This window comes from Canis lupus, chromosome 1 (genome assembly GCF_003254725.2).
Source record: "Canis lupus dingo isolate Sandy chromosome 1, ASM325472v2, whole genome shotgun sequence".
Classification (NCBI taxonomy): Eukaryota; Metazoa; Chordata; class Mammalia; order Carnivora; family Canidae; genus Canis; species Canis lupus.
In genome coordinates, this window is record NC_064243.1 from 70,273,971 (window position 1) to 70,396,974 (window position 123,004).

The following is a 123,004-nucleotide window of genomic DNA, read 5'->3' on the forward strand; positions in this document are numbered from 1 at the left end:
CCCGGTGCATGGAGCCTGCTTCTCCCTCTGCCTATGTCTCTGCCTCTCTCTCTCTCTATCATAAATAAATAAAAATTAAAAAAAAAAAAAGAGCCTTTCATGAAGGCGGAGAAGGAAGCCCCTGCCCCTCCCAAAGCTGAAGCCAAAGCAAAGGCTTTGAAAGCTAAGAAAGCAGTGCTGAAAGGCGTGCACAGTCACAAAAAAAAAAAAAAAAAAAAAGAAGATCCGCATGTCACCTACGTTCCGATGACCCAAGACCCCTGCGTCTCCGAAGGCAGCCCAAATATCTTCGAAAGAACGCCCCCAGAAGAAAAAAGCTTGATCACTATGTCATCATCAAGTTCCCCTGACTACTGAGTCAGCCATGAAGAAAATAGAAGACAACAACACACTCCTGTTCACTGTGGATGTCAAGGCCAATACGCACCAGACCAAACAGGCTGTGAAGAAGCTGTATGACATTGATGTGGCCAAGGCCAACACCTTGATCAGGACTGATGGAGAGAAGAAAGCATATGTTCGACTGGCTCCTGACTATGATGCTCTGGATGTTGCCGACAAAATTGGGATCATCTAAACTGAGTCTAGCCGGCTATAAATCTAAATATAAACTTTTTCATCATAAAAAAAAAAGAAATGGGAAAAAGGGGAACAAAATGGCCTGTGATTATGTAGCATCAAAATTTGGTGAAATATTGAAGAGAATTATAAGTGGAGAATTTATATAATGAATTTTATCTTGTAAAAATTATGTATTGAAGAAAGAAAGTTGAAGCAAGAAAGCGGAGGCAAAAGACAGTATTTGAAAATGTTAGGGCTAGGACACCTGTGGCTCAGCGGTTGAGCGGTTGAGCGTCTGCCTTTGGCTCAGGTCCTGATCCTGGGGTCCTGGGATCAAGTTCCGCATGGGGCTCCCCATAGGAGCCTGCTTCTGTGTCTCTGCCTCTCTCTCTCTCTATCTCTCTGCCTCTCATGAATAAATAAATAAAATCTTTTTAAAAATGTTAGGGCTGAATGTTTTTTAATATAAAAAAATGGACTTGAAAATGTCCTCCATTTTTAAAAAAGATTTTATTTATTAGAGAGAGAATGAGCCAGAGGAGGAGCAGAAGAGGAGGGAGGAGGAGCAGAAAGAATCTCCAGCAGACTCCTTGCTGAGCATGCAGCCTGACACAGCGCTTAATCCCTCAACTCTAAGATCATGACCTGAGCCAAAACCAAGAGTCAGCCACTTAAGTGAGTGAGCCACTTAGGCACCCTGAGAAAGTATCCTCCATTCAACAAAACTTTCCCTGAACTTACCAGGTACTTCAGTACCTGAAGACACGGAATAGTCTCCATTTGAAATGTGGACTACAGAGAAAAATCAAATGAAGAGGTCTACAATTCTAAGTCAATTAACTACAAAATGCAACATTAGAGGGAATTTTATTTAAATTAATTTGAATTAAAAATAATAAAACAGGGCACCTGGGTGGCTCCATCAGTTAAGCATCTGCTTTTGGCTCAGGTCATGATCCTGGGGTCCTGCAATTGAGCCCCATGTCAGGCTCCCTGCTCAGCAAAGTCTGCTTTTCCCTCTCCCTCTGCCCCTTCCCCCTGCTTGTACTTGCCCCCCTGCCTCCTCTCTAATAAATGAGTAAAGAGTAAATCTGAAAAGAAAATGAAACAAAACAAAACAACATGGGGCACCTAGATGGCTCAGTTGGTTGAGCATCTGACTCTTGGTTTTGGCTCAAGTCATGATCTCAGAGTTGTGGGCTAGAGCCCTGCCTCCTGCTCTGTGCTCAGGAGGAGTCAGTTTCAGATTCTATCTCCTTCAGTCCCTACCCTCCACTCCTGCATACTCTCTTTCTTGCTATAAAATAAGTAAATCTTAAAAAATAAAACCATATTGAAAAAAGTTTTCAGAAAAATACCAATGACATGGCATTAGAGACAGATTCAGCTTAGAAATGGACTAAAGCATATAAATATGATTAAGCACAATTATCCTAAATTTTCCTAAAATTCAGCTAATCAATATAAAAGTTTAAAATTTTTTAGAAAGAATTTTCTTTTTATTATTTTTTTTAATTTTTTTAAAAATTTTTATTTATTTATGATAGTCACACAGAGAGAGAGAGAGAGAAAGAGAGGCAGAGACATAGGCAGAGAGAGAAGCAGGCTCCATGCACCGGGAGCCCGACGTGGGATTCGATCCTGGGTCTCCAGGATCGCGCCCTGGGCCCAAGGCAGGCGCCAAACTGCTGCGCCACCCAGGGATCCCTTTTTATTATTTTTTATGTAGGCTCCACGCCCAGTGCAGGGGTTGATCTCATGACCAGAGCTGAAATCGAGTCACTCTACTGACTGAGCCACTGAGGTCCCTCAGAAAGAATTTTATTTTATTACTTTTAAAAGATTTGAGAGAGAGATGTGGACAAGGGGCAGAGGAAGAGAGAGAACCTTCAGCAGATGCCATGCTGAACGCTGGGGGCTCGATCCCACAACCCTGAGATAATTACCTGAGCTGAAACCAAGACTCAGATGCCCAAAATTTTATTTTGAAAATAGTTTAAGAAATCTCCTAACATTGAAATAATTATCAGTCAATAACTATTTCAAGAAATTATTTTATTTATTTTTATGTACATTTTATTTTTATTAATTTTTTAAGATTTTACATATTTACTCATGAGAGACACAGAGAGAGAAAGGCAAATACACGGGCAGAGGGAGAGGCAGACTTCATGCAGGGAGCCTGATGTGGGACTCGATCTGGGACTCCAGGATCATACCCTGGGCTGAAGGCAGCCGCTAAACCACTGAGCCACCCAGATGTCCCTATTCTTATTAATAATGATCCTGGCTCATGGCTACGACCTCCGATCTGGGCATCTCTCCGGTGGCTGAATACCAAGAACCAACTTTTACCCATCACAGGTCCACTGTGCATGAATTCATTGTTCCTGGATTGTTGCCATGGCTTGTTTTACTCTTGCATCAAAAATCAAAGGAGCACATTACATTTGTTTGGAAATAGCACCATGGGTGAGGTCTATGAAGATGGAAGGTGCAGAGAACACCTTCACTGACCTGCCATGTAGAAGGCAAATTTCTTTTCATAAGATCACGCTTCTCATTATCAATTAATCAGTAAGTGAGATTGCTTTCTGCACTCAGCACTATGCTGGGTGTTTGGAAGATACAGTATATAATATAAAAATGGTTCCTGTCTTTCAGGAGCTTATAGTCTATCTAGTTGGGGAAAGCCAAAGTAACTGCAGGGAATCCAGAAGAGATTATGATGGTGTCGGGCAGCCCCGGTGGCTCAGCGGTTTAGCTCCACCTTCCGCCTGGGGCGCGATCCTGGAGACCAAGGATTGAGTCCCACGTCGGGCTCCCTGCATGGAGCCTGCTTCTCCCTCCGCCTGTGTCTCTGCCTCTCTCTCTCTCTCTCTCTCTCTCTCTGTCTCTCATGAATAAATAAATAAAATATTAAAAAAAAAAAAAGATTATGATGGTGTCTTGCTGTGCAGGCCAGGTATCTTTCAGGGGAGTCAGGAGACTCCCCTGAGGGAGAAGCACCCTCTGAATGTGAGGCTGTGGCTGGCGGATGAAGACTGAGTGGAGAGGCAGAAAGGAATGATAGGCCTTGCACACCCCACAGAAGTCTGGATGTGATGTGATGGTCAGAAGGAAATCAGTGGCCTTTCAGAATGGAATGACGCAGGACCTCGCGGGTGTGCGAGCTGTGGGGCTGGATGGCGCGGGCCTGAACCAGGAGGCAGCTGTCTGCAGGGGGCAGCAGTGAGGAGACAAGGGACTGTTCAGCGGGACCTTAGAGGTGGCTGGATTTGGAGAATGACTGTAAATCCATTTGGGAAATATTCTGAGACATCTTGGGGGTTCCATGTTGTCTTCCTCAAGCAGGTAAGGTCACTCCTCTCAGGCTTCCCGCTTCTGGGCCAGGAAGGGTCTGAAATGGTTCACAGAAAAAATTCTAAAATGGCATGATAGCCCGTGAAATGATAGCCCTATCATTCTGTTCACTGTGCATCTCTGGATTGCCTTAGTTTTGCCCTTTGGGTAAGATCCTGGTTTCCAATACTCATTCATTGGTAAACTGCAAATACTACCTCCATTTTCCTTTCCTTCCCCACCTTTACTAAGTAGTTACCCATATTAAACAAAATGCTCACTGTATATCAGTGTATTTTGCCAATTAAAAAAAAAAAAACCTTAAAAAATAATCAGAATTATTTTCACACCGTTTTCACTCTCAGATATTCTGCTTAGACCATAAATTATATTTATTATATATAAATAATATATAAATTATATTGATCATCTTCATTGATGGATACAGCAAAGAAATAGTAATTAAGAATAAAGAAGAGTTGAACTGGGCAGCCCAGGTGGCTCAGCAGGTTTAGCACTGCCTTCAGCATGGGGCATGATCCTGGAGACCTGGGATAGTCCCAAGTCGGGCTCTCTGCATGGAGCCTGCTTCTCCCTCTGCCTGTGTCTCTACCTCTCTCTCTCTCTCTGTCTCTCATGAATAAATAAATAAAATCTTAAAAAAAAAAAAAAGGAGTTGAACAGTGCAAATAATAAATCTGATTTAATGAACAAATGTAAAATATAAGTTAAAAAACCTATCCTTTCTCAACAATACATGAAACATTAATCATGTATTATCCTTGAAGTATAGCTCAATTTCAAAAACTCACGTTTATACAGACCATGTTTTGTATTCCAATGCAACAATAAGAAATCAATATCAAAACCAAAACCTCTGTAGACATTTTTAATTAAAAAAAAAAAAAAAAAAGCACTAAAAATTCATGGGATGGTGCTCCTGGGTGGTTCAGTGGTTGAGTGTCCGCCTTCCACTCAGGGTGTGATCCCAGAATCTCAGGATCAAGTCCCACATCAGGCTCTCTGCAATGGGCCTGTTTCTCCCTCTGCTGTATCTCCGCCTCTCTCTCTGTGTCTCTCATGAATAAATAAAATCTTTAAAAAAAAAATTCATGGGACAAAGAAAATGCCAGGGATGTAAAGAACTAGAACTGAATAATGACAATAATTTGTGGAATTCTTCAAGAATGGTATTTTAATGTAAATTCATACCTTAAATTCTCATATTAGAGAAGAAAATAGCCCTGGAAATTAATGGACTGAATGTTCAACATTAAGAACCAGCCAACGAAACCTATATGAAAAAATGAAAGGAGCTAGGAAAAGAGGTCAATTGATAAAACAGAAGACAGAAATAATAGGGTGATTCCACAGGGTAAATTTGGCAATTAAGTAGACAAACCTGTTGCAAAACTGATGGAAGGAAAAATCAGGCACAAATATTAGAAACAAAAAAGGGACAGAACCATACGCATAGCAAAGACTAAAATGTAAGAACATTCTATTTTGGGCAGTCTGGGTGGCTCAGCGGTTTAGCACAGCCTTCAGCCTGGGGCATGATCCTGGAGACCTGGGATCGAGTCCCATGTCGGGCTCCCTGCATGGAGCCTGCTTCTCTCTCTGCCTGTGTCTGTGCCTCTGTCTCTCATGAATAAATAAATAAAATCATTTTTTAAAATTTTTATTTATTTATGATAGAGAGAGAGAGAGAGAGAGGCAGAGATACAGGCAGAGGGAGAAGCAGGCTCCATGCACCGGGAGCCTGACGTGGGATTCGATCCCGGGTCTCCAGTATCGCACCCTGGGCCAAAGGCAGGTGCTAAACCGCTGCGCCACCCAGGGATCCCATAAATAAAATCTTAAAAAAAAAAAAAATTCTATTTTATGCTGATAAATTTTAAATTTAGACAAAATGTTTTATTTAAATAACTTTTCAATAGTCTTAAGAAATACAATACCTATACACCTTATAACCTTTTAAAAATCAATTCAGCAGTTGAAAATCATTAGTTCCAGGGGTGCCTGGCTGGCTCAGACAGTAGAACATGCGACCCTTGATCTGGGGGTTGTCAGTTTGAGCACCATGTTGGGTATAGAGATTACCTTAAAATCATTATGGAAAGAAAAAAAAAAAAGAAAATCAGTAGTTCCATCTCACAAAGAAAACACAAGATCAAAGAGCTTTTACAAGAATTTGAATTCTACCAATTTTTTTAACCAAATTTTTAAGGAAGTAAAGATATTTCTAATCTTATCCAAACTTTCTGAGAAGAGAAAATGAGGCTAATTTTACCTTTTTTTTATTTCAATCAGAGTAGACTAATAAAAGAATGGAAAATTATAGGTTGAACTCTCACATAAATAAATGAGAAATTCCTAAAGTGTATATTGGCAAACAGAATCTAACAATATATAAAATATTTAATTTACCACAATAAGTAGGGTTTATCCCAGAAATGCAAATTTGGTTTTACAATAAATTAAAATAATTCACATTAACACATTTAAGGAAGAAAAAATATGTCTATAGTTACTTCAAAGAAGCAGAAAAAAACCATAAAATTTAGCATCTGTTTATACTTTAAAAAAAAAAAAACACCTTGTGGGGCAGCCCCGGTGGCCCATTGGTTTAGTGCCGCCTTCGGCCCAGAGTGTGATCCTGGAGACCCACGATCGAGTCCCATGTCGAGCTCCCTGCATGGGGCCTGCTTCTCCCTCTGCCTGTGTCTCTGCCTCTCTCTCTCTCTGTGTCTGTCATGAATAAATAAATAAAATCTTAAAAAAAAAAAAAACCACCTTAGGCAATCTAGAAACTAAAGGAAATTATTTCCTTTATCTGATAAAACCTGTCTGCCAAAAACCTTCAACATTTATCATATTTAATCGAAAAATGTTACATTTATTTCTTTGAAAAAAGGAAAATGATAAGTGCCCATTAATAGTGCTAGTTTTTGACATTAGGAGTCCTAGCCAGCACAAAACCACAACAAAACAAATAAAAGGTATAAGATTTAGAAGGAAGAAGAACTAAAACCCTCATTGATAAATGATATATAATATATGCCATGGGGGGAATCCCTGGGTGGCTCAGTAGTTTAATGCCCGCCTTTGGCTCAGGGAGTAATCCTGGAGACCCAGAATCGAGTCCCATGTCAGGCTCCTTGCATGGAGCCTGCTTCTGCCTCTGCCTGTGTCTCTACCTCTCTCTCTCTCTCTCTCTCTCTGTGTCTCTTATGAATAAATAAACAAATCTTTAAAAAATAATAATATATGCCATGACTGTCTACATAGAAAACCAAAAAGAATCTAAAGACAAATTCTTAGAATTAATAAAATAAGTAGCTGGATATATCAATATTCAAAATTAGTTTGCATTGCCACAAACCCTTGGTAAACAGGAAATTTGATCTTAAAATCATTTATAAGAGCAATAAAGCTGATAAGGGACCCACAAATAAATCCAACATATTAAGCCTTTATAAGAAAATTACATATCTTTATTAAAGAAATGTTTAAAAGATTTGATAAACGCAGAGATAACATATTTATGGAGAAGATTACTCATTATCCTAAAAATGTTAGCTGTTCCCAAATTGGTCTACAGATTCCTAATAATCCTTACCGAGTTTTTCATGGAACTTGTACTTCTTTCTAAAATTTATGTAGAAGAGCAAAAACTAAGACATTCCTGAAGAGGCAAGAGGTAGATGGTTCTGTGAGAAATCAAAATGCAGAATAGGGGCACCTGGGTGGCTCAGTCAGCTAAGCATATGCCTTCAGCTCGGGTCATGATCCCAGGATCCTGGGATGGGGCCCCACATCAGGCTCCTGGCTCAGCAGGGAGACTGCTTCTCTATCTCCCTCTCAAATAAATAAATAAAAAGAAATCTTTAAAAAATTGCAGAATAAAGTCATAGCAATTAAGATGGTGTGAAACTGTCAGGACATATGTATAGAGAGGGAGACAAATGGAATAGAATACAAAGCTCAGAAACAGACAAACACATCTATAGACACTTGACATGCTGCAGATAACTGGAGAAAGGATAGAGTATTAATAAGTGGTGCTGGGATATTATCTACAGGAAAAGATAAATACATCAGTGCAATATTTGTAAACCACTATTTTTCAAATCACAGTATCATCTGGCATGACCTCAGGCAAAGCCACTCTTATTGGGAAAGACATTCCAAGGGTTTAGAGATTATCTCTAAGCAGCTAAGGGCAAAGGCCAAACAGACCTCTTTTGAGGGTACACCACATTTGTTAGTACACAACTACAAATTCATCGGGAAAAATCTCATAAATGGCTAATAAACATGAAAAAAATATCCAACTTCAGGGCAGCCCGGGTGGCTCAGCGGTTTAGTGCCGCCTTCGGCCCAGGGTGTGGTCCTGGATGCCAGGGATGGAGTCCCACATCAGGCTCCCTGCATGGAGCCTGCGTCTCCCTCTGCCTGTGTCTCTGCCTCTAGCTCTCTCCTCTCAGTGTTTCTCATGAATAAGTAAATAAAATCTTAAAAAAAAGAAAAAAGAAAAGAAAAAATATCCTACTTCAGTAGTAATTTAAGGACTTGCAAATTAAGTCCACAATGATATACTATTTTATATTCAGGAATTTAGCAAGAAATATAAAGTATGATAAGTGTTGAGGATTGAGCCATGGGTATTCTCACACAATGTAAACTGGAAAATAATTTGCAGAGCAATTTAGTAATACTCAGTAAAACGGAAAATGTGTCTATTACACCAATCTTCTTACATGCCATTTTAAAAAATAGGTAAGCACTCAAAGTATTTTTAAGGTTTCTTTAAAAATCATTTCAGCTCTGTTATTTTAACTTTACTCTGACAGCAGCCTGTAATCACTAACATTTCCAGACTTCCACTCCTAAGGATTTAAAATACCATACGTGAATGTATTTACTAACTTGGTGTAAATAAAGAATAGCTTCATAATTCTAAGAACATGCATACATCTTTCATAAACACAACATTCATCATTCTTTCTTCTTAAACCAGTACACTTCCTGTTTTTCTAGACTGAAAGCTCACATTTTGGTATTTTGTTGCTCATGTCCGTTTTGGCAAGTATTAGGGCCTCCTGTGAATTAATGCTTTAAAAAATGTTTTGGGAGGATTAACAATTCAGGAAACAATAGATGTTGGCAAGGATGCAGAGAAAGGGGAGCCCTCTCACACTGTTGGGAATGCAAACTGATGCAGCCACTCTTGAAAACAGTGTAGAGTTACTCAAAACATTAAAAATAGAACTACCCTACAACGAGCAATTGCACTAATTTATCTAAAGGATACAAAAATGGTGATTTGAAGGGGCACCTACAATTCTATGTTTATAGCAGCATTGTCCACAATAGCCAAACTGGAAAGAGCCCAGATGTCCATTGATTGATGAATGAATAAAGAGGTATGTGTGTGTGTCTGTATATATATATAATGTTATGTCAATTATAACTCAATAAAAAAACCATACTGGAACAATGATCCATGTTTAGTTACAGAAGACTCAACTAAAAATGCAGTACAACACGGAATTTCCTTAGCCTCATTGCTTCATAATGCCAGTTCTTGTGTTCTCTTGAACAGTATTATTTTCTATTTCCCACACAGAAAGCAATATGCTTACCTTGGTAACCGGCCAAATGTAAATTAAAACAATGAGATGGGTGGAGTGTGTGACTCTTGATCTCAGGGTTGTGAGTTTGAACTCTCACATTGGGTGTAGAGATTACTTAAAAAAAAAAAAAAAAAGCTATTTAAAAACAAAACAGGGATGCCTGGGTGGCTCAGGGTCCAGCGTCTGCCTTCAGCTCAGGGCGTGATCCCAGCATCACTGGATCAAGTCCCACATCGGGCTCCACACAGGGAGCCTGCTTCTTCCTCTGCCTCTGCCTCTGCCTCTCTCTCTGTGTCTCTCATGAATAAATAAATAAAATCTTTAAAAATAAATAAATAAATAAATAATAACAACAAAACAGAAAACAACAATGAGATGCTATTTTCCTATGGAGAGAGGATTACAGAGTTAGTGCTGCCAGGAGCACAGGTCACAGGTGGGATTCTAAGGTGGTCAGAGAAAACTAGGCATCAGTTAATACCTGAATGTGGTGACAAAGAGTAAGAATTAGCCACACAAAGAGTGCCCGGGTGGCTCAGTCGGTTAAACGTCTGCCTTGGGCTCAGGTCATGATCCCAGGGTCCTGGGATCAAGGCTCGAATCTGGCTCTGTGCCCCGTGGGGAGCCTGCTTCTCCCTCCCCCTCTGTCTGCACTCCCCTGCGTGCTCTTTCTCTCTCTGTCAAATAAATAAATAAAATATTAAAAAAAAAAAAAAGAATTGGCCACACAGAAAAGTGGCGGTAAGAGCCTCTAGAAAGAGGCCCCAGCATGGACAAGTGCAGGAGTCTAGAGGAGCATGGCACTTGGGGGACATGAGAGGATATGTGAGTGAGCACAGGAGGCAGCAAAGGAATCACATCAGGAGAAGTAGATGAGGCCAGGGTCAGGTCTCAAGAGCCTTGAATACTTTTTAAACACCATGACCTAGTGAAGAGAAGTGGACCTTCCTGAAGGAATAACTGGTTCCCGGGCAGGGGCAGGGAGAGCACAAGGTAAACATGGAACATCTTTTGCCAGAAAGTAAGAAAGCACTAAAACATTGATGGGGACACATCGAAAGGACATGGAAGCTAATATGAAGTGACACCCACTAATCAGATCTGGGACACTTTGAGCATCAAAATATATAGTGACACTCTGGGATTATAACCCAATATACAAAACAAGAAATGAATAATCCATAATCCACCATCCATCCATCCATCCATCCATCCATTTGCATACATAGATACAAAGAAGAGAAAAGAAAGCCCCTCTTTCTAAAGAATGCCAATTAATAAATGTAGAACATAATTTGAAAATCACCAGTCTATACCATTATAGTAACACCTGATTCAGAATCACCAATGTGTACTAAGTCACTGGGTAGAAGTTCGTGATCTTAAAGTATCTCCCCACAAATTATTAACTATAAAGGGAAAAGTTAGACCTTCATAGTGGAAAAAACTGGCAGGTAGCACCTTAATGAAGCCAGTGATCAAAGTTCATATTTACCCAGAATACGGCAAACTGTCATCCTGGACCTCCTAACCTGATACATCGAGAATGCACCATCAGGGCAGAGAACTCCTCAAAAATGTTCATCCTCAGGCTGTTAAGGACTGCTTCCTGGGTCAGGGGAAAAAAAAGTCTATAAAGAATATTGTTAGGACAATTGGCGAATTGTGAAGATGGACTAAATATTTTATAAATGTAGGAATGTTAAGCTTCCTGAATTTGACAATGACATTATGGTTATGTAGGAAAACATCACTGCCCTGAGGAGATAGAGGTCATGATGTCTGTAACATTCTCTCAAATGGTTCAAATATTAAACTTTTCCCCCCTAAATTAGCATAGGTTTGAAATTTTTTAACTAAACTAATAATAAACATGACTCTCAGAAATATGTAGGATAGTCCAGGGGCGCCTGGGTGGCTCAGTGGGTTAGTGTCTGCCTTCAGCTTGGGTCGTTATTGGGGTCCTAGGATCCAGCCCTGTGTCAGGCTTCCTGCTTAGTGGGGAGTCTGCTTGTCCCCCTGCCCCTCCCCCTGCTGGTGCACACTGTCTCTCTCTCACACATGAATAAATAAAATCTTTGGAGAAAATAAATAAATAACATGTTTCTGACTTAAATCTAGCTCCCAAAATAATGTTACAACGTATTTAGAAGTGAAGAATTTGTGATCAAACTTGTCCTTTGGGCAGCATGTCCATTTCCTGGACCATGTCCCACCCACTCCATAGTAAACTTTCAAAATAGCAAATCTAATCATATACTTTTATCAACTAAAATGTGCTAACAGCACCCTGCCCCATCTAAAGAGTCTTAAATTTATCTTCCAGACCATCCTACATATCTAATTTTTTAAAGATTTTATTTATATATTCATGAGAGACACATAGAGAGAGGGAGAGACACAGGCAGAGGGAGAAGCAGGCTCCCTGCAGGGAGCCCTATGTGGGATTCGATCCCAGGACCCCGGGATCACACCCTCAGCCAAAGGCAGACGCCCAACTGCTGAGCCAAAGGCAGACGCCCAACTGCTGAGCCACCCAGGTGCCCCCATATTCTTTTTTATACAATGTTTAGTAGTGCATAAACTAAAAGAATTAAGTTAATATATTAAATGTGGAAACAGAATTGCTTTTCTTTCCACAAGTGTTATTAAATGATAATTCACTATTATGGACAATATCTAGAAGCTGACTGCCTATATTATGGGTCTTTTTAGTTTTCTGTTTTTGTCTTTTGCACAGCCCCTAACTTTGGATAAAACAATTCTCTGCTCACTCGAATCTGCAATTAAAAATGAAATTAGGGCATCTAGGTGGTAGACTCCTTGTTTCAGCTCAGGTCTGATCTCAGGGTCCTGATCTCAGGGTTGTGTTGCTCAGAGTTGGCTTGAGGCTCTCTCTTCCTCTCCCAATGCCCCTCTCCCCTCCACTCTCTCTCAAATAAATAAATAGATCTGAAAAAAGTGAAATAGAGAACCCAACTTAATCTGTCCATTTGTGCTCTGGTATCATTGAAGAGGGAAAAAAAAGGTAGTGGAACCCCCCCACCAAGTAAGAATGTGTATTTTACTTTTTCCTGTCCTCCCCATTCCTATGGAGAACAGCAGGTGAGAGGGAGAACCAACACTGGGCTAGGATCTCCTCATAGACAAGAAAATTTGTAACAAAAAGACAGAAAAATCATTCAATATATTGGAATCGGTGGCTAGTTCTCTTCCAAAGTCTTTGCAGGGAATAGTCTCCCAGCCACAACAGGAGATAAAGAATAAATTGCTTTTACACTTCTATAGCTACAGAAGTGACTTGAAATTGATGCCTTTAGTTTACTTCGGTGTGGATAAGGGCAGAGTCAGACAAGGGATGTCTTTCTTGTCCTGCAACAATTGGAAAGACAAATGTGTATAGTGAAGGTGAAGGAGGCTATTAGCTACATCACATTACCTGATTATCTCTGCTGATTACCACTTGTAGCATGCTCAGTTCTACTACTACCTAGCACTGATGGGGGAGGTCTGGTGGCAGGTAGGGCCAAATGCAGGAACTTGGGTCTGCAGCAATTTTGTAGCTCAGTGCTATCTGAGGAAGAGGACCAAGATCCCAGCCAGGAGAGCCTGGCCTATTCAGTCAAGGGTGAGTGGGAGGGAAGGTTTAGAAGCTGAGGTGCAGTGCCAAAGGGGTGTCAGAAGTGAGAAGGAGATGGGATACCTGGGTGGCTCAGCGGTTGAGTGTCTGCCTTTAGCCCAGGGCATGATCCTTAAGACCAGGGATTGAGTCCCACATCGGGCTCCCTGTATGGAGCCTGCCTATCTCTCTCTGTGTCTCTCATGAATAAATAAATACAATCTTTTTTTTTTTTTTTTTTTAAAGTGAGATGGAGAGCAGCAAGCAGGGACAATGTAAGGGTGTCAGATAGACTGGAATAGCAAGGAGGAAGGTCTGGACATAGGCTTGGCACAGGGAATCATGCTCATGTCTACATGGATGGTATTTCTGTAAGGACCACTGATTCTGTATTTTTTATTTTTGGGTGGTGGTTACACAGGTGTATATAACTTTACAAGTCACTGAATTAACATCCAGATCTTTGCTTTTATTGCATGTTAAGTATATCTCAACTTTTAAAAAGTTCATTGAAAGTAAAAACAGCAGGAAATTACTGTAGCTGAAATCACACTCTTATGGTGCCCCCAGATCTTACTGTGAATATGAGGTTAACAAATCCTCGCAAAAGCCTCCTTGTTACTTACAAAAAATGAGGTGATAAGAGACCGTGCTGCCCAAAACTCCATAATAAAATAAAGAAAAGAATTTAAGTTCAAAGTTCTGTTGGGCCTTGGTGTAAATTTAAGTGTCCCAGATGTAGTGGATTCTGCTTTGGTTATATAGTAATAGGTGTAATTTCTTTTGCCCCAGTAGGCCTCTGGGCCTTGTAGGAAGCCAGGAGGAGGAACTGAAATTAATCTGGACAGTAAAATACTATCTCCCTTGTGAACAAAAAAAGCTGAGAAGCCTATGTTTAATGAAAAATGTTTCTAAGAAGGCTGTACCTTCTATTAACAGTGGTAGGATCGAAGAACAATACACAAAATCATGCTTATAATAAACCTATGGTAGTTTACTTACTGAAGTCAGAAAGGACTGAAATTTAAAGGTGAACCTTTTCAGTTAATTAAAGAAAATCAATATTTTAAGAAATTCCTATGAAAGAAATTCAATATTGTAAATATGTCAATTTTCTTCAAGTTAATCTAGAAATTGAATACTACCCTAGGCAAAATCAAGGAAAGAATTTATTTATTTATTTATTTATTTATTTATTTATTTATTTATTTATTTATTTATTTTTAAAAGATTTTATTTATCTATTCATGAGAGACACAGAGAGAGAGAGGCAGAGACAGAGGGAGAAGCAGGCTCCATGCAGGGAGCCTGACGTGGGACTCGATCCCGGGTCTCCAGGATCATGCCCTAGGCTGAAGGTGGCACTAAACTGCTGAGCCACCTGGGCTGCCCAAGAATTTAAAAATATGTAAGAATATAGAGGCACCTGCCTGGCTCAGTCAGTGGAGCATGTGACTCTTGATCTTAGAGTTGTAGGTTTGATCATGGGGTTCAAACCTACATGTGCAGAGATTACTTAAAAATAAAGTCTTTAGGGATCCCTGGGTGGCGCAGCGGTTTAGCGCCTGCCTTTGGCCCAGGGCGCGATCCTGGAGACCCGGGATCGAATCCCACATCGGGCTCCCAGTGCATGGAGCCTGTTTCTCCCTCTGCCTGTGTCTCTGCCTCTCTCTCTGTGACTATCATAAATAAATAAATAAAAATTAAAAAAAAAAAAAAAGAAAAAAATAAAGTCTTTAAAATATGTAAGAATATAGAGAAAAATTGACTTTATGAAAATTTTCAAACATAAAAAAGTAGGAAGAATGGAAAAATAATAACCATTAGCTGTATTCAACAATTTTTTTCCCTGAATTCAACAATTCTTAATACTCTGCTATCGTTGTTTCATAGGTAGATAGATAGGTAAATAGGTAGATAGAACGAGATAGAGAATATGTTTATTGAGCCATTTTAAAGTGTTATACTCTAATACTTTATCCATAAATTCTTTAGTATGAATTTTTATAGATATTATCACTTGTCTTGGGCTGCTATAACAAAGTATCATAGACTGCATAGTTTTGTTTTGTTTTTAAGATATTTATTTATTTATTTTAGATTTTATTTATTTATTTATGAAACACACACACACACACACAGAGGCAGAGACACAGGCAGAGGGAGAAGCAGGCTCCCTGCAAGGAGCCCAACGCGGGATACAATCCCGTGTCTCCAGAATCCACCCTGGGCTGAAGGCAGCGCTAAATCGCTGAGCCACCTAGGCTGCCCAAGATTTTAGTTTTAAGTAATCTCTACACCCAACATGGGGCTCAAACTTAAAACTGTGAGATCAAGAGTTGCATGCTCTACACACTGAGCTAGGCTAGTTCCCCAGCCTTTGAAATTTTAACAATGTATCTACGGATCAGTTTATACTAATTTTAGGGTAAGATTTCAAATTTTCAGAGTACAACTTGTCTGAAATACACATATCAGAAAATGTTCCCCCCCAAAATAAAAGTAAAGGTTGCATAATCATATTCTTTTCTGGGTGAATTTACCTAGGAGAGAGGAATATTTTAGAGAACTCCTTCCCTCCTTTCTTGCTTTTCACTGTGCTGCTCATAATATTGAGGATCACAACCAGGCGCATCTGTTCTCTAAGCTCAGACAGGCCAGGGAAAGCCAGAGTCCTGGAGTATTTAGGTTCTTACTCCAGCCCTGCGCCTGTCACTTCTGTGGATCCCCTTGTCCTCACTGTTTAAGGGCAGCCTTGGATTAAATATCGTGTAGTGTTTTCAAGCTCTAAAATTTTATGATCAATGGTCAAACAGTAGACAGGAAACTAACCAATCAACCAAGCAAACTAAACTACATTTCCTATGGCCAATTTCTCATAGCCTAGGGATCAGCTTACTGAACATCAGGAAAAGCCAAATTACTCAAGTGCAACACACAAAAAACAAATATCACTAAGAAATAGTACTTTCCTACCATTACCTAAATATGACCTAAAAACAAAATATAAATGGAGTTTCAAATTTCGATATGTGTACTTAGCATATGGACTTCCTACTCTCAAGAATGTGAGACATTTCTGCAAAATTACAAGTATAATTATGTATTTTCTCTCTTAATGACGTTATACTAACAAAACCTTAATTCTATGTTTTTAAAATGTGAAAATGCTCAAACAATATAATTATCTGTGCTTATTTTTATTACATTTTTTTTCTTTTATTGGAATCATAGGTGTTTTGTTAGAATTTCCAGCCTCAATAATAAGTTTGAAGGAGAAAATGTTAAGTATGTAAGTGCAATTTCTGGCACTTCAATCTTAGTTTGACACTTACATAAGGGATCCTTAAATAAACAGTATATTGGGGTATTTGAATTTCTTTCATTCTAGAGATCCAAGTCGACAATTCCTTGTAATACCTACTCAAAACAAGACCTACTTGGATGTTAACTAGACTGGCTGTGGTGATTATTTTGCAATATGTTGTACACCCGAACTTAATATAACGTTTCATGTCAATTATACCTCAATAAACAAAACAAAAGACTTGCTTTTGCAAAATCCCAGATAGTCTGGGCAAAGGTGGCCTTTCCCCTGCTGAGCCCCTAAGGCCAGCAAGGCCTCCTACTTCCGGTTAAAGCGGAGGACGTGGGAGGATAGGTTTCTGCAGAGTTTGCATAGCATTACTCAAGCTCCGAATTCTTTCCCTTCCTTGCTGCCCCTGCAGACAAACAGGTAAGGCCATTTTTATATTTAAGGCCTTCACTGATTTCCTTAGGGGAAAACGGGATGAAAGGACATGATTACTAAGCTTCTGGTCTAAGTGGCTGATCGTAGTTCCAGGCTGTTCAGCTGAGTCAGAATCTTCTTTCCCCAACCCCCTTTCCTTCCTTAATTAGCAGTGCTAATGGATAAAGGCCTTCAACAATATAAGTCAAATAGTCCCCCGCCCCAGGTACTCCATCAAAATTTGCATTTCTGAGACGCTTCTATGGGGACTGACTCGAATTTACCTTTCTCTTCTAGAGGCTGGCAGTCATTGCGGAACTGCAGGATAAGACGTTAAAATGCTGGTGAAAAATTAGGAATAGACTGCAAGATGTCAAATTCGGGGCTCTGAGGCCTAAAGATTACACTCCAATCTATTCACCTTCTTAGGTGCCACCATGAACATTTGTTTAAAGTGTCTCCAAAATGACGGTTTTGGGTATGTTCCACAGATACCCAGAAGAAATAAGATAGGAAGCCAGATTGCAAGACTAAAGTTCAAGGATTAAATTCGCTATTTGCTTCCATACCTAAATAATTGGATCTGTCGACACTTTTTTTTTTTTTTTTGGTCGATACTTTTAAGAAAAATTCGGCAACTGGTGTACACAATTACGGAGTGAAATGCGGGCCCTGGCTTCCAAGGGGAAGGACGGTGGCTCGTGTTTGCCCGGCGGGCTGACCGACCTCTTAGTCCCCGTTTGGTCCCCGTGAGTGCCGGGCACACCCAGGTCGGGAAGGCGTGGGGGTCAGTTGTGAAATCACCTTCACCTGAACTCTACGGAGCAGCTAACAGTTTAATCGGTCACTACTCTTTCCCAAGCCAGCAGCCGTGGCACGACCCCTTTCACTGGGCGCGATCACCAGGAAAGCCCAGAAATATCCTTACAAACGTACACGCCGAAGCCCTGGAGGTCAGTCCCAGGTGGGCTGGAGGGAGCTCCGCTGACGCCCCGAAGGCAGCGCGACCGGGGTCTGGGCGCTGCAGGAGCACCCGGCGGACAAAAGTTGGGGGCAGGCGGATGGGGGAGGGGGCCCGAGCACACGTTTATATCTGATTGGTGGAACCGCTCAGACTTTTCTTTATGGCGTCACCGGGCACCTGCCTGTAGAAAGGCCCCGTCGGCGTGGCGTCACGTCGCACCGGCCAATGAAAAGCCCAGGTCTGAGGGCCCCGAGGAGGGTTGTGGGCCCTTTTTTGTGAATGAAGCTGCACGGAGCAGCCCTCCTGGGGTCCCCGGGAGCCGCGGCCCGCTGTGCTGCGGCGCCTCGGCAGCAGCGTCCGCGGCCGCCGTGGGCGCGCGCGGTGACCCCGGGCAGCCCTCCCGCCGCAGGCAGCAGCGTCGCCTCGGCCGCGCCGGCGGGCTGCAGACACCTGGGGCCGGGCTGGGGGCGCTGGCGGCGGCGGGAGGGCGCGGGGCAGGCGCGCTGGGCCCGGCCCCTCCTCCGGCTGCACCGCCGCCCGCCGTCCCCGGGCACCCACCGGCGGGCGAGCGGGCGCGCTGGGCCATGGTCGTGGCCCCCTGAAGGGCCGCGGCCGCCTCCATGAAGCGGAAGAGCGAGCGGCGGCCGAACTGGGCCGCCGCGCCCCCCTGCTCGCGGCGCTGCTCGGCGTCCTCGCCCGGAGTGAAGAAGAGTCGCAGCTCCACGTCGCAGGAGCGGCATCGCCTGGACCTGCAGGATGACCTGTACCTGGACATCACCGGTGAGCCGGCGCGCGGGCGCGGGCCGGGGCGCCCAGACACGCGGCTCCCCGCGCGGGGCCCGAGCCCCCCCTCCGCAGGGCAGGCGCCCCTCGGGGCCGACCCGCACGCCTCACCCCCGCCCCCTCCGAGCCCCCCGCCACGCCCCTTCCGCGGCCGGGCTCCCCGGTGCCTCCCCCGACTCTCCCTCCGGGTGTGCCGCAAGCTGTAACTTTATCCGTTTTGCACGCTTCTACCCCAGCCAAAGAACCGAGGGTCACCTTTCCAAATTGCTGGCGTCAGCTCGGCGCCTCGGGCTCTTCCTAAGTCGGGGTGAATCGCGCCTCCGGGGCTGCAGGCTCAGTGGGCCCACGGAGGAGTCGGAAGCCCTGAATCACCCCAGAGGGTTCCCGAGCCCGCGGAATGCGCAGGCACCGGAGGGAGCAGCGGCCGGCTTCACCCGGCGTCCGCCCGCCCAGCCGCGGCCGCTCGGGAGGACTCGGAGTCCAGCCTCGGCGGCGTCCCCGCGTCCCCGCGTCCCCGCGTCCCCGCGTCCCCGCTCCGGGCCGCACCGCCCCCGGCCCGCCCCCCAGCGCGCGGCGCGTGCGGGCCCCCGGGCCACCTCCCCGCCCTCCCCGACCCGGGGCCAGCCCCTCCCCCTCCAGGCTCGCTGAGCTGCCCCCCGGGGCCTGCCCCCCCCCCGGGGCCGGATCGCGCCCCGACCGGGCCACTCCTCTCCTGGGGCCAGCGCCCCTCCCGGGCTTCCACCAGGCCCGTGTGACTGACGGCTCCTGAGCCGCGGTGCGCGCCCGGTGCCTGGAGTGGCCCCTTTGGAGGGCGACATCGCAGCCAGCCTGAGCTGCTGGAAGAGCGGCCCTTTGGTAGCTGTTGATTCTCACTCAGTGCCGCTTCTACAGTTCTTGAAGACCAGTAAATCCAGCGCGGCAGCCGTTGGGTTTGCCAGGATTGACACTAAAGTGTGTGAAGGTATTAAATGTCATGATGTACGTGGAAGCGCCTTGTGAACAGCAGAGCTGGCTACGATTTTGAGGGAATGTGCGGTGTTTTCTGTGGCGCGGAACGGCGTACGCTTTGGCGTGTGGGACTTTCGTAAAGTCTCCCACCCGTCGCCTGTGATGAGCCGGGTGAGCTGGAGTGGTCAGAATCTGAATTCAGAAAGTGTTCAGGCAAACGCACATCTAGTAGGGATTGTTTCCTAGGTTGACGGACAGTTGGAAAGTTAAGGTCGACTTTAACGAAGCTGCGAGTGGAGGGGAAGGTTTCTGGGCGCGGGGTGGAGGGCCCCTGGGAACCGTTCAGGGAGGGAGGGGGCACCTGAGGGGCGGGTCCCCGCTGGCACGTGCGCGGCCCCACCGCGGCGGGTGGCACTGGTGCCCGTGACCCGCTTGGCCGAAGCTGAGAGCGGGTCCCACCCGCCTGGCCCAGGGGACCGCCTGGCCGAGGAGGGCTCGGAGTGCGGGACGACCCCACACATTCCTTACGTCTTTGTTATTCATATCTCTTCAAAGGAACTTTGCTACATAGCATTTAATTTTTAGGGCAAGTAGGGCACTCTTCGTTCCGAAGGTCCACAGGAGTTTGTAGTGAAAAGTTGGTGGCACTACCGAGTGTCCTTCCCCAGAGGCAACTGAAGTTCCTAGTTTCCAGTGAACCCTTCCAGAAGGAGACTGTGTGTGCATACACCTACATATTATCTGTCTTACTCAAGCATGGTAGCATACATGGTGTTTTGTACATTGTTTTTTCTTCACAGTGTTCCCTCTTAGCAGAAGGATTAGTACATGTGAACCTGCTTTATTTGACTTTAATTACTGCATAGGCCAAAGTAGATATGGTTTTAGAAAATAAAACTATAAAGGACATGTGTATTTAAATATGTGTATTTTTTAAGATTTTATTTTTTTTTTTAAAGTAATCTCACATTCAATGTGGGGCTGGAATTCACACCCCCAAGATCAAGAGTCTGACGTACTCTCTGCTGAGCCAGCCAGGTGCCCCTAAATACATATATGTTTTATAATTTCTTTAGACAGCTTCCTATTGATGAACATTTAGATTGTCTCCATCAAAAAGAAAGTTTTTGACAGTAAAGTCATTGGGCGAGGTCTTCCTCCTTTATTGCTGGCCTTCCTGAACACAGTGATTTAACTTCAGAAAATATTGAGGAAAGAATTGGTGCATTATATAAAATCAGAATTCCAGGGGGAGGGGGGCGCCTGGGTGGCTCAGTGGTTGGGCATCTGCCTTTAGCTCAGGTTGTGATTCTGGGGTCCTGGGATTGAGTCCCCCATCTTCTTCTCCCTCTGCCTGTATCTCTGCCTCTCTCTGTGGTTCTCATGAATAAATAAAATCTTTAAATTAGTTAATTAATTAAAAATGAACTTAAAAATAAAATCAAAATTCTGTTATTTAGATTACAAACCCAGATTATGGAAAAAAAAAAAAAAAAACCAGATTATGGAAAGGTCCAGCCTCAGTGTGTGTGTGGGAAATCTAAGGGAGTCAACTTTGCTTGGAATTTGTCCAGGTATCTCTTAGTGACAGTCTTAGTTTCCTAGAAAAATGGTACTGAATTAGTCTGTTTTAGAGTGCAGATTACTTTTTATTGGGCTTGAATCTCAGCAAGTGACAGCCTGGTTTCATCCTCCCCAACTTGTTTTTTCCTCGGTTTGTTTCCTTAATGTTTTCTAAGTTGAGCATTACCAAAGGAGATATATAAATGTAGTTAATCTCCCCAGTAATATTTTCTTTCCTTTTTCTATGCATGTTTAAGTTTATACAGATTTTGCCATATCAGCAAGAAGAGTCCTTTAAAAAAAAAAAAAAGAATTTATTTATTCATGAGAGACACAGAGAGAGCCCAATTGGGGACTAGCTCCTAGGACCCCAGGATCACACCCTGAGCCAAAGGCAGATGCCCAACCACTGAGCTACCAGGTGCCCCACGAAGAGTCCTCTTTTGATGGCTGTACGGTATTGCATTATGTGGCTGAATTATGATTTATATAATGGTAATAAATAAATGGTTATGTGGGGGTTTTCAGTCCCTGCAGATGGCAGCTACCGCATCAGTATATCTACCTACATGTACGATTGTATCTGTAAAGTAGAAGTGAAGAGGCCTGGCCAAAATATATATAGGTTTATCCATTCATTGGTGGACTTTTTTGGCGATAATGAATAATGCTGCTATGAGCATTCATGTACAGGTTTTTGCGTGGAGATGTTTTCTGTTCTGCATATATGCACCTAGGAGGGGAATTGCAGAGTTGCATGGTAAGGCCATGTTTAACCTGCAGCCTTTTTTCCAAAGCTGCTGTACTACCAGCATTTCCCTCCAGCAATTCATTCCATTTCCTCACTTGCTAACAGGATTGCAGACTTACCAGTGGCGTTGGTTTGTAAAGATTAATGCACATTATCACTTCTGCCCACTCTGCCCTGAAATACACGGATTTTTTTAAAATTTTAGTCCCTTGTTATTTTTTATTTTTTATTTTTTATTTTTTTTTTAGTCCCTTGTTATTTTTATTGCAACCTATTTTAATCTGTTAAGTCAAATTCCATTCCCATAGATTGCAGGGTATTTCATGGTTCACATTTTAAAAAAAGATTTATTTATTTTAGAGAATAAGAGAGTGCTGGTACCTTCGAGGGGTGGGGAAGGACAGAGGGAGTGGGAGAGAGAATCTCAAGCTGACTCCCCACTGAGCAGGCAGCCCACTGGGGCTCCATCCCAGGGCCCCAAGATGTGACCTGAGCCACAATGGAGTCTAGCTCCTGACTCACAGAACCACTGGGGCGCCCCTGTGTATATATTTAATGTAAGATGCCGAATGCCTATTTTTGTTCCCTGTAGTCCTTTGTTATGTGGCCACTATTTTCTTAGTGTCTAGCCAGCCCCCTGGCTGCACTGGGCATTTACCAGGAGCTGACCCATGTCTTATTCCCACGTGGTCCCCATCCCCTCTCCTTGATTGTTCACTCAGTTCTTGCCATGTGCAATGATATGAATTTTTACCTAAGCTATATTCATCATGCAGTTCCAGTGCATCATGTTAAAAAAAGATAATGAAAACTATAAACTGTATACATTAATGTGAAAGAGATACTGAGTAAAGACATAATCAGAATGAGTTGTTATCAGTCAGAGAAGCTGGGGAAGAAAGGAAGAGAGGAGGGTTTTTGATTGGCTTTGGAATTAAGTATCATCATTTACAGATGGGAGAAATACCAAAGAAAAAATGTTGGACGCAGGTTTTTGATTTTCCTATGAACCTCCTTGCAGTCAGAAGTCTGACTCTTTTGATCTCTATATTCCTATCCCTTAAAGAGGGCCATAAATGATAGTGCACATTCTCCTTTCCTCTTTATTAATAAAGGAAAAAAAATTAAGGAATATGAAATTACTGTATTATCCCTATGCTTGATAATTTATAGGATTTAATAGCTGGTACAGAACTTCAATTTATTTTACTTTTTTATTTTTTAAACTTCTGACTAGTAAAAATAATTGGTAATTATTGGTTAAAAAAGATTCTTGGGGAAAAAAGATTCTTGGTGATTTGTCTTAAATTTTTTTTTTCAGTGTCTGCTATGATAGTTTAAGGCTGTCTATATTATAATGGTAAATAATCTTTTTGGAGAATCTCTAGTTGAGGTCAGGATTGTCATTTAAAAGCACCGATTAATGGTATATCAGATACTCATCAAATTAAACAGATATAGCACTGCCTCCAGCCTCCTTTACTTTTTAGGATTTAAAAAATTCACACTAGACATGGAAAATTTATTCATTAATTCAAAAAGTATTTATTGAATGCTTAGTATGTAAAATAGTCTTGCATATTCATTGTTTGCAGTGATAGAAGCATTTTTTTTTCTTTTTGATAAAAAAGGAATATGGTTACCTGGGCACTGATTCAGGGAGGAAATAAATTCATTTTTCTTCAAGACTTTCATGTAGCAGATTATTGAGTTTCAATAATTGAAGCTCAAAAAAAAAAATAATTGAAGCTCATCAAAGCATGTAGTGTTCGTTTCCCTTCTTGCTTATGACCTCTTTCTAATTTACTTTCTTGATTTATATGCTTAATTCTTCAACGTCTTTACTTACGATGGTGTCGTGTTATTTACCTGTTTTAGGTCTAATTCCTTAGGCACTGGGGCACCACATACAAAAAGTTAACATTGTTGGCGTTGTTACTGTTTCATTGGACAGAGTGGTTGGGCATGGAGATGAAGGGAAAGTGGAATAACTGGATGACAGAGATGGTACTAATGCTGGGAGTTACCAGTCAGTGCAAACTGTAATTTCTCTGTGCCTTGAATGGGAATGAATTGAACCACATTGTAGATTTTTAGAATGGAAGGATGGCATTGGATACATATCAATGACATCTCTTGGAAGTTTCTGCGATGGTCTCTGGGCACCTATGAATTGACAGGACAAGTGTGTCATTACTAAACAGAATTTCAGGAGATCATCTTGAAATACCACAACCATCCACTTTTCCCTCAGAAGCTAAGGCTAGAGAGAAGTAATTTTGGCCAAATTGATGCACTTTCTTTTTGGGAAAACCATATTACCTGGCTTTTATTTTTTTTCCAACAGATAAAGCTATTTTAGCAGAGTTATAGATACTATTTTAGCAGAGTTATAGATAAATGATTTGTTGGACGTGTACTATTTAGTCTTTTGCTTACATAGGCTTGTAGGTGATGTCCTACTAGATGCTCCATAAGTGGTATCTGCAAAGTTAAATTTAGATAATTACCTAGTGAATTTGGAAATATGAGCAAACTATATACACAATTCACGTCCTCCTGTGCTTATGCTGTTTTCCAAATTGGCTGTCATCACAGCCCAGGTTTTCTGGATATTTCATTCATTCAACCACATGTATAATGAATAACTACTCTGCCAGGTTTGTTTTGTTTTGTTTTTTCCTTCCTTAGGTGGTAAAAATAGGTCACTGCTGGTGATAATCCCTGGTCTCTTAGAGTTTGTCTTGTGTTGAGAAAATGAAACTTGGAGGGTCTGAGGAATAACTAGCATAGAGAGAAACTACATCATGGTTGAAATCTTTGGGGAAGAAAAACTTTGTTCAGAGGGTATTCAGAGAGTTAGTTCTAGTGGTTAGGTATGAGGACAGCAGAGACACAGCTAGTGTCTGCCCTTAAGCGGATTGAACACAGCTGGATTATTAATAACCTTTCGGAGCCTCTATTCTCTCCTCTGTTTGAAAGTAAAAAGTGCACAGTGTTGTTGGGAGGAAGAAGTGATGCAGATGCATGCGAAGTGCCTGGCTTGGTGCCTCCTTGACAGCCAGGGCTCCATAAACGGTTTCTAAGTATGAGAAGTATGCCAGGACTGGGCCTGGATTGCAAAGGCAGACTGAGACCGTCATCACGGTTGGAAAGACTTCAAGCTCAGAAGCAAACATTTCCCCCATACGTGTAAATACTCCAAAGGTCCAGTGAATCAGCACCGTGAAAATGCAGTGTGTTCCTTTCTCTGCTTCTAAGAGTGATCTTCAGGGCAGAAGAGCTCCAGATGAGGCTGGCTTGGTATTTGTCAGAGCAGTGGAAGAGATTTGGCACTGCCTTGACAATCTTTTCTGCCTTGGGAAAAATGTTACCATTTCTCTTTAGAGATTCCTTGTAAGAGGAAGAATAAAGCAAAGCTATTTCTTTTTGAGGCTGTTATGTATTTTTATTACACTGAAGAGATTGTATATTGCCTTATAAATTGCAGCGAACCTTTGGGGGGAGGGTCTTTGTAAAGATGAAGAGGCCTCATGGGAGAGCTTCAGGTAGAGAGTTATAGAAAATAAAACAAATACATTAAATTCTTTACTGAGAGAATATAAACTTTTCAGAATGGTTAATTTAAAGCATGACTGTGCCCTAGAACATCGTTTTAAAAGTATTTCACAGCGCGGTGTCTATATTATAGGCAGACAGGACATTTTTCTGTTGTTATTTTGAATAAAACAAAATTGCCCTTCAGTGGGCCTTTCAGGGGGCATGGAGACCCAATGTATTTGGCAAGGGTGGTAATTAGATTTGATAAGAAATTATATCTTTAAATCTTTTCCTGTAATTAAACTGAAAACAAAATTCTAGTAGCCAGTATTTTATTTTCCTTCCCATACTAGCCACAGAGTATTATTTTTAATCTTAGTAAATCCTTTAAGGTCCTTCACATTAGAGTTACTTTTACATAATTATCTGTAAGTTGGATGAAAAGCCTGGATAGACTGATTTCAAACACTTCAGAGCTGTCCCTCGCTTAGGACAGGCACCTTTCTGAGTGAGGTAAGTGGGTGCGGGGGTGCTGGGCAAAGTGCACAGATGGAGACAGAGATGCAGAGGCTGTGTGGGTAGGAGCCAACTGACCTTCAAGTATCATTTCTTTACGTTATTTGGGTTTTAGCTTCTGAGGTTAGTCCCTTTCTAGAAGAGCTGACCACTGTATTAGGGATTACTTTAGAAAACATTTTCTAAAATAAAATTAATTTTAATTTCCTAAATACAAGGGTATTTAACTGGAATGTGTGCGTCTCATCTGGATTCTCTAGTTTATATGAAAGTTTTACGCCCTTCTCTCTCTTTCTCTTTTTTCTATAGCTTTTCATGGATACTGCTCCAACAAAGGTATTCAGACCATTGACTCTACTTTGCAGTGCTTTCTGATGATTTTAAAACTGTAGATTTAATGTTAGTTGTCATTCTTGGTTCCGTCCCTTCCTGTTTGCTTGTCTTAAACTTAGTCTTGGGTAGCAGATTCAGTTTTCTATAACTGTAGAGTATCCTTTGTATGTTTATGACTTAAGTTGAAATTTGTCTTTATATGAACAGTTTTGTTGGTTTCTGTGTATAGATAATGCTGACAGTAGTTTCTGTGATACTTTATTGGTTAATTATTAATGTTATGTTTTCGATAGCAGATATTTTTGGTAATACGAAACTTTTTCTGTTATAATTGAATCTCACTTTTGTAGATTCTTGCTGAAAGGATGCTTAGAATGAGTTGTTATAACAAAACAACTATTCTTGACTTTTTAATTATCTTTTGTGAGGGCACTTAGTTCTTTCTAGGCATTTCTTTGCTTAATGGACAGACTTATATCTTATTTATTATTTTTGGCAAGAGGCAAATCTCATGAAATGCCAACTTAAACTTTGGGAATGGGGAAGCTCTCTCATATTCTATTAAAAATTAAAAGTATTCTGATTCCATTTCATTTTCAAGTACCTCAAATAAGGCCAGTTATGAAAAGAACAAATCCAAATGGCTCCATATGTATAATATTTCTAATTTAAAAAATTTCTGCCTTTATCCTCTTGGTCTTTTATTCAGCTCCTTTAATTCCTAGTATCATTTACATTCTAGAGGAGCAGTTCTCTTAGAATTCACCAGTCAGTTCAAAGATTTGGTCCCATTGTCTTTGAGTCTGAAAAGCTACGGAAGCTAGGCTGGGTAAATTCATTCTAATTGTGTAATATCATACATTACTTCATTTCTCAGGTAGTTCACTTTTATACTATTAAAATTTGGGCAGCAGTGTACTTTTCACAAAAGAAAAACATCTTGTTCCCAATGTGGATGGTATTTGTTGTTCCTTCAAGTTCTAATTTGAAAGTAAAATTACTTTCTTGGCACTGCAGTTTATGACATTGATCTTTTTATACCCAATCCATAATGCTATAATATCATTACAGATTCTGAATTCTGCAAAGCCCTTAATTTTAGGACCATCTCAGCTGAGTCATTCTCTGCATTTTGCTCATTTATGCTCATTTGTAGTTGTATGAATTGTGTTATGGAATTAATTAGTGTATCCATGTAACAAATATTTATTGAGCAACTATGTTGAACAAGGGATTGAGCCAGGTATTATTGAGGAAGGGAGGAGGAGATGTGAAGATTTATAGCAATATCCCTGAAAGAATGAGACTATTAAATCATCATCTCAGTGAAGACAGGTAATGAAGGAATCAGTCATTATGTAGTTTTGCTCTCTTCATTTACACAATGTCAGTTTGAGAGAATTCTTTGATGGAAATGTCACTCCATAATTCCTACACAAAGTGAATTATTTTTTCCAGTGTGTGATGAAAACGATCTGTCTTAAGGTGTCTTTCTCATGGGACTGGGGGGTGTGGGTGTAGGTTTGTGTTTTAAGCCTTAAAAGAGAAGAGGGGAAAAAGCTTAATTGTGATATATAATGAATCATATCTATATATGAATGTACTATATATATGAATACTGTATATATACTATATATAAATGCCTATGGTTAATAATATACCTATTTCTATTAAAACACAGCTCAGGGCAGCCCGGGTGGCTCAGCGGTTTAGCACCGCCTCCAGCCCAGGGCATGATCCTGAAGACCCTGGATCAAGTCCCACATCAGGCTCCCTGCATGGAGCCTGCTTCTCTCTCTGCCTGTGTTTCTGCCTCTCTCTCTCTGTGTATTTCTCATGAATAAATAAATAAAATCTTAAAAAAAAATAAAAATAAAACACAGCTCAAGTAAAAGGTCTCCATTCCAGTTAATTCTGTATCTCTAATTTGAATCTCAGGAGCATCCCAGACAATAGAATTTAAAATGAGATACCCTGTTTGTTTATTATTTATTTAAAAAAATTTTTTAAAATATTTTACTTATTCACTCATGAAAGACACGGAGAGGCAGAGACACAAGCAGAGGGAGACACAGGTGCGTCATGGGGAGCCCGATGTAGGACTTGATCCCAGGACCTCAGAGTCATGCCCTGAGCTGAAGGCAGACTCTCAACCGCTGAGCCACCCAGACATCCCACCCTGTTTATTTTTGAAAATACATTATTTATTGGTAAGAAGTAATTACAGAGCACCTTTTAAGCTGAGTATTGTTTCTTGAATTGAAGGCACTAAAGACGAAAATTGCCAAGTATTTTAAGAACTAGATTTGGTGTGTGTGACTTGAACTAAGAACTGGAAAAACATTCTGACTTTCACATTCTTTTATAGGTGCTGAGGAAGAACTGCTTTGACGTGAATGTATAACAGAATTAATGTTACGGTTTTACATTTTTCGGAGCTGTTCTCAGTCTGCTCTTGGAATTTTTTTATTGTGATACTGTCATTAGATAGCTTGTTGGATGCACTTTATACATGAAACTGAATCATCTTAACATGGATTTATTTCCTTTTTGACAATAAACTGTCAAATAAGAGCTTAGGATTTAGCTAGCAAATACAATCAAGGTTGGGATTTTAACAACTATTAATATATTCTAATTTTAAAATGTGACTGAAAGAGCTTGAAGCACAAATTTACTGAGGATATATGTGAGTGCATTTTATGGTGTCATCCTTGCAGTGGCTGCTGCAAGAGCTGTAACAGATTTCACACTTGACCCAGATCTCTGGGAAGTGATAGGAGCCTGTAGAACAGGGTAATACATCTCTTAAATCTGTCGCATAGAGGGGCTTATCAATGAATGTTACTGATGCTCAAAGAGGGATGTCTCTGAATGAATGTGAAAGGAGCCTTGAGGTTTGTTTGATTCCCTTCTCCCCCTCTAGAACCAGCAGGAACCATTCTTGATCACGGTGACACCAGTTTGCTTTTTCTTTCCTGCTGACAGCACCATTGTCCCTACTGTGGTGGCAGTTGTCAGGGATTGGTGATTGCTGGGTTTGGGGATAGACTCTACTCCCTGGATATCTTGGGTATATCCTTTTTGTATCCCCTGGACTTGTCTCCCAGCGCTCTTACATTCTGCCAGTAACGAGAATCAAGACTTGGTAGTTAACCTAAATTGAATAATAACTCTGCTCCAAAATGAAAAAATACTTTAATGTAATCTCCAGGAAAAGGAACATAAACCTTGAAGAAAGCATCCTTTATCTATTAGAACCTATTCAGGTTATTTTGGTCAAATCAATGTTTAGGGGTTAAATGTAAAGATTCAGAAGACAACCATTTCTAAGTACAACGGCAAAGGAATGTTTTTCTTTTTCTTTTTAATTTTTTCTTTCTTTTTTACTTGAAGTATAGTTGACCCACAATGTTACATCTGTTTGATGTGCAGGACACATGCAGTGATTCAACAGTTCTCTGCCTTGTGCTATATTCACCACAAGGGTTGCCACCATCTGTCATCATACGAGGCTGTACAGTACCATTGATTGTATTCCCTGTGACGTACCTTTCATCCCTGTGACTTGTTTATTGTTCTGGAACCTGTATCTCACACTCACCTTCACACATTTTGCCCATCCACCTACCTCCCTCCCCATTTCCCCTCTGGCAACCATCACAGTTGTTCTCAGTATTTACAGGTCTAATTCTGCTTTGTGTTTGTTTATTCATTTTGTTTTTCAGATTCCACTTATGAGTGAAATCATATAGTATTTGTCTTTCTCAGTCTGACTTGTTTCACTTAGCATAGTGCCCTCTAGGTCCATCAACATTGTACCAAATGGCACTCTCATTTCTTTTTTTTTTATTATTATTTAAAGATTTTATTTATTCATAAGAGATGGGGGTTGGAGGGGGGGCAGAGGGAGAAGCAGGCTCCATGCAGGGAGCCTGATGCGGGACTCAATCCCAGGATTCCAGGATCACGCCCTGGGTCGAGGGCAGGCACTAAACTGCTGAGCCACCCAGGAATCCCCTCTCTTTTTTATGGCTGTGTAATATTCCACTGTATGTACATGCATATATTTTTACACACACACCCACACCACATCTTCCTTATTTCTTTGTCTATGGATGATGGATGTGCAGGTTGCTTCCATATCTTTGCTATTGTAAATAATGCTACAATAAACATAGAGGTGCATATATCTTTTCAAACTCGTATTTTCATTTTCTTTGGGTACATATCCAGTATTGGAATTGCTGGATCATATATTCTATTTTTTTAAAAAAGATTTTATTTATTTATTTATGAGAGACGCAGAAAGAGTTAGAGGCAGAGACACAGGCAGAGGGAGAAGCAGGCTCTGTGCAGGGAGCCTGATGCGGGACCTGATCCCGGGACTTCAGAATCATGCCGTGGGCCAAAAGCAGGCGCCAAACCGCTGAGCCACCCAGGGATCACCTATTTTTAATTTTTTGAGGAACGTCCATACTGTTTTCTGCAGGGGCTACACCAATTTACATTCCCACCAGCAATGGGAATTTCCTCCAAAAGAGGAGGAGTCTTTTTTCTTTTGGTAATGTGATACTTTTAGGAATTTCCAAAATAACAGTGTTGGGGTTTTTTGAAGGCTAAGCAATAAGCATTTTTTTTTCCCAAATAAAAGCTTTGGATTAAGGGCTTTATTTTTATTTATTTATTTTTATTTTTATCTTTTAAAGATTTTATCTATTTATTTTTGAGAGACAGAGAGAGACAGAGGCAGAGACACAGGCAAAGGGAGAAGCAGGCTCCATGCAGGGAGACCGATGTGGGACTCCAGGATCATGCCCCAGGCCGAAGGCAGGCATCAAACTGCTGAGCCACCCAGGGATCCCAAGGGCTTTATTTTAAAGTGGTCAGAAAACAAATGTTATTCTTATTATATTTATGAATAGGATTACTAAGTTTTGTTGTTTTATGCCCCAAAAGTAATTTTTAAATAATGTCAATTTTTTTGTGTACCTATTACACACCTCATTTAACATAACCCTGTGCAATGCTGTTTTTTTGTAATTAGATTGTTTTCAGAATAATTTTACTAAGAATATATAGGCATATATAAAACTGTGGCCATTGTCTTGTTTTGGCTTCCCCAGCACAGACTGAATCAAGGATTCCAACGAAGTCCTTTCTTTGGGATAGGATCCCAGAAAACTCTCCAAGGGGAGTGGGGACGTGAGAGGGTTATGAGTGAGAAAGGTATGCTGATTATGAGGCAGGTTACTTCTGTGCTAACTGGAGTTTGATCCCATAGGGGAAATCTGACAGCAGTACGTATAGAACGAATGAGGGTTGAGGGGGCTTGGGATATTTTTTAATCAGGAACTTAAGGCTGAGTGAGTGATAGTTTTGAATTGCTGTGAGGATGGCCAAAATAGGGCCTGTTGTCTAGAGAAAGCCCTCAAAGAGATGTTGGTGCAATTGGAAAGTGCTGCTGGTAAGAACTCTTACAGTGTGCCTCCAGAGGCAGTTAGGGTGTTGTTAATATTTTTCTGTGTGCTCCTCGTGCTATTTTTTAAGTTCTTGGCTAGTTCTCACCTATTATCCTGAGTTGAGTACATTATTGTCACTCTGTTGTGTCCTGGTGGGATATGGGATATTTTTGATATCAAATGTTGAGAAACCATATGCATGGGACAGGGTGGGTTTGTTAGAAGCAGTGGGAGAGCTGGATGTTTGAAATGTAAGCTTAGAGACCTTTGGAAGGAATTGTTTAAGGAAACTAGGTAAAGATCAGCCCGCAATTAAGGATGATTGGAAGTTGTGATTTTTTTTTTTTTTTTTAACGAAAGGCTTTACAAACACTGTAGTTTGGATGTTTGACTAACAACTGTGTGATTAGCACCTAGAAGAATTATGGCCAGAGACAGTTCTGACTTCAGTGAATGTGAAGTAGCTGGAAGAGCTGAGCCGTTGCCAATGTAGAATGCCAGGACTGAATCTCCATGGAGACTCTGCAGTTTCTGTGCAGTTCCGTTTCCAGAAACTCCTCATCCCCAGCTAAATGAAGTTTGTGTAAAAATGTGGAGTCAACTACCTTATGTCATTTATTTATTTATTTATTTTTAAAGTTTCCATTTATTTAAGTAATTTCTACACCTAACTTGGGGCTTGAACTCATGACCCCAACCAAGATCAAGAGTCACATGCTCTTCCAGCTGAGCCAGCAGGTGCCCCTATGTCATTTATTTCTAATAAGGCCAGATAACAAGTATTAGGTTCTTTTGGGAATTTCAAGATGAATAAGTATATACTAATTTAATTGTTCAAGAGTTGGTAACTTGTGTATCATGTGTACAAAATATTACACAGATATAAATTAGAGAAATCACAGTTTACTATATATGGTGTAAGTGTTCTTTTCCTACCTTTTGAGATTCTTTCCCCATTTTTATTTATTTACTAATTAATTAAAGTAATATATGTATGGGAGGTTTATTGTGGTCTTTTTTTTTCCTTGAGAGAAAGAGAGAAATTGAGAGAGGGGCACACAAGCAGGGACAGCGAGAATATTAAGCAGGCTCCATGCCACCCAGGTGATGCTGTCTACAGACCCTGAGGTCGTGACCTGAGCAGAAATCAAGTTGCTTAACAGACTGAGCCATCCAGGTGCTCACTTTTCCCATATTATTAAAGCCTTGTTCAATACCTTTTGATTTTTCTTTGGAAACAACAATTCAGTCTGTTGTTCTTTTTTTTTTTAAGATTTTATTTATTTATTCATGATAGACATACCAAGGGGGTGTGGGGGAGGCAGAGACACAGGCAGAGGGAGAAGCAGGCTCTATGCCGGGAGCCTGACGCGGACCTCGATCCTGGGACTCCAGGACGGTGCCCTGGGCCAAAGGCAGGCGCTAAACTCCTGGCCACCCAGGGATCCCCCAGTCTGTTTTTCTTAATGGAGGAGAAAAAATAAGTCATATTGCTAACAATGCTGAAGCTTTCAAATAGGATCGAGATTCAGTAATAAAAGCCTTGAAGCAGTGGAAATAATTTTTCTTCGTTTTCTTGAATATCAGTTGGCAGTTCCTAGAACTTATTTGAGAAAGTAGTACTCGTCATCTTTCTTGCCCTTTAATCATGTTCCATGCTATTGAGGTGCTTTTATGATTCTGGGTTCATGATGCATTCATCATTGGTCCATGCAAGCCGCTTTAGTAGGCTTTCTATATTTTTGAAATATGACCCACTAAATAACACTCTATCTCTTCACTTAGAGTTGCTTGTGTTTTTCTTAAAGCTTTTCTTTTATCTTTTTTAAATAGATAGTGCATGTGCTTAATTCAGAACTTAAAGTTATAAAACAGGGGTACCTGGCTGACTCAGTGGAACATGTGACTCAATCGCAGGGTCATGAGTTTGAGCCCTACATGGGCTATAGAGATTACTTAAAAATAAAATCCTTAGGGGATCCCTGGGTGGCGCAGCGGTTTAGCGCCTGCCTTTGGCCCAGGGCGCGATCCTGGAGACCCGGGATCGAGTCCCACATCGGGCTCCCGGTGCATGGAGCCTGCTTCTCCCTCTGCCTGTGTCTCTGCCTCTCTCTCTCTCTCTCTCTGTGTGATTATCATAAATAAATAAAAAATAAAATAAAATAAAATAAAATAAAATCCTTAAAAAAATAAAGATACAGGGATACCGGGGTGGCTTAGTGGTTGAGCATCTGCCTTTGGCTCAAGTCGTGATCCTGGGGTCCTGGGATCGAGTCCCACGGGCTCCCTGCAGGGAATGTGCTTATGCTTCTCCCTCTGCCTGCGTCTCTGCCTCTCTCTCTGTGTCTCTCATGAATAAATAAATAAAATCTTAAAAAAAAATAAAAGAATAAATGGCACAGAGTAAGCTCTCACTTTTCTTTGTCACCTACTTATCTTCTCTTTTCAGAATGAATGGACATAACCTTTTCTATGTCTTACAGAGATTTTCTGTGTATTCACAAACATATATATGTATGTACAGATGTATGCATGTTTGTATCCTCTCATGCAAAATACAGCAGTTTATTCTCATGATTCTGTTCTTTTTTCACTACTGCTAGATTGCTCAGTGAGCATGGAATGAAACAAAGAAAGCTGAAGGATCCTAATGAGGATGCTTTCAGCTTGCTCTAGATTGAGATATGCTGATAATAATCTCTGAGTAGTCAGTGTCTGCTTGATGCTATGGCCCATGCTAAGACCTGTGCCTCTCTTCTATCCCAAAATAAAGTTTCTAAGATACAAGTGCTCATTATTTTTATTATTTTTATTTATTTTTTATTTTTTTAAGATTTTATTTATTTATTCATGAGAGACAGAGAGAGAGAGAGAGAGGCAGAGACACAGGCAGAGGGAGAAGCAGGCTCCATGCAGGAAGCCCGACGTGGGACTCAATCCTTGGTCTCCAGAATCACGCCCTGGGCTGAAGGCATCGCTAAACTGCTGAGCCACCCAGGCTGCCCTATTTTTATTTTTTTAAAAAAGATTTATGTATTTATTTTAGAGAGAGAGGGAGAGAGCACACATGCCCGAGAGTGAGTAGGGGGAGGGGCAGAAGGAGAGGTTGAGAGAGACTCCTAAGCAGGATAACCCACTAAGCACAGAGCCCTACTTGGGGCTCTATCCCAGGACCCTGAGACCATGACCTGAGGGGAAATCAGTGTTAGAGTTCTGAGGTGCTGTTTTTTTTTTTAAAAAGATGACACAGAAATCGTCAGAGATCCTACTTGCAAGGATGTTTTCTCTTTATCAGTTAGTTTAGACTTGGTTTTACTATAATGACAACCCTCCCTCTCCCTCCTTAATCACAGCAGGTTAAAACAAAAATTTAAATCTCTTTCAAATCCACTGTGGGTCAGCAGGGGCTTCTGCTTATTGTAATTGCTTGGGGACTTAGGCCTATGAGCAACAATCATCTCTGATATTGTTGGTGCCTATGTTAGAGGAAAAAGTGCCTGTGGAGGGTCTTGAATCCATAATTAATGGTTGTTTCCACTCATAACTCTGTGGCCAGAATTAATCACAAGTTCCCACCCAACCACAGAGGAGCAGGAATGTGTCTGTTAGGCAGCAAGCCAGAAATATTTGGTGAGGAACAGCATTAATGGTTACCACATTTAGCCTTTTAGATTGTTCAGTGCATATTTATATACATAGACATCTCTATAAAGAGATGTTTTTACATTAACAAAATAAACACTATAAATACTTTTTGTTACTTTTTTCTACTTGATATAGTATACTGGAATCTTTCATTGTCATAAATATGTGTCTAAATGTATATTTAGAGATATATATGGATGCATATTATTCTAGTGTACAGATGGATATATGTCCCTCTACTGAGGAAAATGTCCATGAATTCATTTACATAAAATTGGGTGGAGAATTTTTTTTTTTAATTTTTATTTATTTATGATAGTTACAGAGAGAGAGAGGCAGAGACACAGGCAGAGGGAGAAGCAGGCTCCATGCACCGGAAGCCCGATGTGGGATTCGATCCTGGGTCTCCAGGATCGCGCCCTGGGCCAAAGGCAGGCGCCAAACCGCTGCACCACCCAGGGATCCCCCCAATGGGTGGAGAATTTTAGATTGTAGACCTTCCACAGCCAAGTCATGGATTCTTGTCATGGCCTCTAGGTTGTAAATATAAGCTCTATTTAGAATAACCTCTTTATCCTCTCTGCCCCTCATATAGTACCTTCTTATGGTTTTTATTTTATTTTAATTTTTTTATTTTTCAGATTTTAATTATTGAGAGAGAGAGAGTGAGCATCCATGCACGAGCAGGCAGAGGGGCAGGGGATGGAGAGAACTCCCCACTGAGTAAGGAGCCTGACTCAGGACTGGATCCCAGGACCCTGGGCTCATGACCTGAGCCAAAGGCAGATGCTTAACCCACTGAGCCACCCAGGCACTCTATAGTTTTTATTTTTATTTTTTTCTTGTCCCTGTTACTTTATTAAAATCAGGTAAATACATATGTATTTTTAAAAATTTTAATTCCAGTAGAGTTAACATGCAGTGTTCTACTAGTTTCAGGTGTACAATACAGTGATTGAACAGTTTCATATATTACTCAGGGCTGTACTCTTGGGGTGCTCGGCTGGCTCAGTGGGTAGAACACGCAGCGTTAGATTGTGTGGTTGTGAGTTCAAGGCCATTGTTGGGTGTGTAGCCTAATGAAAAAAATGTTTAAAAAAACCTAAAAGCATAAGTATACTCTCAACCTCCTTCACCTATTTTGCCCCCTTCTCTGCACCCCCGCCATCTCCCCTCTGGTAACCACCTGTTCTCTATAGTTAAGAGTCAGTTTCTTGGTTTGTATCTTTTTTTCTCTTAGTTTGTTTCGTTTCCTAAATTCCGCATATGAGTAAAATATGGTGTTTGTTTTTCTCTGACTTATTTTGCTTAGCCTTATACTCTAGATCCATCCATGTTGTTGCAAATGGCAAGATTTCATTCTTTTTTGTGGCTGAGTAATATTATTCCATCATTCACATATCATATATTCTTTATCTGTTCATCAGTCAGTGGACACTTAGGCTGCTTCCATCATTTGGCTGTTGTAGATTTTGCTGCAGTAAACACAGGGGTGCATATATCCCTTTGACTTAGTGTTTTATATTCTTTAGGTAGATAGCCAGTAATGTGGTACTTCTGTTTTCAAAATTTTTTTTTTTTTTTTAGATTTTACTTATTTATCTGAGAGAGGGGGAGAGAGAGAGGGAAGGAGAGAGAAAGAGTGAGTGCACACATGCACAAGAGCAGAAGGAGGGAGAAGCAGACTCCCCACTGAGCCGGGAGCCTGATGTCCACCTGATTCCAGGACCCTGGGATCACGACCTGAGCTGAAGGCAGATGCTTAACCCACTGAGCCACCCAGGTGCCCCTTATAATTTTTAAACTTGATACTTGGATAGGTAAATACAGTTACATGGTTCTGACACAGTATAAAGTGAGCAGTCTTCCACTGGCCCCTCTCTGTGGCTCCTCTCTCTCGGTCTATATTTGTCTACTTCTCCTCACACTGCCTTTCCCCAGAGGTTTTAGTTTGTTAGGTTTGCCTTGAGTTTTTAAAAATGCAAAAAAATAGATCATTTTAAAAATTACTATTTCAACAAACTTTTTTATGGTGGAATAATTTAAGATTTTAGAAGGCTCCTGTATATGCCTTCCCCATTTCCCTGATGCTACTTTTCATTACCCCAGGACATTTGTCAACACCAAGAAATCACCATTGATGTGAACTATTCACTAAACTCCAGACTTTATTTGGATTTCCCCACATAAACATCTTTTTTTTTTTTTTTTTTTCTGTTCCAGGCTACAAGCCAGAATACTATATTGCATTTAATAGATTGTTTTTGAACTAAAAGCATATTCTACACATGGTTCTGCACCTTGCTGGTCTCTACTGACACCACATGTCAGTGATTCTAAAACACAAGAGAATATATTAAGTACTTCAAAGAAAGGAGACATGCTGCCAATTATAACCTAAGTCACAGATCTTAAGCTACAGAATAATTTCAGAGATTTTCAAATGTGAAAAAATATACATCTTAGAATTGATGGAATGTGATATATCTTGGAGATCTTTCAATTTTATTTCGTAGAGACTTTCTCATTCATATTTATAGATGCACAGATTTTCACTTTATAATGCACGTAAGGTCTTTAAGCCCTTATTCATACTCCTTAGGATTGCTTTCAGTCTTTAGCTATAAAAAATAATGCTGTTTTGAATAACCTGTTACATATGTCATATGAACAGATGTGTATAGAAAGGACTTTTCAAAGTGAATTGCTGAGTTAGAGGTATATCCATTTGTAATTTTGGTAGAAGCTATACCCATTTATAATCCCACCTTCAGTGTATAAGAGAACTTGTTTAAAAGTTCACCAACAGAGTGGGTTACCAAATTTTTGGATTTTTGCCACTCTGAGAGGTGGAAAATTATAGTCTCAATGTAGTTTTTCATTAATGAGCACAGGCTGAATTTCCAAAAACTGGGCATAAATATTCTTCATCCATTTATTTATTGGCTGTTTGCTATTTCCAATTTATATGCATTGCTTTAGGCTCTTTAAACATTAGAAAAAAAAAACATTAGGGAAGTTATTTTGTGTTAGGATTTACAAATGAATTTTCTATTTGTCATTTACTTTTTAATTTCCTTACAGTTGTGGTGGTAATGTGTGCTTACCATGCTAAGTTTATAGGTGAACCTGATGATCTTTTCTCTTAAGGCTTCCTATGTGTTTCTATTTCTCCTGTCTTGGCCCTTAAGCTATTGTTCTCGTGCATTCTGCCTGAAGGAATTTTTTTTTTTTTTTTTTGGTAACATTATTTAGTGCAGGTCTGCTAGTGATGAACTCTTTCATCTTTTGAATATCTAAAAATATCTTCATTATGTCTTCATTTTTGATAGATTTTTGCTTAGTATAGATTTCAAGGTCGGCATTTTCTTTTTAATTTCAGTACTTTGAAGATGTTGCTGTCTTGTGTTATCATTTTGTGTGTGTGTGTGTGTGTGTTATCATTTAAATTGGTTCCAACAAGAAATCTGATATCCTTTTCTTTGTTTCTCTGAGTATTATGTACTTTTCTCTTTGGCTGCTTCAAGATTTTCTCCTTATCACTGCTTTTGGGCAATTTGCTTACAGTGTAGCTTTTTGTTTCTTGTGCTTAGGATTCATTGAATTTGGATCTGTGGGTTTATAGAGTTCATTGATTTAAAAAGTTTTCAGCCATTATTTTTTAAAATATTTTTTCTGCCTGGGCAGTCTGGGTGCCTCAGCAGTTTAGCGCCGCCTTCAGCCCAGGGCGTGATCCTGGACACCCGGGATCAAGTCCCATATCAGGCTCCCTGCATGAAGCTTGCTTCTCCTTCTGCCTGTGTCTCTGCCTCTCTCTCTGTGTCTCTCATGAATAAATAAGTAAAATCTTAAAAAAAATTTTTTTTTCTGCCTGCCCCACTTCCATAATATATAATTACTTGTATATTAGGCCATTTACACTGTCCATAGCTCACTGATCTCTTTTCGTTTGGGAGGAATTTTTTTTTCTCTGTTTCTTTGGGATAGGTTCACTAATGTGCCTTACAGTTCACTAATGTTTTCTTCTATTATTTCCCATTAATTCCATGCAGTGTGTTCCTCATTTTATAGATTATAGTCTTTGTCTTCAGAAAAGCTTGAATTGGGCCTTTTTTTCTTTTTTAAGATTTTATTTATTCATGAGAGACACAGAGAAAGGTAGAAACACAAGAGGGTGAAGCAGGCTCCCTGTAGGGAGCCTGATGTGGGACTTGATCCCAAAATCCTGGGATCATGCCCTGAGCCAAAGGCAGACGCTCAACCACTGCAGAGACATGGGCAGAGGGAGAAGCAGGCTCCCTGCGGGGAGCCCAGTGTGGGACTCAATTCCAGGACCCCAGGAGCACAACCTGAGCCAAAGGCAGATGTTCAACCACTGAGCCACCCGGGCATCCCTCTTTTTTTCATTTAAAGATTTTATTTATTTTTTGAGAGAGAGAGAGAGGATGAGCACAAACGGGTGGGGGAGAAAGGAGCAGAGGGAGAGGGAGAAGCAGACCTCCTGCTGAGCAGGGAGCCTGACTCAGGGCTCAATCCCTGGACTCCCGGATCATGACCTGAGCCAAAGGCAGACTCTTAACCCACTGAGCCACCCAGGTGCCCCAGGAATTGATTGTTCTGATCATGTTGGTATTTTATCTTACAGCTCTTGTAAATGAGACTATTATTAGCCTTACTGACTACCTTTTTTGAACTCTGTTGAGTAAGTTAGTATAACTAATGATGACCATAGATTTCTTTGTTTGATAAATGAATAGGAATTTGCTTGAGAAGCAAAATGGCCTTTTAAAAACTTAGTTTTGCACTGCTGTAAGAAATTAAAGACACAAAATAAGTGGAAAGACATTCCGTGCTTGTGGATTGGAAGACTTAATATTGTTAAGATGTCCATACTACCCAGAGTGATCTACAGATTTTATACAATGTCTATCAAAATCCCAATGGTATATTTAGCAGAAATAGAAGAAAATTCTAAGATTCCTGTGGAATCTCAAAGGATCTCCGTAAAACAATCTTGAGAAAGATGTAGGTTGGAGGCCTCACACTTCTGATTTCAAAACATATTACAAAGCTACAAAACAGTATGGTACTGTCATAAAGAAAGACATACACCAATGGAACAGACTAGAGCTCAACAGACTAAACCCTTATGTGTACAGTCAAATGATCTTTGACAAAACTGCCAGGGCTACACTATGGTGAAAGGAGAGGCTCTTCAATTAATGGTGTTGGGAAAACTATATCCACATGCAAAAGAATGAAGTTGGATTCTTACCTTACATCATGTACAAAAATTAACCCAAAATGGATTAAAGATTAAATGTAAAACCAGAAAAGAAAACTCTTAGAGGAAAATACAGGGGAAAAATTTCAAGATACTAGATTTGGCAGTGATTTCATGGATATGGCACCAAAAGCACAGCCAAAAAAAAGCAAGAGTAGACAAATGGGAATATATTAGACATAAAAAATTTTGCACATCAAAGGACACTGCAACCTGTGGAATGAGAAAAATGTATGCAAGCCATGTATCTGATAAATTAAGGAGTTGTTTATCCACAGTGTATAAAGAACTTCTGTAAAGAACTACAACTCAACAATAACAACAAAAAAATCCAGAAAAAAAAATCCAACTAAAATATGGGCAAAAGACTTGCACAGACATTTCTCCAAAGAAGACAAAGAGCCAATAAGCTATATTAGAAATAGGCCTTTCGGGTTTCCCTCCTGTGTGTTCTTTATATTCTTACACAGAACTTGTTACTTCTGATACTTCTGGTTACCAAGTATGCGGGGATTTCCCCCATACCAAGCAATTCTGTGACACTAGCTGAATGTCCTATAATTTAATTCTTTTTTTTTTTTTTTTAGGATTTTATTTATTCATTCATGAGAGATACCGAGAGAGAGTGAGAGTGAGGCAGAGACACAGGCAGAGGGAGAAGCAGGCTCCTTGCAGGGAGCCCGATTTGGGACTTGATCCCGGGACTCCAGGATCATGCCCTGGGCCGAAGGCAGGTGCTAAACCCCTGAGTCACCCAGGGATCCCATAATTTAACTTAATTCTGACTCTCTCAACCTGGAGATAGCATCAAATCTCACAGATGAAGGGCTCAGCCCCACATGACTGCCCTCCCCGACTTCAGATACTAATCACAAATCCAAGTTGTTACCTGTACTTTTGATTGATTGTCTGTAAATCAGGTTCTCAGGACTCCTGTTCAGGTATGATTACTTGCTAGAAAGGCTTATAGAATTTAGGTAAACAGCTTACTTACTGTTTACCAGTTTATTGTAAAAAAGAATATGATAGGATACAGATGAATATCCAGATGGAAAAGATAGAGCAAGGTATGTGGGATGGGATAGAGCTTCCATGCCTGCTCTGGACCCACTATTCTCCTAGTACCTCTATTTGTTCACCAACCTAGAATCTCCCTAAAACCCGTACTACTGGGATTTTTATGCAGGCTTCCTCACGTAGGCATGATCAATTTATCAACTCCCATTTCTAGCTCCTTTCCTCTAGAGAATTCAGGGCAGGGCTGAAAATTCTAAGCTTGTAATATAGCTTGCTCTTTCTGGTGACCAGCCCTGATCCAGGGGCCCACCAGCGTCATCTCATAGAACAAAAGACACTCCTATCACCCAGGAAATTTCTAGAAATTCAGAATCAGACCAAATATTAGAAAAAAGATATTCCAAGTGTTCTTAGAACTTAGGAAATTACAAAGGTTTTAGGATTCAGGAACTGGGGGCAGAGACCAATATATATATTTTCTGTCATCTCACACAAGCATATGAAAAAATGCTTAACATCACTACTATTAGAGAAATGTAAATCAAAACCACAATAAGTTGCTACTTTATACCTGTTAGGTTGGGCACTATAAAAAAAAAAGAAAAAAACAAAATAAGTGTTGGTGAGACTTGGAGAAATTAGAATCTTTTTTTAAAGAAAAATATTTATTTATTCATGAGAGACACAGTCAGGGGGAGAAGCAGCGCCCACCCTACCCCCACTGCCACCCTGGGGAGCACCATGTGGAACTCCATCCCAGGACCCTGGGATCATTACCTGGACCAAAGACAGACCCTCAACCACTGAGCCACCAGGTGTCCCAGAAATTAGAATCTTCTGTGTCCTTTTTTTTTTTTTTAAGTGCGCTTTTTGAGGTCCTCAAAATTTTTTAATGATGAAAGTGTTGGTAATGCCCCACCATCCTTTTTTTCTCATAGATGTTTGGTATTTGTTTGCTTTTTATTTTATTTTTTTCATTTTTTAAAAATTTTCTTTAATTTTTATTTATTTATGATAGTCACAGAGAGAGAGAGAGAGAGAGAGAGAGAGGTAGAGACACAGGCAGATGGAGAAGCAGGCTCCATGCACCGGGAGCCCGACGTGGGATTCGATCCCGGTTCTCCAGGATCGTGCCCTGGGCCAAAGACAGGCGCCAAACCGCTGCGCCACCCAGGGATCCCTGTTTGCTTTTTAAATGTAGACTCTACACAGGCACGGAGCCCAATGAAGGGCTTGAACTCATGACTCTCAGATCAGCTGAAATCAAGAGTCAGATGTTTAACCAACTGAGCCACCCAGGAATCCCTAGAACCTTTGTGCATTGTTCGTGGGAATGTAAAATGCTGCAGTCACTATGAAAAACTATATGACGGCTTTTAAAAAGTGAAATTAGAACTACTATGTGATTGTTTCAGCAATGTCACTTTTGAGTATATATTTAAAAGAACTGAAAACAAGATCTCAAAGAGCTAACATACCTACGTTCACTGCATTTTTCATAGTAGCCATGAGGTGAAAGCAACCTAAATGTCCGTAACAAGTGAATGGATAAAGAAAATGTGGTGTATACATAAAGTGGGATATTATTTAGTCTTAAAGGCAATCCAAAAATATTGATGAACCTTGAGAACATTATGCCTAAGTAAAATGAAGCAATCACAAAATGAAAAATATTGTATGATTCTACATAGTATCTAAAGCAGTCAAACTCTTGGAAACAGTAAGTAAATGGTGGTTGCCCTCTGGGGAGGTGGAAGAAGGCAGTTGCTGTTCTAGTAGACACAGAGTTTCAGGTTTTCAAGATGAATAACTTCTCCAGATCTGTTTTCACCACAATGTATATATAGGCAACATCATACCTAAAAATGGTTAAGATAGTAAATTTTATGTTGCTTTTTAAAATATATATATTTGATCGATTATAAATATTAATGAGGTCTTTTTCAAAATTGTTTATTTTTAGTAATCTCTACACCCAGTATGGGGCTCAAACTCACAACCTTGAGGGCAAGAGACGCATGCTCTTCTGACTGAGCGGGCCAGTGCCCCTAAGTTAAGCTGTTTTTGATCAGACACACACACACACACACACACACACACACACACACACACACACACACACGGTTCATATCTTTTTCTATTTGTTGACTGAACTTAATATTATTATTTGTGTGTGTAGTCCTCTGGAATATATTAGGCTCTTGCAGATCAAGAGTACAGATTTCAGAGAATGTTTTACTTGTATCTTAAGCAAATAAGTCCATCTGATAAATATAAGGATTACTTTTAGGCATGGAACAGAATATTTGAAATTAGAATTGTTGAGGAAAATTGAGAATGTGTAATTAAGCATTAACAGAATACTTACACATATCTATTCAACTTAAATAAAAAAGATAATAAAAAAAAGATAATAAAATATACTTACCAGGTATAAATTTTATTAACATCTTTATACTTTATGGTTTATTTTCAACAGGAAGATTTCACTTCTGCCTTCAGGCAGTATTTTTCAATTACAAGTATTTAAGTAATATTGTAAAACATAAAGCTGCTTCATAGTTAACAATCTGTCACATTTTGGAGGCACATGGGTGGCTTAGTTGTTAAGCCACTAACTCTTGTTTTTGGCTTAGGTCATGATCTCAGGGTTGTGGCCTGCATTATGGCTACTGCTCCATGAGGATTCTGCTTGAGTTTCTCTCCCTCTGCCCCACCTCCTGCTTGCTCTTTATCTCTCAAATAAATCTTAACAAACAAACAAACAAACAAACAAACAAAAAAATCACATTGTTGTAAAGCAGGTAATAATTATAATTCAGTGTTGACATTAAATTCCTGGATATTTAATGACTTCTAAAACTTCCTTTAAAAAATAAAAAGCTTTAAGAACAGAGAAAACCACCTCAAAATTATGTTAAACTTAGCAAGAGCTATTTCCTCCTCAAATTCAAAGTATAAATAAATTTCTCTTAAAATCTTTGGGTTTACTGTTTCATGTAGGGCTGTTACAGAGAGCTAAATGTTACTGTTGTGAAAATCTGTTGTGTCATAAAACGACCTGTAAGCAAGATAGAATGCTCCTTTGCTGAATAACGTTTTGTGGCTGGGTTAATAGAGGGCTTTCAGTGAACATCCCACATCTCTTTCTTAGATTTCCACAAAGCTGTGCTGCTTCGAGAGCTCCTTCTGGACCCCCCAGTGTGTGTGTTCTGGTGTCATAGCTCCCCTGAAAGAAACAAGCTTTGAAGGGAATTGAGCCTGGAAAAGCTCAAATAAAGTATCTCTACTTTATGGTGCAGATTTCAGGGTTTTTGGTCCTTCTTTCCTTTTGAAAAAAAATATTAAAATACTAAAATTTGAAAGATATCATATAAAATGAGCAGTTTTGGAAGTCATCTACTTGAGCCACTTAATTATTTTTCCATAGACATTCCTGGAAGCCAGACTGCAAAATAATAATGAGAAATAGGAGGTGTTTAAAAAAATGCTATATGGCAATTACTGATATATATGTTACTTAATTTTATTTTATTTTTTAAAAAGGTTTCGTTATTTGACAGAGAGCTAGAGAAAGCTAGAGAGCACAAGCAAAGGGAATGGCTGAAGGAGAAGGAGCAGGGAACCGGATGCAGGGCTTGATCCCAGGACCTGAGTCAACGGCAGACGCTTAACTGACTGAGCCACCCAGGCAACCCTGCATGCTACTTTATATATGAATTAAATGGTTATATTTGTTAAAAGCTTTATTTTACCCCCACTGTCATGAGCTCTGCAAGTTACTTATTCTTCCTTGCACTGGAAGGAAGTGCAAAATGTAAAATGGGGATGGCAATCTGTAAAATGGGGATGACAATACCTGTATCATGGACTATGGTGAAAAATAAAGTGAGATAATATGTATAAAGTATGTAGCCAGGATGTAATCAATAAATGACTTTCCTTTGGCCCTGTCTGATCTTCTTCCATTTATTAAATTGGTTTCTTAAACAGGCATTGACTAAGCACAGTGGTAGGCACTGTCCTACTAGGTAGGATGTGTTTCTGACTGCAGGTGCTCATATTCTCTCCAAACCCCTGAGAAAATCACAGTTGTGCCCTGAGGATTGGTGTTCAGATGAGGACTCTTGGAAGCAAAGGTCCTAAAAGCAGAAGGAAAGCCATACCTTCCTTGCTTTTGTGGAGGCCTTTTGTTTCTCAGTATCCACTTGTCAGAATGTATAGATTAGAAACTGATGGACTAATTTCCTCTAAGTCTGTGTTATAGTAACCACTAACCATGTTTGTAAATGCCACATGTTTCCATCATTGCAGAAAGTTCTGTTGGGCAGCAATGTTGTAGGTGGTGTAGCAGTGTTGGATCGTTACTGTTCTCCGTATTTTCAATCCAGAGTACTTTAGTAAATAATGCGTTCGATGGAATGTAAAGAATGGCAGATATTCTTTCTATTAAAAGAGAGGCCCTGGGCGGCCCCAGTGGCCCAGCGGTTTAGTGCCACCTTTAGCCCAGGGTGTGATCCTGGAGATCTGGGATCGAGTCCCACATCAGGCTCCCTGCATGGAGCCTGCTTCTCCCTCTGCCTATGTCTCTGCCTCTCTCTATATATGTCTGTCATGAATAAATAAATAAAATCTTAAAAAAAAAGAGGCCCTGTATCTGTGAATTAGGAAATATAGATTTATAGGAATTATAGATTTTGGGACCTGAGGAACTGCTTAAATTTTTTTTTTTTTAATAAAGTCTTTTACAGATTGAGGAAGAATAAAAATATTTACATTTCAACAATCTTTCTACTGGTCACATTATCTTTTCTGGTAGGTTTTTTTTTTTTTTTTTTTGCATTGTAATTTGTTATTCATGGTCTAGGCTATATACTTAATTAGGTCAAGGTAATTCTTAATTGTATTCTATACAAAATACTTATTCTGTAATCTTTTCATGAATGTGTACCAGTTAAGATTCTTTTTGCTTCCCCAGTATAACTTATATACGGTAGACTGCACAGACTTATGTGTACAATTTGAAGTTTAACAACTATATACCCCTGTGCACCACTGTTCTCTCTGGGCCCCATTCCAGTCAACTCCCTCTTAGCCCAAGTACCCACTGTTCTGGTTTCTGTCAGTGACGTTAGTTTCTCTCTGCTCTTGGAATTTACATATCTGGAATCCTGTAGTGTGAACTGTTGTGTCTGTCTTCTTTTGCTCAGCATAGTGCTTCAGAGACACATCCATTTTATTTTGTGTATCAACACTTCATTCTTTTGTTTTTGCCGAGTAGCGTTCAGTTGCATGAATATACAGCAATCTGTATATGTGAGTGTTTATCCACTCACCTGTTGGTGGACATTTCTCATTGTTCCAGTTTGGGCCTCTTGTAAAGCTGCTACAGATAATTCCTGTACAGTCATTTTGTAGACACACTGTACTTCTCTTGAGTATATGCTTAGGAGTAGGTTGGCTGGGTCATAGGGTAAGTATATGTCCTTTGTCTTACCACCATTTGAAATTCCCATTAGCAGTGTTGGAGAGTTCTAATTGCTCTGTATCTTCCACAGCAATTGGTGTTGTCATCTTTTTTTTTTTTGACATTTTAGTTTATTTCTACACCCATTGGGGAGCTTGAACTCACAACCCTCATTTTTTTTTTTTTTAAGATTTTATTTATTCATAAGAGACACAGAGAGGGAGAGGCAGAGACACAGGCAAAGGGAGAAGCAGGCCCTTTGCAGGGAGCCTGATGTGGGATTTGATCCTGGGACTCCAGGACCACGCCCTGGACTAAAGACAGGCAATAAACTGCTGAGCCACCCAGGGACCCCCCTCACAACCCTTAGATCAAGATTTGCAGGCTCTACTAATTGAGCCAACCAGGTGCCCCTGGTGGTGTTATTTTAATTGTAGGCATTCTAGTGGGTATAGGTATTTCAGTATAGTTTCAGTTTGCATTTCCCATATTTGAATGCCTTTTTCATGAGCTTATAGGCCATTCCTGTAACTTCTTTCATAAAATGCCTTCAAATTTTCCTTAAAAAAATTTAATGTGTACTCAGAATCCTCTCTACACCATTTTCTTAAAAACCATAGCCAAATTGGCATAAATTTTAAAGACCTCCCTTTGATGTTTTAATTACTTGTTGGTAGGACTAGTGGCCTAGAATTGTGATTTGTCCCAGATATTGTTAGGAGGGTCTTGAAATACTGTTGTAGATAATGAGTATTATGAATAAGAATTTGCTTCTGATAAGACAATTATATTAAAAATACTCATTAAAGTAAGTCTTTTACATTCACTGCCAAGAAATTTGAGATGAGACGGGCTATGGCCGTCTCCCCTCTCCCCTTTGAAATAGTTATTTAGGTAAATAAATTAGAATTTATCTATCAAAGTTCTTAGCTGAGGATCCTAGAAAAATATCTGTCTGCTGAAGTTGACTGCTTTATTTCAGTGTGACTCCCTTTCTCTGGCTTGTGTCTTACTTCCGTAACTACGATCCAAATGTTTTAGGACACATTAGTGATGCCAGATCTAATCTAACTTTTTTATTGTACTGATGAAAACTGATCTGAGCCAGTTTGGTCATGCACAGCTCTTAGGACTTTTTCATATAGAACAATAACTGCAGGAAAACTTGAGGTAGATGGGGTTATAATGAAAACTAGTTTCAGATAACAATAATTCTATACAACAATCATTTACTAAGTATTCTTAGCAAGCAGGCATAAATCATGATATACCTTTTCCTATGGGCTTAGCTCCTGAATTTTTAGGTATTCTGAGCCCTGATTTTATGACTGGTTCACTTGAGTCAGATAGGACAATATTCCGGGTATAGGATTCTGTTAACCTTATAGTTGGCACCACTCAACCAGAAATTCTCACAGCTAGTAGCTGGACATGGGCCACTTTAGACATGTGGATCTTAGTCTTAAGGACTACCCCTAAATAAGAGTCACATTTTATTCTTATAAACTGTCTAAAATATTTTTTTTAAAGATTTGATTTATTTATTTTAGAGATAGCGCTAGCAAGGGGAGGAGCAGAGGGAAGAGGGACCTACAGACTCCTGTGGTGAGCACAGAGAACCATGGACATCTATCCCACAACCTCAAGATCATGTCCTGAGCTGAAACAAAGAGTTGGACACTTATGGAGCTACCTAGGTGCCCTGTTTGTCTAAAATATTTTATAGACAGATTATGCAATCTACATATATGGACAGCCATTCATTTCACCAATGAGAGCCCTTTCTAACAGCTGTGATTTTGATTAGCAAGCTACTGATTTTTACCAATAAAAACCACTTGGCATTCAGTATTTTAATTATAAATTCTCCAGATATACGGATAATAGAAAAGCTGTATCATCTCTGGAATGTGATTTTCCTGCTTTAAAGGTGTCCATCTTTGGGAGTGTGAGTTTCTGATTGGAGCAATTGCCCCCAGATTAACTGATTGTCCCACAGTGTAGCTTAAACCAAATTGTGTACATTTTGACCTTGTCTGTGCAGTTTGAAAGCAAATTTAACATTATTCCAGTGCCATTATAGAAGACAAGAAAAGAATTCATCTGTGTAATGCACCTTCTGATAAATTTCGTAAATACATTAGAAGTGTCATATAAGAGTAATTACACAACATTCAAAGACAAAACTAGTCTAGAACTATTTTGCTTTTTGTCGCATAGCCAGAGAACACATGAGACAGAGGGCTAAAGCTATTCCCCTTCACCTACTCCCTGTCCCCACTCCCAGTGATTTAAATTTCAAGACCAGAGAGAGAGCTGTCTTATCTTTGCCACCCCTTAGTGGTCCCCATAAAGTGCACAGAGAGTCAAACAGTTGTGAATCTCTAGCCCAAGGACAAAGGATAGACTAAGATAAAAAGAGGACGGTGAAAGGCAGCTGGCAGGAGTTATTAACTCTTTCTTCTAGTTAAGAGTGCTAGTTACTAATGCTTTATTTAAACTGATGTCGGCTCTGGGACAGCAGATCTTGTCATAGCTGAAAATAGCTGTTGTTTCATGGCACTTATTACCGGGGAATTAGGCCACACCGGTTGAGAGGAAGGTGATCTGGAAAGATGATGAAAGGTCCCTCCCCCGTCCCTTCCATACTCCCCAGAAGACTACATTTTCTTTTTTTTTTTTAAAGATTTATTTATTTATTTATTTATTTATTTATTTATTTATTTATTTATTTATTTATTTATTTATGATAGAGAGAGAGGCAGAGACACAGGCAGAGGGAGAAAATGGCTCTGCAGGAAGCCCAACGTGGGACTCGATCCCAGGACCCCAGGATCATACCCCGGGCCGAAGGCAGGCGCTAAACCGCTGAGCCACCCAGGGATCCCCAGTTGCTTTTTTTTTTAAATAACTTTTTAGATTTACAGAAACATTGCAAAGATAGTAACAGAGAGTTCCTTTATACTCTTTAGTAGTTTCTGTTTCCTTTAGTGTTACCCTCAGCATTTGTCACCTCAGGCTGCCAAAATAAATACACAGATTGGGTGGTTTAAACAAGAATGTATTTTCTTACAGTTTTGGATGTTGGAAGTTCCAAGATTAAGGTGCCACTAGGGTTGTTTTGGGTGAAGCCTCTCCTCCTGGCTTGGTATGACCTCAGGTGGCTTTTACTCTGTATGTGCACAGGGAGAAAAAAGATCTGGTATTTCTTCCACTTCTTTTTTTTATTTTTTTTTTTAATTTTTATTTATTTATGATAGTCACAGAGAGAGAGAGAGAGGCAGAGACACAGGCAGAGGGAGAAGCAGGCTCCATGCACCGGGAGCCCGACGTGGGATTCGATCCCAGGTCTCCAGGATCGTGCCCCGGGCCAAAGGCAGGCGCCAAACCGCTGCGCCACCCAGGGATCCCTCTTCCACTTCTTTTTCTTTCTTTCTTTCTTTCTTTCTTTCTTTCTTTCTTTCTTTCTTTCTTTCTTTCTTTCTTTTCTTTCTTTTCTTTCTTTTCTTTCTTTTCTTTCTTTTTTTTTTTAGATTTTTATTTGAGAGAGAGAGAGTTGGGAGAGGAGAGGGTGAGAGGGACAAGCAGACTCTGCACTGAGCACAGAACCCAACTCTGGGCTCAGTCTCACTACCCTGAGATCATGACCTGAGCTGAAACCAAGAGTCTGATGCTTAACTGATTGAGCCATCCAGGTGCCCCTCTTCTACTTCTTTTTTTTTAATTTTTTTCCTCTTCTACTTCTTATAAGGACATGAGTTTTATTGATCATCTCCTTAAAGACTCTATCCAGTATAGTCAGACCTGTTGGGGGTTAGGGCTTCAAGATACATCTTTTAGGGGGACACGGTTTAGTCACTATGTCATCCTGAATGAATTACTGTGGTGCAGTAAGACACCAACACTGGTATGTTGCTATTAAGTATACTCTAGACTTGATTCAGGTATCCACAGATTTTCCATTTTCTATTTCAGGATTCATTCTAGGATACATTGTTTTTGGTGTCATCCTCTTAGTCATCTAAGGTCGTGGACAATTTCCTTGACCGTTTTGGGGAATCCTGGCCAGGGATTTAGTAGAATGTTTTTAAGTTGTGTTTGATATTTTCTCATGACTAGACTGGGTTTTGGAAATGAATACCACAGTGAAGTGCCCTTCTTATCATATCGGGGGCACATGAAATCCATATGACATCACTGGTTATTCATGACCGCTTGGGTTGCAGTAGTGTTGGCCAGGTTTCTCCCCTATAAAGTTGCCATACTGTATTCTTTAGAAGCAAGTCACCAAGTTCAGCACACAGTCAAAGAGGGGAGAGGTTAAGCTCCACCTCTCAGAGGGATGTATCTACATATTTATTTAAAAGGATTTATTTATTTGAGGGGGGGAGAGAGAGAGCAAGAGCAGGGAGAGGGAGAAGCAGACTCCTCGCCAGGCACAGAACCCGCCACAGGGCTTGGGTCCAGGATGCTGGGGTCATGACCCCACAGCCAAGGCAGATGCTTAACTGACTGAGCCACCCAGGCGCCCCCTACATATTTTATTTGGAATTCTTCTGTAGGGAAGGTTTGTCTCTTCTGCGTTTGTTTATTTAATCGCTTATGTCAGTATTTGTGCATATTTTATATGCAGGGTGATAATCCAATATTATATACTTATTTTGTTGAGAGTTTTTTCAGGTGGGCTGTAGTATTCTTCTGTCCCTCTACTCCATTTCTAAAAAATATTGTTAAGGTGTCTTTTTTAAATTTATCAAGTCCTTTCTCTTTATAGCTTTTGCATTTTGTGTTTTAGTTAAACACTTTTCTTACACATCTGAAGATAAGTATCAGGATAGGCTAGGTTATGTTGTGATTACAACTCCAAAAATCTTAGTGGAATGTAACAAGCAAAGGTATATTTTGTGTTCATGATACATAGCCATCACTGGTGAGGTAAAACCTGTTCTAAATCTCCTTGCTATTGTGACCCAGGCTGGTGGACCACAGTTACTACATTATAACTTTTTATTGAGTATAACATAACTAAACTTATTTATTTTAATCATATATACATATTCATGTTACGTATACATATATATGTATATAGTAATACACAGAAATGTGCACAAAATGAACAACTTGATAGCTTGTGTACATCATGGGTAAATAACTGAACATGGACTGAGAAACAGAACATCACCACACCCTAGAGACTACCCCTTTGTGCCCTTTCCTAATCACTAACCCTTCCAAGGATAAACATCCTAATTTTTTATTGCCAAAGATTTGTCTGGTTTTAAAATCTATATAAATGGAATCATACTATATGTACTCTTTGATGTCTGACTCCTTTCAGTAAACAGTATGTTTGTGAGGGTCATCTGTGATAATTGTACATGGTCATAGTTCATTCATTCTTATTGCTATTTAATATGCCATTGTGAGCAAGTATCAGTGTTTCAGTCTTAGTATTTCTGAACATTGGTTTGTTTTCAGTTTTTGGTTTTGGTCATTATTTTCAAATGATTCTATGACCCTCTTTTTGGATATTTCTTAGTGAATGTATGTTTCTGTTATATATATCTAGAAGTGGAAGTACTAAATCATAAAATGTGTGGTGTTCATTTTTTATGGATACTGCCAGGTTTTTTTTAAAGAATTTATCCATTTTAGAGAGAGAGTGCGGGGGAGGGCAGAGGGAAAGAATTTCAAGGACACTCCCTGCAGAGTGTAGAGCCTGATGTGGGGCTCCATCTTAAAACCCTGAGATCTGACCTGAGTGGAAATAAAGACTTAGTTGCTTAATGACTGAGCCACCTAGGTGCCCCATCCTTCTTTTCTTTTTTTGTAAGATTTATTTATTTGAGAGAAAGAGAGAGAGAGAGAGAGTGCTGGTAAGAGGGAGAGGGAGGGGAAAGAATCCCATGCAGACTCCCTACCAAGTGCAGAGCCTGAACATGGGACTCTATCCCCTATGACCCCATGACCACCACCAAGCTGAAACCAAGAGTTGTGGACACCCAACTGACTGAGCCACCCAGGTGCTCCTAGACACTGCCAGTTTTCTAAAATGGTTTGTATTTTTTTAAAAAGGTTTTGTTTATTTATTCATGAAAGACACACAGAGTGAGGCAGAGACATAGAGGGAGAAGCAGGCTCCATGCAGGGAGCCCAATGTGGGACTTGATCCCTGGGCCCTGAGATCATGCCCTGAGCTGAAGGCAGACACCTAAACGCTGAGCCACCCAGGGTCCCTAAAATGGTTTGTATTATGGCTATAATCTTGAATGCTTGGAATTTTATTTAACCATATTCCACAGATTTTAGTATGAATTCTTACATTAATTTTAAAGTACTTGTGTTGAATTCTGCATTAATTTCTCTATGTTGCAAGTTATTTAGAAATAGATTTTTTGTGTTATCCTTTCATCAAGAAGTTTCAAATATTATTGTATTCTGGTCATTGTATGGTCTGCATATATGGTTCTTCTTTCCAGAATTTCTTGTGATTTCCTTTTGAGCTTAATACATGATGACTTCAGTGTATATCCTATTTGAAAAGTTTATATTCTCTGTTGAAACAGTATTCTATATTTACTGATCAAACTTCTGATTTTTTGGAGGTATGTTATTTTATTTTATTTTTTGGAGGTATGTTAGTGTTTTATGATTATTTTTTGGAGGTATGTTAGTGTTTTAGGATTATGGATTTATTAATTTCTCCTATTTTCACTAGTTTTGCTTTATAGATTTTATATCTATTTTCATAAGATGTGATCATTGTAATCTCTTGGTAGGTTATATCTTTAATCATGAAACATGTTCATCTTTTTATTGCTTTTTGCTATGAATTCTACAAGCATACCACAGAGATGTTTGGAGGTATGTTTAGGTTCAGTTCCAGACCACTGCAACCCAGTGAATATCACAATAAAGCAAATCAAATGAACCTTTTGATTTCCTGTGCATATAAATGTTATGTTAGCACTATAGTCTAGTCTCTTAAATGTACAATATCATTACGTCTAAAAATCCCGATGTGCATACCTTTTTTTAAAAATATTTATTTATTTATGATAGAGAGAGAGAGGCAGAGACACAGGCAGAGGGAGAAGCAGGCTCTGTGCACCTGGAGCCCGACATGGGATTCAATCCTGGGTCTCCAGGATCGCGCCCTGGGCCAAAGGCAGGCTCCAAACCGCTGCGCCACCCAGGGATCCCTCGATGTGCATACCTTAATTAAAAAATACTTTATTGCTAAAAAATACTAACCATCATCTGAGATTTAAGTGACCCAAAATCTTTTTGATTGTGGAGAATCTTGCCTTAGTGAGGATGGCTGCTGACTGATGAGGGTGGTGGTTGTGAATGTTGGGTGGCTGGGGCAATTTCTTAAAATAGGACAACAATGAAGTTAATGAATGTTAATGAATGTTAATGATTCTTTCCATGAGTCATAAATGTTCTTAATGGCATCTATAAAGTGAATCCTTCCCAGAAGGTTTTTGACTTACCTTGTCCAAATCCATCAGAGGAACAACTATCTATGGCAGCTATAGTCTTATAAAATGCGTTTCTTAATGGATGTTTTGTTACCGGATGTGAACATGTTTATCTCCTTGTACATCTCCACCAGAGGTCTTGAGTGACCCAGAACATTGTCAATGAACAGTAATATTTTTTTTAAAGATTTTTATTTATTTATTCATGAGAGACAGAGAGAGAGGCAGAGACACAGACAGAGGGAGAAGCAGGCTCTTCACAGGGAGCCTGATGTGGGACTCGATCCCGTGACCGGGATCACGCCCTGAGCCAAAGACAGACACTCCCAGGTGTCCCAATGAGCAGTAATATTTTGAAAGGATCTTTTTTCTGAGCAGTTGGTTTCAAGAGCGGGCTTAAAATATTCAGTAAACCATACTGTAAACAGATGTGTTGCCATCCGGGCTCCATTGTTCCATTTGTAGAGCACAGACAGAGTAGATTTAGTATATTTCTTAAGGGCCCTTGGATTTTTAGAAAGGTAAAGGAACAGGGGCTTCAACTGAAAATTACCAGCCATGTTAGCCCCTAAGAAGAGAGTCAGCCTGGCCTTTGAAGCCAGGCATTGGCTTTTTCACCAGCTATGAAAGTCCTAAATGACATCCTCCAGTTGAAGGCTATTTCATTTGCATTGAAAGTCTGTTGTTGAGTATAGCCATCTTCATGAATTACCTTAGTTAGATCTCCTGGATCACTTGCTGCTTCACCTTGGACTTGTATGTCATGGAGATGGCTTCTTTCTGTAAACCTTATAAAACAACCTCTGCTAGCTTCAGGAGTTTCTGCTGCAACCTCCCCTCATCTCTCTCAGCCTTCACAGAATTGGAGAGATAGGGCCTTGCTATGGCTTAGGTGTTGGTCTAAGGGAATGTTATGACTGGTGTGATCTTCTACGGAGTACCACACATACTTTCCCCAAATCCATAATAAGGCTGTCTCACTTTTATTGTCATTAATGTGTTCGGTGGAATAGTGCTTTATATTTTCTTCAAGAACTTTTTCTTTGAAAAAAAAAAAAAAAAAAAAAAAGAACTTTTTCTTTGCATTCACAGCTCTGTTGTTTGGTGCAAGAGGCCTAGATTTCAGCCTGCCTTAGCTTTTGACATGCCTTCCTCACTAAGCTTAGTAATTTCTACCTTTTGATTTAAAGTAAGGGATGTGTTATTCTTCCTTCCACTTGAACACTTAGAGGCCATTGTAGGGTTATTAATTGGCCTCATTTCAATATCGTTGTGTCTCAGGCAATAAGGAGGCCTGAGAGAGGTGAGGAGAGGGCTAGTTGGTGGAGTAGACAATACACACATTTATTGACTAGGTTCACTGTCTTAGATGGATGTGGTTTGTGGCATCCCGAAACAATTACAGTAGTAACATCAAAGATCACAGATCACCATATCAAATAATAATGAAAATGTTTGAAATAATTGAATACCAAGTTGTGACACACACAAAGTGAGAAAATGCTGTTAGAAAAAATGGCACCAAGAGATTGCTTAAAGCAGCGTTGCCACAAAACTTCAATTTGCAAAAATCATAGTATCTGTCAAGTGCAGTAAAGCAAAGTGTAATAAGATAAGGTACTATATTCTATCCTTTCGTTTAAATTTTCTCTGTAAGGCTTTTAGTAGTCTTTAGTAAACATATATTTTTAAACTCAACTGGAAAATCTTAGAGATGAATTTAAGTAGTTTACATTTTATTATTAGTAGTAGTACATTTGGACTTACTTCTACCATCTCATTCTGTTTTCTGTTTGCCATGTTTTTCCTAGTTGTTTGGTGCCTTGATTACATTTTCTTAGCTTCATTGTCTCTGGCTCTAGTGATTTGGAAGGTGTGAAAACCTTTATAGTTCTTCTAATGGCTTCCCTTAAAAAAATTCACTTATAAAATATTTCAGAAATAATAGGTGAGTATGGAGATTAACGTAACCTTGGGGGAGGATGTTTGGATCTCTTTAGATAAGATTACTCTTTTCCTTACCTTAGTTCCAGACCAACTGATAGAGGAACACAGGAGTTAAACAGATAAAAAAATGTAGGCATTATTACTGATAAATTTGTGGGAGTTGATTTATATCTGTTTGCATTTAGGTCTGCAGGCAACTGGAGTTACTTATGTAAGCAGTCACTGGCACATCAGACAACCAACCACAGGGTAAATTCCAGATGGTGCATCTGCTGACTGATGGAGCCGTTATCATCCTGGATCTTTGCATGACTCTGTAGAATACAGCCTCTTTCACCCTCCTACTGATGATGGACATGTAGCACCGAGAAGAAATAAGCTTTTGTCGTAGTGAACTAAGTCATTAAGATTTCAGGGTTAGTTTTTGCCATAGCTTTTCCTGAACAATTAGCGCACTTCATCACAAGGCATAGCATAAATTAAAACCATCCTCATACTCATACGTCCTAAAAAGAAGATCAGAAAAGGACAGTTTTGTTTCTTCTTTTGTGAATTTCTTACTCTCATCTTCTGCCCATTTATTTATTTGGGTGTTAGCTTTTTTCTCTTTCACTTATATTTGGTTGTAAATTTTAATACTAATCCCTTTTGGTTTTGTACCTGCCTTCTCCTAGTGTGAATTATCTTTTTAAATTTTATTTATGGGGTCTTGTATTGAAGGGACACATTAAATCTTAATGTGACCAAATTTCTTAAATTTTTGCTTTATAGTTGGTACCTTTTATGTCTTGTTTTTTAAAGAAACCCATCCCTTCACTGTTAAACTTTTCTATATTCTAAAACTTTTAAAGCTTTCTTTTTGTATCTAGGCTTGTAATCCACCCGAGATTTTTTTCTTTTTGGGGGACTGGTGGCATATGATGCGAGATCAGGATCCATCTTCTCCTACCATCCCTGGCAATATGCACATCCATTTATCCCCATACTGTGTATTGACTATTCTTACTTTTTCTAATGATCTGTAATTCCATCTCCACCATATGTGAAGTTTCCATGCATATGTGGCCTCTTACTGGGCCAATACTGCAGTACCTAAATTCAGTTTTACTATTTGGTAGGGCAAGGACCTCCTTCCTTTTCATTTTCAAAGTGGTTTCAGGGATCCCTGGGTGGCCCAGCGGTTTAGCGCCTGCCTTTGGCCCAGGGCGCGATCCTGGAGACCCAGGATTGAATCCCATGTTGGGCTCCCGGTGCATGGAGCCTGCTTCTCCCTCTGCCCGTGTCTCTGCCCTCCCCTCCCCCTCTCTCTGTGACTATCATAAATAAATAAAAATTAAAAAAACAAACAAACAAACAAAAAAAACAAAGTGGTTTCAGTTCTTCTTGGCCCTGTGGTCTTTAGATTAATTTTAGGATCAGCTCAATTGAGATTTTAGTAAGAATTGCCTTTAGTTTGAGGGTAATCACCATCTTTGTGATAGTGAGTTTTTTCAATTATAAACCTGCTTTAACCTTTCCATAGGAGATGCACATGGTTTTTTAAATTATATTTCATAATTGGTTATTACAGGTATATACAATTGGTTTTTGTATGTTAACCATGTATACCTAGAAACTTTGCAAAAGTTTATTAGATTATTTAGTAGTTTGTCTACAGATTCTCTTGTATTTTGGGGGAAGATAATCATTGTCTATATATAAGGACAGTTGGTTCCTTTCCAATTCGTCTCTCTCATTTCTTTTTCTTATCTTGGCATCAGCCAGAACTTCCAGTTATTGTAATGATAGGAGTGATTGCTGTGCTAAAATCATATTGTTTTAATTATTCTTGCTTGATATTAGGACTGGGCTCTGAGTCAGGGATTTTAAAAATCTTAGGTTTCAGTCTAATAGTCTGTCCTAATTCTGCTACTTTACTACAGGTTTTGTGACCTTGCTTTTAGGTTAGGCACTTGGCCTCTTTAGGGTTAGGTTTCCTTTCCTGGAAGATACACTGTTGGTAGCAGTAGTGTATCTACCACATAGGTTGTAAAGAGCTTATTATTAATGCAGTATGTGACACTAAATTCTCTATGCTCGCTGTCATTATTTTCTTTATAAACATTTTTTTAAAATATTCATTTTTAGAGAGCATGAGCAGGAAAGAATGAGAGAGCATGAGCAGGGGGAGGGGGAGAAGCGAACAGGGAGCCCAGTGTGGCTCCATTCCAAGACCCTGGGATCATGACCCCAGCCAAAGGCTGATGGTTCACTGGCTGAGCCACCCAGATGCCCGTTTTCTTTTTTTAAATCAGTACTTTCATGAACATTTCTTCCCCTGCTCCCCTTGGTTACTCCTTCCCCTTAAAGTTGTGTAACTATCATAATACAGATGAGAGTTTGATGTCTGCTGGTCCTCTCTCAGGGACAATCAGTGTTTAGGTGGAGGCTGTTTCTTTTGTTTTGTTTTGTTTTTTTTTTACCTGTTCTCTTTTGTTGCGTAGGTATATGAATCCTCCTTTCTGCTTGTCTTGTAGGTGATCTCCCTTATGCTGTAGGAAAGCTGTTCATGTCTCTAGCTGCTCTGCCAGGATCTGTGAAGTGTCAGTACCAGCGGTAAATAGTAGGAAGAGAAATAGTAGGAAGTCCATAGTGTCTATGAGGTCCAAATAGAAATTGTCATCTTTTCTGTTAAAAAAGTGGTGTATATACCATATTATCAATGCCACCTGACTCCTCCATATACTTCTCACTTGGTTTAGAACATACCCCTCTGTTTGATTAATTATTCCCAAATATCTACAATTTTTTTAAAGATTTTATTTATTCATGAGAGACACACAGAGAGAGGTAGAGACATAGGGAGAGGGAGAAGCAGGCTCCCTGTGGGGAGCCTGATGTGGGACTCATCCTACCTACAACTCAGGGATCATGACCTGAGCCAGAGGCAGATGCTCAATTGCTGAGCCACCCAGGCATCCCCAAATATCTACAGCTGTTATGCAGGAAAACGTTTTTTCATTTATTTAACATAGTTATTAAAGGAAGAAGTAGCAAACTGGAGGCTGAAAAGCCAAATCAAGAACGACAACTTTGGCACAAGGATATTGAATGTTTCTGTTAACATTTCCTTCATTTCTCAGAGAAGCAAGAGAGGCAGCATTATGTGACAGATATGTATAATGTATAGACAAGAAGGTTTATTACTTTAAAACTTTAGTTTTCTGTTTTTGACAACAGAGACATTAAATGGAAGATACATGGGTTTACAGTAGGTTTATAAGTTTAATCATGAACCTTTAAGCAAAACTTTATAAAGATCCCTGTTTCTAGCTCCAGGTTTTGAATAAATAGCTCTCATCGTAGCACTCTAGTCTCTGTAGCAGTTAATTACAATATTATTCTAACAATAGAATATTGAGAATATACTCTACAAGGACAATTGCATATCAAAAATCAGCGATTCTTTTTTTCTTCCCTGTAATATATAAAAACCTCTTCCCCACTTCCTTCTAGGTATTCCCGGTTTTATTTGGGTTTGTTAAAAGAAACTGGATTTCAAGATACATATAGGTACAAATCAAAAGAAGTTACTAAACTATTTCTCTTTTTTAAATGTGCGCAAAGTGCTATGCTCACAATATGCTTTGTATCATGATGAAGAGTTGGCTTTGGAAAAACATGGTCAGCCTGCACGTTCACTTTTCAAAAGCTTCTTAATTTTGGTACAAAACCTTAAGTTCTAAAAGGCATAAATCTCACTTGCCCTTTTGTGTTTCTGGACACCCAGTTTCCCCCTATAAAAGGCATCCACTGCTACCAGTTTCTTGTATATCCTTCCAGAGATTTGCTATGCAGGGTTTCATACACAGTCACACAAATGTGTATATATGCTTTACATTCACTCAGATAAACAGTAGAAATGGTAGTATTTAAATAGTAGTCTATCTTGGCACTCTTTTTTAAGGATTTTATTTATTTACTTGAGAGAGCCCAGCCTGCTCACAGGTGCACAAGGCAGAGGGGGGTGGCGGGACAGAGGCATCCGCAGGCTCCCCACTGAGCAGGAAGCTGGTAATGTGACCCTGAGGTCTGAGCGAGCTCCTGACCTGAGCTGAATCAGACAGCCTCTTGCTCCGCTGAGCCACCCAAGTGCGCCCTACCTTGCCAGTCTTCAGTCTTGAAAATTTCTGCCAAGTTGCCCTTCCTTACCCTTCAGGGAAGTTGTCCCAGTTTATATTCGTACCCACAGGAAACGTGAGAGAAAGTGCCTGTTTCTCCACAGACTCACCAACACAATGTCTTATCAAATTCTTTTGATTTTTGCCAGTCTGAAGGTAAACTAGTATCTTGTAGTTTCAGTTTGTATTTTTTTTTTTATTTTGAAGTTCAGTATCAACTTGAGATGAATTTAAAAATATTTTTCCAGGGGCCCCTGGGTGGCTCAAGGGGTAAGCATCTGCCAGGTCATGGTCTCAGGGTCATGGGATAGAGCCCCGAATCTGTCCCGTCCCCTTGATCAGCAAGAGCCTGCTTCTTCTGCCTTTGCCTCTCCTCTCAGCTCATGTTCTCTTTCTCTCTTGCAAAGAAAGAACTATTAAAAAAAATTTTTTTTCCCATTGTGTCTCTTATTTGCCATGAAGACCATTTTAAAAATGTGCATTAATAGTCGATTTTCTTATGGCTTTTATATTTTGTTTCATTGAGAAAGGCCAAGTTGAAGAGTACAGAAATAATTCATTGTTTTGTCTTTCCCATTTAAAATCTTTGATCCATCAGGAAATTTTAGAATAAGGTTAGGAGGTATGCAGGCTTACTTCTGATAAAAAGATGCATATACTGTGATATAATGTGCATGTTGTATGGAGACTATAAGTGATTTGGGGGAAAGAGTTGTTACTGTATTGCCTTTCTCTGTAAGGGAGAGTCATTGCAAGTTTTTTGATGGATAAAGAAAGCAACACTTTTCCGTAGGGCAAATGTAAAACACCCACGGCCTCAGCACCAGTATATATAACAAAATCGGGACATTAAGTTTTTTCACTTGAGATTAACACAGTAACATAGACTTAGACAATACTTTAAATAGATGCCTAGTATTGTGTCCGAATTGTTGTTTTTCACCCATTCCAATGCTTTTCTGAGGCGAAATGTAAGGCTTTAGAGGAACGCCTGGCCTGTTTGTAGGTTTACCTTTGCGTCCTGAACGGTTTTCGGGAGCCGATTTGAGACGGGACGGCGCTCCCCGAGCCTGCGCCCGGGGGTCTGCACCCGGAGGCCCGAGCTGCTGAGCCGAGCTGCTGGGCTGCGGACGGCGTCCAGGCCTAGCACCCGACTCCGACTCCTCCCCCCGCCCCGCCCCCGCCTGTCCCGTCCGGGCCGTGGTGCCCCCTGGCGGCCGCGGAGCGCGTGGCTGCGAGAGGTCCCCGCGCCCCCCGCGCCCCCCGCGCCCCAGGCAGGCCCTCGCCGTCCCTCTCCGCTGAGAGTCCCCTTAATGGCGGCCGGAGCCACTTGCTGACGAGGCTGCAGCCGGACCTCGAGACCAGAGCGGCGGGGCCCCACGGCGGCCAAGGCTCAGCCCCGGCCGGGCCCCGCGCCCCCCGCCCCGCCCCGCCCCGCCCCGCCCCGCCCCCGCCCCGTGCCCTCCGCCCTCCGTGTGGTGCGGTCCGGTCCGAGAGGATCCGAGGCGCGGGGCGGGCAGGCCCCGAGGAGGGCCGGGGCTGTGGCTGGGCGCCGCCCTTCCAACTTTGTTTGCTTCACTCCGGGGGTGCGGTCGCGGCTGCGCCTCCCCTCCCGGCGGGCGGTCCCGGGTCGACGCCCGGGCCTTACCTCCGCCCCGCCTTCCCGATGCCGCCGAGGCAGAGTCATGAGCCGGGAGGGCGCGGGGATCCCGCTGGTGGTGGAGGTGATCAGAGGTGAGTGCTGGGGCGCGGGGGCGCGACACCCGCACTCCCGCGTTTGGGGGACGGCTTCGGGGTCTCGGCCCTGCCGGGGACGCGGCGCGGGGGCGGGGCGGGGCGGGGCGGGGCGAGGAGGCTGCGGCTGCCGCCCTGGGCCCCCCGCCCACCCACCCACCCACCGTGGGCCGCCGGTGCCGCCCTCCCAGGACCCCGCCCCGGGGAACCCTCTCGGACGGGCGGGGGGCACCCGGTTGTGCTCCTCCCTGGCTGCCACAGAACTGGCCTCTGCTCCGCTGGGGTCGGATCCCAGGTCACTCTGTGCGCGGGGACCAAGGGTCATTCGTGGTGGGGAAGAAATAAGCTCCGTCAGCTGCTGGAGTGTCTGGTTGCAAGACGTTTCAGTTGAGAAGTTTGCAAGGAAATAAAGACAGCGACGCTGAGAGTTGAATTGCAGACAAAAATTGTGTAAATTACCATTTGGGGGAAGGATGCCAGCTGGCATTCTTTGTTCTTTACTATGTTGAAGGCTGCCCTTGACTTTGCTACAATCCGAGTGTGAGTGCTCTACTAACACACGTATGACCGCCAGTAGGTACTACAGGTGGGTGCCTGCTCCACCTAGGATCTCCAGGCAGCACCTTGGGGTGAGGTGGGGGAAGGGTGCAGCCTCAGAGCACTCTTGCTAAACTCCACGGAGCCCAGCTGCGTTTACGCAACACAAGTCCATCTCTCACTCCTCTTGGAGACACCTCTCATTGCTTAGTTCCTAATGGTAATTTGTCTAATTGTAGAAATCACACACACAAAAATAGTGATTCTGAATCAAGAAGTGGGGATCCCTAAGAACAGTTGAATAAACATATGGTTTGTTTCATTTGTGTTCTATAGCCATAAACATTAACTTTACAGCGATTTTGATAGCGTTCTTTAGCTTCTGTTTTAAAAAGCAGAATTTCTTACTGAAGACTTCTTAGGATGACTTGAAAACCTAGCAAAACATACCGCGAGTAATCTAGGTTGATGCCGAACTACCAAATGCATGCTGCCCTTTGCTGAAATTCCTTAGCCCAGGGGAACTAGACTTTTGTAATGAGAGGTTCCTCTAGAAGTTTAGCCATGTTGCTATGTGAAAAATTACTTATTGTTATTGACATTTCTGGTTAAAAACAATTTCTCCTTTAAAAATGTTGCTTATGTTACCTACCAAGATAGCACAACATTTTGAAATTACCCATTGGCACCCTTTAATTTAAAATTTAAAATTTAAAAATTGACTTAATCTGAAAAGAGTTGCATCATGATATGTGAAACGTTTTTTTAATAACCTGAAGGAAGGAACATTGCAATTTTTCCATTGCAGATCGCCTTTGTTTTGCCATTCTCTACAGCAGACCAAAGAGTTCATCAAATGTACATTATTTCAGCATAGATAATGAACTTGAATATGAGAAGTAAGTATTGCTTTTTAAAAGATTGTTACTAACTTTTTTTATTTTGAAGAATCTAAAGGTATGTTTGTAAATAGAATAGCCTTGGAAAATTGAAAATTTGTTGATGGATAATTGCAGAATGCTTTTTTTCTTGGTAGTATAACCCTTGGTAATAAAGTACATCCTTAGGGAAAATATCAAAATGAAGGAACTTCCTAAATTTGACAACTTGTATTTGAAATCCTAACAGATTAAAGTATAATGAGATATAAACTAGTATATTAATAAGTAAGATGTGGTGTTTTTACCATTGGAAAAACAGCTTCTTCATTCAGATGTTATTGAGGCTAGACTTCAGCATTGTAGCACTTGTCGTATTTTTTTTTGTCATATTTTTTAATAGGAGTTATTTACCAGAATAGCACTAGTTTGCCACTAGTAGGGCAGTATCATTAAGTTGTATGACCAATGACAATTTGGTGTATGCTTTCTTGTCTTAGTTGGATCTTGTAGTTCCAAAAAGACATTTATATTTAGAGGATCTAGAATGTATATGTATGTTTTTGTTTTTCATTTTTAAAGCTTCTACGCAGATTTTGGACCACTCAATCTGGCAATGGTTTACAGATATTGTTGCAAGATAAATAAGAAATTAAAGGTAAAATCTTTTTTACTTAAGATTTGACTTAGGTAATCATTGTTAGCTTGATTCTGATGAGGGAAAATAAAGGAAAATATACCTCTATTTTTTTTTTTATTAAAAAACCAATAACACATAAAACACCTTATTTCTCACTACAGTGGTGTTTGGGACATACATGTGATTTTTGTTATATATAGTCATAGTATTTATGTTTGTTTTCCACAGTTTTGACTGAGTGGTTTAAGATTGATTGGGTCATTTGGTTCTGATTTGGATTGATGATGCTCAGATACTTGAAAAGCCAAAGTAGAAATTGGTTAATGAAATAAAACCTCTTGCTGCCTGATCTAATTGGGACTGAACCCTTGCTTTGGTCATTGTTCTTTCTGCTTCACTTGGACAGAGTGCTAGCAAATTAATAAAAGATACTGGCTCATCTCACTTCCATTCTTTTTTTTAAAGATTTTATTTATTTATTTGGGAGAGAATTATGAACCCGCGCTCGAGTAGGAGACAAAGACAGAGGAAGGGGGGGAGAGGGGGGGAAAGAAGGGGGAAAGAAGGGGCAGCGGGAGCACGCACAACATGGGGCTCAATCCCAGAATCCTCACCCCAGCCGAAGGCAAACACTTAACCAACTGAGCCATCCAGGTGCCCCAACTTCCATTCTATCTTTAATCTGTCATGGTATTGTACTACTCGTGACTTTTCACCCCATCTTCCCCTCACCTTCCCCTCACCAGGGAAGCAGGGGCAAACTGTTTTTTTAAGACCATGTATGAGAGTTGCAAAAGTGTATTTCTATTAGTTTGAACTTAGACACCATTCTTCTATCTTAAAAACTTGTAAGTTATGGTGACATCAATAAAAAGTGTTTATGTGTTCCTAGCAATTCCAAACTTGTCACTGTAAATTCTCAAATAGAAAAATCTGGAAACAACATTACCCAATTGATTACCTACCATACTAATAATACACAGAAGAAATAATATTTATTTTCAATTAAAAATTAAATCATATTAAAAATTTATGAGTAAGGCAAATTTTTTCCCCTTGAGCCTCAAACCTAAAATTCCCGATTATAAACGTTAGAAGCACTTGTCAAAGGAGTTACTGATCTGCAGAATGGAAGTAGTAGGATTGCCTTTTCTTTTTTGTATTCCATGTTTGCCCTACAGATTTGTGTAGAGATGGAGACTCTTCTTTCTGGACTTTATTTTTCTCTTGAATAAGAGTATAAGCATTTATAGCCTTGTATATTTATGTCCACACCCTCCTCCTCTTTTCTGGTTGCTAATGGCAGATCTTTTGTTCATACAGGGCTGGGAAGCTAAAAAGACCCCCTCCCCCAACTTGTGTTTCTTTGCTTTAATTTTGAAAGACTTTATCACCCCTATACTCCACGTTTTATCCTTTGACTGAAACAAGAATGTACTGGTATATTGGTCTTTTTTTTTTTTTTTTTTTAAACTTTCTATAATTTAGCAAAACAACTTCCAGGGTGTTGACCACCCAGCCTGATGAAATACTACTGCCTGTTTAATTAGTGACAAAAGTGTACTGAGAGTTTGAATTAAAGTTGTCTTGTACTTGTGTTACTCTGTTGGCTGGTTGGGTTTGGGTTTTGTTTGTTAAAATCAACTTGATTTCTTACACTGTGTAAACAACTAAAGGAAAATATGTACACGTTCATCATTAAATCACAGAAGCCAAGAAATACGTGCTTTTTGAACTGAATATATCCTTTTCCTTATGCCTACCTGAATCTGTTTCTGCTCACGTTAGTGAAATACAGGTGAGGAGGTGCTAACTAATCATATGCTTTTTTGGTTTTTTAATTCCATATCCTTTTTATTTAACTTTTTATTGAAGTACAATGTATGTAACAGCAATAGGTACAGATCTTGAGTGCACAACTCAGTGAATTTTCACAAAGTGAATATAGGTTACCATCCTGGTCATCAAATCAAGAACAGAACATTAACAATGCCACACAAGAGCCCACTTATGCTGTTGTCTTTGCTCCACCCTCACCCTGTCCTCCTACCCCATTCATCATCTTGATTTCTAACAGAATGAATTATTTTTGCCTGTTTTAATATACCCTTTTAATTATAAAGGTTTGGGGAATGTACTTAAGAACAAAAACAGAAAAAGCCTCCCCTATCACTGCTGTTTCCAGCATCTTATGTATTCTTTCAGAGCTTATGCTCCAAGCATATATCTCTTCATGTCCCCTCCCTAACCCCTTAACTGTACTTTCATCCCAGTCCAAGAACATGTCTTTTTTGGGAAGGTACATGGTATTTTGGGGTATCAAAGTCAATCATTTTCAAGATCTTGCTAAGATGAATGCTTTTACATTGTAAGGTTTGGAATTTATCTTCATCACAAAATGAAGTTTTAGAAGACTCAAAATTAAAAGAGAGAATACTAACAGCTGTTTATCTTTATATAGTCCATCACAATGATGAGGAAGAAAATTATTCATTTTACTGGCTCTGATCAGAGAAAACAAGCAAATGCTGCTTTCCTTATTGGATGTTATATGGTGAGTATTTAATGGATTTCCTAACATATTGCATAGTGAACATGCATCCAATGGTGCTACTTCAAAGCAATTGAAATTTTGAAATTACTTTTTCTAAGATAGTATCTTGATTTCTTTCCAGAAGGAACGTGTTTTGCTTTTAAAGATTTGACCAACAGGGAAGCCTGTGCATTTTGGGGGGATGAGGTGTATGGGAGATTTCTGTACTTTTTACTCCGTTTGCTGTTCTGAACCTAAAACTGCTCTTTAAAAAGTCTATTTTCTAAGAAATTGACCAACTCCCAGGAAGACCTTTGTATATGTTATGGCACTTAAGGTTAGAAAAAACAGCCCCCAAAGCTTTGTTTTATAAACCCATGATCATTTAGTGAGGTTGTGAAAGTAGAACCAGGACCAGTAAATTTTTTTCTAGAGAAACATCAAAGTGCAGCACATGAGGTAAGGGTGCTTTATAATTTGAATATAAGCGATTTTTTTCCTAACTAAGATGTGACTCTTAGGTCTATTCTTACAGATTCTTTCCATTTTCATCAAAACATCTAGCATGAAGATATGGCGAGTCCGTGTTACAGGAAAAAGGGTACATGCTACATAGGCTACACAGGACATCAAGAGGTCTAGTTGAATCATTGGAAAATATGCTTTGGAATAGCCAATATTTATACAAGAGTCATAAACTTCATTTATTTTAAGCATCACGAAAGATCTTTGTTTCTTTAGAGTCACATTTTATTACTGCCTAGTACTTTCATCTATGGAAATACCTTAGCAACAATTTTTCCAGAGTAGGCTGAGAGCTCGTCCAGAATAGTGCCCCTTATCTGTTTGTTGGTGTGGAACCTGGCTGCCCTATTGATGGAAGAAGAATAGCTAGTGGATGTGTCTTCTACTCCCACCCACCATTAGGGGATTGTTTTTGAAATTCTTTAGATAAGTTATTTTTCTTCCCCAACTTGCTACTTGCCTCTGTCATGCTTTCCTTCCTTTGAAAATTATTTTCTGGTATATAGTTTAATGATTTGGAATATATAGTGATTAAACCAGAGGTTTTGGTAATAGCTGAAATTGCACCTAAGCATTTACTAATTTCCTTTTCTGTGTTTAAGGTAAATCATTAACAAAGGTAATTAGGGCCTTTTTGCTTTTATTTTCCTCTTCGAGTGCTTACAGAAGTAGTTGATAGAAATATTTCTGGTCTTTAAAAAAAAAAAAAGGGCAGCTCTGGTGGCGCAGCGGTTTAGCGCCGCTGGCAGCCTGGGGTGTGATCCTGGAGACCCGGAATCGAGTCCCACATCGGGCTCCCTGCATGGAGCCTGCTTCTCCCTCCGCCTGTGTCTCTGCCTCTCTCTTCGCTCTCTCTGAATGAATGAATAAATAAATCTTTAAAAAAAAAAAAGAAAAAAAAGAAATCTTTCTGGGATACTTCTAAGTTTTCTTATCATCTCTGAATGTGTGAAACACAGGTTTGTAGATTAGGCCTACTAAAATTTGACTTCTTAAGCGTACCCAGATGTGGTGCTTTTGTTTGTGTTTTTCCCATCTCTCCTGCTCTGTATTGTGCTTAGGAATAATTCTTAGGGGGAAAAAAGCCTAGACTAGTTCTTAAGAAAAAGAGTATGGAGAGGTGGCTCTTTGAATAACTGGGGCATGTGGTCCCATTACTTAGCCCATCAATGAGAAGAGGACCTCATGGATTAGAATCAATCATGACTCATGACAGCTTTACAGAAAAAGGGATGCAGCCAGAATTCTTGGGGTTTGTAAAATATTAAAGGGAACCCTGGAGAAATGGCCCTTAGTGTGACAGTGAAAATATTTACCCATCCAGGAGAAAATAGAGGAAGACACTCCGTTTAAGAGAACGTGCTCCTGAGTAGAACACACACAGCTCTGCTTGCACTGCTCTTGGCTCAGTCATTCATCCCTGGTCCATGACCTGTTCCCAAGATGGGGCATGGGGAGAAGGCTACAGGGAGCCAGACATGGGGACATCAGTGAAGAACCCTCAGAGGGTTGTTGCAAGCATGGTGGGAAACAAGGATTTTGTTAAAAACGGTGCTTAATAATTTTATAAATAAGAAATCTCTTTTTAAAAATCTTGTTGCTGTTGGAAAAAAACAATGACCCTTTGGCATATTTACTGAAAATTTGTTGTCATATTTGTTCTAAGTTTGCTGTTGGTCTTTTGACTTTGTTTATGTTTGCATTTTGGCATGTAAAAGTTTATTTTTCTATATTTAACATATTTAGAGTTAGAAATCCTTTCGGGATTTTACACTCTCAGATTGGCACTGATTTGATTGGTTAAGAAAGTGCCAGGTAAGTAATTTGGACATTCACTTGAGTTCATTCCTCTGCTTAGTTAAGAAACCAGCTTGGCAGGAGGATTACAGCTCTTGGCTGTAGCAAAAGTCTTTGCAGCCATGACTGGCTGGCTAAAGTAGGGGCTTGGAGTTGAAATGATGGTAGGTGGGAAGACAGAAAAACTTCCAAGAAAAGGAAATTTATTTATTTTTAAAGATTTTGTTTCTTTATTAGATAGTGTGTGAAAGAGAGCATGAGCGGGGAATTGTAGGGGAGAGGGAGAAGCAGGCTCCCTGCTGAGCAGGGACCCCCCCCCCCAACTCTGGGCTGGATCCCAGGACCCTGGGATCATGACCTGAGCCAAAGGCAAGATGGCTTAGCTAACTGAGCCACCCAGAGGCCCTGAGAAAGGAAACTGGTCAGTAGCAGAGGAGTGTCAAGATATAATATAGATATCTCAAAACATTAAATATCAAAGTAAGTAAGTGAAAATTTGATCTGGTTGAAGTCTGTTGAATCCTCTGATCAAAGTTTTTAGAAAGAGTGAGAGTTCCCTAAAATTGATCTGCAGCCTTCATAACCATGTTTTGGGGTTGTTGAGGAATTTGGAGATAGTAGTGATTTTTAGTGATTAACGTGGAAGATGGTGTGGTAATGTTAGAACAAAAAATCTGGAGGAAGAACTGTCAGTAAGAAAGTATTCCCAGTAAGCTGACTCTCTATCCATCTTTTTACACTCTGGGCCTCTGAAACGAATGTCTTCTTCATCTTCATGTATTCCAAAGGACCTAATACGGAGTGTGGAGCAGGCTTGTTTTTTTTTTTTGTTTGTTTTTGTTTGTTTTGTCTTAAAAGCAGAGGAGGGGATCCCTGGGTGGCGCAGCGGTTTGGCGCCTGCCTTTGGCCCAGGGCGCGATCCTGGAGACCCGGGATCGAATCCCATATCAGGCTCCCGGTGCATGGAGCCTGCTTCTCCCTCTGCCTGTGTCTTTGCCTCTCTCTCTCTCTGTGACTATCATAAGTAAATAAATAAAAATTAAAAAAAAAAAAAAGAGGAGGTTAGGTTTTGCAAATACTCAAAATACTCAACTATTAAAACAGGATTGATACGCTCATGCTTTGTTAGTCCCTTTTTTCAGTTGGTCACGTGCCACCTGTGGCAGAAGAAGTGAGATTATTAGCTTAACTATTCATTTGTCTTTGTGTATTTCCAAGTACTGCATGTTATGTGGCCTGGTAAATGGTTTTACCAACTATCTGGAATGGTAGGAGCTTTGGTAAGAAATTGTGGTGAAGGTAAAATTCTTTTATATAGTTGAAGAATAAAAAAGATAACTGAATTTTTCTTCTTACAGAAAGATAAATATCACATCATTTTATGAAGTCATCAGTTTACCCTGTTGTGATAATTCAGTGGTTATTATCTAGCCAGATTTTGGGGGTGGTGGCATTTAAGCTGTCATTTGAAGGAAAGGTGAATTTTTAAAAAAAGATTATATGTATTTATTTGAGGGGGAGGGAGAGGGAGAAGCAGGCTCCCCGCTGAGCCCAATGTGGGGCTCAATGTGAGGCTCGATCCCAGGACCCTGGGATTATGATCTGAGCCGAAGGCAGATAGATGTTTAACAGACTGAGCCACCCAGGTGCCCCTGAAGTAAAGGTGAAATTTTAAGTGGAAAAGCAAGTGCCCTTCAAAACAAATTCATGATAGTGAAGAGAGTATTCTGAAAGTAAAAGTTTGAAACTTTGTTTTGTCATTTTGTTGTGAAAAATGTCATGTACATTTATACCTTTGAAAATTTAGAAAATTTTCCTTAAAAAGAAACCTTTTATATTTATATAAGTAGGATATGTGTATATGTGTGTGTACTATAACCATATGTTTTATGTTCACCAGTATAGTTTTATCACCTGTTTTTTTCAGTCAGTGGTCTGTCCTTCCACTTTATATTTTTTTTTTTAATTTTTATTTATTTATGATAGTTACAGAGAGAGAGAGAGGCAGAGACACAGGCAGAGGGAGAAGCAGGCTCCATGCACCGGGAGCCCGACGTGGGACTCGATCCCGGGTCTCCAGGATCGCGCCCTGGGCCAAAGGCAGGCACCAAACCGCTGCGCCACCCAGGGATCCCTGTCCTTCCACTTTAGTACATACTCCATCATCTCTGTACCTGGATTATATTCATATTTCCTCCATTGATCTAAAATGTCCAGAGCAATATCTAATCCAGGACCGTGTATTGTGTGTGACTATTGTGCCCTTAATCTCTCTCACACATGCATGGTCCCTTTTTGCTAACACTGATTTATGAGACCAGGCCTTTTATGGACTGTTCCACCTTTTGAATTTCTCTGTTTTTTTATCTTGTGGTATTTTTTAACTTGTTTCTCCATTCTCTGTATGTCTTGTGAACCGGAAGTTAAATCTATAGCCTCATGCATTAATAGTATATGTTGCATCATATCTGAAAACAAATGATACCTAAATTACCGTTATGGATGCTAAAAATGACCACTGGATTTGGTGCTTTCAAATTCCTTTATTTTTTTTTTTTTTAATTTTTATTTATTTATGATAGTCACAGAGAGAGAGAGAGAGAGAGGCAGAGACACAGGCAGAGGGAGAAGCAGGCTCCATGCACTGGGAGCCCGATGTGGGATTCGATCCTGGGTTCCAGGATCGCGCCCTAGGCCAAAGGCAGGCGCCAAACCGCTGCGCCACCCAGGGATCCCTCAAATTCCTTTAATGTATGGTTTTCTCCTTTATAACTTAGTGGGTTCTGTATGGTATCATTTTGGAACAATTTGTATGTTCAATACCCTGTCAATCATGAATCTAGTGTTTTATTTTTTTTAAAGGTTTTATTTATTTATTCATGAGAGACACAGAGAGAGAGAGAGGCAGAGACATAGGCAAAGAGAGAAGCAGGCTTCCGGGACTCCAGGATCACACCCTGAGCTGAAGGCAGGTGCTTAACCGCTGAGCCACCCAGGCAGCCCAATATTTAGTATTTTAAACAACAGTTTATAGTACTTGCCTCAATCATTAATTATATTTGAGTTTCAGTAAAACCATAATTTCTAATTATTTTATTCATCCTTCATTTATTAGCTGACTTTCTTTTATGGGAATTGAACTTCCCCTCTTCCAGCCGAGGCTCTGGTTATCCTGAAACCAATTTCCTACTAAAAAGGCAGAATGAATGGTCTTTTTCCTTTAAGTAGTTTTCAGTCAAGGGTTATATTAATAGCCACAAAAGAAAATGTTATAACCTGCCTTAAAATCATCTAAATGAAGTTTCAGTGGATCTTATACTTATTTGCTAAACATTTAAAAAATGTACAGCACTTTCCCCATTAGTTTTTAACAACATCTGATTAGCATTTAGGAAATTGGGAATTTACTAACCAAATGTCCATCATTGCTAGATGGAATGAAAGAAAATGAGTGTAATCATTCCCGTATGTGCATTTACTTATCATAGTAAAGTTTCTTTTTTAGTCACAGCACCCATTTAAATCAAGAATTGAAACAGCTGTACATGATTTTGTTTATATGAAGCTCTTGGAAGATGTCTCTGTTCCATAGTGACAGTAAGCATATCAGTGGTTGCCTCAGACTTGTGGGGAAGGGGGAAACATTTGGGATTAACTGAGAAGATCCACAGGAGAACTTTTGAGGTGATGGACATTTCCTACTTGGATTGTTGTTGTGGTCATATAGCTGTGGACAGTTGAAATCTATTGACCTATATACATTTAAAATGTATGTTTTCGTTGATTGTAAGTTACACTTCCATAAGTTTTTTTTTTTTTTTTTTTCCAAACAACCAAAAAGAAAGCAAGCAAGGGAGCTGAACTTACAACCAGGCTTTTAAATCAAGATACTTGGGATCCCTGGGTGGCGCAGCGGTTTGGCGCCTGCCTTTGGCCCAGGGCGCGATCCCGGAGACCCGGGATCGAGTCCCACGTCGGGCTCCCGGTGCATGGAGCCTGCTTCTCCCTCTGCCTGTGTCTCTGCCTCTCTCTCTCTCTCTGTGACTATCATAAATAAATAAAAATTAAAAAATAAAATAAAATAAATCAAGATACTTAAAAAATGAAGCATTAACTGTTAAATATATTAATATTTTATTTTATTTTAAAGTATGATCACTAATCATTTAAGAAATGATAGTCACTTTCTGTTACTATTTATTTTTTTATGTGTATACTTTGTAATAGAAGTGGTGGTGTGTTATTATACTAGTAGGTATAAACGTTAATTTTTATTTTTTTAAAGGTTTTATTTATTTATTCATGAGAGACACAGGCAGAGAGGCAGAGACACAGGCAGAGGGAGAAATAGGCTCCATGCAGGGACCCCAACACGGGACTTGATCCTGGGTCTCCAGGATCACACCCCGGGCCGAAGGTGGCGCTAAACCACTGAGCCACCCGGGCTGCCCACAAAACAGTTTTTTGGAAGAGGCCACTGAGCTGGCTTTTAATTTCAATTTATGTAGAGTATCTGGCACCAATTAATAAGCATTCATTAAATGTCTTTCTATTTCCTGTTTCTTTCAACTATTATCATACCTTAAATATTCTTTTTATATTAAAAAACAAGAAAGTTGCCATATTATCTTACTGGTCATCAACTTTGGTTATATCTTATTGACCAGCAGTTATATTTTTCTGCAGATATATAATATTCAGCTCTTCCACAAGTTAAATGTACTTTTGAGGGCTAATCTGGGAAATTAACCCTTTTTTCTAACATATTTGTGGCTGTGTTCTGAGTATAAAATAAATGATGCAAGCAAACTCTTGGTACATAGCTTGCAAATTTGTTTTCCTTAATGTTTTAAGAGATTACTTTGGGAGAGCTAATTGTGCTAACATGTAGATTCCTTGTTCAAAATTTATCACTCTGTAAGTAGTATTTTTTATTTCTAAGCAATTTTTGTAACCTTTAGAATGGCTTACCTTGTAAACATTTGCACTGAAAATTGTACTCATTAAATCCTAAGAATTTATTAATTCACAGTCTGAATAGAATCCTAATTGTGTCAGATTTGAGATTATTTCAACAGTCATGATAAGAGCTCAGGGACTTAATTTGTTAGTTAATGATGGTCTTTTGAATCTCTGGTCTACTTCTTAAGGATTTAATGATTTTGAACCCAGAGTAGTCAGTGCTAGGTGAAGGTGGCTACCTGTTGAAGGGATCAGGTAAGAAACTAAGACAAAGGGAGCAGAAAGGATCTGAAAGCCACAGGTAAGAATCCAGTTCAGGAAATAGTCTAGCTGGGGCAGCAAAGACTACAGGACCAAGGGGGTAGGAGGGACAGCTCAAGTTTTTATAAGTACTCATCCTTGGGCAGATACTGTGGTGTCGGTGACAGGCAGGGCAACAGCAACAGGCTGCTGTGAATAGCAACCAGAAGGCAGGTTAGTGTGAGGTGTGCCCAGAAGGGGACAAGGCCATGTGGTGGAGGTAGCTGTGGGCATCCCTGCTGTTGTCAGCCTTGCTTCCTTTCTCGCCCTAGTGAGCCTGACCGCAGCTATTAGAGCCACCTGGGACACAATTTGGGGAAAGAGTGAAGATAAATGGCTCTCTCTGTTATAAGCTTTGATTGTAGATTTTTTTTTTTTTTTTTTATGATAGGCACACAGTGAGAGACAGAGGCAGAGACATAGGCAGAGGGAGAAGCAGGCTCCATGCACCGGGAGCCCGATGTGGGATTCGATCCCGGGTCTCCCGGGTCTCCAGGATCGCGCCCTGGGCCAAAGGCAGGCGCCAAACCGCTGCGCCACCCAGGGATCCCTGACTGTAGATCTTTTAAGCTCTCTGGAATGTTGGAATCCTGTCCCTGTTGCAGTACTTGTTTTAGATAGTATGGTTTCTTGTCTATAAATAAGGTCTGAGCAGTAGGCTCTCTCCATCCAGTAACAAGCAGTGTGATTTTGGGTGACCAGCAAATATCACAGGTTGGAAAGTAGTGACCTACTAGTTTTATGTAACTGAGTATTTATAAATAGTAGTTTGTTTTTGCTAATGTTTAAAAATTAGGTTTCATGCAAAAAGAAAAATTAAGATTTTTGCTTTGTTTTGAAAAAATATCCCTACTGCCCACATAGTATAGCCATGTGCACTAAGACCCAGAGCCCAATTTCCTCACGTTTATTAGGTATCTGGTCTTGGTAGATATATGATTGCTATGCCAAACTTGCAGTTTCCCTTTATCTAAATTGAGGATCATTATACCAACCTACTATATTTATAAATAACTGAAAAATTAAAACTATTGAAATATAAGGTCATCTGATTTTTTTTAAGTGATAGAATTTTTTTTTATATTAGTGCAGGAGCTGTGAAAGTGATTTTACCTTGTTTACTTATTTTATCATATAAAATTGTGTATTGTATATAGTCTTGTCCCTGCTCATCATTTTTATTCAGCAGTTGGATCTTGAAGCTTATTTCCAACGTGTGTTGGTTCATGAACATTCTGTGTTAATCTGGAGAGTGATTTTTTTTTTTTTAAAGATCATTCAAGTGTTGGCATAGGAAAGACTATGTCATTTGGTTGAAGTGAAAATAGTTAATACTGGAAACATTGTGACATTTCTCCATGAAAAATATTTGAAAATGGCTATGGGTTTATCAGGCTGCCACATTTGTTGTAGAATTTAAACACCCTTTGTTATTCTTCATTCTCATGATGATTGTGTAATGTTTTAGTTTTTAAAACTGTACCAAAGGTTCTCTGAGTACATAGCTTAAGCTTCAAAATGTTGTATGTAGGGATCCCTGGGTGGTTAAGCGGTTTAGCGTCTGCCTTCTGCCCAGGGCATGATCCTGGAGTTCCGGGATGAGTCCTACATCAGGCTCCCTGCATGGAGCCTACTTCTCCCTCTGCCTGTGTCTCTGCCTCTCTTGTGTGTCTCTTGTGAATAAATAAATAAAATCTTTAAAAAACCCAAAATGTTTTATGTAAGAATAAGAAGCATGTGCTTAAATGATTGGGCTTTATTATTTGGGGCCTGAATTGTCAGGATTGAAACCAAATGATCAGGCTGTGATTCTTTTCTTTCAATCCACTGATTTCATTCATCACTGGTTGAGCCCTTCCCAGGTTTCAAAACATAGGTCTGTAGTCTAAGGTTCAGAGTCTTTACAGGGACTGGGGCATGCAGATGATAATTTAAAAATACGGACATGGAAGTCCTAGAAATGACTATAGTACTACTCAGCAAAGATCTTTGCACTGTGACTTCAAAAAGCACTACTGACTTATCAGATATTTGTCCCACAATATTTTATTCATCCTGTGAGATTGCCATTTGCTTCTTCAGAGAGATTACCTACCTCAGAGAGAGAGATGACAGCATGCTCCCTCTTCTGATGCTTTCAAAGCCATGGGGATTGCTTGCGTTTACCTCCGCACTTGTCACCTATTTGCTTATTTATCCTCTCTTAACTGAAGTGACTATTTCCTTACTCACTGTTTATCATGCTACTCTATTACCTATTGCTGCCTGACAAATTACCCCACTGGGCTGCAGTCATCTGAAGTTGTCAGTTAAAAGTGACAACTGTTACTGTCAGTTAACACTGGTTATTGGCATGGGGCTTCTCTTCTTGCCACACGGGCTGCCGGAGTACCCTCACTTAATGACACCTTGAGGTACCCAGAGTGAGAAATCCCAGACAGAAGCCACAGTGTCATTTATGAGTTAGCCTCAGAAGCCACACACTGCCATTTGTGCATTGTTTACACATGGGTGCCCTATTCATTGTGGGAGGGGGCTCCGCAAGGTGGGAATGCCAGGAGGTGAGCATCATGAGGGCTGTTTTGGAAGCTAGCTACCACAGCTGTTTAATCTCTCTCTTGTTCCTCATTTGTTGCTTCCTATTTTTGGACAGCAATGTGGAATTAGAATGACCATTCTATATTTGTACATAGCTTCTCATGAAAATATACCAAAGGAATTTGAAAAGGACCTAGCTTCCAAATTGCTAGGAACACTGACGGTTCGTAAAATTACACTGATTTAGAGTTTACTAATTTGAGGATTTGTGTTAATATAGGAGCCGTTTATAGGGTTTTTCTTATATTTAGAATAATTTCATATGGCAAGGCCTTTTGACTAGGGAAGATGCGTGGGTGTACAATTAAAAATGATACTAGCTGCAAATATTTACTTAATAGTTGTGTGTCTTGGTCCTTTTGGGTAGGTGTAACAAACTACCAGAGCCTGGGAGGCTTATAAACACACAGAAATTTATTTCTCTTATGGAGGCTGGGAGTTCCAAGATCAGGGTGTGTCAGCAACCTGGTGAGGGCTGTCACATGGCAGAAGGGAGCTAAGGATCTCTGGAGCCTCTTTAATAAGGCACCCCTCCCATCCATGATGGTTCCACCCTTATGGCTAACCATCTCAGAGCTCCCATCTACTAATACCATCACCTCTTGGGGCTTAGGATTTCAACATAGGAATTTGCAAGACGGGACACACATTCAGACTATAGCATTATATAAATAGACTCATTCTGAGTCTATAAATTTCCTTTAACTTATCTCATTATACCCAGTATCTATTTATGTACATTATGTACAGTCAATCCACAACTGGGTTTAAAAATAATGTTTTTGAAAAGTTTACTACTAGGGATTCAGTTTTTATTCCCCTAAAGGATTGGGCTCCCTATAGGAAGCCTGCTTCTCCTTCTGCCTGTGTCTCTGCCTGTCTCTGTGTCTTTCATGAATAAATAAATAAATAAATATTTTAAAAAATTATAAAAAATAAATAAAAATTAAAAAGGATGCCTAGGTGGCTCAGCAGTTGAGCCTCTGCCTTTGGCTCAGGGCATGATAGGGGATCTGGGATCGAGTCCCACACATCAGACTCTCCACAGGGAGCCTGCTACTCCCTCTGCCTGTGTCTCTGCCTCTCTCTGTGTCTCTCATGAATAAATAAATAAATCTTTAAAACAATAATAAAAAATAAATATTCCCCCAAAGGAGAAAATGTTACATTGCCCTTGTGTTCTTTGAATTAAACTTGTGTTCCAAGGCTGACCAACAATTATTTAATGTATGAAGAGGCATTTAATGTATAAAGAGGAATTACCTTTTTCTTGAGGAAAAATTTATATAATTTGAGACAGTCTTGCTAGACATAGGGAAACCTGAAAGAGGTCTCGATTTCATTTAATTTAAATTATGTGTACATACACATACATGCATAAATACAAATGAATCAAATCTTGTTCTCACTCTCATTGGCTTCAAGGTGTTTTTTTATTTGGTTTTGGTTTGTTTTGGTTTCAGGGTGGTCTTTGAAAGGGAGTCTCTATCTACTAGTAAGTCCCAAAATAGAAGAAAGACAAGAAAAGACTTTTCTGATGCTGTACAGTAAACCTTAGAAGAGAAAAGAAAGATGTTGGAGCCTAACAAAGAATGAGGAAATTTGCAAAGGAGGGGGTTGGATTTAAAATTATTTTTAATGTTTCCTAAAAGAATTGTCATGCTGTTTTTCCAAATGAATAATAATAAAATAGAAAGTCACGTGATAAGTTGAGGCCTAAAAGAGAAGTAATGTATAGACAACTAAGATGAGTAAGATTACAAATGATTATGTGTGCTTTAGTTCATGATAAATTGCAATCTTATATGAGTTACAAATACTTTTTTTTAAAGATTTTATTTATTCATGAGAGACACAGGGAGAGAGAGAGAGAGGCAGAGACACAGGCAGGGAGAAGCAGGCTCCATGCAGGGAGCCCGACGTGGGACTCGATCCCAGGCCTCCAGGATCACTGCCTGGGCTGAAGGCGGTGCTAAACCCGTGAGCCTCCTGGGCTGCCCATGAGTTATGAATATTATACTTGAAAATTTGTACTAGGTTCTAGGTAACAAAATATTTCTCTATTCTTGGAATTGATGTTTTTTTCTTGTACCTTTTTTGGGGATTTGTATGCTGCCCTAGATAAACATTACAAGATTCTGTATAGTTAATTGAAGTTTTGTAATTTTTTTTTAGAGTAAATGGGATGAAACCATATTGAGAAACAGTGTAGGGGCACCTGGGTGGCTCAGTCAGTTAGGCAGCTGCCTTGGCTCAGGTCATGATCCCAGGGTCCTGAGATCAAGCCCTACGTCAGGCTTCCTGCTCCCTGGGGAGTCTGCTTTTCCCTCTGCCCCACTCCCTCCTTGTGTGTGTGCACATTCTCTCTTTCAAATAAATAAAGAAAAGAAAAGAAACAGCCTAGACACTGGGAAAAGATTCCTTTTATGATTCTTAAAACAGAAAATTGGTATTCTACCAATTCTACCAAAGGCATTCTGCCCTTTGGAAGGTGACTCAACTGTTATGACTAGTTTTGAGATATGTCCTTCTCAGAATTTTAAAGATCCTTGTTGGATCTGTGATTGTATGATTTCTCTTAATCCAATGATTTTTTTTTTTTAATTTTTATTTACTTATGATAGGCACACAGTGAGAGAGAGAGAGGCAGAGACACAGGCAGAGGGAGAAGCAGGCTCCATGCACCAGGAGCCCGACGTGGGATTCGATCCTGGGTCTCCAGGATCGCGCCCTGGGCCAAAGGCAGGCGCTAAACCGCTACGCCACCCAGGGATCCCAATCCAATGATTTTTTAAAATTTACTATTGTAAGTAGATTTAGGTTAGTGAATTAAAAATTCAGTAAGAGTCCATGTATAGAATATGAACCAGGAGTTTGAAATGAAGCCTAAGAGATAGGTCCTCACTTCATAGGGCTCACAATTAGGTTGAGGAAACAGCTCATATACGTAAGTGATGGAGATTAGAGGTTTATACTTTTTTTAGTGATTTAAAAATATATTTATCTATTTATTTTTAATTTATTTTTATTTATTTATTTATTTTTTCAATGTATTTATTTTAGAGAGAGAGAGTGTGCATGAGAGAGACAGAGGGAGAGAATCCTCAAGCAGACTCTCTGTTGATCATGGAGCTCAGCATGGTTCCCGAACCCATAACCCTGAGATCATGACGACCTAAGCTGAAATCAAGAGTCAGACACTTAACCAACTGAGCCATGCAGGGACTTCTTTAGTGATTTCTTTTTACTAGTAAAAAAAAATTTTCTTTAGAGGTTTTATGTATTTATTCCTGAGGGACAAAGAGAGAGGCAGACATAGGCAGAGGGAGAAGCAACCTCCTTGTGGGGAGCCTGATGTGGGACTCAATCCCGGATCAGCCCTGAGTTGAAGGCAGATGCTCAACCATTGAGCCACCCAGGTGCCCTACTACTCAAAATTTCAAGTATATTATCCCAAAATAAGCCTTAGCATGGAATCTAATTTATGTAAAAATATATGTGCCAAATCGGATGCTGGTGGCCACCTCTCCTTCCACGATGTATGAGCTGAAAATGTCCTGCCTTATGGGAAGATTCTGAGTTGGAAAAAGACTTGTGCCTTCAGATTGAATGGGGGTCAGGAAGTCTCAGGCAAACTAAATTGGAGGTTGAGGATGACTCACTTAGAGGGAGACCAGTGAAATTCTCAAACTCCAAATTTCTGAAACAGGTTCTTATAAGAGGAAGAGAGAATGAGGCTAGTAAAATATTTCTGCAACACTAGAACTGAGAAGACAGTGGAACAACATGTATGAATTATTGAGAGAAAGGAACTGTCCACCAAAAATCATATGCATAGTAAATGTCAGGGCAGAAAACAAGAAGCTATTGGACCCGAAATGCTAAAGAATCTACTTGAAGTAATTCTGCCAGATAAGGTGAAAGCCTAATATAGTTCTGAGGATAAAAGAAGCCAATGAAAATAAGAAGCAAATGCAGTTTTATAGGAAACCTGTTCAGTACTTTTAAGTAGTTAAATTTAAATGGATGGAATTAATCAAACTCTTGCTCTGCCTTATGTCCTCGTCCCCATTCTCAGTCCACCTCCTAGCTCCATCCCCCACACACTTCTTTATAGTCATTTCAGTGGATTTTCAGGAAAGGGATGAGGCTAAAAGCATGTGCTCAGTCTAATATCTTGATTTAGAAAATCTGTTTTTAAAATGCTCTACTTGTTACCACAAAAGGTTGTTGGGGAGTTGTTCAGTGCTCTTAGTGCAAGCAACAAAAACTAGCTACCGCAGATTCCAGCTAAAAAGGAATTGGCTGATAGGGTCCTGGGTGACTCCCAGGGTCCTTGGGAAGGCTGGAAAATCAGGCTCAGTTAATCAGAGAGAAATTATACAAACTTTTGCAGTGACAGCACTGTATCTTCATTTAGAAATAAATTGCTTTTTTCTTCTCTTTTCAAATATAGGTTATATATTTGGGGAGAGCTCCAGAAGAAGCATATAGAATATTAATGTGTGGAGCTACATCCTACATTCCTTTCAGGTAAATATAAGAATGATATGGTAGATTCATTCAATCAGGTACTTGCCAGAAATATCTTACTATAGTTGTTTCTGAAAAAAAGAAGACCTGGTAAATAGTCTTGTTAGAGTGGGTACAAATAACACCATAGATCTGGGCAGCTCAACTACTGACATTTTGTCATGGGGGCTGTCCTACATATTGTAGGATGTTTAGCAGCATCCCCAGCTTCTGCCTCCTCGTTGTCAGTAACACCTCCACCTCCATGAAATTAATTGTGGAAAGCAAAATGTCTCTAGACATTGCCAGATGTCCCTCGTGGCAGTGAATCACTTCTATGTGAGAACCTCTGCCACTTATGGAAACTATGCCTTGTAATCAGATGACAGTCCTGGAATTATGGTACTCAGAGCCACCCCTGAGAAATTTGGGTCCTGAAGAGTTAAGAAATAAGTTTTCCGATAAATAGTAGTTAATTTCAGTGGCATAAAGGAATCTCTTTGTCCTAGCGATACGCCCGCAGAGATGGTGGCTGGGTGAGGTTGCCAGTGTGCTCCACTACTGGAAAAACCAAATGGCTGTGTCATAGAAGTGGTATATAAGTAAAGTCTATGTAAACGGGTAACAGCCTCATCCTCATCTCACAACTTACCAGGTGATTGTGTTGAAGATATTTTGAAAAAACTTGTGTTCTTAAGTTCTAAAAGTTTCTCAAAATCCTTGACGTGACATAATCAAGATATTGTATGGCACTTAAGATGTAATAAACATGAAATAATTTAACTGATTGCATACTGTGTTGATAATTTCAAGTACTGCATTTTTCTTCCACTCATAAGTTAGTAATTTTAGTATTGTTGTATATGCCTTGGATGCCTGATTTTGAAGGTATATCCTTGCTTTTAAAATGTAAGGTTGTGAATTTGACTTCATTGTGGACAGGTTGGGTCTCCCATTGACCTTAGCAGAATCTTCTTCTTCAGTAACTGTAGGACTGTCCATGAGATGGGTCTTACTACCATGGACTTACTCCATGAAATAGATAGTTGTTTCATTTCTATATTACCTTAAGACTGTAATAAGTGATTTAGCAAATTAGGAGAATTGCTTTGAACCCAGTACCATCACCTTTCTTTCTAGTGCAAGGATTGTGTTAAGTCTTCTGTTATTTGAGGTGGGTAGGAAGAGATGAAGATTATTTTCTAAACTGGAGAGTGCTCTATTTCTCAACTTGAAATATAACAGCAGCCATAAATTCCTTGAGAAGAAATGCTTGTATCTGTGGTCTGTGAGTCACAAGAACATTGGTATACAGTGATAATTTTGTTGTTAGCTTCTTTATATCAGTATTCCTTTATAATAGTGCCATTCTTAAAGTTTATAACTTAAGGTCCTGAAATAGAATAAGCACACACATTTCATATAACCCAGGTAAAGGTCCATGGAACACTGTTGATGTAAAAGAGAATTTGCATTAATTTAAATGCAAATGCCAAAAATAGAATAAATTTTGCTTTTTTTTTGCCATTACCTGTGTTTAAAATTACTGAAGTTTGGCACTGAGATATGAAGTTTGGCACTCCTGGTCCCAGGAGGAAAGTGAGTAATTCTCTAAAAAATAGGACTTGGCTAGAAGCAGTTCAAGTTTGTAAAATTTGAATCTTTGTAGTCCTAGATGCCAAATATTTGATATATCTATAAAGTATTGTTTCTCCAGATATGGTCTGTAAATTAGTGTCAATCTGCGAACTTTTTGTTACCAGCTGTGATGAGAATAAGAATTGCAAGTAGAGGGGATCCCTGGGTGGCTCAGCGGTTTAGTGCCTGCCTTTGGCCCAGGGTGTGATCCTGGAATCCTGGGATCGAGTCCCATCAGGCTCCCTGCGTGGACCCTGCTTCTCCCTCTGCCTGTGTCTCTGTCTCTGTCTCTCTCTCTCTCCCTCTCTCTCCCCCTCTCTCCCCCTCCCCCTCTGTGTCTCTAATGAATAAATAAAATCTTAAAAAAAAAAAAGAATTGCGAGTAGGATTTTAGAGACTTTTATAATAATTCAGTAGAGTATTTTAATGCCTGTGGAATAAAATATTAAGAATTTGGGCTTGTATTTAATGTGTTTTTTTTCTTTTGCTTTTCTAGTAATTCATTTTTATTTATAAGTAAAACATAAAATACATATGTATTTTTTAGATAGAAAGTTTTTTTTAGAAAGTATTTTTTATATGTAGAAATTATGTTATTTTGGTTATGTAATAATACAATACTATTGTATTTCACACTTACTGAATTTTATGAAAGTATCAGCAGAGCAGAATCAAAAAACTTGTACTTCACATTTTAGTGTTCTGTTTAACTTAATTAGAGAGTAGGTCAATCAGAATTAATAAAGCTTGATATATTTTTTAAGCTTGAATATTTTGAAAGAAATTGCATTATAGTCTTTCATCCTTGCCACTTTAAGTATGTAGAATAAATATATGTACTTTTTAAAAAAATATATGCACTTTAAGTGCATAGTATAAATATAGCTGTTAACAAGAATAGCATTCATTTGCAGTTAAACTTTTTATGCTCCATAGCAATATTTAATTAGATTTAATTCAACTTAGATATAATTCTTTAACCACTGAATTTACATATGTTTATATATACATATATATGATTTCTTAATGGATCATATCACGATTTTTCTGCCATTTAAATGAAAATATAGTATAAAATGTAGTTCAGTGTTTTCTTGATACTTTAGGATTATTGTCAGCAATAGCATATACTGCTGTTCTTTGGTATTACCCTTAATACACCTTTGCTTCTTAATTGATTGGGGAAGGGGGGGCTCTGCTTTCTGTTTTCTTGGGAGATAGTGTTGTATAGTTTACTATTGACATCAGACCAAGGAGAGTTTGACTCTTAACTTCTGCCACTTTGGTTCTTTACAAATGTGAGCCTTGGTCTCCTAGTTCATAAATGGGAATGACAGTAGGATCGCTCTAATGGGGTATGAGGATTAAACACCATGATGTATATCTTACTGCAGTTAAAACCCCCACTAGTCTCTCGCGTATATGTAACTACCATCCAGTTCAAGGCACAGAACACTGCCAGCACTCCTGAAGATTCCCTTCACCCCCCACCTAATATCTCTGTGACTTCCACCACATGTTTTTCTTGCCTTTGAACTTGATATGAACAAAGTCATATAGTAGGCATTTTAGAGAGTTGGGACTGAGGTTTTTAAATACATAATGCCTGTGAGATTTATCCATGTTGTGGCAGGTATCAGTAGGTATCATGCTTTATCTTTTTACTGCTTTTGTAGCATTCCACTCAGTGTACACATCACAGCTTATTTGTTCTTTGTCCTTTTGATGAATTCTTGGGTTATTTGCAGTTTTTGGTTACCAAGCTGCTGCAAAAGCTGTTATTTTAAAACTAGTATTTGACATTGTTTTGCAGTTTCTCAGCAGTACGCTTTCACTGATTCTCATCTGCCTTATTTATCTAAAAGATTTTATTTTTAAGTAATCTCCACACTCAACTTGGGGCTTGAATCCTGAGACCGAGAGTCACACACTCCACCAACTGAGCCAGCCAGGTGCCCCCTCATTGCTTTTCTAAGTTTGTCAAACGATCTTAGTGACGCATCCCCTGCCCCAGCCTTATATACAGATTCATAGCTACTTTTCTACTGTTTGGAAGAAGCCTGATTGCTTGGGTAGAAGGAAGAATGTATGGGTGTATTTAAAGTTGGAGGTATTAAGAAATAAACATGAATGAGTAAAGAAAGATTTTTATTGTCTAATCAGGTAGTGTGATGTGTGAGGCAGAACTTCAGGTAAGCCCAGATTAAAGTTTGTGGAATCCTCATTGACTAAAGCAGGGCTTGGCTTGTAGTAGGTTCTCAAAAATATACATTGAATAAATGCATCAAGTTATCACAAAGACTGAATCAACATGCCTTTGACTTGGGAAGAATTCTCAGTAGATAAAGAAGATAATAAAAGTAACTGAGGAGACAGGGTTAAAAATATGAGGATGCAACACCATATATCCAGTCATAATTTTTAAAAAGGATTTATTTGAGAGAGAGAGAGCATGTAAGCAGGGGGAGAGGTAGAGGGAGAGAGAAAATCCTTAAGCTGTCTCCCTAGGACCCTGAGATAATGACCTGAGCTGAAATGAAGAGTCAGCCACTTAACCAACTGAGCCAACTAGGCGCCCGCCCTTCCACTGATAATTTTTATTTGGGTTTAGATTAAATTACTTCATTTCCCTATCCTAGGTTCTCTATCTAAAATGTTCTTTATTCCATGAAAAAAATTATTCCTACAAAACATATGTTTTTGTGTTGATTCTTTAGGTCACTGGTTCTTAAACTTGAACATACATCACAATCACCCAGAGGACCTGTAAGAGCAAAAATTCCCTGGCCCACCCATAGAACTTCTGACTCAGTAGGTTTGGATGGAGCCTGGGAATTGACATTTCCAACAGGGTTGAGTGATGCTGCTTGACCAGGGACCACACTGCGAACTGCTGTGGGCCGTATTATTTTTCTACTTCCTGAAGATTGCCAATAAACTGTTGGTAAAATCGTTTCCTAGGCTTTGTAGAGAACTTTTCTAGGTTTTAGAAGAGCAGCTTTTTAAATTAAGAGGCCTACAGGACAAAAATGGCCTGTTGTAAGACTGTGTGCAATCCTCTGATGGCTGACATAGAATTTACCTCAGGAATCCTAGCCAGTTCAGACAGTAATGTCAAACTATTCTCAGTGAAAAGGATGTCCTTTTCCACCTTGTTCATGTTGCTATAAGGTTTGTGTAAGTTGAAATTTTTCAATGTGCAGTTTGAGTTTTCAGCTAAGTGACATTACAGTGTGAAAACCCAACCAAGGCAGGCAGGTAATGATGGCTTCGGCAGCAGTCTGGTTCCACCGAAAGTCCAGATAAGGACCATTTGAGAATCCTAGCTGTTCAGCGTTTCTAGAATGATCAAACTTAATGTTGCCTAATTCTGAATGTTTTCATTTCGTAATGGCTCAGGGTAGCTGGAAAGGAGAAGCCAGTGGGAGTAGAGGGTGGCCTTATTTTTCTGGACAAACTCTTAACTGACATTAAGAGATCTGTGGTAAGATTAGTGATAGATGTTGCTGTGGTGTTGGGCGGAGTTGTCTGTAAACTAATTTAAACACTTCCCCAAGAGCACTGTGGTTTTCGAGGTACTCTAATCTTCTAAAAATCAGAAAGAAGTTACTCAGTTCATTTGTTAAAGATTGTGAAAGCATAATGAGAAGAGCAGACTGCTTTTTAGCTCACATGTAGTATTACATATTACTGTGATTTCCCATTATCTTTTTTCTATGTGGATGGATACATACTTATATTGCACACATATATGTATGTATATATGGAGTCAAAAGTAAGTCTTTCCTGATAACAATTTAATGTGGTATCTTCCAGTTTGAAGAAAAAATGCAATGCTTTGCCTTTTTGTGGGGAGGGGTACATATTAGATTAGAGCTCAAGAAGATACTTTTGAAGTCTAGCCATCACGGCCAGAAATGATCTTGGGAGATCATTTGAAATTCAGATAGTGGTCATTGATTTACACCTATAAAACAGTATCTACCAGAATAGGTAGAAACTGCAGTGAAATTTATAACAGTGACTTATCCCTGATTAAAACCCAAAAGGCAAGATTTTTTTTTTAATCCTTGTCCTGAGTTTGTGGTTTGATTTTAAATTCTAGGCAACTTTGTCTTGAGGCAAGTGTACTACAGAAAATTAAATTAACTAAGCTATGTATTTCAATACTTTTGGGATTTCAGAGATGCTGCCTATGGAAGTTGCAATTTCTACATTACACTTCTCGACTGTTTTCATGCAGTAAAGAAGGTAAGTGATTCATAGGATGAGCCCAGTGTTAAATTGGAAAGTTACAGTACAAGGAAACCTGGTCCTTCTTCCACAAAGATTTTCCAAGATGTGTATGATGTCAGAGATACCCCATTTTCTCCACTAATGTTAGAATGATGTCAAACCAGAAAAGTTTTTCTGAAGCTGAGTGTTTCTCTGAATGAGTTGATAGAAAAGCTACTTGAACAACAGAGGATGATAAGAGGATAGTTACATACTTAGGTGCTAAATCCAGACTTACTTTGAGTATGTTGTGATTTCAAAGAAAAATAAAAAGTAAATAGATTACTGGTTTCCAAATTCTCTTTGATTTATGTATTTTATAGGTCTAATATCCACCAATCCTATTTACAACGGACATTTCTAGAACACAGTAACTGATAGAAACACTTCATTTTTGTATCTTAAAGTACTCAGTTTTTAGTTCAACAGAAGAATTTGTATAGCCCATTAGTTTGTTACTAGGTTTTATGTAAGACTAAGTAGGTCACCACTGCTTTGTCAAAGCTATTTAAAAATAACTCTTGTGTTTTATAACCAGGGCTGCCTGCTGTCTTTGACTCCCAGGGATATTTTTCATATCACATTCTAAATGAATGGGGTTCCCTGGAGTTATGTGACGCAGCAGACTCTGGTTATAACATTCCCTCCCTCAGGTATGTGTCTTGAATGTCAGGGCAGCACAAGAAACAAAGACTATAAATCAGCTGTCCATGCGTCAAATAAGTCTTCAACAACATCTCAACTTTTGTATGACTTGTATTTTCAGAGGCAAAAGGAACCGGGTTTACTTTCTTATGTAATGAAACATGGTGGCTTTCTGAGAATTGTGAGGACTAATTAGTATACAAATTCAGAGATTAATTAGTATACTTTTTTTCCGGTATTAGGCAACAAAGTATGGAACTTAATGGTTTTTTTGGGTTTGAGTCTGTGGACTATGATGGAACTGGTTGAGTTTGTTGCTGTAGGCTTTGAGGTAGCTCCATCAGGTCTCTGATTAGGTAGGTCCATAGGCAGAGGGAGTGATCAAGAGATGTAGAGACAGCAGGTATAAATGACCCCTTCCAACTGCATTTACAGTTCCTGCCAGATGGACCCCTGGGAACTTCTGATGTAGGCAGGCAAACTTGTCTTGATCCTAGAGCTCCCTTCTCTCCTTTAAAAGGAGAAGAAACTTAGAGAGCCCTGGAAATGGTCTACTGCAACATTTTTATAGCAGTTTCTGTTGTTATTTCTCAGCTTAGTTTTTTTTTTTAATCAGCTATTACATCCAAAGTCTCATTAATTAGCAGGAACTATAGGCTAAGATTGCTTTTCTCACTCTTTATTTATTTTTTTTCTGATTTTCAATTTATTTTTATTGGTATCTGATTTGGAATATTACTGCATGTATAAAACATTTATAAATATAATTGTGACTTAATTTTAATGCAGCTTCTAATAGGCTCTCCTTATGAATAGAAATTGCCTATAATCTACATTTTACTGTATGTTTCTGTTAGAAATGTCTAGTTCAAATAGTATGATATATATTGAGTATCTTGAATTCAAAGAAATATATGGTGTTGGAATTAGAATTAAATGGCTATATTTTTTAAAACAGGGGCTTTTTGTTTGATATTATAGCCTTGTTTTTCATTTGTATTTCAGTAGTTTACATTTTGAAAGCTGAGTTTACAGAGTCACCCCTTTTAAAGCAAGAATATCTTGCTGATCAAGAAACTTGCTTATGGGATGCCTGGGTGGCTCAGTGGTTGAACATCTGCCTTTGGCTTAGGGTGTAATCCCAGGGTTCTGGAATCGAGTCCTGCCTCTGGCTTCCTGCAGGGAGCCTGCTTCTCCCTCTGCCTGTGTCTCTGCTTCCCTGTGTCTCTCATGAATAAATAAAATCTTAAAAAAAAAAAAAGAATTCTTGCTTACAGAGATGAAAAGTATAGCATAGAGAATGTAGTCAGTAATAGTATCATAACATTGTCTGGTGACTGCACTTATTGTGGTGAGCGCTGAGTAATGTATAAAATTGTCAAATCATTATGTTAGACACCTGAAACTAGTAAAACATTGTGTGTCAACTGTACTTTAATTTAAAAAAATTCCTGCTTACATACTGCTTTGCTCATGGATTAGTGAGCAGGGACAACACTTCTCAGAGGCCACCAGCTTGTCTTTGTCTCAGAAATGAGAAAACTGCTTATTTTGCTTACCATGATCTGCCTGCCCACTGCAACTCAGAGTGAGGCCACAGAGCAGAACTTTTTTTATTGAAAGAATTTTCTCAAATTTTTGAATTTTTCGTTTCAGGGACATTAATCTTTTAATTCAAATTCAGAAGAATGTGAAAGTGAAGATATTTATGACGTGGTGGGATTTACTTAGGATAAGTTAACCTAGGTTTTTTTCTTTTTTCTTTCTTATTTAGGGTTGATCTAATAAGTTGGTAGGATTACTTTGAAGACATGGTTTTTCAGCTCTGCATGGATAGGTTGATTGATGAAGGAAAATTAAAAAAAAAAAATCTCATTAAAATAAATACTGTTATAACTGTATTTTTTTCCATATAATTTTCCATATAATGGAAGCATTGAAAACACGTAGTCTACCTTCTTTGAAAACTATTGAGTGGAACAAAATCTAAATATAATAATGTTCTTTTGGGGTACCTCTTGATATTTTTAATTAGGAAATTGGATTAGAAATTGTTTTCTTACTTACATCTTTATTCTTAAAAGCTTTCCTTTGGATTTTAGGCAATGCAGTATGACCTCCTTAATTTCAACTCATTTAACCTTGATGAATATGAACACTATGAAGTAAGTTTTCAAGGATATTGCTTTAACTAACTCCCTTATTCATGTTTTACTTACAGAGGTAATATTCTTGGTTTTTAAAGAAGTGAATAATTTAGATGTGTATAGAGTAAAAAAAGAAATTCAAGTATTTATCTTCTCATCCCCCGTTCTACAGTCCAGTTTCTTAGTGGTGATTTCTGCATTTAATACATCTTTCCAGAGTGCATGAATGTGCTTATGGGCATTTTAAATTAGTATTTAATCTTTTTTTTAGTATTGATGATTTTCATATAGTGAGTAAATGAGATCATAAAACCCTTAGCATAGGATCTGATGAGATGAATAAAAGTCATTGTGTATCTGATTACCTCTAGAAAATATGTTTTTATCATAACTGTTTGTATGAAGTCAAGACACTATTGGTTGCAAGCTACAAAAAGTAAATACAAGTGGCTTAAATAAAAAAGGAAAATTAATTGACTTATATAAATAAAGAGTCCAGGAATTGGTGTGACTTCATGCATGACGAGATTAATGTACTCCAGTACTTACCAGAAATTGGGCTAGAGCTAGTTTTGTTCTTAGGCCAGCCCTCCCCAGTAGTGATGAAGATGGAGGCCAGCAGCTTTGATTTACTCACTGGGCAAATCATCAGAAAAGACCCACAAGTTCTTCATTGGCCTTAGATCATGTCCCTGGGCCTGAACCAGACTGTGTTCTTGGTGAGGGTGGTTGTTGGATGGGCCATCTCAGTAGTTGTAGTAGAGTGCTGGGATTGGCTCCATCAAACAGCACAGACAGAAGGACAGAAGGAAGTCCAGAAAGGCAAAGCAATATGAGTCCTCTACATTTTTTAATGTAGTGTTATTATTTTTTTAAGAATAAGTAATTTAATTCTACCATTCTAACCTTTTAAATAGGTAGTAAGATGCCGTGCTAAAGGTTTCTTTCACCAAGAATACTTGTGGAATCTTGTCTTTTTATCCCTATGTGGTTATCTTGAGCGGACATTCTCACTCATAATGGAGTGATTCCACAGGCAGTACTTCATGCAACAGTATATGGAATCCTCGGATAACTGTCCTTTCACAATCATATTCTAGAGTAACTATTATTTTAATCTGTTCAATGTAACTGAACTGTTTTAATAGTTACAATTAGTCATACTGCGTTGTACAAAGATCTAAAATATATTTCGTTATTGATTCGTTCAGGCCAATCTTGTCTTTCCTTCTCTGTAACAGTGGTACCTTTCTGAAGTACAATATATATTTAATTTGCATCTTAAACTAGTAAATGTGACTTACCATTATTTTCATGCTTGTCCTCATAAAATTAAACATTTAAAATAAAGTATACTTTCTCTTTTTAGGCATGTAAAACTACTATGAATGCCATTTGGGGTTCTTCAGTGGAGCAGAGTGATGTCTTTGTGTGTTACTAAGAAGGAATATAGGTGCTAATTAGTTCCCCTCTCACTAATGCAGACATTGTAGTGTTGGGGGAGTAGCAGGGTTGCGCACAAATGCTATTTACTTTCAATGAAACTGCATTGAAATAAGAGGAATTGTTGAGGTAGCTACAGACCATGGGTAGTTTTGCTTTGTACAGTGTATTTAGAAATTTTGGATTAGTGTCTTTCATTGATTCCATGATGACCATTTTTTTCCCATTTTAACTTCTCTGAAGTCAGAATGCATCGTATAATCTGTAATTTCTGCAATTCAATGAAATCTAATCATAGGTTTCTCATTAAGAATTACAGATTTCTGAGAAAACAAAACTCCAGATTTCTGGTTTCATTTCAAAATTGTAGTGTCTGGACACATTCTCATTCCTGCTTAGGCCTTTTAGTATGGAACATGGGCTCACTAATTCCCCTCACTCATAATTAAGTAAATTGGATGTGGGTTGCCTGTCTTGTAGAAATATTCAAGCAACTCCCAGTTTACTTCTTACTTGTTCTTAGGTGCACATATGTATACTGCAATTGCAAAGCTAATTGATCTTGTTTTTATCACTAGTTCTTTATTCCTCCACTATTAAGTGTCTTCTAATTCCTGCTTAAGTCTTTTTGTATCCATTTCTATTGTTAAAGTTGAGCTATATTATGACAATTGTTATGGTAGCTTAGTTGAAAGGACTTAATAACTAAAAGTAAAGTGTTTTAAATTTCAGTTCATATTCATGTTTTCTTTCTAGAGATACACTGTGATCTTAGTGTACTTGTAATTTCAAATTTTCTGCTGGGTTTAGTGCAGATTCTCATTGATCTCCTTACAAAATAGCTAACAAAATGATGGAAGTGTATCTATCATACAGGTGTAAATATCAAGAAGTCAAAAATTTTGTTTTTTTCCCTTTGTTAAAGGAGTCAAGATTGCTCATATTAGAAGCCAATTTGTCATTTAGGAAAATAGGGAAGTTTCTAGTCCCTCATAGTATAAAGAAAAAAAATGCTTTTTTTTACTGAGTAGCAGCAACTACATGAGAATAAATTCTGGATAAAAAAATATATATATATATTTTGGTATAAATTGGATGGCAATCAACTCTATTTTCCAAAGGCTGACTATCCTAGGAAAGAAACACTGTTTTAAGAAAAGTGATTAGGACCAGCAAAAGTTAACTGACTATTCCCTGGGAATACTCGTAGCAGGCTAAATTTTAGTTTCCTGTCTCCTGGTCACTTGTAAATAGTTTTTGTGCTGAAACAAATGGATTTGAAGTCCTTTAGACACTCGGTATTGAAAAAGGATGTAGACAGGAAATCAAGTCTAAAAATGAATTGTACTGGTCTTCCCTTTGCAGAAAGCGGAAAATGGAGATTTAAACTGGATAATACCAGACCGATTTATTGCCTTCTGTGGACCTCATTCAAGAACCAGACTTGAAAGCGGTATGTGAAAATAGGGGACCTAGAATATTGTTTTGTTATTAAAAGAAGTATCTATCCTGTGTTTTCCTTTGAAAGAGGCCAAACAGTTAAACCACATTTGTCTAAATTATTTAAATATACTAGGTCATGATAGTACATCATTTTGCCGGGCTTTTAACTTCTTAAATTAGTGCTTTTACAGTTATAATCAAATTGGTATTCAGTCCCTAGTCAAGATACTCTTTCTACCCAATTATAGGTAAAGGTGTTATCCATTTTCTTTCTGCATTTGACAACATCTGGTGAATTTCTTTATGTAGGTTACCACCAACACTCTCCTGAGGCTTATATTCCATATTTTAAGAATCACAACGTTTCTACCATCATTCGTCTGAATAAAAGGATGTATGATGCCAAACGCTTTACGAATGCTGGTTTCGATCACTATGATCTTTTCTTTGCGGATGGCAGCACCCCTACTGATGCCATTGTCAAAGAATTTCTGGATATTTGTGAAAATGCAGAGGGTGCCATTGCAGTACATTGTAAAGGTATGTTTCCAGGGTTGGGTAAAGAATGGTGGACATGCGTGTATGTATGCTTTAGAAGCACACCATGCCCATTTAGATTATATGCAAGGACACATGAACTGACTTTGTTGTTGTTGTTTGTAAGTTGCTTTTTTCTTAAAACCACTTTATTGAGTGATGATTGACATTATAAAGCTGTGCATATACAGAAGGCTTTTAAAGCCCTAATTTCATTCGAACAGTATTAAATTAAATTATATTCATAAGTAACCCTACAAAACCTTAGCACATTGAAATGCATTCATATAGGGGTGCTAGGGTGGCTCAGTTGGTTAAGAACCCAACTCTTGGTTTTGGCACAGGTCCTGATATCAGGGTCGTGAGATCGAATTCCGCTCACACTCAGCAGGGAGTCTGCTTGAGATTCTCTCTCCTTCTCCCTTTGCCCTTCCCCCTGCTCTCACACATGCACATATCCGCTATCTCTATTTCTCAAAAAATAAAATCTTAAAAGAAGAAATACATTCATTTATTCCTCAAATACCTATTCAGTGTCTTCTGTTTGATATGTTCTAGAATATGTCAGTGAACAGAGCAGACTCCAAGGGCTTGTCTTTGTGGAGCTTATATTCTATTAAGTTGCTATGTTTTCAGCAACTAAAGCAGTGCCTTGGCACTTAATAAGTATTTATTGAATGAATGCCTGTGTAATAATACACTGTATGATATACTAAGGTTTATTCAACTTCTCCCACTTTTAATAATGGAAAAAAACAACCAGATAGAGGATCAGTAAGGAAATTGAACAACACAGTAAACCAACAGAAATAACAGACACACTGAGAACACTGCTCCCCAAAAAAGGAATACACATTTGTCTCAGGTACACAGAGGACATAGTAGTAATGGTTGCACAGCAGTGTGTTGGTTAATGCCACTGAAATGTACACTTAAAAATGAAATGATTAAAACCATCTCCAGACACCAGCCCTGAAGAAACCTAGATCTCTGAGTTACTGGACAAAGAATTTAAAACGGCTGTTTTCACAAAGTGGTGGGAGGATGCTACAACTCTTTAGACCAGTGATGCTCGTAAATAGCCCTCAGTGTGCAGGACAGCATCCACACCGGCCCCACATGCCATTAGTGCTGAGGTGAGAGACCCTGAAGTCAGCTGGTGACCATTTAAAAACTTGAAGAGGATTTGATAGGATTGGATCTTTGTTTTGGCAAGAAAATTGATGACCATGGAAAGTTTGGATTATTAATTGGAAAGTGAGATCCATTAGGGAGGGTATTAAGTTGCTTGGGGGACCACAGTAGAGTACCACAGACTGTGTGGATTACACAAAAAGTATTTTTTCACAGTTTCAGAAGCTAGAAACCTAAGGTTGATTTCTGATGAGGTGTCTTCCTGGCTCGCAGACAGCTCTTTTCTTTTTTCTTTAAGGTTTTATTTTTTTATTCATGAGAGACACAGAGAGAGGCAGACATAGGCAGAGGGAGAAGCAGGCTCTCTGTGGGGAGCCTGATAGTTGTTTTCTTTTTGTCCTCTGTGTACACTCAACTCCTGGTGTCCCTTCCTCTTCTTCTAAGGACACCACTCCTATGAGATTTGTGGGGCCTTCCCCACATGACCTTACTTAACCTTATTTACCTCCATATAGGGCTTTTTCCCAGAGATAGACACATTGGGAATACAAGTTGAACGTGGATTTTTGGGGAGGCAGGGAGTGGGGGATACAATTCAGTCCATAACATCGTGTTCTCCGGTTGATCAGTATTCTTGTCCTCTCAGGGCAGCTTATCCCAACAGTCTCCAAAGACATAATCCATTCCAAAATCAGTTCAGGTTCAAAGTGTCTTCTAAATATCCTCTAAGACAGATAATGGGTGACACCAGGTACAGTTCATCCTGATGCAGAACTCTTCCCCAGCTGTGAACCTGTGGATCCTGACACATGTTAAGTGTGTCTAAAATACAGTAGGGGACATGCCTAGGGTAGGCATTCCCATTCCAAATGAAATCAGGAGGAAGAAAGGGTTCAAGGGATACCTGGGTGGCTCAGCAGTTTGGCACCTGCCTTTGGCCCAGGGCGTGATCCTGGAGTCCCGGGATCCGGCTCCCTGCATGGAACCTGCTTCTCCCTCTGCCTATGTCTCTGCCTCTCTCTCTGTGTTTCTCATGAATGAATGAATGAAAGAAAGAAAGAAAGAAAGAAAGAAAGAAAGAAAGAAAAAGAAAGAAAGAAAAGAGAAAAAAAGAAAAGAAAAGAAAAAGAAAAAAGAAAAAGAAAAAAGAAAAAAAGGTTTACGGGGTCCTAGTAAGTCTAAAACCTAGCAAGGCAAATGCTGTGAGATCCTCTGGCCCAGAAGTAATGCTCTGGTCCATTCCCTGTTCCACAGACCCACTTGGGCAGCAGCTCTGTCCCTGAGGTGGTGGGCAGGGACAGCCTGGCCCCCTGACCACAGAGCTGGCCCTACCCCCTAAAACCCAGGAGTAGGTAGCCTTGCCCCTGGGCTTATCGGGGCAGTGGCAGCCTTGTTGGTCCTTTGGGGTTATACTTCTCTCTTCTTGAAGGACAAGGAGTGTTTTCATTTAGATAATTCTGTTAGTCCTATTAAAACCCCAGAAATCTGGAAGCCTTCCTTCATTTCATCTTGTGTATGTCCCTTTTAGTTCAGACTGGCACTGTGTCTGCTTGGTATAATCAATCCCATCCCTGTTTTTGGCTTCTGCTGAGATGGCTGATTAGATCCCTAGGTAATCTCTTTATACCAGTGGATCATTGACCACACCCTTGGGGTTCTCTCCAGAAAAACCGTTCTCTCTGTTTGCAGTATAGACAGGCCTAGAATTTTCTAAATGTTTGTTTTGCTTTAACAGTCCCTTCTTCAGTTCATCTGTCTTCTCTAATGTTTTACTTTAATGAGGAGAAACGAGGCTGTACTTTCTATACTTTGCTTATAAATCTTTTGCTAAATAAGTTCTACCTTCCAAAAATCACTAAAACAATTTAGCCAGGCTGGTGTTTTTCTCCCACTTTCTAACAAGGATTGCCTTTCTTCTGGTTCCCAGTAACCTGTTCCTCATTCCCATCTGAGTCAGAACCAGAATTACCAACACCCATATTCCTACCAACAGACCCTTTAGGGTGGTCTAAGTTTTTTTTTCTAACATTGTGCCTTAAAACTCCCAGGCTTTTACAATTCTGACTCCAGAGCTCCTTTCCGTTTTTACATATGTTACAGTAGCACACCATATCACAGTACCAAAATCTGTATAAGTGAGGGATTTCCAGTGGAATAGAACCAATGGAACGTATGTAGAGAGGAAGATATAAAGAATTGGCTCGTGTAAATACAGAGGCAGATAAGTACAAAATCTGTCATGTGAATAGGCAGGCTGGAGACCCAGGAGAGCCAATAGTGCAGCTTCAGTCTGAAGGCAGGCTGTTGGAAAATTCTCTCAACCTCCGGGATGCCAGTCTTTTTCTTCTGTCCAGATCATCAACTGATTGGATGAGGCCCACCCACATTATGGAGGGGCAGGTAATCTGCTATTGACAGTCCACCAATCTAAATGTCAATTCCTCCAAATACACCTATTAGGCTGACCTACAAAATTAATCACTCTAAGAGGTAATGATGGTAGTCTAGATGAGAGTAAAGGGGGACAGCAGAAATACAATTTATAAAAGAAACCCATGTGAAAATAGGAATAAAAGTATAGTAGAAAAAACTATTGGATGAGGGAAAAAAATGTGAGAGTTTAAGCCCATGTGTTTGGAGAGACGATAGTACCATTAACAGAAAACCCATAGTGGAAAACAATGCACTTAAACAACTTAGAATCATCACTTTAGAAAGTGATTTTCACTGTTGACTTCATAGAACCATCTGGGGGATGTTAGCAATCTCCGTGTCCAGGCTGCATCACATACCAGTTAACTTGGAATTCTGGAGATGAGACCCAGTATTTCTGACACTCTTCAGGTGATTGCTGTGCATATCCAAACTTGAGAGGCACTGTTGAGGGAAGCAGATTCATGGGAAGCCTAAAAAATTCTACCTGCCCAACAAAATTCTGAAGTACGTGAGACTAGGACCCTTTGATTTGTTTCTTTTCTAGCTGGCCTTGGACGAACAGGCACTCTGATAGCCTGTTACCTCATGAAGCATTACAGGATGACAGCAGCCGAGACCATTGCTTGGGTCAGAATCTGCAGACCTGGCTCAGTAATTGGACCGCAGCAGCAATTTTTGGTGATGTAAGTAACGGAGAACTTTTGTAATTCCTCAGGGAACCATGGGTCTGGAAAATGATGGCAAGTAGGATTTTTCTTAGTCTCCAGTAACAATAGATCATCTCGGGGATCCCTGGGTGGCTCAGCGGTTTAGCGCCTGCCTTTGGGCCTAGGGCATGATCCTGAAGTCCTGGGATTGAGTCCACATCGGGCTCCCTGCATGGAGCCTGCTTCTCCCTCTGCCTGCGTCTCTGCCTCTCTCTGTGTGTGTCTCTCATGAATAAATAAATAAAATCTAAAAAAAAACCAAACAAACAAACAATAGATCATCTGTAGGAGAGCATCATTTGCATGTGTCTTTTTGGAAAGCTGTATTTTGATGATGTTATTTAAATGCTCTAGGAAACAGGCAAGCCTCTGGTTGGAAGGTGACTATTTTCGTCAAAAGTTAAGGGGTCAGGAGAATGGAAAACACAGAGCAGCTGTCTCAAAACTCCTCTTGGCTGTTGACGACATTTCAATCAATGGAGTCGAGAATCAAGACAAGCAAGAACCTGAACTGGTAATCGAACCATCCCCATCACGCTGTTGTCATTGTTTTCAGTGCTGTTGAGAACCTTACAGGGCATGGGGAAAATTGTAGATAAAAATAATAAAGCACATTTTGAGGGATTATCGTCACACAATTTTTTTATACTTACAGCCCCCTCTAGGAACTTTTTACTCAAAATAGTTAAAATAAAATCATATGTCCATAAAACTAAAATTGTTTGTTTACTCACTAGACACTGTAAAAAAGAGCTACATGAAGTGAGCTCTTTAGAGGGACCTAGTGACGCTTCTCCTTATGTTCCCCCTGCCCCCTGTCCCTGCCTTTTTCCCATTTCGTTACAATTGATTTACGGAACTAATTTTTCTCAAGTGGAAAGCTTTAAAGAATCAAGAGTTTGGGGGCTAATGATACTATATTAAGTGGTAGTACTATATTAAGTGGATTGTGAAATTTCAAAAAGAATGTTATTCTTGAAAACCCATTATGCCTCTTCACAGTATGTTTTATAACAAGAGTACTGTTGAGATCTTTGTGAAAGTCAACTTTTGATTATCTTGAAATATGAGCCATAGCTTTATTTTGAAAGCAGAATATTTTAGAGTTGATCTGTTTTTTTGTATGTGTCTATATGGATAAACGTAACTGCTATGCTTTACTGCCTTTGTAAGTGCAACTTAAGTCACTAGCTCAGTGTTTCTTTACTTATACAGTACAGTGATGATGATGAAATCCATGGAGTGACACAAGGGGATAGACTTCGGGCCCTGAAAAGCAGAAGACAGTCAAAAACAAATGCTATTCCCCTCACGTGAGTCTGGTTTCCTTTGTGTGGTTGATATGATTTAATATGTATATAAGGTCCTTCCTGAGCATTTTTTCCTCTGTGTTTTTCTCCGTAGTTGCATGTCCATTATGCCACTTTGAAATGGTTATATGCATTATTTAAAATTCAGGGTGTCACCCAAGAAGTTCTTATCTGTACTTTATGTCCATTGTCTATCTAGCCTGTGTACACGGGACAGCAGTATTGGGAATGCTCTTTCTTCTGGATGAGATGTTCTCAGGAGAGTGGTAGCAGATGTAAATCGCAGAATAACAGACTTGTCCAGTTACTGAAACTGAATTTCCTTAAATTCACTACCATGTTATAGACAGTTTGTGTGGATAAGGTAGACTTTAATCAGTGATGACACTGTGGCTTAATGCCCTATAATTTTAGGGCAATAATGAACTAGATTAAATAATAATTTTGTATGAATTTTTTGTTTGAGGAGCTATTTCAAGTTCCAAAAGAAGGTTTAATATGGTGTTAGGAAATTTTACAGTTAGTGTGTGTGTATGCCCATCTGTACTTGGTTGTGTGCTAGTTGGGATTCGATCTCATGGCACATCCAGGATTGTTAGAAAAAATACGTAGAATTTAAAAACTTGGCCATTACACTTTTTTCTAGGATATTCTTTAGTATATGCTTTCATTTACCTGTTAGGATTTCTTCCTTGTAGTAACCTTCCTTTTCATTATGGGGTACCACATTTCCAGTTATTTATTTTTGGGGGGGTGGGGCAGAAGGAGGGAGAGAGAATCTTTTTTTTTTTTAAGATTTTATTTATTTATTCATGAGGCGGGGGGGGGGGGGTGCAGACACAGGCAGAGAGAGAAGCAGGCTCCCTGCAGGGAGCCCGACATGGAACTCAATCCCAGGTCCCTGGCCTGAAGGCAGGCACTAAATTGCTGAGCCACCTGGGCTGCCCAGGAGAGAAAATCTTAAGCAGGCTCCATGCCCAGGTAGAGCCCAGTGCAGGCCTCAATCTCACAACCCTGAGATCATGACCTGAGCCAAAATCAAGTGTCAGATGCCTAGCCGACTGAGCCACACAGGTACCCCTCCAGTTACGTTTTTTGAGGTTGGCTGTTTTTGGGTTTGTTTTTTTTTTTTTTGGTGTTGGAGACTGGTCATTTTGTTTGGTAATCATCTTATAATATGGTGAGGACCTAATGACATAAATGTTCATGCAGAGAAGAACAAGCCTTTTTATTTTTAATTTTATTTTTAATTTAATTTTTTTTCAGGCCTTCTTTTTATTTTTTATTTTTTTATTTTTTTCAGGCCTTCTTTTTTAATTAAAAGAACAGTGGTTCTTCACTGGCACTTCCTCATTATCTAAAGTTCTAAAGTAGAATTACGCAGAAAGCATGTATGCTCAGGGGCAACTGCCTTGGGACGTTCTTAAAAGACCCACAGGGAAGAACAAAGTTATAAGGGCGTTGGAATAGATTGTAGACAGTCACAGCCCTCTCTGCGGTGTGGGGGTGTGGCACATAACTGAGAAAGCTTTGACAAGGGTGCATTTTATATCATTTATTTAATCCAAATGCCATGTTGATGTTAATTCAGTAAGTCTTCATCTGAGGCTCTAATGTTCTTTTTATTTGGAAATATTGTAGTCCCTCCAGATAACCCTTCTGAGGCTGGAGGGGACGTGATAGGCATAGGCAGTTCCCTGGAGCGGTACTCAAACTTCACCATGCATTTGAGTCTCCTGGGAGCTTTGCAGAATGCACATTACGGTGTGGGGCCTAGGCTGTGAGCTGTGACTGCACATCTAGCAAGCTTCCAGGTGTTGCCCACGATGCTGGCGTGGGGACCCATTTGACTCACAAGCCCTAGAAAATGGGTGGTTTGTGGGTTGCTTTTAATCATGCCCTGGTTTTTTGTTTTGTTTTTATGAATCTGCAGCATCAGTTCATTTCTCAAAAGCTTCTGATGAAAAGTCAGGTTGGGAGTCGGGATGGGAATTCTGCTTAGTCAAAAGTTCCTGTTAAATAGGACTTATAAGAAATTTCCTTCAGTAACTGAGCCTGCTGCCCTGTGAGTATGTGTTCCAGAGATTCACAGGACTTGCTGCTGTTTCCTACAGATGAGACAATAAAAGTCTCTTTCATAGCTGATAGATTTGTGATAATATAAGAGAAAACACTGAATGAAGCCTAAAATTCTAAATTCTGTTGGAACCCAGAGACGACGCTAGATATGGGTGAGTGTGTGAGGTATCCTGGGGTGGAGGAGTCCGTGAGGGCTGAAGAAGAGACCAGCCTCTGAGATCACTTGTTCTGGACTTACACCCCACCCTACCCCCTGAAGGACACTGGCCTTTTTCTCTGAGACATTTGGCGTAAGTTATAAACCAAGGAAAATGGTAAAAGTTAAAAAAAAAAAAAAGGCAAAAAGGCCGCTAGTTCAGGATTTCTTTAATTATCATTGTAATCCTAAAAACAGTAGAAAAGTCCCCAAGCCATCTCCCTCTCTACTTTTTTTTTTTCCCCCTCTCTACTTTTAAAGGAAAAAAACAAAATACTAAGATCCTTTTAAGTTCATAAGTATAAAAACCCTGGGGAAGTCTAGATTACTCTGGGAGGATTTCCCTTCCTCCTCTTGTACGTTTCACTTATCCTTCCTCTGCTTTTTCAGACCCTCCTTGCTGTTGGAATCCTCTCTCTTTTGCTCTTACGTGTAATTCTTCTGGCCCTAGAAGAAGAGGTCAGTTGGGGATTTCCTTTCCCTCCAAAGTTGTGTTGTTGTCTTAGAAACAAAAGAGAGAGTTTTCAACAGCAGCTTGAGGTGAGAAATCTAACTTCAGCCCCTGTCTCCAGATTGGGACACCTCTGTCTCCGCAGGTAACCTCAGTCGCTTTGCTACGGATATTTAGTGGAATAAAAATACTTCTAAGAAGGAGTTAGGGAAAAATATAGAAGTACTGGTGATTCTTAAGAGGAAGCTTGTAATACACAAAACAGCATTCCAATTACTGTTTTCTATTTTACAAACAGTATTTGGGGGAGAGTTAAAGTTGTTAGATATTGTCAAGTGGTCCTTACCTCAAAGAATCAGTCTGATCCCGACTATCACGAAGACAGTAAATCACATAGTACCATGACCTTGATGTGATCTGCAGGACGCGAAGGCAAGTATATTACTGTCTGCACTAAAATAGATTTGGTAGATTTATAACGTCATCCATGCTGCCTTTGTGCATACTCATCATTCTGCTAGGTCTGTTAGTGTTAAACGAAATGGTGCGTGAAGAGTCAGGTGTACCCTACCTGGGAATAAGGTGAGAATATAGACCTAATTTGCTTTAAATCTCCTCCCTTAACAGCACACTATGGATGAGTATGCTTTCATCATTGGAAAATAACTCTGAGGCCATGAGCTTTCATAGAGGACCGATGAAAAATCTGTGGTGTAGACGCTTGGATATAGACTGTTTTGCCTTTAAGATCACTGTTAAATCAGTAATTGCAAATGAAATTTGGGGTGGATAGACAGTTCTTCAGTGTTCCTAGGCCATTTTATTCCATCCTGTCTAAATATTGTAATTAGTAGGTTTGTGTTCTTGTGGAAGGAGTAAATAAGGTGGTGCCAGGTGTCATTTGCAGGGTGAGGTTAGATTTGATTTCAGGTCCATACTTAATGTAATCCCTTGTCGCTAGATAGCAGAGGGTACCTATTTAGTGATTAAGATGACAAGGATGCCGAGAAAGAGCACACAGTAAGCCAGACCAGTGATTTATGACTTCATCCAGCCCAGTAGTCCCACAAAGCAAATGCTCAGTGGAGCCTTTTCTATTTAATCACAGGTGTAGTGACCAGTTGGAAGTAGCTGGAAGGAGTCACCACTCTTCAAACTGTGAGGTTCCCTTTGTCATCATCCTAGAGGACTAGGACTACAAGATTAAGAAATACTGAGCTGAAAGCCAAGTTTGGCCACAAGAGGAAAATGAATGAGGAAAACAACTAAGGACATATATACAATGTTCCTATATAGGCTAAATTTTCCTCATTTTGTGTTGCCCAGTGTTGGGCATGCTTCCTTAGTACTTATTGTCAGAATATGCAGTTTGCCTCAACTCCTGGGTGACCAGTGCATGACAGCATGGAAATTACATTAGTTCTGCTGTGCTGTGTTCATTTACTATGGTGCCTCCCGTGAATCATTGTTAACTATCAGTCCAGGGCTGCTGTTGGTGATTTGGTTGGTTTTGTCTCCTTTTTCTCTGGTTTGGTATAGTTTTCTGTGCGTGCATATCTTTTGCTTTTTGAAGAATTTCAATCATGGAACTACAACTCTGATTTCTGTATCATACAGTTAAATTAACATGGGACAGTTAATCAGCTAGAGATTGGGTCTCATCTTTTGTTACCAAATATCAAATCAATTTAAAACTGAAGATAGCATTTTCTCCCCAGCGTAAAATGGCAAAAATCCATCCTTGTTTCCCACCCCTTTGTATCTATCACAGGGTGTCTAAAATTGACATGTGGCTTTATTTATTATTTTATTTATTTTGGCTTCCCAATTTGAACATCTGTTCTTTCCCCTTCACCCCCTTCCAGATGTTCCCTAGCTGTGCTGACCTCTGCACTGTGTAGTGTTGTCATCTGGTGGATTGTTTGTGACTACATTCTTCCCATCCTGCTATTCTGTCTTGATGGTTTCAGAACACAGTAGCCGTCGGGACCCTTTGGCAAATAGCTGCTGTGTAAGTGTCCCATTCCATTTCTCTATGTGGTTACCTCTGGTGGCCAGTGTGTTTCTCATGGTGCATGTTTTTCTCACTCTCAGCTCTCCTAGCTTTGTTGGTTTGCTCCTTTTCAAAGGTTCGTCTTCTGAAACTTGTCATTTAATGGGATGGTGGTAGGGGGAAGCCCTTTCCTGATCCTTTCATATAGGGATATTAAAAATAACAGATTTTGTTTTTAAATTGTGCTTACTCTTAACACATTTTTTGAAATAGCAATTTTTATAGTCACTGAAATAGTTTATTTTCCCTGTCAGAAATATTTAGTGAGTTTGGGATAATGGGGTGGTTTTCTTTCAATTTCCTCTCATTTTCCAGAGTAAATATCTTCAGCATATCCCCTTCAATCTAACAAAAAAGAACTTACCCACTGTTTTTCTGCTGCTCAGAAAGATTTGATTTTGCAGATAGTGAGTGTCACATCATGTTTCATCTCCAACTGCCATTGTACACAGTTCTCTTAGCTTGCAGCTACTTCCTGCTAAATCTCTGTCTTGAGTAAGCAGACTCTTCTCCTCTGCTGCATTTCACATCCTCCCCTTTAGGGAATATAGTTAGTACAGTTTTCAAAAATGATGTTAAATGGGAATAGGACAGCAGAGAAGACTGGAGTCCCTTGTTCAGTTTCGTGTTTCTACATAATGGTCACTGCGCTTCCATCCTCATACTTTCCTTTCCCAGAAGTAATCAAAACGCCCTTATTAGGTTAATACTGCAGAATTTGTATTCTCTTGATATCTTTCACCCTTAAGTGAGTATCTTCGCAGTGAAGAGACTTCTGTTCTGCAGTAGAATGTGGCAGGAAGCTTCCCCAGGGAACACCATGCAGTTGAGACCAAGAGAACAGGAAGGAGGGTGTGTGCTGTAAGATGTGGTTTACCACTCCCCCGTTATGTATATCTATGCTGCATTCTTTTTTCGCTAAAACTCTTCCTTTAGCTCATATTTTAAGAATTTATTCTGTTGCTCCAACTTGGACTTGGGAGTTGTAAAGGAATATGGAAGTTCCTTCTGGGATCTCCAAAGTGGAGTTCCGTTGCAACAACTCTCATACTTTGTGGCTTAATGGAGTGTCTTCAGATGGCTAGGATTTCAAAATCCAGCAGAGACCATTCTTTTCAAAATTAAGGAAAGGCTGCTTAACATGTTCCTATTTATGACATTTTCTTGTATATCAATACAGGTTTATTATTGCATAGACAGATACGTTGTATTTCTGATATAGATGATCTTTTTTGTTTTTTTGTTTTTTTTTCCTTTATTTCTATTAGTAAGAAATACTAATTTCTCTTAGTAAGGTTAGATTTCTGCATATTCTGACTCAGGAGCATAATGCACTACATAGATTTATTCTCAAACTATTCTGTGGGAAAGGTATTTTGAATAGATGAGTTCTAAGCAGGTGGAGTCATTGCTAATAATAGTTAGGCACTTTGTGGTTGTATTACTTTAACCAGGGTAAGTTTAAAAATGGTTTCTCTTAGACACCTTTCTTTTCAATACCCTATATAAGATAGAATTTTTTTTATTGCCATTACTAATATTGCCATTGCATTTGTAGACTGAAATCGGAGTATTCAGTTTAGCTTCCCTGATTAATTTGGAATTTACAGACACAAAAACTTCCAGTAGTAACAATGATGTAAAGAGGTAGAATCCTCGGAGTTATCTTTTGAGGGGACTCATTATAGGCACCGGGGTTGGTATTCACCTCGGTAGGCTAGTGACGTGGTGTGGCCTGATACATTGTCACCCGGCGTGCCTGGGAGGTCAGGCTGTCCCGACACCTCACGGCTGTGTCAGACCCTGAGGCGGGGGCTGGTATCTCTGAGGGTGCAGGCCCACCATTTTGGAAGCTCATTTTGTGTGGGTGATAACCAAGTGTACACCATGCATAGTCGCACCAGTGGATTCCTTTTTCTGGAATCGAGCATTTATGTTCAAAGTGTTTTATAATTGGAGAGGTAAGAGAGCTGGCTTGTCAGTTACTAGCTTTGCTGTGTGCCTTAAGGTGCAAGTGTCAGTCTGGGAAGAGCGGGCCTCAGCAGAGGCCGCAGAGAGGGTGAACTCCCAGGATGGCAAGACATAGAGCAGGACTGTGGGTTCTGTCCGGGAAGGGCTGACAGGAGAAAATACACCAGGAGGCTTTTGCTCCACAAAGCCCTGTGACTGCCTGGATTGCACAAGGTGAGAGGTGCTGGGCTCCCCCATACCCTATGGCAGAGTGAAGGCGCCACGCGTGCCAGCTTTATCCCACCTTGTGGTATTGTGAATTTATCACGGGTCCTCTCTAAGTGTGTTTGCTGCGGGGTTTCCAGTTTTTTGACACATAACCTACAGATAAAGTGACTGCTCTGTTGTTAATGCAAATAACTAGTGACCTGAATCTCTTCTGGTGTCATTAATGCATTCCAAATTTCTGTCATGCTCTTACTTTAAAAAATCCACATAAATTATTTACAGTAATTTTATAGAGAAATAAGTACTTTTTAAAAGATGTGACCTGTCAACCTAAATTTTGATTTAACAGCGATTTCTTTTTTGAAATAGTAAACGTTTCAAAAAATTTTTGAAATAGTTAATTTAAGAAATCAAGTTAGTAGCTAATTTAAGAAATCAAGATTTAAATGTCCTAAGCAAGTAATACATTGGCTCTTGGTTTTGTTTTCACATTAATGATTTTACAGTGTGATGATTGTCCATTCTTCTGGCCGTAAGTGGCCTCAAATTCTTCAACAAGTTGGTGTGGTATTTCCAAAAAGCCAACAGGAGTCTTATTTTCTCTACTTGTATAAATGGTGGTAAAACCCAGGAGCCTGGAGCAGGTGCAAGGCTTCAGGACCACAGTGGCAGCACCACACCCTGGGCCTTGGCTTCAGAAATAGCAGTGGAAGTTCTGTTGTTGTTTTTTTTAAATATTTTTATTTATTTATTCATGAGAGACACACACACACAGAGAGAGAGAGAGAGAGACATGGAGACATAGGTAGAGGGAGAAGCAGGCGCCACGCGGGGAGCCTGATGCGGTACTCCATCCTGTGACTCCGGGATCACGCCCTGGGCTGAAGACAGGTGCTAAACCGCTGAGCCACCCGGGCGTCCCATGTTGTTTTCTTTTTCTTTATGAAAAATCCTATATTCAAATCCTGTTAACAGAGACCATTAAATATTCTACTGTCCCTCCCCTGCATTTGATATGATCAGAAAGATATTTAAATAGATGCTTCTTTGATTAAAACAACTATGTCTGCATATACCTTTTCTGTTTTGTTAGAATGATAAAACTTTGTGAAAAATCCTGAGTCAAGCATTGGCTCATTTACTCAGGATCAGTTTCCCTTTGAATGCCTGTTTTATAGGCTTTGAGAAATACTATGGGGATAAGGCAAAACGGCTGAGAGAGCAATACTCCGCCCTCACCCCCTTCCCCAAACAGCTTGAAAACCACTGGCCTCTTGGCTTCTGCCCTGGGACAGTGACACCTGCTATTTTTTTAGTGATGAGAAGTTAAGCATTTTACTAAATGCTGAATATGCTGTGGTTTGGCTAATACCAGGAATTTACTGCTGTATTTCAAGGACCCGGCTTCAGTTACTGATTAACATGGCAGCAATACAGACGAAGGAGAGAGGACCATGAGTTGTAAGGGTTCCTTCTACTCTCATGAGCTGGGTCCTCCTAAGTTGTTAGCGGCTCTCACCTCTATTTGGACATGAGAGGAGGAAGCTTATTTTTAAGGCAGTGTTTTCAATTACAGATACATAGAAGTTGAGTATATATAAATGTGTGTGTATGCGGTTCAGCATTTTGGTTATCTGTTGAAGAAAAGATTTACATATAAAATCTTTTGATGTTTTCTGCTGTTTTCCCCATGACCACCATTCAGTGAGGAATTATAAAACACCCTCTACTTTGAGCAAGGTACTCTATCTGGGCTTCATCTGAGGGTTGTTCTTCTGACTCATGAATTTGCCTCCTGGGAAACCTTCACCCATTGGCATTGGTTCCTTGAGATTATTTTAGAGTTTAATTAAATCAAATTTCACAAAATTTCAAGTTTTGCTCTCATGTTAATGGTACTTAGTGATTTAGTAAGTGGTTGCAATCCAGACAAAATTCAAATAAAAAAAACAAAATTCAAATTTTGCTTGAACATATTTTTAAAATTTGAAATGTTATATAAAATTAGTATTGATTTGGGGCTTAATACCCATACTTTCATTTCTGAAGAGTCTATTTTATAGATTTTCATATTCATATTCCTTAGAAATCAGAGCTTTTAAATGATTTCTTGTTTTTATGATTAGAATTCTGAGAATCTACTTTTACTTTGGGGCACAAAAATTTGTTTTACTGATTGATTTTTTTTTTTTTTTTTTTGGTGCGGGAATTGCTTTAAAATGCCAGGTCATTTGTTTTCTAAAAGCAAAGTATATTCTGGTTAATATTTGTATAAGCTTCATGGGGAAATGAGATGCTTCTTTTCGAAAGACTGATGTGAAAATGTGTTTCAGATTTTTCTGGCAAATGTATTAATGGAAAATCCTATCAATTCTCAATAAACTAAATTGCACTAAAGTGCAAAGATGCCTTCCTCTGTCAAGTATTTGAAAATTGTTTCAGTGAATATAATCTTATTTTTTTCCAACTGTTTTCAGAGTAATTCTTCAGTCCAGTGTTCAGAGCTGTAAAACATCTGAACCTAACATTTCTGGCAGTGCAGGCATTACTAAAAGAACCACCAGATCTGCTTCAAGAAAAAGCAGTTTTAAAAGGTGAGAAAAGAATCCTACTCTTCTGAAAAGTTCCAAACATTGGTTTTCCAATTTAATCTTCTGGAGATAGAAATGAAGAGAGGAAGAGAGGAGAAAGCAGAGTCCCTGTGATGGGAAATTAATCAAATGTGTTCGACTTATTCACCATCTCAGAAACTCTGGGTCACTGTTAATGTAGGATTTATTTTGTTTTGTTTTTCAGAGGTGGTTCTCAACACTGAAAGTGTGGTCGGGGTCAGGTTATGGGGAAGTTGAGAGGGTTGTACTTACAGGTTTTTGAATTTCCAAAGCTCTCTGTCTGGACTCGGAGGAAATTTTTCTATATATGAGATACAGCATAATTGTTGGAGAATTAGCTGCAAGTAAGTGCGATGGTGAAAATGAGAACTCCAGTGAGTCTGGGATCCTTCTTTACATAGGGCCTGGTCTCTTGGCCACAGTCCACACCCAGGAGCCTCATGCTTTCCCCCACAGAGCGCAGCATCTTCCTTTCCTTCATTATTACAGGCTATGACAAGAAAATGCACTCATTCCATGACCAAATCCATTACTCACTATTGTTTTTGGATGTTTATCATGAACTGAAGGCAGATATTTCTAGAATCTAACATATCCTAGAAGCAGTCCCCCTTTGAGGGAAGAACAGATAACCTACATACTGTTATCTCAGGAGTGGAAGGCAGGCACCCTTTTTGTGTTTGTGTATCTTTGCCTGGTGTTGACAACATGTGCAGTCCTGTGCTCATGGCCCAGCACCTCTCTTAGACCACAAGCGGCCTGAAGAAAGTCTGAACCAGACTCCAAAGCATCTTTCACAATTTTCTTTGCTTCTTTTTAACTTCCTGTCCTCATATCTTTGAGGCTATGGGACAGCTGAGTTAATCTCTGGGACAGGTCCCAGCAGCCTGTGTCCTGAGGGACTTGGTACAAACCGGAGAGCTGTGTGTGTGTGTTGGGGGGCGGGGGGGAGGTGTTGTTGTTTTAAGGGATTGTTCAGTTCTGCCATTTCCCCCTCTTTGCTGATTCATATAATTTCACTACATACATTTACTTACATGAGAATGTGATCATGCCTTAGTACAAGGCTTTGAGGGCACCAACTCATAATTTGGGGATTTTGGATTTTTCATAGAAAGCTATCAAATATTTATAATTTTGTTTACTCTCTAGTTCAACTTGAAGAATATTAGAGAAATACTGACAAAAAGTCAAGGATTCATGTACTTTATAACCTATCAGAAGGGTATGTATAACCCTGAGGAAGAGGAAATGGCCTAAAGATTGTTGAATTATACCAAGTGAATCAAGAGTCATGTTTTTAAAGAAAATTTAATGGCCTCGATAAATGCTCATGAACCAATAAGTGAAAAGAGCTACACATAAAAATTATAAAGTATTAACTATAATTTTATAAATGTACAATATACTTTATGTATAGAAATGCATACAACTACATGTTTATAGATATATTTATGTATAATATGTAAGTTTGTATGTATCACACCTATATTTAAATATATATACATACATTTCTATGCATGTATGGAAATAATGTAACAGAAAAATATGCCATAATATTAACAGTTCTTCTAGTTGGTAGGACAGTTACAGATTGTATCATTTTGTTTCTCTCCCAACTTTTTTACAAGAAGTAGAGGGAAATGGGAGCAGTTTAACTTTGACATATGTAGGTGAATTAAACTATTAAAAATTCAAATAAAAAGCCTGCTGTTAGAGATAGATATTTTGAATGAACATATTCCTTTTAGGTTAATTACTCAGGCTTCCATTACAGTTGAATATGTCTTGCACATTTAATTCTGCTTTCTGCTTTTCTGGATTGTGCTCTTCAGGCTACAGGGGAATAGAGTCCAGGAGCCAGGACCACGCATGCCCAGTCACACCATGTGCCCCTGGGGGCCGTGGCCCTGCGGCAGTTTTTCCATCTAGGTCTTGTCTAGTGATCTAAACATGTGCTTCTCAGCAGAAGTGGTTTCTGATTGCAGAGAGCATCTGCCTGAGGTCCCTGGACTGGATGCTTTGAGGGGTTGAAAGTAGAGTTCAGACTGAATACACTTGACTGAATTTTGAAATGGCCCAAAGCAGTTTCCAGGCATTTGGGATAGTGTTGATAACCAAAAGGCTTCTTTTTAAATTCTTGGAATGGATTTTCAGAGATTGGGAGAGGTGAAGAAATAAATCAGTGAGAGAGAATTGGGTTTCAAGTGTGTTTACCCACCTCCCTTCACGCAGGGTCGTCTTGGCCTCTTTTGGGTTTTTGGCCTGTGTTCACATCACCTTAACCATGAGCTCAGGAAACGGAGGCAAATACATTAGGTCCAGGTCCCACTTCCTGCTTCTAGGGAAATAGTGGGAGCTGATGTAGCCCAGCTGTATAGCCTCAGACTTTTATCCTTTATGAATGCAGAAAGCATTCATTTTTGGTTGGAGGGTAATGAGGGAATTAACACATTTTTGCATAATCTGTTTCAAGAGAAAAGAATATAAAATTGTTGAGTAATTGTAAAGTATTGAATAGAAAACTTTGCTTTAGACAGCAATACGAGGAAATGAAGTAGTATACCTTTCAGTATAAAATAAATGCCTCCAAGGTGCCAGGGTTGCCAGTCCGCTGTTACCCCCTCCCCCTGCCATGAGGCCTTCTCTTTGCAGGTTGATGTTCACTCATCATCGTCATTGTCATACCTGTCCTGCCATAGGAACTTGACCATTTATTCCCGTTTTCTATTCTCTTCTTAGAGGCTTCCAGGATGAAGACCTCACCTAAGCTCACTTTCCACTGATTTGGCTCTTGATTTTTGACAGTTTACTGAGACACTCTACAATCTGGGACAGCTTTTCCACAAACATTAAAAGAGCAATTATTTGGAGGCTGCAAAACTATGTGTTGTCATAAATCTTTGTTGCTGGGAAGAAATGCCACCATGTTCTCTCATGGCAGATGATCATTCCCTCTTGTAACCATTGAACACAAGCCACATCTAACCTTAACTCCTGGGTGCCAGGCTCTGCTCTGGCACAGTTGTATAGTTCAGGCCCAGAGCGCTGGAGGGTTTGGTTTGGTGGTGGCTGACAGGGTTCTGTGTAGCACCTTCCTCATCCCCTTTGTCAAGTCTGAAGAAGTAAATCAGTAGACTTCCACCCCTCCCGATTCCTGTGAAAGCTGTACATCATTCTATTGTTTCTTTCGTAAGAATTGCTAAATTCAGTGGAGAATTGGCCTGTTCTCAGTATTCTCTCTTAACTCTCTGACGAACTGTCTTAAAGTCTTGAAAATTCCACCATTATGCCTCTGACTGAAGACCTGCAGCCACCTCATGTGATACCATGCAGTTCAGTTTATGTGTTGATACAACTTACCATTGCGTGCATGTTTCTGTAAGCTTGTGTGATTTCTCTGGAATAGTTTCCTTTTCTCTTTCTTTCTTTCTTTTTTTTTTTTTTAATTATAACTTCATTTTCTAGAAAGTGGTCGTGGACAAGCGATTTTTTTTTTTTTTTTTTTATTCCAAGTTACCATCCAGGAACCATCACTTTCTGTTCCACCTGTCAAACCAACCTAATGTTTGTGACTTTTGGGGGTGTTTTATACCCAATTATTGATACTATGAGGAAAGAGAAATACTCAGGGTGCCTTCCTTGGCCTCTGAAAATGTGTCTTCATGAGCCCTTCTGTTGGGAGTACTATATTTAGGACTTCTTTGACTTTTTAAGCCTTCTCATTTATGACTTTTGTCATCATCATGTCTGCCCACTGCTTCTCGTCCCTTCCAGGCTCAGATCTCAGTGTCCATTCTACCACCTCTGGGCTCCCAACTTCTAGTTACTACCATTATCTCTGAAAAAACATCAGTCTAGAAGCTCCAGAATGTGGTTGCTAAATATCCTTTTTGAAAACAATGCTGATTTCCTCTAATCCTCTAAATTACTGATTTCCCTTTGTAATTCCAGACATTTTCCCACTCGGCTGCACTGGCTGACCTGGACCTCTGTACTCCGTATTCTGTTGGGTCTCCCAACAACTGAGTGAGCGATTTAGATGTGCTCCTCTGAGGGAGTGCCAGTGTCAGGCAGTGAGGGATGTCTCTAGATGATACTGGCTTCTCTGGCTCTTGTCTTTGCTTACTTTTCTCCTCTGCTAGTTGCTGTCTGGATGAAAGTTGACATAATAAATTGGGGAAGGACAGAAGGGAGATAGGGTAAGAATCAGTGTGGGCTAATTTTGTACAGAGCTGGGTCCGCGGCGCAGCCCAAGGATGGTGGGCAGTGGGTGCCTTCCCTGTGCAGCTGCCCCCCTGGAAACTGCTTGAGGTGCCAGAGCTTTTTCTGTGACCAAATTCTGGCTTTGGAAATAACCAAGTAACACTTCTTTATCTTTTCATTCTTTCCACCTTTCCCACAGCCTGGTTCCTCAGAGGGAAGGAAGGAAAAGGAATGCTTTGCAACAAATGCCTTTAATGGCATTATGGTACTCGCATTGCTCTGCTGCTTCTGCCCACCCTTCTCGTTTTGTTTTTATCATTATTTTTTGCAGAACCGAACCTCTTTCTGTTCTGCCTTTCTCTCCCGTTTGTCTTTACTTTATGGTTGATACTGTACTATCTCTTTCAAAATATTTGTCATTAAAGAATTATAAAAAGTGTATACCTCTTAGCATGTCACCACTTTTATTATGTTGCCTTCCTTGTCTTGGGTAACTCTGTACGGGACACTTTGAAACCTTCATGGTAAAATCCTTTTTTTTCTCCCCCTGTAGTCCCTCCATTTCAAGGACTAAAACAGTCTTGCGTTAAATAAAAACCTGTGACCAGAACTGAAGGAAGACTCTAGGAACAGAGAACTACAGCAAGACTTAGCACAATTTCTTTGGAAACAAAGCAAAATTGCAAAGGCCTTAGCTGCTTTCCACCTAAGAAGTTTATTCAATGAAGACAATGTCCACGGGAGTTTAAATAACTACTTGAGTCTGGGCACAAGCAGTGACTTGAAGAAGACCCAGCTCTCTTTTGGTAGAAACGTCTCAAGTTGAACGACAAAGCTGTTATAAATTCCGTCTCAGGTGTAAATATCAAAGCCCTCTGCTGTCAGGAAAGCTGACCAGTCTGTGTGCTGCCCGTGTGTCCCTGTGATGGCAATCATTTTAGCTGCTGGCCTTCAGAAGTGACGATCTGATGGAGGTTTTTTACGTATTTATTTTCTGTTCACCCTGTGTCAAAATTTATAAAGAGAAAACAGGCATTACTGAAGTGGTACTTTCTGTAATTTGATACTATTTGGTTTAACCATCCTCACTTTAGTATTTGTACTGTTGTTGTACTGGTAACTCCATTAAGTACCCAAGCTGTTTGTCTTCCACCGAAGAGTGCTTTATTAACAAGAACCTGTGAAAACCGTGTTTGTAAACTGTTGGATGTTCTGATACAAAGTGGGACTTTGGCAACCTAAACTGGAAGAGACTATGAGGGTAGTATTAGAGGAATTGGGAGGGCAACCAGTCACAGAGCTGGAAGGTGATGGCAAAGTCATTCCTGTGTGTGGGCGAGGGACTGCAGGATGGACGCCACAGCTGCCCGCTGAGCAGCTGCCGGGTCATAGAAATCAAAGCCCTAGTTCCTTCCATGCATGATAAAAAAAACACAACAAACTTTTGGTGTTTCTCCTTGGAAATAGCCATCCCAAATAATGGTGGCTTTAAAAAGGGGGGAAAAAAAGGTACTGCTTTATTAGGGTCTGTCTCTGTAGCATTGTGGATTTCTGTTTTTATGTGATCAGCCAAAGGCCTTTCACGCCCCCTTTGATTTCAGTGAGAGTTATTTGCATCCGGATTTCAGTTGTTTGTAAATAAGAGACTCACCGTTGCCTTTGGTTAGGGACTACAACTAACTCTTTGCAGAGTGCCTTCACCCCCCCACCCCACCCCCACCACAGAAACACAGCAGAGTCTGTGATATAAAGCAATCACAAAAACAATTTATTTGCTGCTAAAACAAAACAGTGGAGCCCCAAATAGAATTTTTTGCCTGTCCTGGTTTGAAGAACAGGGGATACAATATGGAAAGGCTATAGAAGGCACATGTCTTCACATTGCAAGATGAATGAACCAGGTGAGCAGGCAATTCCATTTTTAAAAGCTGCCTTTTTAACAAAACTAAGAACAGTAAGAAGCAGTTGGAATAAACAGATCAAAGTCTGTTAATGCAAAAAGTTACAAGAAGGCATGGCTCCATTTTGATATTTCCTCTCTTGTGGAGTAAATGATAAGGTTGACTGGCTTCGAGGGGAGATGGCACATGCCATCATCTTGGTCAGACAAGGGGCTCTTCCCCGCCAGGTGTAATGGGTGTAATGCCAGTTTTTAAACCCCGGAGACTAGATCTCAGAGGAAAGGTGGTTTCCTATCCCTGGAAGTGAACGAGGTACAAAGACCCATGTACCAAATGGGAGACAGGAAGACCCCTCTTGGGTAAGCTTTGGATGGGAAGAGAAACATTCCACTTGCTGTCTTGTGCTAGGAGACAATACTCAGTATTCAGACTGTGTGCCCTTGCATAAAACATTGGCTTCTCAGGGCAATTCTTCTTACTTTGACAGTTTTAAAGGCCATCTCCTGTTTAAATAATCCAGGTAGTTCTGAAAATCAAACTTCCCTCTGAACTGCCCTTGGTTTGGCTTTTTATTCCATCAGAACAAGCTCAGTGTGCTGTCTCCCTCACAGGGAATAAGCCATTTTGTGTCCTGGCCAAGAGTGAAAAATCTGGGCTTCAGTGTTAACCACAGTACTTCTTATTTTACAAATTGCCTTTTTGTGTTGGCTGCTCAAGTTACCAGCTAAAATTGCTATCACTGTGGCTCTTTCTAAAAAATCTTTGTACTTAACTGTCTCACTGAAATGAGTCCTAGGAAACTAGTGATTTGATCAAGAAGTGTTCCCTGGATCACACCAAGACTAGGGTGTGCTTCAGGGGATTTCATAGCTCACTGTTCAACTTACTGAGAGCGGATCTGGAAACCAGGAAGCCTCTGGGTCTCACTGATGGAACGTTCTTCCTGCTATGAATAAGAGCGGACTCTTTTTTCCCCAACAGAAACTTAAACACACCCTGAATCTTCTGAAATTCTAACTTCAAGTCCTTGTCATGGAAAGACTGTTGCTATGGAATATGAAATAGGGAGAGTCAGAGAGAATCCTTTAAACTTAAGAGCCTTAAATAACTTTGAAAGTACACCAAGACAGTTTCCATTGGAATTAAAATTAGAAATGAATATTTTTAGGTGTCCTTGAAGCTTTTTGGGAACTTGTGTCCAAAGTCAGAGACCGTCCAAAGGAAGGGTGTCTGCAAAACTGGGTATCTAGAAGTATAGACAGACTTCTATTTTGTAATGCTAAAAAAAAGCTAGAAATCTCTTAGTTGTCCACGAAGAGGGGTAAATCCTGAGCAGTGTCTCACCAAAGCAAGTAGCCTTCCTTGTCCACTTTGCCACTTCTGGGTGGCACGCTGCTCTCCTAGTCTCCAGCATTCATCTGTTCCAAACTTGGCCCCATTAGCCTGTCACCCACCTACTTCATCCTCTTCTCTCCTTTCCCAGGGGTGATTTCTACTCTTTTCTTGGGCCCAGACAATTTTTAGAGGAGTTCCCCAGTGTTCTCATGAGGCAACTGCATTTGGAGCCTAATGGCTGGTTGTGCGCACCATGCGGGCCTCCAGGCCTTGGGGTGTGTGGTGCCAAGAGCTCCTGGAGGCTTTCCTTTGCTTGAATCACCACCATTCATGGCAAATGAGCAATGCTCTCTTTTGATGTTGGTTCTAAAAGTAGCTTGTTTCTCTTCGTACATTTTTAAAAGTAATTATTGCAGCTTGGAAGGCAGTGCTCATCAAAGACAACTTTAAAAACATTTTAATTCTTTACTAGTTACCTCCTGCTAAAGCTGTTCTGCTAAGGCTGGCTCCTGCTCTTCCATTTCTCTAAATCTGAGTACTCATGTCGCCAAGTGGAAATACTACAGATGACTTTTAAAAACTGGACAATTCACGTATACTGTGTAGGACATTACCTCCTTAATTGCCCAGTAGAATTAACTGTCAGCAGATGTGTCCATCTGATTATAGTATTGCAGTTTTATATTAATAATTTGCAGTTTTATCTAACCTGCACTCGTGTACAGATTATTAAAAGTTTTAAAATGTAACTGATGAATCAGTATTTGATCAATCACTGTCTTGATTTTTTTATTAAAATGTATATTTCTAATCATATTTTATAAAGCCTAGAGAACTGGTTGAATGTTTATTTTCCTGAAGGTATTTTTAAGATAAAGCTTCATAATGGCCTGTAAACTTTGCATATCTATGTAGTTTGATATATATTGTTGAGTTTGAAAATCTTGTGTATTGTACTGGTTTTATACAAAATATTGAATAGTGAAAGTTGTATAATTATAATCATATAATTAAAAGTATTAACCAAACAGCCTTTCACTTTATTGTATTCACTTATCATCCTCAATCATGGTAGGCAGTGGTCAAAATACAAACTGGATATAAGCTTCTGTATTAGTTTGCTACTAGACTGGGTAGCTTGCAACGATTCATTTTCTCCCAGTCCTGAGGCTGGAAATCCAGGCTCACGCTGTCGGTAGGGTGGGTATCTTCTGATGCCTCTGCTCTTGGGCTTCGTCATGCACCCCAGTCCCTGGGTCCAGTCTGTCCTCCTCTCCTGACACTATCATGTCATGAGGAGAAGGGTCCATCCTAATGGCCTCACTGTAACTAAATTTTTTAATTATTTTTTTTTCTTTATTTATTTATGATAGTCACAGAGAGAGAGAGAGAGAGGCAGAGACACAGGCAGAGGGAGAAGCAGGCTCCATGCACCGGGAGCCCGATGTGGGATTCGATCCCAGGTCTCCAGGATCGCGCCCTGGGCCAAAGGCAGGCGCCAAACCGCTGCGCCACCCAGGGATCCCCGGCCTCACTGTAACTAATTCCCTCTTAAAAAGCCTGTTTCCAAACATAGTCACCCTCTGAGGCATGGGGGTTTAGGGCTTCAGCTTGAGAATGTTGGGGATATAGTTCTGTCCACAACACCTCCCTTAAGATAGTGAGCTAGGGGCTGTTAGGAAGTCATTCTGTAAATACCACCACTAGCTCAACTTATGCCAGGGTTTGACTTTGGAGAAATTACTGAGTATATGACACAGAATCAGGCCCTCCAAGTCATTTTTTTTTTTAAGATATTATTTATTCATGAGAGACAGGCAGAGACACAGGCAGAGGGAGACACAGGCTCCCTATAAGGAGCCCGATGTGGGACTCAATCCCAGGACCCTGGAGTCACGCCCTGAGCCAAAGGCGGACGCTCAACCGCGGAGCCACCTGGGTTTATCAGGCCCTCGGAGTCTTGGGGGTTGTAGACTGTACCCCCTCATGGTGCCTGCCAAGATCAGGGCTCAAGAGCTGGGCGAGGGGCAGGACCAGCGCTAAGGCACCCGCAGTCTGATGTCCAACCCAGGATGCCACCACCGTGCCGCCTCTCCACCGCCCCTCTGCCCCTCTCCTGCGGCCTGCGCCCCACAAACTAACACAGAGGTGGCGTCTGTGATGGAGGAGCTTGTTCTGTGAGGAGTGCCGTGCTGTTCCTGAAAAAACTCCACTCTGATTCATGCCAGGATACAGGGTTTCAAAGTACAAAGCACGGGGACCCGCCTTCTCCCTGCATCCACACCCCTAGGGCACTGCCACTCACGGAGTGTGGCCCACAGGCCGACCCGCAGGCGGCCAGGGGGGCCCCCACCCCGAGGGTGAGTGCTGGGTAGGGGGCAGCACGGCGCCCGGAAGGCCCCGGGGGGCCCAGCGCGCAGGGCTGCGGAGTGTGGGCAGCGAGCCGGGAGCCCAGCCCCGGAGATTGTCGCCGTCCCCCGTGGTGACCAGCCCAGCTCGCGCTGCCACCGCACACACTTGCTGGAGACGCTTCTGCTTTTCGTTTAAGTAAAATGAGAAGAGGAATTCCCATCTTAACGATTAGTATCAGAGTTAAAGGAGAGAATCCATGCAAAGTGCTTAAAACAGTGCTGGCACGGAGCTTTCCATTAATTTTTTCATACATTTAAGATAATTTTTCTGTAGATAATTAGGAAACAAAAGATTATGATGGATCCCAATCCCTCCATTTCTGGTACCTGTGGGGTCTTATCTGGGGTGCTGGTGCCAGCACCGGGCGTCCTGCCCACCTCCCGGGGTTGGAGTACTGTGGGGCGGGGAGGGGACTCGTCCCCAGGGACGGGGTGCGGAGGCGGGATGGGGACCAGGACTTGGACCGTAGAGGCCCAGGGGGTCGGGGTCCCCGCCAGCCATGCACTAGAGCAGCGCTCCATGGGGTTCTTCCTGGGCAGGGCTGGTTATTAGGGGAAAGTCTTACAAAAGGCGTTTGTGCTGCACAGGAACATGCCGAAAGGTGCAGAAACTTAAAGCCTCGGTGCAGGTGTGCTCTGCCGGGAGCAGCTCGGTTTAACTGGAGCAGGGATTCTGGAAGCAGGCTGGGTGCGAACTGCTGCTCTGATTAGCTATGTCACCTGGGCCAGGATGATGGTTGTATGAGGATTAAGTGACTTAATGCATTCATTAGAACAAGCAGCTGGCCATACCAAGAGCCTCACTGCCCTCTCCTACAGACCCCTGTGTGCCCCCCTCAGAACAGTGGCAGGGCCCTGCCACCACGGACACAGTATGTCCCTATCACAGGCTTAATTTCTGAGCTTACTGGGAGAACAAATGCACTCCGGGCACAGCCTTCTGAGCGCCACCCCCCCCCCAAGACACCCCTGCCTTCTGCCCTGGAGGTGCTGGCCCAGCCCCTATAGGAATGGCTGCCCTCCCCCGCTGCCTGGCCTTGGTCTCTAACTGTGTCTCATCTCTTTGCTAGCAAGTGTGCATGGCTTTGACATGCTTCTGGATCACAGGTGCTCCATCCCCACTGACATGCCCAGGTAAGGAGGCCTCTCGCCGGGCGGATCCCACGTGGGCCGGCCATCACCAGGGCCTGGCTATGGCCCCTTGGATGCCTGTACGACTGGCTGAATGTCATGTGTTTAACTTTGGGAGGGAAAGAAAGAGAGGAGGAGGTAGCGTGATTTGTGCATTCTTTTCATCGGAGAAAACAATGGTTTCTTCTCTGGGTTGTTTCTTCATATAAAAGCAGATGACGGTTCTTCCTTGTGTAGGACTCTGCAGAGAATGGCATCCCCACCCACCACATTCCAGTCACAGCTCCAGCCATGGGGTAATGCAGACACCCTCGTGCACACTTTGGGCCACCTCAGGAGGCAACCCTGCCCCCCTCCCCCCCGCCCCGCTGGGGACTGGGGAGCAGTGTTGTGGGGCAGAGTCATGGGAGCAGGCTCGGCTGCTCTGAGGACCTCCCGCAAGTGAATCCTGCGGCCTGTTCTGCTCTGGCCCGAGGCCCAGCAGGCAGAGGGGCTGCAAGGAAGGCTTCATGGGCCAAGGAAGCAGTGGGGGACTCGGGCCTCAGGAATGGGGCTCCTGTTTGTGGGACTAGGGGGTCCTGACGCAGTGAGCCGCCTTCCTGCCTGGCCCGGGCTTATCTGCCCCCGCAGGCCGCCACGCAGAGACGGTCCCCTCCCCGAGCGAGGGCTGTGTGGTTGCCAGCGGTGGCCGGCAGCTCTCAGGGCAGGACGGGCAGAGGGGGTCTAGCTTGCCGCCCCGGGCCGCTCCCGCTGTTGGAAGCGCCTCTGCTCCAGCTCCTGGCTTGTCTAGGGACGCTTGAAGCTAGGCCTGGCCCTGCCCAGCAACCCCTCAGACAGCTTCTGGCATCACAAATACAATGCTGTCCTCCTCCCTTTTGCAGCGATAATTGGCTGTCTCGAGCCGTAACCTTTCTAGACCGGCTTTTAATCTGGCTTGGGACCCACAAGGACCAGTGCTCCCAGGAGGACCTGCCGGTCGGCGGCACCCAGCAGCACAGATGCTGTCCAGGGCACGTCCAAGCCTGTGCCTCAGCCTCAGCAAGACCGTGTGTCGTCGTCTTCCTCTGGGCATTGAAGTTTCAGCCGAGGCGAGAGCTGGGCTTACCCGTGGGCGACCTGCTGGGATGACTGGGATGCACAGGGTCCCAGCTGGCACCCTCTTGGGGGGCCATTCACTCCCAAGCCCCCAGTAAAGTGTTTCTTGGAACTTTCTGATATCAGGGGCCCCTATGACTTCTCCGATGGAAGCTGGTCTCTCTCTCTCCCCAGAACGGTTCGGGCAGAATTTTTTGGTGAGTTCATAGGCCGTGTGTGGCCTCCCTGGCTGTGCACCATCCACCCCCAGGGGTGTTGCTCAGACAGATGCAGTGCGAAGGGCAGCCCCTCGGGTACCTTCAGGGACCCTATTCACCAGGCTTCCCAGGGCCCCACTCTGGGCACCTGCAAGGTTGGTGAAAATCCCTGTGGGCTGTCTTCCTACCCTAGGGTTAGCTCCCTGGGTTCCGGGGCAGGGGAACCAGGGTCGGGGTCACCACTTCACTCGCCAGGCCAGGCGGCCCCCACATTTTTCCCACCTTCCATCTTGCTGAGAACTGCTCCAACCACCCTGCTCCCTCTCTCCCCACCGCCCTCACCACGAGACACCCACTGAGGGCTGACACCGACCGGGTGTTGACTGCCAGGTGTTGCAGGGATCGCAGGACCCACATCAGGTATCTCGTCCTCTGTGGTGCTTGGGTGTGGCGGGGTCGTGCGGGTGAGCCCCCTAGCGGGGTGGCTGCTCCCACCTTGCTGTCCAAGAACACTGGGGAGCCCTGCAAGCTCCGGGGAGACGGCTATGCGCCTGGACGCTGCTCTGACCCTGTAGGATAGGCACCCAGGCCGGCCCCTGCCATGGGGCCAGAGTCCTGCACGGTCGTGGTGCTCACAGGGCGAGGTGGTTGGAGTGCAGGAGTCCTCTCAGCCACAGGGCCAGGCCCAGGGCTGGCTCCCGGGAGCCGTGCTCTGGTTCATCTGGACCCGCGGCCTCTCGGGCGTCGCTACCTCTGATGCCCCGGAGGCCTGAAAAAGCCAAGAGCACTCCTCACCCCATCATGTTTTCAGGACCGTGTCAAGGGACTCCCTTGTGCCAAGTGTGGTCGCTGCATTGCTGCCCCGGCAGGGCCTGGCCGAGGCCGCGCTACCCGGCCCCTGGCCTCCCCTTTCCCTCCCCGGCAGCTGTGCCCTGGAGCCTGGTTACACACGTGGGAGTCTGAGGCGTGTGGAAGGAATGCCGGGCTCGAGGACCAAGTCCCGTGTCTTCCTCACGTCCTGCCTCTGTCTGCCCAGGGGACTGGTCAGGGGCCGAGAGACGTTCTTGCCCTACTCCCTGCCTCGGAGTGTGCCACCCACAGGACAGCACGGAGCCGCCCTCCTGCACCCTGTCTCCCCAAGTCATAGGTTCCCCGGGCAGCGCGGGAAGGGGCCCCTGCAGACTGCTAAGACACCCAAGTGAAGCACAGAGCCTTAATGCTCAGGGTGACCCTCAGGACTCAGTTGGGCTGGTGACTCAGTTCAGAGGGAGGGGAGGTGGCAACTGGCACAGGCACATGGACAGGCTCCTGGGGAAATGAGGTTCTTGGCTTAGGTGGTGCTTACAAGGAAGTTTTGTGCATTTATCCATATTGTTTTGCAATTGTTTTTTTTCTCTAATATTTTATTTTTAAGTAATCTCCACACTGACCATGGGGCTCAAACTCACAACCCCAAGATAGTCACATGCTGTACCGACTGAGCTCGCCAGATGCCCCTACAGTAAAGGTTTTTTAAAATACCTGCTTTTTTCCTTCCTCGTTCCCTTTACCATGTAAACACAGACCCATCTAGGATGTGCCAGGCAAAGCCTCACATATGTGGGGCATGTCGCGGGCAGTGGTGCCAGCTGCCCCAGGGCCTTCAGGTTGGTGTTGGAGGATCAAGAGAGGAG

The 123,004-nt window shown here is 40.5% G+C and overlaps 1 protein-coding gene and 3 long non-coding RNA genes across 24 annotated transcripts; 2 read left to right on the top strand and 2 right to left on the bottom strand.

The window, feature by feature from the left end:
* Window positions 1-3,464: 3,464 nt before the first annotated feature.
* Window positions 3,465-18,113, bottom strand: LOC118352625 (uncharacterized). The gene is made up of 4 exons (XR_007413683.1): window positions 17,696-18,113; window positions 17,176-17,209; window positions 11,038-11,151; window positions 3,465-3,961 (listed from the first exon to the last, which is right to left on the bottom strand). It is a non-coding gene; the product is annotated as an uncharacterized LOC118352625 (long non-coding RNA).
* On the top strand, window positions 16,376-17,468 carry LOC125755988 (uncharacterized). Its single transcript, XR_007413690.1, has 2 exons — window positions 16,376-16,897; window positions 17,189-17,468. It is a non-coding gene; the product is annotated as an uncharacterized LOC125755988 (long non-coding RNA).
* A 329-nt stretch (window positions 18,114-18,442) lies between the features above and the next one.
* Window positions 18,443-121,256, top strand: CDC14B (cell division cycle 14B). Of its 21 annotated transcripts, none has more exons than XM_025423067.3 (16): window positions 18,461-18,635; window positions 26,266-26,292; window positions 63,835-63,925; window positions 64,487-64,562; window positions 67,006-67,098; window positions 81,716-81,792; window positions 87,594-87,660; window positions 90,432-90,494; window positions 93,285-93,372; window positions 93,672-93,902; window positions 98,014-98,152; window positions 98,531-98,690; window positions 99,392-99,489; window positions 108,921-109,037; window positions 119,983-120,042; window positions 120,921-121,256. In XM_025423067.3, exons 1-16 carry the CDS (start codon window positions 18,476-18,478, stop codon window positions 121,165-121,167), a joined length of 1,794 nt encoding a protein of 597 aa, XP_025278852.1. In that variant the 5' UTR covers window positions 18,461-18,475; the 3' UTR covers window positions 121,168-121,256. The 21 variants fall into 21 exon arrangements, with proteins under 21 accessions (XP_025278854.1, XP_025278852.1, XP_025278860.1 ...); XM_025423075.2 differs by having other exon boundaries at window positions 119,979-120,042; window positions 120,921-121,039; XM_025423069.3 differs by lacking the exon at window positions 90,432-90,494 and having other exon boundaries at window positions 18,443-18,635.
* On the bottom strand, window positions 54,306-61,916 carry LOC112644584 (uncharacterized). Its single transcript, XR_003126516.3, has 3 exons — window positions 61,768-61,916; window positions 59,058-59,168; window positions 54,306-57,101 (listed from the first exon to the last, which is right to left on the bottom strand). It is a non-coding gene; the product is annotated as an uncharacterized LOC112644584 (long non-coding RNA).
* Window positions 121,257-123,004: the final 1,748 nt, after the last annotated feature.

What these genes read in the sequence shown, in the direction of transcription:
- CDC14B (XM_025423067.3), top strand. Translation starts at nt 18,476, where the DNA reads ATGAAGCGGAAGAGCGAGCGGCGGCCGAACTGGGCCGCCGCGCCCCCC. An exon ending in CCTGTACCTGGACATCACCG is followed by an intron (nt 18,636 to 26,265) that starts GTGAGCCGGCGC and finishes TTTTTTCTATAG; the next exon opens with CTTTTCATGGATACTGCTCC. An exon ending in ACATCCTACATTCCTTTCAG is followed by an intron (nt 81,793 to 87,593) that starts GTAAATATAAGA and finishes TTGGGATTTCAG; the next exon opens with AGATGCTGCCTATGGAAGTT.